The sequence below is a fragment of the Callorhinus ursinus genome, unplaced genomic scaffold (assembly GCF_003265705.2).
Source record: "Callorhinus ursinus isolate GAN/ISIS: 27379988/994484 unplaced genomic scaffold, GSC_fseal_2.0 scaffold2, whole genome shotgun sequence".
Taxonomy (NCBI): domain Eukaryota; kingdom Metazoa; phylum Chordata; class Mammalia; order Carnivora; family Otariidae; genus Callorhinus; species Callorhinus ursinus.
Genome location: NW_027397064.1, coordinates 1 through 138,797, shown reverse-complemented (window position 1 = coordinate 138,797; position 138,797 = coordinate 1). Strand labels below are relative to the sequence as shown.

The 138,797-nt window shown below is 52.8% G+C and overlaps 2 protein-coding genes across 2 annotated transcripts; both read right to left on the bottom strand.

Annotated features, from left to right (window-relative positions):
• Positions 1-52,292: 52,292 nt before the first annotated feature.
• Positions 52,293-106,174, bottom strand: NDUFA10 (NADH:ubiquinone oxidoreductase subunit A10). Its single transcript, XM_025888726.2, has 10 exons — positions 106,020-106,174; positions 102,865-103,033; positions 101,953-102,168; positions 99,197-99,283; positions 95,967-96,088; positions 94,525-94,604; positions 88,622-88,676; positions 86,976-87,061; positions 78,499-78,607; positions 52,293-52,652 (listed from the first exon to the last, which is right to left on the bottom strand). The coding sequence occupies exons 1-10, from the start codon at positions 106,098-106,100 to the stop codon at positions 52,584-52,586; spliced, it is 1,074 nt and encodes a 357-aa protein (XP_025744511.2). The 5' UTR covers positions 106,101-106,174; the 3' UTR covers positions 52,293-52,583.
• A 9,418-nt stretch (positions 106,175-115,592) lies between these two features.
• On the bottom strand, positions 115,593-116,531 carry LOC112835033 (olfactory receptor 6B2). The gene has a single exon (XM_025886518.1). The coding sequence runs from the start codon at positions 116,529-116,531 to the stop codon at positions 115,593-115,595; it is 939 nt and encodes a 312-aa protein (XP_025742303.1).
• Between the last annotated feature and the right edge of the window lie 22,266 nt (positions 116,532-138,797).

The following is a 138,797-nucleotide window of genomic DNA, read 5'->3' as shown; positions in this document are numbered from 1 at the left end:
TCTGCCCCTCGCCCCAGTGGCACCCAACACCCCATCCCTCACCCCAGTGGCACCCAACACACCATCCCTCGCCCCAGTGGCACCCAACACCTCCCTCACCCCAGTGCTACCCAACACCCCCATCCCTTGTCCCAGTGGTACCCAACTCCCACCCTCTGTTCTTCACCCCAGTGGTACCCAACCTGACAAGTTAGCTGGCTATCACTTATCATTCCAGACCTTCGTAGGTATGTTCCATCTTAAGAAGTGGGAGGTGTTATTCTGTGTGTGTCTGAATCACAGGGAGATGTCAGGTTGTACGGACTGTTAAACAATGTGCTTCTTTCTCAGCACACAGTAGTTCTGAGGTCAAGCGGTACCACTAATGATAAAAGCATTAATTTTAAGCAAGTCTCTCTTGCCATTTGGTTTGGCTGAAGAGCAGGCTGATAGTGGCCCATGGGGCTCCTTCCAGCCCCATGAGGATCAGAGTCCTGAAGCACCCCCCCGGCTCTCAGCCTGCTCGAGAGGAGCCTGGCTCCACCCACAGACCCAGGCCCCTCCTTGCCCTCTGGCCACCACACGGGGCATAGGATGGGGCCCCGGCGGCACCCGGTGGTGGGAGCGGCAGGACTGTCCCCAGGCACTCTGGTCTCCAGGCACCTCTCCCCTTACAGGTGGTCTCAGTGACAGGCACGACCTGCCAACGAGGAACATTCTGTCTGAGGTCTTTTTCTGGTCTGGTTCTCACGGTCAGCGTGGCTCCTCTCTTGTCTGCCTGGGCTCTGCGGGGCCTAACACCATGCCGGCTCTGGATTGGCCGTGGCAGGCGAGTCCAGACTCCCCGCACAGACCAGAGGCCACTTGCACACGTTTCCCTTCTGATTTGGGGCATTGTCGTCCAGGACCACCCATCCCCTGTTCCCGACAGGGCACTTGGTGGCCATGGGACGTCCGAGGTCTCCACGACTGAAGCCGGAACTGAGCCGCTGGGTTGGATGGAAGTAGACTCGGTGCCTGAGCAGCATCTCCGGCTGCTTCAGGAGCGCGGAGACCACTGCTCTCTTGCCCTAGGAAAGGAAACTCTGGCAAAGGAATGGCAGGACGGTTCCTTCCCCGCCGTCCAGGGAGCGCGCTGCTGGCCACCACCCCTTCCGTCCATAGCCTTGTCGTTATCACACAAGGCCACTTCGCCACCTGCCGTGAGCCCAGGCCTCCCTGGAGTGTGGGTTCAAACCATGGCCCTGTGCTGCCCGGGGCTTCGTCTGCCTGCTGGAGTCTCGGGGCTGCCCTAATGGCAGCCGCTACGCAACAGAAATGTGTGGCCCCACCGTCTGGGAGCTGGAAGTCCCAGATCAAAGTGTGGGCAAGGCGGGGGCCCTGGAGGCCATGAGGGGGACTCTGTCCCAGGCCCCCCAGCTTCTGGTGGTCGTGGCGACCCTTGGCGTCCCTTGGCTTGTGGGTGCGTCACGCCACCTCTGCTCCATCTTCCCATGGCGCTCTCCTTGTGTGGGTGTGTCTCTGTGTCCAAATGTCCCCTTCTTGTGAGGACATAGTCATATGGGATTAGGGCCCACTCTCATGACCTCATCTTAACTTGACCATCCGCAAAGACTTTATTTCCAAATAAGGTCACATTCACAGGTACTGGACTTAGGACTTCACCATTTTGCAGAGGACACAATTCAGCCCATGAGAGTCTACCCTGTGGGGATAATTACAGGGGCACCCAGGACTGTTGAGGGGATCTCGGAGCCACGCCCTCCTCGTACTGAGGGCAGGGGATGTGGGCACGCCTCGCAGGGCTGCCTTCTCTCGTGACTGGCCCTGGGAACTCAGGGGACTCAGCGGCCGGCGGCAGCACGAGCTGGACACTGTCCTGGGATCCCAGAGTGCTCACCTCACGGCTGCAGGACCCCAGAGCCCCAGCCCGGGCTGAGGCTGCGTTTCCTGCTTCTGCTTCTGCAAAGTTAGAGTGTGGACCTGAGGCTCTTTGACCATCCTGGTCTCCACATTCATGCCCCCGTGGTTTAAGAGAACAACAAGTCTAGGTGCCACGGTAGGTGTCAAGCGAGGTTTCCCATAGTCCAGTGTTGGCATGAGAGCTGGGAGGTGCCACCGTCAGGTCCACACGGCTCTAGACCACAGATCTCATGGCCTCCAAAGCCTTGATCACCAGGGGACAGGACCAGCCGCAGGCAGCGGGAGAGCCCAGCCGGGGGCTCCGTGACCTGATGTTGAGCTCTTGGCCTCAGGGAGGGCAAGACACGGGTGCCAACTGGAGAGGCCTGACATCACCTCCAGGAGCTCCCTAGGGTGGTGCCACCTGACAGACCACGGCTGCGTCTGTAGCATTTGGACAAAATGGTCCTTTGCCTTCAAACATCAGTAACTTTCTTATGCCCCCACACTTTTCTAAAAGTGCACCTTGACTTATGATAAAGTTGTACTATTGTCTTCGACTCTGAGTCTGACCATTCCTGTCCTCACAGGCCTTGGAAAAGTTCTCCTTCTCCGAAGGTGATTGAATGTATTCGGCACTGGGTGAGCAGGGAGGTGGTGCATGGACTCCCTGGTCTCCCCACTGTGTTGCCTCAGACTATCCCCCACCCCCCAATCCCTCTTCTGCATGTGCACCAGGCATCCCGCCACCCCCACCCCTCCTCTCAAGGTGTGCCCCGCATCCCTCGCGTCCTGTCTGTTTCCTCTGCCTCACGTGTCCCTACCTCCCCTGATCTCGCTGACAGGCCAACGAAGACAGCGCTGCTTCCAGCATCAGCAACAAGACTGATGAGGGCAACTTTGTCTGCCTCTCTCACTGCGTCCTGACTCTGGAGACATCTGGACACAGCTGGAGAAGGTAAATGACAGATGTCCTTATGAGGTTTGATAGGGAAATGAATAAGGAGGGAAGTGATGAATGCACTCCTCCATCTCATCAAACCTGGGCTCATGCGCACCTGTGTGGGGTAGTACCTTTCAGACTGGCCCAAGAGCAGAAAGTCAGTCTGAATCTTTTGGAAGGAGGGGTCTCTGCACCTGTCCCTGCACCCACATCCACACAACAGCCCACCTGAGCCCACCTGAAGTGGCTATCAGCCATGACCAGAACAAGTATGCTCTTTTGTGCATAAAACATGCTCAAGCATCATGCAAAGGGTTAGGGAGATATAGTTACCTTTTAATTTTTGAGAAGAGATAATCGACAGAGAAATTACTCCAAAAGGAGAATGGATGCGTTGCTGAAGAGGCTCTGTGCACGTGGTTTTCTGCCTCCCAGCAGGGTCCCCAACCCCATGTGTTCTTCCACAAAGAGATTCTCACTGGGTCAGGAGGCAGGTAAGATCCCATATTCTTAGGAGGAGTATACTCTTTCCCTACTTCTTAGCTGATCTCAAAAATCCTAATCCCCTTTTCCAGATACTCATTCTCCCAGTCTTCTTTGCAACAAGGGATATGACATCCCTTTGCCAAACAAGATGTAAGTAGAAGACTGAGGGAGACTTTTGGGAGAGCTTCTCCCTCCTAATAAGAAGTACAGATGCAAGAATAGAGTTCCCTGGTACTACTCTTCTCCCTCTGTTCTGCCTTGGAATGTAGATGTGATTCCTGGACCAGTGGAAGCCACCTTGCAAATATGTGGCATAGGCATGAGGTTGAGAAGCTTTCACAGCAGGAAGACAGAAAAATTCTGGATCCTTGATGACATTACTGAGTTGCCAGACTAATCTTGAGACTACCTAACCTTGGAACTCTTGTCAATATCATGATAAATACCCTGATGATTCACATCATGATGTTGGATTTTCTATTACCTACAGCTGTAAATGTCCTAGCTGATGTCTCATTTATAAGATAAATTTCCATGCAAGTACTACCTCTGACATAGGGAGGAATCGGTAGAGACCCACTGGGGGCCAGAACTCCTAACCCTGTCCTTCAGTCCTAGGACCTGCCCCTGCAGGTGTCAACAGAGGACACATAGGGAAGCTGGACTTCTACCCTCACCTAGCAGTTTGAGGCAGTGCCCCCACTTCCCCTCAGGAGTAGTGTTATAGGACGTAAACTAAAAAAAAAAAGATTTAAATAAGATCCAGCGTTTTGTAACATTGTATACAAACTGCCCAGATCTCAATAGAAAATCACTTGTCATACTAAGACCCAGGAACATCTAAAACCAAAACAAACAGGAAAATCAAAATATAGCCAACAATGAGATAACAGAGAAATCAGAATGACTTGATAAGGATTTCAAAGCAGCCATCATGAAAATACTTCAACAAGCAATTAAAAATATGCTTGAAATAATGAAAGAATAGAAAGTTTCAGCAGGCAAAATAGGAAGTACCAACAATAAAATATAAGATCTAAAGAAGAACCAAATGTAAATTTTAGAACTTAGAAATATAATAACTAAATTAAAAAAAAATCAATGATGGACTCAACAGAAGAATAAGGGAGACAGAGGAAAAGTCAGTGAACTAGAAAACAGAATAATAGGAATGACCAAATCTGAACAATAGGGAGAAAATGGAATGAAAAAAAATAAAATAACAGAGCCTAAGGGACCTGTGAGACTATAACAAAAGATCTAACACTTGTACCATCAGAGTCCCAGAAAGAGAAGAGAAAGGTGGTGGGACAAAAACAAAAAAAAAAAAAAAGCCTTGAAGAAATAATGCCAAAAACTTCCCGAATTCAGCAAAGGACACAAACCCACAGATTCAAGAGGCTGAACAAGCCCCAGAGAGAATAAACCACAAATAATCCATACAAAGACATATCATAATCAAACTTACAAAAACTAAAGATAAATTAAAAAAATGTGAAAGCTGCCAGACAGAAATGAAGTATTACCTATGGGGGAAAGCACCCAAATGATGGTGAATTTTCTCTTTAGAAACCACTGAAGCCCAGGGGGAAAAATGTGGCAAAACATTTTACATGTGCCAAAAGAAAACACCGTCAACCCAGAGTCCTATATCCAGAAAAAATAACCTTCGGGGATGAAGGGGAAATCAAGATATTCTCAGATAAAGAAAAACTATGGGAGTTTATCTGTAGCAGACGTACCCTGAAAGAATGGCTAAACAAAATCCTCTAAACAGAAAGGAAAAGATAAAAGAAGGAAATCAGGAAGGAAGAGAGAACAGATGAGCAAAAAAAAAAAAGAGTAAATATAATTCTGAGTTTTCTAAATTAAGGTTGGCAATTCAAGCAAAAGTTATAACTGTCTGATATGGCTCTAAATTTATACAGAGGAAATATTTAAGACAACTATATTATAAATGGGGAGGACAAAGGAATGTAAAGGGAGATAAGTTTTCTGCATTTAACTCAGACTGGCAAACTAATGCCACCAGACTGTGATGTGATGTGTGCATAATATAACATGTAAAACAACCACTAAAAAAGCTATACAAACATATACACTGAAAAAAACCTATAGATAAATCAAAATGGGATGCTAAAAATGTCAAGTAACCCACAGAAATACAGAAGAAACCAAAATAAAAACCAAAACAGACAGAAAATAAAAATTAAAATGGAAACAATAGCCTTCACATATCAATAATTACATTAAATGCAAATGGTCTCAATGCACCAGTTAAAAGACAGAGATTGGAAGAGTGGATAAAAAAATCATGACCCAACTACAAGCTGACTAGAAGAAATTCACTTCGATATAATGATATAGAAAGGTTGAAAGTAAAATAATGAAAAAAATGTATCATCCAAACATTAATCAAAGGTAAGCAGGAGTGGCTGCATCAATATTAGATAAAGTGTATTTCAGAGCAAAAAATAATATATACCAGAAACAAAGAGGGACATCAAATAATAAAAGTCCAATCCATCAAAAAGATATAGGAATCTTAAATGTGTATGCACCCATAACAGGGCTGTATGATATAAGAAACAAAAACTGATAGAAATGGAAGAAGACAAACCCTTAGTTAGAGGTAGAGAAGACTTCAAAGCTACCACCACAACTTGACAAAAGTCAGCCAGGATCTGGAATACTCACAGCATCATAACCAACAGATACAAGTATTTACAGAACACTACACTCAACAACAGCAGAATACATATTCACTTCAAGTGCCAAAGGATCAGACAGCCAGATAGACCATGTCTTGTGCCATAAGACAAACCTCACCAAATTTAAAAGAATTGATTATACAGAGCATGTTTTTTGACCACGATGGAATCAAAACAATGATCAATAATAGAAAGATAACAGGAAATTCTCCAAACAGTTGGAAACTGAACAACACACTCCAAGATAATCCATGGATCTAAAATGGAATCTCAAGGGGAATTTTAAAATAGTACATTGACCTGGATGAAAATTAAATACAACATATCAAAATATGTGGGACAGAGCTAAATAAAGCATTATCAAGAGAGAAATTTATAGCAATAATTGCATACATTAGAAAAGAAGAAAAGTCTCAAGTCAGTAACCTGACTTCCCACCTCAAGAACCTAGAAAATAGAGAGCAAAATGAACCCCACAGCCAGCAAAAGAAAAGAAATAATGAAGATCAGAAATCAAAATCAAAAAACATTAGAGAAAAATAAAAGAAAAATTTTTGAAAGATTAAAAAATGTGATGAATCTCTGGGAACACTTACTGTACTACACAGAATACTGATCTCCCCCAAAGATTTCCACTTCCCAATCTTCAGAGCCTGTGCATATGCTAGTTTACATAGCAAAGAGGAATTAAGTTTGCAGATGGAACTAAGGCTGCTAACAGATAACCTTAAAATGGATAGGAAATATACATCAAGTATATAACATTCCAAAGAAATCTAGATAGACTATATTAATATAACACAATAAAAATCTTTAGGGCACAGAAAATTATCAGTGGAAAAGAGAAACATTTCATAATCGTAACTTCACCAGTTAAATCATCAAGAGGAGAGAAAAATCTTAAATATATCTAATAACAGAGCTTTTAAATTAATAAAACAAAAACTGTTCAAACTGAAAGGAAAACAGACAAATCCACCATGTCAGTCTGAGACTTCAACACTCCTCTCCCAATAATTAATAGAACGATCATGACAGCACTCCAGCTGGTCTTAAGGTTTAACTTGCTTTGAATTAGTACACTCCTTGCTTGCTGACCTAAGGCCCTTAATCTGTAATAGAACTAAGTTACTTTCTTTGAGATTTGCCGACCACTGGCTTTGGGGAATAAAGGACCGAAGCATCCCCAGGCCACAGAGGCCAGCAGGTCTGTTGAAGCTCCCTTAGTTTTCTGATTAGCTCATGAATCTTTCAGCAATTTTTTTTCTATTTTAAGTTCACACAAATGACTTTACTGAACTTGTTGTGCACATCTGTAGACCTTGCCCTCCTTTGCAGAAAGAATAGAGTACTCTTACACAACCACCCCTAGGCACCAAGGAACCAGAACTTCTTGCACAACCTCCAAGCACAGAGATAACTCTGTAGTTGGCATCATCAAGTCTGCATGTAATCAAGAAATGTCACAGACCACTGCACTCCCTTAACTGATTAAGCCCCTTTAAAAATCTCTGGGCCAGGCTGAAACCTGGGAGCTGGCCTTTGGACAAGAGGCTACTTTTTCCCCAGGTGGCTGGCCTCCTGAACAAAGCTCATATTCCTTTCCAGTCAAAGCTCATCTATTGAGTATTGGCCTTTCGAGTGACAGGCAGCTGAACTTGGCTTTTGGTAACAAACGTACACTGAAAATCAGTAAGGATAAAAAGACCTGAATAAACATATAAACGAATATTACTTAACTGACACTTACAGAACACTCCACCCAATAAAGTAGCATACATATTGTTTTTATTGCACATGGAATATTTATCTAGATAGACCATTAAAATTCCCCAATATTGTAAAAAATATTCAAATCATACAAGTATGATTTCTGATCACAACAGACTTAAACCAGAACTCTACACCCTCCCCCACAAAATCTGAAAAATCCCCAAATATTTGGAATAGAGCACAAACTTTTAAATAGCCACTGGGTCAAAGAAAAAGATCATAAGGAAAATTAGAAAATATCATGAACTGGGTAAAAATGAAAACATAAGATATCAACATTTATAGAGTAAGCTGAAGCAGTGCTTAGAGGGAAATTTGTAGCATTAAATGTATATATTAGTAAAGATGAATGGCTTTCAATGATCAAAGCTTCCATTCTGAAGAGCTTCTAAAAGAGCAAAATTAATCCCAAAGGAAGCATAAGAGGGAAAATAAAGATAAAATCAGCAATCCATGCAATCAACAAAAATAAAACCAAAATGGAGACAATAAATAAATCAAAAAGTTGATGAAAATATGAATAAATATGGTAAACATCTATTCAGATTATCTGGGAAAAAAGGGAAGTTTATATAAGGAATGAATGAGGAGACATCACTACAGACTCTACAGACATTGAAATGAATACTATGAACAACTTTATGCCAATATATTTGATAACTTGGAGGAAATGGGAAAAATTCTTGAAAGACACAAACTACCAAAGCTTACTCAAGAAGAAATATATAGGGGCGCCTGGGTGGCTCAGACGGTTAAGTGTCTGCCTTCGCCTCAGGTCATGATCCCAGGGTCCGGGGATCGAGCTCCACATCGGGCTCCTGGCTCAGCAAGGAGCCTGCTTCTCCCTCTCCCTCTGCCTCTCTCCCTGCTTCTGCTTTCTCTTCTCTCTGTATCTCTGTGTCTCAAATGAATAAATAAAATCCTTTAAAAAAAAAAAAAGAAGAAATATATAATACCAGTAGTCTTATATCTCAATTTGATGAGAACTTCCTTCCCTCCTTCCATGTCTTAATCCTGTAGGCTTCAGCTAGGCCACGTGTGGTGCCCTCCCCTCTGGAGCTGTGGTGCCCTATTTTTTTGCTGGTGTTCCCCTCTGCTTAAGCCACCTGTCCAGAAGTTTTAGCGTCTTAGCACCCAGGCCCTGTCCACCTCCTCCTCCTGCCCTGCTGTTCAAGATGCAAAGTCAGGAGTCCTTCATGTTTTGAGAATATTCTCCTAACCTTGAGGGAAACAGAGGTGCGTTTAAAAAATCACACACATTTGGACAAACCCACAGGTTCTAGAAACTCCCACAGCTTTCAAGGCTAATGCTGGCTTCCTCTCTGAAATGGTACCAAAAAGTGCCCTTGTCTCATTCTTAATTTGACTGTAGTTAGTCATATGCTTCAGTACTCCCCTATACTTTTAGGAGCTCAGATCCTCTCTCTGGGTAGTCCAGCCCATCGGTGACCCGAAAGTCCTCCTGGGTGGAAGTGATAGGGTGGTGAATGTATCAGTCACTCTATGGGGCATCTAAACCTGCAAGTGATTCTGGGTGACTCTTTTCCCTTCCCCAGATCCTGCCTCTACACCCTTCAAGTTCTTGCTCAAATGTCTTCTCTCTGCTCCTCTTCTTGAACTGTACCTCCATGTGGTCACCTGTCAATGATCCCATGGCCCCTTGTTGCATGGTATTACTGCCTTGGGATGGTTGCAAGAATCTAATATTATATAAAGTACAAATGCCACAGGGCACAGCACCTGGCACATGGTATGCCCTAACTAGCTCTTATTCACTCCTTCACCAAATGTATCTCATACCCAGGGGTTATGTGGACCTCAGAGGGCAGGAAGGAGAAAGTAATCTACATGGGATTTACCATGTGTTAATTCAGAGAGGTTTAACCTGTCCCCCCTGCTAACACATGTGTTTCTGGAAGCCATGACATTGCCTTAAAAATTTCTATACACCAGCCAAAAAGAAAAGGCTCGATGAATATTTCTTGGATGTAAAACAAATAGGAGGAAGAGAAGGAGAGGAAATGGAAAAGAAATGCACTTTGGGAAATGAATTTCATCTGGAAAAAAGTTCTCAAAGATGGCAAGAAAAGAGAAAAAAAGATATCCTGTTAACTTTTATGTAAGGATGAACAAATGTTCACTCCACATCAAATGAAAAATAGCCTGGAAAGGGTTGCGGGTGCCCAGGGAGTGGGCAGAGCCTCAAGCAGTGTCCTCCCAGCAAGAGCAGTGGGCATCCACTCTGGCCCTTGCCTCCTGCCCCTCTCTGGGCACCATGGGTCCCAGCCCCTTCCCACACTGCTCCTGCTACTGCATTGCAACTTTGGGGGCCATGGGTTTCATCCCTTCCGGGTTGCTGACACCTTCTAAGTGGGCATGCCTCATCCTTTCTTTGTCACCCCAGTCACATCTGTCACTGAAGACCAGCCAGCAGCAGAGCAGGACAGTGTTTAAATAAGAGTTCGGAGAAGCACAGAGAGCCTTCTCTCGTGACAGTGACAAAATATAATTGACCTGAACAACACCCTGCACAGCTGAAAATCCACATATAACTTCTGACTCCTCCGAAACTTAACTTCTAAGAGCCTACTGTTGACCAGAAGCCTAATGATAACAAACAGATGATTAATCCATATTTTGTGTGTTGTATGTATTATATGCTGTATTCTCACAACACAGTAAGCTACAGAAAAGAAAACATTATTAAGGAAATCATAGGGGACAGAAAATACATTCATAGTCTGTACTGTAAAAACCCACGTATAAGTAGACGTGTGCAGTTCAAATCCATGTTGTTCAAGGGTCAACTGCAACAGTTGAGATGCTGGAATACACCAGGATTCGCAATAAAGTGTTTTCCATCATTGTAAGAGATCATTGAATCATTCATTCATTCAGCAAGTCTGTATCATGCCCCTACTGGGTCCCAGACACTGCTAGAGGCTCCAGGACACAGGACCACATGCAGCCCCTGGGGACTGAACATTCTGGCTGGAGGAGGCCTGTCGTCAGCTGAGTGAGTGTGGATTTCCCACCTGGTTCCTATCTAAAAGGCAGTAGCACAGAATAAGGAAGAATAAAGACCAAGTGCATGTGGAACAAGATGCCAACTACCATGTGGCTGGCTTGGTGCATCTTTTGTCCAGACGTGTAGCTGGTGAGTGAGGGAATGGGATATGTGACACAGAGGGGGCATGGTGCTATCAGTCTGGACTGGAAGGTGGACAGGGCAGGGGGTGGGGGCTGGGCCCTGGGTGTCCCAGCAAGCGAGGAGAGGCTGGAGCCAGGCCGAGCCTAAGACAGTGGCTACCCAAAGTGGGGATGGCCCACAGCAGCCAGCTTGAGGTGGCCCAACATTCAGGCCAAAGGAGGGGTGGCCCAGGACACCGATGTGGTGTTGCCACTGGTGCCTGTATGTCCTGGATTCTGGCAAACAGCTCTCCAGCGATGCAGTCAAATGAGCCACATGTGGCCTTGCTGGCTTGTTCCTTATGTAATAAATATGGTAGTTCCATGATCCTTGAGTTGCAAAAAATGTCATGGTTATTTCTTGTTTTAAATAAAATTAAATACTATTTCAAGTTCCCTGTCCCTACTCTTGTGGGTCCAGGAGCACAGGGAGCCCTTGCTCCCATCAGACACACACACACACACACACACACGTAACACATGCCCCACACCCACTGGCAAAGACTCTCCTTGACTGAACTTTACTCAGGCTGCTCTGAGATCTGGTCGTGGTAAAAGGGAGACAGAGATGGACATTCATGGATCCAGAGCCCCCACAATGTAGGCTGGATGTTGTTGGCCGCCATATTTCTTCTACTGGAGACACTTGGGAAGAATGAAGACACGTCCAGGGAACAGAGTGACAGGCAGCACAGAAGAGGCAGGGCCAGGGGTCAGCGCCGGAGGCCCTGATCACATGGTACCTGAAGCCACCAACACCACTTTCAATTTTGCGGTGATGGTGGGGCTCACATCAGTCACGTCACCAAACAGCATGAACGCGCCAAATCTGAGCCAGGGTCACCTTACACACCACGGCCCTGAAAACTGCCACCCCCTTTTCCAGGAAGGGGCAGTTGTTTAGAAGCCAAAGCAAAATTCCAACCATTGAATTCTGTCATGTTCGAGGAAGGAGTGGGGATCCTGTTACATGTCACTCTGCGTCATGTAGTCCAGCTCTGAAAGTGACATGAAGCAAACTCGAAGCACCCGTCTGCTGCAAGGAGAGAGCGCGGGGCCAGCACGCGGGAGGTCGTGTGTGTGCAGGATGGCAGAGTGGGGGAGGCAGGATGCGAGAGGGCGTTGTTCAGCTGGAGACTTGACCTGAGGCGCTCCGTCAGTATTTCTCAAACTAGGTTCCAGAGAACACCACCAAGTCCTGTGACGTGGTTCTTGGGATTAGGTTGCCAGAGGCCAGCAGCAGGTTTGTGGACGCAGGACAGCCTCCTCTGGACTCTCCCAAAACGTGACCATGGCTGCCTGTGGCCCCAGAGAGGGTCTCAGAGGCCCTGGGGGCAGGAGACAGGGTCTCCAGTGTCAGAAAGAAAATGAAGAACATACCGTCAACTTATCCAAAATTCCAGCCATGAGGGGGTCTCAGTGGGATGATGAAAAGACCCTTTGGTTCAACACTTTTACGGCCACAGTTGCACCACACAATCAAACTACTAGAAACCGTCAGATAGCTCGCTTGGAAAGGGTGAACTTTATGGTAAAGCTTTTTAAAAAGCGCATTTCCAGGGTTTACGTCTCCGACTCCACCGACCTCCACCGGGTCTCCCGGGCCGCAGGGCGCCATTTTGGTCCTGGGTGCAATGCTTCTGCTGTTCCAGCTGGTCTGTTGTGGCCAGTGGGTCCTGGAAACCTGGGCGGGGGGGACTCCACAGTGGCCTCCGAACCGTGGAGCGCCAGCGACGTCCCCGCTGCTGTGAGTCACGCTGCTCCTGGAGCTGAGGTGCCGGGCAGGACACCTGGATTGCTGCTAGAGATGGTGGCATGGGTGGTTCTCACTGACCTGTTCGTTACTGAGCTCTGACGTGGTTCACAGAGGGACAAACAGGCCCCCGGAGTGTCTGGCCGCCTGGAGGGAAGACCCTGCATTCTTGAAAAGCTCAGCCGAATTGGCAGCAAACGTGCAGCACCTTCTGGAAGCATGAGAGAGAGAGGCCAGATCAGAAAGTGGGAAACGAGGCCACCATCAAGGAACTAGAAAGACACAGCTCTCTTCTGGCTGGAAAGGAACAAAAGAAGACAAATCTCAACATTCCCAGGAGGATCCCATCTGAGAAGGCACATCAGAGTCCCCCGAATCAAGGAGCTGCCCCCTCAGCGTCCTTGATCCCTCAGGAGACGGGGGGACAGCATAGGGCGGCTCACAGAGATGCTTCGACACAACACTGCTGTCTCTGGGGAAGCCGGACAATGCTTTCTCGGGAGCCTGGTGACCTTGTTCTGCAACAGCAGGAAGCTCAGGGACCTGGAGAGAGTGGGGGCCTCCAGGGAACCTCCTGGATGGTGAACCAAAGGGGTCCCGGGGTCACGCTCAGGTGGCTGAATTAAATACGGAGAACGAATCCAAGTGTGCACTGGATTAGCTCGAGTGGCAGAACAGCCCGTGCCCTTAAAGATCACGCGGGAGGTCGCTGCCCTGGGAACAGGGTGCCGCTGACCCGCACGCCCTCCTTCCCTCACCCTTGGTCCCACGGCAGAGGGACTGTCCTTTCTTGGGTTCCAGAACAAAGGGGAGGAGGAGAGTGCCTGCGGGTCTCCCCCACCCAGGGCCCCATGGCGCCCACGTCCCCCGGAGGTGCCCAGAGAGCACTGTGCACGCAGCCTCAAAGCACAAGTGAGTTGCCTCCAAGTCGTCCCTGTCTTCCAACGAGGCCGCTTCTGAAGATCCAGAACCACGGCGAGACGCTCTCCTCTCTGCTCAAGCAATTCCAACTTGTCTCTTAGTTTTATCACTGTGACGTGATTAATCAGTGTCTCAAACCTCTTAGATTATAATTCTTAGATAATGTTCTACAACTGCAAAGTATTTAAGTAACTCTCACATTAGTTCCTTACATTTTATCCTGTTTATAAGAGTGTAATTACACTATCTTTATTATTGCTAATAAATTCACTAAAATAACCCAGAAACACAGCCAGATTTTTATCTTCTAAAATAAATCCAATTGTTTTTTCTTTTTTGGTTTTATTGCTATTATTAAGTGTCTGTACAATGTCCCAGAGACCAGATAAGATGGTAATTTCAGGGTAGTGTTTTAAAAATGTACATTCTACACACGTGGATCTTATTAGTAAATAGTTTCCATCTTACGTGATTTTCCAGACAGTGCAAGTAGAACATTCTCACTGCCGTTCAATACGTCTCTTCTATTGATCCAGAAAATGCGATATGTGGTCTCTCATCTAAAGCAAGTTTGGTTTTCTCTCATTTGGACTCACGGCTGTGGTTAAGGGACTCTGCGATCCCTCGAATTGAAGCTGGACAGAATTGGAATTCTGGGGACATCGATGTGTACGAGGGGCACCCTGTCCCTTCCCGCAGTCCTGGACCCAAGGACGGTATTTGGGGGCGCCCGGCTCTCAAGCCTGCGAACAGGAACATGGGTGTGGACCAAGAGATGCATTTGCTCTGACAGGAGACTAACAGGTTCAACTAACAAAATTTAGGTGACAGAAGTTTGGGAACGCTGTTAGGGCAGACCACCCTCGCCTTCAGCACTCACGGCTCGAGCGTGTGTGCGGCTGCGGGAGGCCTGCCCCGTGGACGGGCCACCTCCCCCCTTCGCCCCGAGATCCAGCTCCCGATGAGGATTTTCCTCCACAAGCAGCCCATCCCCACCCTTGTTTCTGGGGGCCCCCTTCCCCCCCCGGCCCCACTCTGACGCTGCTCAGCGTCTCTCAGGACCCGGTGTCCAGAGCACACTTCGGGGGCTCCTGCAGAGGAGATGGGGCCGCGGGGGTGTCCAACGGGGACCTGAGCTCAGCCGTGACCCCGAGGGCAGGGGTGGGCTCGCTCTCCTCCAGCCAACCTCCCTGAACCTCCTGCGGGGACACAGCCTGAACCTCACCAGGGGAAGTGCCCCAGGCAGCCCTGAACAGAGGTCACGGGTCAAACCCGCCCCTCTTCAGCCAGGCCAGCCTCAGGCAAATTATGAAGGCGACCAAGATTTTGCAGGACCCCCGACCCCCTTCCCTGCTCCCAGGTCTGGTGCTTGGTTTGGAAAGGACCTCAGAGGTCAACGGCATCTTTACCCCCTTCCTGGCCACCTCTGACCTCAGCCACGGCCTGGCCAGCCCCGGTGACAGTGGGAGCTGATGACTGTGGGCAGTTTAGAACTCGGCAGGGCAGCGCAGGGCCTGGGGACACAGACCACGTGGAGGCCCCGCCTGCACGCTTGACCTTGGGCACCATGGCCCCCACTCGGCTCAGCTCCCCACCAGCATGGCCATCAGCAGGCCAGGGAGGTCTGGCGGGGGCCGGCGGCCTGATGCTGGGGGTCCAGCTGTCCTTCAGTCCGGCACCTGCAGAGCCCCTGTGTTCTCCCACGCTTGATTTCCTGCGGCTTCAAAGAGTTGAGGGCACGAGGACCTTCCATGGAGGGAAATGGAGTCATTCACTCCGGAGGTCCGTGGCCTGCATGGACTGGCGTGGGTGGGGGCCGGGAGGGGGCATCGGGTCACCCCTGATGAGGCAGATGAATACCAGTGGGTGTGGGGTGAGGAGGGTCAGCAGTGTTGAGTGAGCAGCCCGGGGGGAGGGGCGGAGGTGGGGGCAGGGCGTATCTCAGGCTCACTGCACGGGCACCATCACGGTCGCTCCAGCTGGGAATGGAAGCCAGTCAGGGCTCCGCTGTGAACACGCCTGGAGCTCAGGGCGCTCCCCAACCCCAGCAGCTCTGAGTGTTCCCGGGCCCAGCGTGATATCCAGGGGGCCTGTTTCCACCTCACTCCTGGCCACTGGTGAGTGCGGAGCTCTGCGGGGACCATGGGCTCCTGAACTTGACCCTACCACCCTTTAGGACTGAACGTTCAATCCCCAGGTGTAGTGATCAGGTTTCCAAACACCAAGTCTGGCTTGATTCTGTCTTTTTCACAATGCACAACACGGCTCTTTTCTGCTTCTGCTGTGATGGGATAACAGGAACCAGTGTTACCCTCTGGTCTGAACCAACGCAGTGCTGGACAAAACAGGAAAGGGCTCTTTCGGAGACGCCGGCCATGAGGAAACGGAGGCCATCACGCCTGCACACGGAGACAAAGCCGAATCCCCCCGGGGCCCGCTCCCTGTCCGGAGACGAGGTCTAGCTTCGGACCCAGCCTGGAGTCTGGCCAGGCTGATAAGACAGACGCAGCACAGGGGAGCCCGGAGCAGGAAACCAACTGTCACACGAATGCAAAACCACGCATCCCCGACGAGGTGACGTGCACGATGATGTCTGGATCCAATGAAAACTCACCAGGCATGCCAAGAAGCAGGCAAGTGTGACCCATTAGGGCCGGAAAAGTTGACTAAAACAGGGTGACGTGACACAGATGATGGTGTTAGGAGACAAGACAGGGAGGCCATAGTCCTAACTTGACCCTGTGTGTTCAAGGAGCCCTTACATAGGGCAGTGGAGAGGCTAGAAGGACCCAAATCAGAGGCACGGACATGAAAACTGGGTGTCCACCATAGGAAGTCACTGGATGGGACTAACAGAAGGTTTGACCTTGCAGATGAACTTGAACTTGCTGAACTAGGAGGCAGCATGAGGACCAGCCCGAAAGGAGGCCCGAGAGAGTAAAACACTAAACAAAGGAGTTCAGACAGCATGATTCCCCTGACACAAAATCCTTGGACGTGAGAGTACAGAGTCCCCCCCAATCTGCAGGGGCTGCTTCTGGCCCCCAGCGAATGCCTGAAACCAGGGACAGCACCAAACCCTGCAGAGACTGTTCTCCACACACACGCCTGCAGCAAAGTGTAATTTATAAATCAGTGAGAAGTTACAATAACTCGTAATAACAGAACAATTACAAGCATACACTGTAATTAAAGATATGTGAATGTGGTCTGTCTCATCTCAAAATCTCTCTTGCCCCGTCCTCACCTCTCTTCCCGTGATGGTACAAGATGGTGCAGTGCCCACATGGTGAGGGGGAGGGGTGGGGGGTGACGTAGGAACTGCAGGAGGGTCACCTGCTTCCGGACCACAGCTCAGCGTGGGTCACCGAGACCTCAGAAAGCAGAGCCGCAGACGGGGGGACTCCTGCAGTAAATGGTGACAGGTGTCACCATGCAGCTGGGGGTGGCGTGGACGCTGAGGGGCGGGAGAGAGGGACTTCACAGGAGCTCAAGGAACTCTGGGGGAGTCAGACAGGTCCAATATCGAGACAGTGGCACAGGCTTCACAGGAGTAAATGCACGTCCAACCGACCAAACCGTGCCATTGAAAACACGCAGTGTGTCGTATGCTGACTGTAGCTCAATAAAGCTGCTAAATATACAAGAGAGAGAAACAGAAAATATTTGAAAGGCGACCCAGAGTCCCGCCTGGATGGACTCGTCATCACTGGTTTTCAGTCCCTTCCCTTTGCAGTCTGGTTTTGCTGACCATGCCACCGTGCGTTTGCACTGCTTTCCATAGCAGTCAGATGTTGCTGTGTAACAAATAATCCCAGCGTACTTGCTTCGCCAGCCCCCGGTCCTGTGGCGCAGCAGTTAGCATGGCGTGAGCAGGCTGTGTCCCCTTCTGGAGGTCCTGCTTGGGGAGGCTCCTGGCCTGGGGAGGCTGCCCGCACTGCCCGGCTTGGTGGCCCTCAGGCCGGCGGGGTCATTGGCCTTCTGCAGGCCAGCAGGAGCATCTGCGCCCTCTGAGCCTGGCTCAGGTGGCTGGGCTGGGCCTGCCCAAGGGATCTCCTTTTGGATTAAGTCCACAGTGCCCGGCCAGCAACCTGAGTTACACTCACCAAGTCCTACTTGCCGTGTGAAGCGTTCACAGATGGCGCCCGCACTCCACGGGAGAAAGTACTCCAGGCAGGTGCCCCACACGTGGAAATCTTGGGGCTCCTAGAATTCTGTCTTCTGTACTTTGGTGAAAAGGTTAAGTTTTCTGTAAGATAAGGGGAAGGTAACTGAGCTGCGGTCTGGCCCAGGGCCTGAGAACCAATGGAACCGTCAAGGTAGAGCTTGGTAGGGAGGCAGGCAGCAGAGGGTCTGCTGACCCACGGAAAGGCCCTCGTGTTCCAGGGAGACACCCTTCCTCAGCCTCCCGTGGCTTGGGGTGTTCAGCAGAGGGAGGGCGTGCGTGGCCTGACGCTGTGCCGTTAGCCGGATGGGCAGCTGTGAGTTTCCCTGGTGCCCCAGGAGTGCAGAGCCACCGCCCTCTGGGCCTGGGTCGCCCCAGCAGTGCTGCAGGGCTCAGAAGAACAGCAAGCTCTCAGGCCTTGCCCTGGACCCTCAAAACCCAATCCTTCCTAAAGCTGGCCCCTGTCAGCATCTGACGCCACCACTTCACCATATGCCCGTTTGTTAGGACAGCACACTGGGGGTGGTCTCCACACGGCAGCCAGGGGACGTCCTTGGAAGCCTCCCCCCAGCCCACCCAGAGTGCACCCCATGGCCCTGGGTAAAGCTGCACCGGTGGCGCCCCAGTGCTGGTGGGGAGGGGGTCCCAGAGGGGAAGTGACTCCCTGTGGCCACTCTGTCCCCCTGCTGCCCATGCTCAGTCCCCGGGCCCACACCAGGAAGAGCGAGCACATCTGGAACCTGGCTCAGCACTCCTTCCTCCCAGAAAAACCAGAAGGGCCAAAAGTGTGGGCCCTGGTGCTTCCCCCATGATCCCCCATTCCAGCCAGACATGGAACCCACCGGAAACAAGGCCTCCAAGGGCAGCGAGCCAGCAGTTCTGTTACTTAGTGTGGGGTTCCAGCACCTGCCCTTCATGCTCCGTGACGAGGACCTGCCCGGAGACCCTGAGAGCCGTGCCACCTCCCCCCAGGCTCCCCCACCTCCCACCTCTGCTGGGCACCTCCCAGGGCACCCTGTGTCCCAGCAGCACATCTTTGTGGAAAGATGACCTATCAGGTGACATGTGGAGAGGTGTTCACATCACACCTGGAAGCTCGTGTGTCCACAGTCCAGACAGAGAGGACGTGCTGGCTCTCCCAACAGCCGCCTGGCCTGGGCTGGGACGGGAGCCCGGGGAGAGCCCCGCCCCCTCGGCGGGGCCCTCCTCACGGGGGGTAGGGGTGCCCTGGGGGTCCCAGGGTCTGTCCGGGGCTGTGATTCTGGGATGGATGCACTCTGTCCTTGTCTCCACGGGCCACGTGTTTTCGAGGCACATTTCTCTCCTTTAGTCTCTCATTATTTTCCTCCCAGAACTAGCAGTGCAAAACTCAGGGGGTGCGGGGGAGATTGTTTCTTTTGGTCGATTGAACATTTTCTTTCCTTGTTCAACATTTTTCAGATTTCTGGGGATTGTTTTCCACCTCTTGATGGTGTCTGGACCCTGGCCAACAGAAACACCCGCTGCCTGCAGCGGCCAAGGGTGGAGTGCAGAAGCAGAGGGCTGAAGTTTCTGTTAAATTTAGCTTCTCTTGGGCAGATTTATCTCCATTAATCATGACCAGGCAGGTCTGACTTCCTTAAACCCAGGCCCTGGGGGAGTAAGTGCTTCCATCCCAGAGTGAGTTTCCCGGAATGAATGCCAACACTCTTGCCCCAAACAGGCAAGCAGACCGCCACAAACCAGCAAAAACCAAAGGTAAGGCCCTGCTCACGGGTGCAGGAGCTCACAGTTCTCTGAAGCGCCAGATGGCCCGCTTCTCCGTGATCCACGACGGTGACTCTGCCCAGCGATGGGGAGCCCGGCGTCCGACCTGACGCCTGGCCCTGGAGCCCTGCGGTCACTCTGTCACCTGTCACCCCACCACCCCGAGAGGCCATGACACCTCCTAGCACAGGGTGCTGTTCCCTCCACGGCGAGTCTGGGCACACAGCTGCGTGTGAAATACTTTGGAACTGGAAAGGAAATGAAGTCTGCGGTCTTTGGATCCATACAGTCCATGTAATGGGTCCCCATCTTCATAATCATGTCTGTACCGAAGTTACCGCTGACCAAAAGCATGGGGACGGGACAGTGGGGGATGCCCAAGGCCCCAGCAGGTGCGCACTTCTAGCCCCGGCCTCAGGGATGTCCCCGGGTCCTGGCGGCAGGCACACACCTTCATGGCCTCCTTGGGAGGGACGCAGATAAACAAGGGCCTGTCAGAGAGTCCAGGAAGGAAGACCTCCCAGCAGATGCTCAAGGGCAAGCATAATAATGGCATCAGTGAACTGCGGCTTTCTCCCTGGGTTCGTTCATTCATCCAGTGCTCCTTGAGGGCTGGCCCTGACCCAGGCACTGTTCATTTCAGCTCTGGGGGGCACGGGGACAAAGCCCCACCCTTCAGCAATGATCGCCCAGTTTCTCCATTGGGAAAGCCGAGACTGGCGTCCAGCTTTGGAGAGCAGCTCCGTGGGGAACCAGGGCCCTGGCGTTTTCCAGCAGGAGGGAGGCGACTCAAGAGCCCGAGAAGTCCCTGGCGCCTGCAGGATTTAAGCAAAGCTCAGGGTCAACCAGAGGACAGGGCAGTGGGGGCGGGGGCTCTGCTGTCCCAGGAGCCTGAGGTCCAGGCCACACACCTCTGGGCAGAGCTGAGGGACGGAGAGGGGCTGGTCATGACAACGGCCGACAGAGACATCCACCTGCAGGGACGCTGAACAGGACATGCTGCTCCAGATAGCTGGAGCCACAACGTGCCCAGTAACCAGACACCAGCTCCCCTCTCTCCAGCACCTTCTCCATGAAACTGTGCTCCAAGCCTCCGTTTCCTTCGCTGCTAAAGAGGTGGAGAGATGAGAAGGTCTCTAGGACCCTCCCCTCCCAGGCTGTGGCTTCATGTATGACACAGGACACAGATATGACCAGGCAAAGGGACAGCAGTGCCCTCCGTGTGGCGTGCAAATCCCCCCCCAGGGCTTCTGTGCAGGGACAGGGTCCCCAGAGGGTGGGCTCCACCCCCTGGATGGAAACACCGAAACAGGAGCAGAGTGGATCCCTAACAGCAGTGGTGGGCCTGCACCACGGAGAACTCGTGAATGACCCCCCCAAGGTCAGAGACTCCTGTGTTCCGGCTAGCGTGGGCCCTGCTGAGGGGGACGGGAAGGCCTGCCGGGGGCCGGTCCTGTGTTCCGAGGTGCCCGCCAGCTCTGGGCAGAGCCGGAAGGCAGCCTGGAGGCGGAGGGCAGAGGACTCCCACCCAGGACGTGTCAGGGAGGCCTGGTGTTGCTGCCTACTGACGGATCAAGACCATAAGCATGGTGTTAGGAAGGAAGCAAAGCAGGTAACTTGCCATCGCTGCCAGAGCTAATTCAGGAGATAACCACTGTCCCTGTTAGGAAAGCGATCCTGAACCCAAGATGCTACTCCATTTGTATAAGCAGAGTGAAGGCACTTCTGCGCAGGATGGGCGCATAGACCCAGACATGAGACAGGCACTGTAACATCGGTGAACCCGCAGTACAAGTCCCCCTGAGAATTACACGGGGGCTGTGCAAGAGACCGCCAGAAATAAAGCAAGCAGTGACAGGGTCCCATCTGTCAGTCGGAGGAACAAGTGGATGTGTGTTTTACTTCAGATAGTATCCGGTGTCGTCTACCATTACACACTGCTGCATTTACATGAAGGGAAACCACGGGGTCTGTCCTGCATCTGACTGCTTTCTTCAGCTTAGGAATCTGGCCCAGAACGCATCGGCATGGACAGATTTTGTGAAGTTTCCGTTTAATGTTTGAAGAAAGCAGTAGTGCTCATATGTTGATTGTTGCTTATAAATACATATGCTTAATATCTTTAGAGATCTCCTCCATCCGACACAACATGTGGTGAGGAAAGACGTTCCTCCACGGTCGGCCCTCACGTGCAGATACTCTGATCAAAAGGCGGCTCTCAGGGACAGTCCCGGATCCCTGGGATTGTGCACAAATGTCTGTGTTGACATTGCTTACGAGCATCTTCGCATGAATCGTAACTCCAGCTGCTCAACATTCCCGATAGTCTTTTTTGTGTACCTGAAAAAATAAGTTGGGTCAAGAGAAAACCAAAAACAAAATGCCTCATAATTTGTATTAAATTGCTCACTGTCCAAGTTGGATGTCACACGTTCTGACACAGACCTTTCAGATCCAAGCCGCCCGCAGGAACAGCTCCTGTATCCATGACCTCCCCCTGGCTCCAGTACTAAACTTCTCAGCCTACAAAACAAGGTGGGCCAGTTTAGACATCAGCAGGGCCCAGGGTGTGTGTAGATGGTCAAGTGGTTGGAAGGTGCGGGGGGTGGGGGGGGGGGGAGGAAACCCCAGAAATTCAGCTGAGAGGCATCATGCGTCAACGCCAGTGCATTCACCCCCCCCCCTTTTTGCCACCATTGGTGTGTCTGCATTCTGTCATAGGACATCCTTCTCCAGTGGCCTGAGTCATCCTGCTTGGTTCCACTAAAAACCACCTTCCTCTAACAGCACCTGTAATCAACATTTTATAGTGTTGGATTCGTGGAAAAGTTAATAGCTAGAAGGAAGGAAAATCCTTCTGTTTTTGTTTTAAAACTAGTCTGAAGCAATTACAAGATTTTATGTTGCACGTGATGTATCAGAGGGGACTTCTGGTTGCACACAACAGTATGACCTGGGACACTTTAAGCAGAAGAGCAGATTTATGCTGGGCTGCTGGGACATCTTTTAAGGACAGGGCTGGCAGGCGTGGAACCAGAGAAGGGAGATGCGTCCTCCCTCATCTGCTTCACACGGGCCAGTGGAGCCACATGGTGGACGTGTCCTCAGTTTCACCACCCACACAAATTTCAACTTCTTCTGTGCTCTGGTGCGCAATTCCAATGGCGGACCTGGATGGTGGCAGAAATCAGATGGCACCGTCGATTACGGTAATTCCAGGAGGGTTTAATGAAGAGACTAGTTGCTAAGAGAACCGCAGGGGACAGTGTAATGCCCCAGGCTGGTAACAGCGGGGTGGCAGGCCCCCAGCCTGAAGGGGCGAGGCAGACATGGGGAGCGATGACCTCAGGGGGGCCACAGCCAGAGACAGGAAGGCAGCAGGAACAGAGCCACGGCATAGGTAGCCCGGCTGGTGACCCCCACTCCTCCCCATCTCCTGCAGGGCTTCCCCAGAGGCCAAAGTCCATGGGGAACCAGAAGGCAGGAGGCAGCCTGACCCTGGCCACACCGGGCCGCTTCCTACCGCAGAAAGCAGGTGGACGATGCCACGCGGCACCGGTAAGAGCCCCGGAAGCACCTGCACAGGAAGACCCTGATTGGCCCAGCTTGGATCATGTGCCCAGCCCTGAGCCAATCGGCTGAGACCGGGGGAGGAGTCTAGTGTACCAATACGGCAGCCCGCAGGCGCATGTGGACGCAGGGGTGGGGCAGATGGCACGTGCGGAGACTGCCCTCCCCCCACGCCTCTCTTAAAAAAGTCACAACCGTGTCGTAGCATCAACCAGAGCATGGGGGCCAGCGATCCCCAAGCACGGTACCCTCGTCCATTCTGCACTCGGGGCGATGCCCTAATTCGGCCGGTCCCGAGCATCCTCCGTCGGCGCAGCTCTGGGCTCCGCAAGAGCGGAAGGCTGGTCCCAGCAGATCTGGGGTGGGGGGAGCCGAGCGGGGCGGGGGCAGAGCTGGGACCTGGGGCTGAGCCGGGGCGGGGGGCCGCTTGCCGGCGTGGAGCCCGGGCGCTGGGCGGCACTTGCAGCCCTGGCTTTGAAGACCCTGGGAGGGGTACGAGGGGAATCGTCTATCTTGTTTCGTTTCTGTGCTCCTGAGCCTCAGGGCCGGCGGCCGGTCAGAAGTCCCCGAGATCTGGAGCCGGGCTGGGCTCCCCGGTCCGAGGCAGCCTGGAACCCCCTGGCCGTGCAGGAAGGCAGCAGGGCTGGAGGGCCGCGTGCCGGCGCCATCCTGGGCGTCCCTCAAAAGGATGAACACGGGCTCCTGCGGCCAGAGCGTCATCACTTCATGACGTCTGGGCTCCACAGCCTTTCTTAGGCCAGAGACCTCTGCTGCCATCTGTCCTCCCAGGTGTAGGGGGAGGGGAGGGAAGGGCAACCAATCAAAGCCTAGCCTTGCCATCCTCCCCCCGATTCTTCCCCCTGCCCCTTCCAGCACCCTGAGCCCAGAAGGGTGGTCCCCTGAAGAAGCCACCTCAGGCACTCTGCATGTGCTTCTGTTCCCCTCCCCACAGCTGGATTTCCAGAACCAGGAGCTAAGGCTGCAGACTAGGAGCTTTGCTCCCAGTGAACTTGAACCCCTGGGGATTCCCAGCCCCCAAAGGGATCAGGACCCAGTAGGTCCACCCAGGGGGCAGGCGGCCAACATCAGGACCAGAGACTGCCCTTCCCCTCCTTTCTCTCTGCACATGAAGCGCGTGGGCCTTTCTGGTGATTTGTTCCTGCTGGCTAGCATTGTTTCAGCATGTGTAAGGGGAGAAGGTGTGCCCCTGCAGATCAGGGGAGGGGTCTGTAAAAAGAACAGGAGTCATCTTAAGAAAGCGCGGCTGGCATTTATTCTGTCCTTCGTGTGTGCTGGGCATCTCTGTGCCCTGTCTCCCGGGGAGGGGGGGCGGGGGATTATGACCCCCCCTTTCACAGAGGGCAGCATCAAACGGGACGTGGCACATAACCCGGTCCCGGGATGTGGCTGGTAGATGGTAACTTTCATTCTGGAGAGAAGGAGTCTCCAGACTCAGCAAGGGCAGCTCGGAGAGGCTGGTGGGCCTTAGGGCCCAGGCGTTGAACCACCAGGCCACCTTGCCTCACCCCTGCCAGGCAGAGAAGGTTCCGGGCCTCAGTTACCACATAAGGAAGAAGCCCATGTTCGTGGGGTGGGGTAAGCACTGGATCGCCCCCAAACTGACTGGAACAGACTTCCTGGGGTGGTGGGGTGTGGTCCTCACGCCTCTGGAGGAAGGGTTACTGTGTTGGAGCAGCGAGGGAGCGGGCTCTGCTCTGGGGGCGGCCTGAGCCCAAGGTGCAGACATGGCCGAGAAACTTGGATCTAATGCTGAACATTACTGTGCTTACATTTCTGAAAAATAAATACTGTGTTCACACAAAGCCCTTATTACAGCTTTCTCTGCCGGGTCCTTCAAGCCTGGGGTGGGGGGTGACTCCGGAGATACGTCAGGAGGTCAGCCTAGCGGCTCACAACTACCGTTTTCTCCTCTAATGAGTAGACTAGACTGGAAGAGAATGACACAGAAGATGCTGGATTGTGTGGTCCCCAGCGGGGACTGTTCTGTGAGGGGTCTCTTCTGTTACACACAGTGACACATACACGTGGACACGGGGTGGGGCCATCCTATAAAGTACGTCCTCACTCTGTGTGAACGCCCTGGCTCTCACAGGGTCTGGTGAGCGGCTTACGGGGCCACGGGGGATGTGACGAAGCCAGCTGCAGGTGGCGGGGGTTCCCTGGCTTGGACCAACACCTTGGGAGTCAGACCTGGAGGGCTCCTGGGGGCAAGTCCCCGGGAATGGGCAGGACTCCTGGGGAGGGCTCTGGGGTTCCCTGGTGCAGTTCTGCCTTGACTTTGAACCACAGTAAGAGCACAACAACATTTGGGTTGCAGTTGGTCATTCCATTCATCTGAACAACACCCTCTCAGGCCAGCCACCTGCCTGCTTCATAGACGGTGGACTGAAGCCCAGAGCTGAGAGGAGTGGTGAGTGACAGCAGGGGAATTCAAGAGCGTCTGCTTGGCTCGGTTCTCGGATCTCACTGAACCTGTCTGATGGATTTCTTGAGACAGTGGGCTGCTTGAGGAGGCCTTGAACCCTGCAAGGCGTTTTCCAGGAACACGACCATGTTAACTAGAGACGCCACGAGACTTCTCCTGCACTAAACGCAGGGAGACACCTGTGAAACTTGTCTGGAGATGACCTCGAAGGGCCTTGGCCACTGCAGCCCAGCACGCCCTGTGACCGCCTGTGACGTGGCCAGGCAGCTCTAGATCCCTCGGGATCGAGACTCCGAGATCGAAGGTGTGCTTCTCTGTAAGGCCGCAGGCAAGCACATCTTCCGAAGAGGGCCAGACACGGCCCTGTTTATAAAGAGAGCTGGTCTGGAAGCGCTTGATAAGGAAGAACATGGGAAGTAGACCTATTATAGGTAGGTCAGAAAATTTCTGCAGTTTGGAAGACGTGTGCAGGGTCTGCCATTTCTTGCAGTTTCCTTCCCCACCGCCTCTCCCCTGCTCACAGAGGGCTCTGTGCTAGTTGGTAGCTGTCGGTGCCTGCGAGGCCCCGAGGAAACAGGATCACCGGAGCGAGGAGCTGGGGAAGCCCAGGAGCTCTTCTAGATGCAGGGGGTGCTGGGGGGGGGCACTTCGTGGCATTGGAATCCCAGCAAATCAGCGTCGCCTTCCTGGCACATGGGAGAGGCACATGTCTGACCACAGAGAGCCTGCGGCAGGCGGGCAGCACGGCGCTGCCCGTACGTGACGGGGCGTCTGCTCGCCCCCGAGAGCCAGGCTGTCCAGAGAGGTGGGGCTGCCCCAGGAGCATGTCCCGGAGCACGACTGAACAAGTCCACCAGGGCCCAGAACTGAGCACACAAAGTAGTAATGACAGATGGGAAGATGGGCCCCCACCGGGGCAGAGGGAGCCTCCACGCACCCCGTTCTCTGTGTGCCCCACCTCCTGCCAGCTGCCCTCTCCAGGCCCCACGTGCTGACCCCGGGGCCAGGCCCCTCGGCTCTGCAGTGAGCTTTCCTTGCTGGGCCTGCTTCTCTCCATGCTTTGTGGTCAGAGGCAGGCAGGGCCAGGCGTGGGACAGGCTCACGGAATAGCTGGTCCCTCCCAAAATGCTTCTCCACGTGACTGCCGGCAAGATGGGCTTGGGGCCTGGGCCGGGCCACCCCAATGGGCCCTGAGCTCATACGTGTCACCCGTCCTGTGCAGGTCGGGGGTGGAGCGGACCTTCCGAGGGCTGATCTGGGGGAGAGGGGGTGCGTCCATCCAGGACCCAGTCCCCCTGCAGTGTCGGGAAAGGGGCCACCATCAGCAGCCCGTGGGGCCGCCTTGGTGAATGAACTACTTTGTGTGCTCTCCTCTGCGGAAGCAGCTTGGGCCAGGGTCTCCGTCAGGCCTGGGGAGCCTCCGCTGCCTTCCCGACTGGAAACGTGGTGGGATCCCAGAACCCGGCCGTGGAACCACATGTCTCCAGCCTCCCGGTGCCCTGCCACTCGCCGATCCTGTTTCTGGGGAAGTCCTCCTGTTCCTAAGACAGGTATCTAAGGCTCTCATTGGAACAAATCTGGGGTCACAGCAGGACCGCTAATTCCCAGCTGTGCTCTGCAGGGGGGCATGGAGGGGGGTCCCCACGTGTTCTCATCGCCGCTCCCTGTGCGCCCAGGCCCCTTGCCCCTTGCCCGCCTCACACGCCATCTGTCTTAGGCAGGCCCGACACGTGCTAGTGTGAGTCCTGTTATAGTCTTGACAGGAGGGGAAGCTGAGGTCTTGCCCCAGCCCCGGCCATAAGACCGGGCTTAGGCTTGAACAGGGGGCCCGCTGGCTGGCTCCTGCCGTGCCAACCACCAGCAGAGGACCCAGGCTCTCCACTAAGCACCACAGACTGTGTCAGAGAGCTGTGGATGTGAGGAGGACATGCGGCACACTGCCCGGCCCCTGGAGGGTCAGCCAGCCGCGGGCAGGGAGGGCGGCCGGGGGGGGGGGGGGGGGGGGGGGGGGGGGGGGGGGAGCGGGGCAGCGCAGAACCTCCCCAGCAGGACGGGACGGATGGGCAGCCTCAGGAGTCTGCAGCAGGCCAGGTGGGGAGATGTGGAATGTTCCAGATGGGGCTGTTCCTCAAGGCCTTAGGGGGACGGTGTCTGTGCCCGGCCAACTGGGCCTGAATCACGGGGACCCACTCCCGGGCCTGCTCTGGGCACCAGGGATTGTTGCCCCCTCAAAATGCACATTACGGGGGTGCCACTCAGACCACAAGTCTTCCCATGCACGTCAGTGCCTGCACCATCGGGGGAAATCCAACCACGAACATTCTCTGCTGGGGTCCAGACGGCCTCCTTGCGGCCACGGCCCACAGGCTTTAAAGCAGAGAAGACCACGGCGGCCTTCGTGCAAGAAGATGGAACCGGCGGGACTGCGCGCGGCTCTTGTCACCCCAGAGTGAACCTCGTGCCCCCCGAGGCTGCTCTTCCACAGCCACGTGTGTGAGGCCGCCTTCCTGAGTCCAGGGGTTTCTCCGTTGACACACGCACGCCAGGAGCCCCAGGAATGTCTGGGGATGGAACTCCCCCCGGGGACAGGTAACCAGCAGCAGGACTCAGGGTCGGGATCCTGCAGTGAGGGTTTCGGGGCCACACAGACGCTGTTGGTATGAGGCAGGATCGGACAGTACTGGAGCCCCAGGCACACCAAATGGGTGGGGGTTTTGCTTTACAGGTGGGGCTCACAAAGCTGGGACCAGCCCAACTACAGGGCGGGAGAGACCAGGCAGGTGCTCTGTTCTTTGCTCGAATCTCCCTCCCCCTCCTCCCTCCTCTCTCCCCGCTCCCTCTGCTTTCCCTCCCCCCTCCACAGACTCAGATGTAAAATGTAAATCTATAAAATTCTTAGGAAACAGCCCAGATGTCCGTCTGCAGATGAGTGGATAAAGAAGAGGTGGTATATATACACAATGGAATATTATGCAGCCATCAAAAGGAACGAGATCTTGCCATTTGCAACGACGTGGGTGGAACTGTTATGCTGAGTGAAATAAGTCAATCAGAGAAAGACATGCATCACATGACCTCACTGATATGAGGAATTTAAGAAACAAAACAGATGAACATAGGAGAAGGGAAGGAAAAATAAGACGAACACAGAGAGGGAGACAAACCGAGGGTCGCTGGAGGGGAGCGGGTGGGGGATGGGGGATGGACATTCAGGAGGGCACGTGATGGAAGGAGCACTGGGTGTTGTATGCAACTGACGAATCCCTAAATTCTGCCCGTGAAACTAAAAACACAACAAAAACAAACAAAAAAGGAATACAAAGAAACTTGAACTATCAAAAAAAACCCCAGCACAGAAGCAGCCCTGGGGATTGAGGCGAGGGAAGCGTTCCTAGACTTGACGCCAAAGCACAATCCCTAAGAGGAAAATGAGAACATCGGACTTGGTGAAACCTGCAAACTTCCGCTCCGAGAAAGCCCCTTCGGGAGCCTGCGGCATGGGCCAGGTGACAAAGGACTTGCACCTGCACGTGCAAGGAGCTGGAATCTCAACACCATGCAGTTAAAAAATGTGCAAGGGACCTGTGAGCAGTCTTTTCAGCAAGAACAGAGGACAATTAGTACATGAAAAGATGCTCAACATCATTAGTCACCAGGAAAATGCAAATTAAGACCCCAGTGGAATGGTGCTCCTCACCTTGTGGGACAGGGCCTGCAAGGAGGCTGAGAGAGTCCCTGCTGCAGGTGGCAAGGGGGGGTGGCCCTCTGGGGAACACTTGGAGTTTCTTACTAAAACCGAAACGTACAGTCAGAGGGTAGGATCCAGTAGTCTCACTACTGGGTACGCACCCCAGAGAAACGAAAATCATGCCCACCCAAAAATCTGTGCACAGCAACTAGGGGAGGGCAGGCGGGACCCATGTGTGCTGATTGTGCCATTTCCTGTGCACCTACAATCATTGTAAAAGTAAAGCAAACAAGCGGACAAAGCAGCAGTACCCAGGTAAGCAGGGCTGGAAGCCAAGAAGGCCCACCTCCGCGGCCTGGGGAAGCCGCCTCCCTGCTCCACTCCCCGCATCATTCCCCAGGACAGGCAGAAGGGCGTCTACGCCAAATAACAAGAGAAGCAAACAAGTGTAACAGGGAAAAAAAGCAGGTAAGAATGCCACATTGAAGATGTAATTATTCCAGAAACAGAAGAAAAATTATACCCAAGGTACTTTTCTGTTGCAAAGAAATCAAAGAGCGGGTGAACTCCATGCATCACGAGAGCCAAGAGAAGACAAAGGTGAGATGAGAAAACAGGGCTGGAAGACAAGAAAACAAAAACAAAAAATGAAAGCCGAATCAGCTCCGCACGGGGCCCAGTAATCCCCCTCGCGGACCCCCCCTCTACGCGCGGACCCCCCGCAGCCCTGGGACACCCCCTCCCCGAGGGCGGCAGACCCAGGCTGGCGGTGCCGGCTCCAGGGAGGCTCCCCCCGCCCGCGGGAGAAGCCGCGCAGGTGCCGCGGGGTGTGGGGCTCCTGCTAGCCGCGCCCCCAGCTGTGACGGTGGGCGGCTGGCTTCCAACCACACTGCCCGGGTGGCCGGCTCCAGGGGCCTGGCTGAGATGCTACCTGTTCTGTTGTGAGTTACACGGCAGCTCCGGGTGCGCCCGTCAGCCCCGGCGCCTCTCTCCTCATCAGTCTGCCGCTTGGAGCACTGGACCCCCTGCATTCCGCGGCTTCGAAGCCCCAGCCTGGGTCCTCACCCCGTGAGCTCTGCCAGCCACGCCTCCAGATGCTTCCGGGCAGGGGCCGCCCCTGCCTGCCCCTGGACCCCGGGACCCCCGCCGCCCCATGGGGTCAGGAGCCCTGCTGGCCAGCCCCTGCGCCCCAGGCACCTCCCCAGTACAGTGGGGTCAGGGGCCCTGCCCCCAGCCTGCACTCACTCTCAGCGGCCGGAGCCTTAGGAAGCAGCGTCCAGGCGTGCTCGGGGTCTCCTGCCTCCTCATAAACACGGAGGGAGGGAGCGTCCTGTCTGACCCTCGCGTCCCTGGGACCCGCGGCATGGCCCATGACGATGGGGCTGGTGGGCCGCATGGGGGCGCACACGGGGTCCCGCTGCCTGGTGGCCACCACCCACTCCAGAGGCAGGAGGAGGGACGGGACGACGGATGGACACCTGGGCCCAGAGGTGAGTCAGGGGAGACGGGGAGTGTGAAGGAGGGCACCTGCCGGGGCGTGCGGTCCCCTGGGCCTGCTCTCAGGGGGCCCCCTTCCCAGTGCCTGTGGAAGAAGCAAAGTGTGAGCACCCCATTTCTTGTCTGGAAACCTTACTTAATTGGCTGTGATTTTCCTTCATGTTAGAAGGCCCTCCTCACTCAGCACATCTGACCGGGGCAGTGACACAGCCCCCCAGCCCCGGCCTGCAGGGTCGCTGCCCCCAGCGGTCTCCAGAGCTCAGCGCCCCGCCCTCCACCTGCAGGGCTCGTCCCCATCTTCTGGAAGGCTCCCCACTGGTCCGGTCCATGCCTTGCGGAGGGAAGCCTCCAGGTTACACCCACCCCACGGCGGTCCGCAGCGGCCATGGCTGTCCCTGCTGGCCGCCCAGGGCCTGGCACACAGTAGGAGCTCAGCACACACAGTCACTGGCCTGGTGTCTCTTCTCTTCCCTTTGAGCCGGCCCTGCAGCGGCTCTCCACCCGGACCCATCCCGGGAGCCAGATCTCCACACCAAACCCTCCAACGCTCCTTGTGAACCCGCCGCTCCCGGGCTCTCCTACGTCCCCCTCCCGCTGACCACACGAAGAACCTGTCTGGCCTGCCCCTCGGGCCGCTGCCTGGATCCCTGGACTCGTGGTCAGGGACGGTGACCTGCTGCTCTGTCCCCAGGCCCCCTCCCCTCGAGGCGGTGGCCACTCGCTCGAAGCCCCACCCCTCCTCCACTAGTCCTGCCTCCCACCCCCACAGCCTCAGGAACACCTCTCCGGGACGTGCTGGGGGCTCTGCCTCCCGCTCTGTGTTTAGTCTCGGGGCCCCACTTTCCAAAGCACACTGGGGCTGTTTCCCCCGGTGCCAGCCACACCCACGGGGAAGAGCCCAGGCACCCTGGCCGACTCCTCCTCACTCCCGCTCCCCGAGAGCGTCCAGGGCCTGGTGGGCACTGCTCCTTCAAGGCCTATACTCTCGCCCGGCTCCTCGCTGGGGCCTCTGTCCTCTCTCACCGGCCATTTGCCACGGCCACAGGCTAGCCCACGTCTGCACTCGGTGCTGGAGGGAACTCCCTGACACACGTCTGCACTGGCCTTCCCCTGTGAGACCACCCTGGGTTCCTTCCTGCAGGAGGAACCGAGGCCCCAGTGGCCCAATCCCCATGTGGTCACCCGCAGCACGGCCTCCCTCAGCCAGGGGAAGGGGTCTGGCAGGTGTGGGCAGGGAGCTAGAGGTGTGTGTGTTGGGGGGGGGGGCTATTCGTCAAAGCCTCTGCTCTGATGTTTGCACCTCCCAGAAGCTTCCTTGCTTCCCAGGACAGGCCAGATGCTCCAACTCCCGGGCCAGGGATCTTGTGCATAACCCCAGACAGTCAGCCCACGGGCCATGTTGGCCAAGCTGCTGCACCCACAGTCCAACCAAACCCTGACACCGGTGCTGCTGTGAAGGCATCTGCAAAGTGTGGTTTGCACCCACCATCAGCAACCTTTGAGCAAAGACCATCCGCCATAACGTGGCTGGGCCTCATCCAATCAGTTGAAGGCCTTAAGACAAACGCTGAGGCCCCCCAAAGAAAAGGAAATCCTGCCTCGAGACGGCAGCAGACGGCGGCATCAAGTCCTGCCTGAATTTCCAGCCCCCCTCACGGGTTTCAGCCTTGCCAGCTCCACACTCCTGTGAGCCAATTCCGTAAAACCTACATCTCTCTGGTTCTCTCGGGGGAACCCACAGCTAGGCCCACTCCTGCCCCAGGAGGAGGTAGGAACAGACAATGAGCAGACCGCGGGGGTCAGACGCGACAGCGCCATGGACAAGGAGGAGGGGAGGAGGGGAAGCCCCTTCCCCAGGACTGAGGCCCCCTCGCAGGTGCCGTGGCCAGGGAGGTGACAGGTGGACGGGTCAGGAGGCAGGGCGGGAGCGCTTGATGAGGGGCTGCCCCTCTCCCCCGCCAGACTCGGCAGATCCTGGTATACCCAGGCCCCACCCGTTAGGGCAGCTGTACCCCCGGGGTGATCGGAAGGAACCCTGGAGAGTGTCCCGTCCAACCTCGTTAGGGCAGCTGTACCCCCGGGGTGATCGGAAGGAACCCTGGAGAGTGTCCCGTCCAACCTCGTTACAGTCTACACAAGAGCACGGGTGAGCGACTCCACAAAGCCCCGGGGCCCTGGGTGTGTGCAGAAACTAGCCTGAGACGCCCAGGCCCCTGCTGTAGCCCAGCACCGACAGGCAGGCCACCGGCTCCCTGGAGGCCTGGAGGGGACAGACGGCACCCCGTGGCTGCAGCTGTGCCGCAGGTATGTGCAGCCAGTGCTCAGACCCGGGGCCTCAGGGCCCCTACGATCTCACGGGCTCCCACGGGCTCTGCCACACTGTCCTTCAACCCGCCTCGCCCGGCTGGGCCTGGTGGCCATTCCTTCATTTCCTAACACCACTGGTTTGATGCACGTCCCCCTGAGTATCACACTCACCCACAGGACAGACCCTCTGAGACTGGGTTTGGGGGAAAACGTAGGCCCGCGGCAGCTGCTGACGGCCCACAAAGGAGAACACCACGTCTGCAGCGAAAGCCGAGATTAGGTGCCCTTACCTGCCAAAGACGGGCAATTACGCCTTCAGTTTCAAAGGGATTAGTCAGTCTGAGTGGATTGCGAAGGAGCGGGTTTAAATAGCTGCCCGCTTGTGGGTGGTCCCCTCTGTGAACCTGGCTGTTTGCTACTTCTTCAAACACAGTAATTCTGCGTTCTTTCAAGTTGGCTAAATACACATCCTTCGCTCCGTGTGTGCGCACCGGATAGCTTACTCAGGAGTCCGATGCTGTGTTGCCACAGAGCACTTGTTACCAGCTGTGCGCTGGGCCTTCCTGGTCTCCTTGCCGGAGCCAAGAGTGAACTCAGAGAAGGGCGTCGCCTCTGCGCTACCAGCTTGGAGCCGGAGTTCCGACACCCTGTCGCGCTCCGACCGCACTCTTCCTGCCCGTGGGCAGGACTCTGGCCTTGCTACGTGGTTTGGGTCTTCCCCACAGAGGGAAGCAACACGGTCACCCGTGGGAGGCTCGTGTGGCTGGGGGCCCAGCCCGCGTCCCCGCAGAATGCCTGCTCTCCACTGGGACAGCGCTCTGTGACCGCCTGACTCCACGAGCCCCCCTGCTCACCCACACTGTGCTGGTTCTGCCTCACAGGACAGCGGGGGCAGGGGTGTCCACAGACATAAACGGGAGCGACTGTGGCTCAGGCGCCTGGCGCGTGCCCACAGGTCACGGAGCTTTGGGCGGCAGCTGGGCGGGCTAGGTTGCTTGCACAGGACCCCCCGATTTTCTGGATCACACAGGCCGGGAAGCTGCACCCACACTGAACAGGGGCCAGGAGCCCCAGGACCCGCCCTCCGCGAGGGGCAGCCTGCTGTCGGTCTCCTTGCGCCCAGCAGGTGACTTCCTGTGTCACTTCTCTCATGTCCCTCACTGTGACCTGGGATGTGGCCCCTGCCCCCAAGGGCCCTACTGACTCCAGCCACACATGCTCCATCTAGCACTGTGATTTTACGTTCTCTTTGGCGTTTCAAGATGGCTCTGGACTATCTAGAACACTCCTCCCAGAGAATGCCTCCTAAGATGGGCAACGGTTGGGCTTCTGCTCTGTACCAAGCCGCAGCGTGTTACTCTGAATTCACCGTGCAGATCCCGCGAGTGAGTCAGCACGCAGCCTACGTGTGCGGGGACGAAGGAGCCACACGCTGTCCCACGGCGCGCCCGTGGCTGAGGCCAAAGGTGCACCTCGCGTGACCGGTGACCTCTGTGCTTTTTAAGCACGCACGTTCCACCCCAGGGCCTCCGAGCCTGCCGTTCCTCGCCTGGCTGGCTCGCCCAGGAGCTCCGGCCCCGTCCCCATGGCGCTGAGGGCCACCCCCACTCCCGCCCCCCTGCCCGGCGCAGCTCTGCTCCCCGAACTCAGCACCGGCCGGCGGGGGCACACACCCGTCTCCGCGCCGCAGCGGATCTCCTGGGCTCCCCGCGCAGCCCCACAAGCCGGCCCGAAACGGCACACACTTGCTCTTGCATGGGCTGGAGGACATGAGTCCAGACCCAGGCTGCTGTGAGAAGATCCATAAGAAGGTCCTTCTGTGGGGTCTGCTTCCAAAAGGGAGCCTTTGGTCAGAGCATGTAATCGATTTCATTAATCCATTGATCCAAAAGTCTACGCCGTGAATGACCCTACCCTAGCTCTAGAAGCTTCCCTCAGTGGGGAAGACAGGCCTGTGGACCACAGTGCAGTCTGTGGGGCCTGGGGATCCGACAGGTCGCTCTTGGTGGCAAGAGCGTCCGCAGCACCTGCGGTCAGGGCTGGGAGGGCGCAGAGCCAGGGCATCCCTGCCTCGTGCCCACAGCTCTCCGAGGCCAACAACATCAGGAAGTAGCATCCCACCCGGCCCACGTCCCTTCTTCCCGTCCAGGGCTGGGGCTCTGCTAGGTCTACGTACCCCACTGCCCACCACTTCCCAGGGGGCCTCGGGGCCATGCAGACGGCTGTCACTAGGGAAAGAGGCTGCAGGCGACGGGGCCTGGGGGTGCTCCAGCCCTGAGTGCTCATCTCCCCGCCCACGCGGGCGCCCCCAGTGCCGGTGGGAGTCCCACACACCCCTGTGAAGACGTTCTCCCAGGAGCAAGTGTTTCGTGCTCTATGGAGCACGACGCGGGGCGCGTCCCGACTGTCAGCGGCGCAGGGAAGACAGAACTGACAGGCCGAAGCCTAGGAGTCACCTTCAGCGCTGTCTCCCGCCTCTGGACCCTGGTCCCCATGGTGTCCCCTGGACCTTGCCTTCTCGTGACCATCCCCCAAGGGCACTGGGTTCCCACCTGTGAACCTGGGCACTGAGCATCCTGTGTGTGGCTCTTGCACACCCTCCCCTCCTCCGCCTCCTCCTCCTCCGCATGGGCCTGTCCTCCGACCCCCACCCCTGGACACTCTCCCCGGGGGCCGGGCGCCTCTCAGCCAGAGCCCAAAGCCACGCGGGATTCTGGTGATCACAGCGCAAGATGGCTGTCCTCATAGGGAGCTGCTCTGTGGCGTTGGCGGCGGGGGGGAGGTAGATCGCTAGCTGGTGGCAGAGTGACAGAGCTGCTCACGTGTCTCTGGATTCCCGGGACCCCGCCGCCCATGGGGGCACACGGGGGGCTGCTCTGCCCTCCATGTGTCCGCTGTGTCTCTCCTGACTCGCTCCCAGTTCCCCACATGTGTCTGCACCAGTTAGAATCATAGATGACGTCGTACAAATGTCCCCACTCCCCGCAGCAATCCTGACCTGGAGGGAGCCCCTGCCACTCTCAGAAATGGCCAGTATTGCAGTAACTGGAAACTGCCCCGTGATTATGGGAAATGTCAACACCTGCTCACTCCGGGCTCCGAGGAGCTGACTAGGCAGTGGGTTTGTGCGGTTATTAAAATGCTGACTGTGGATCCAGCCCTCATTCTTCTGTTTAAGAGCGTTCCTTCGCGAGGATGCGGGAGGGAGGGAAGGAGGGAGGAAATGAACACAGGCAGGACGATTTTAGCTGGAGTAGCAGAATTCTCCCACACACACCCACTGAAGGAGGACATCTCCAGAACCCAGGATCTGCCCGTGTCTCTGCCGGCTTTCCTCCTGGTCACAAAGCGGCTGCGCGTGGAGACGTGAGGGTATCCAAAGGCAGACATGAGCATCTTGTCCAGTGCCTCCTTCTGGAAAGCGATGGACTTTTTCCAGAAGCCTCAGCAGCCGTCCTGGTGTCTGCAGGGCGAGCTGGTCACGGCCCCGTGCCCCTCAGGATGACCCCAGCGCAGAGGGGCCAGGCCCCCCAGTGCTGGTCCTCCTGCAAGTGAGGAGACCACAGGGCCGAAAGCGGGACAGCCGCCTCCCACCGTCCACTCCCACACGGAACCCTTAACTTTATCTTTCTGCAACTCAGTTCTTAACTTTACACACAACTCACACACCCTAAAAGTCACCATTCTAAGGGTGCCACGTGATAATCTTTGGTGGACAGACAGGGCTGTGGCCATCACACTTCCGTCATCCCGAAGGGCCCCTCGCGCGCCCTCTGCCGCCAGTATCCTTCCCGCCGCTGGCGGTGAGATTCTGCACGCTTCCCGGACTCTAACACGGCTCCCCCCACGGGACCACGGGACGTGTGGTGTGTTTGGACTGGCTGCGTTCCGGGCGCCACCTTCCAGGACGTCCACGCTGTGGCAGCTGCCAGTGCTGCGCCACGTTTCGTCTATCCGCTCATCTGAGGACAGACATCTGGGTTGTCCCCACTTTCGCCCACCCTGAATGGCGCTGCTGGGAACGTGTGGACACGTGTTCTCCGTGCTCTTGGCAGACACATGGGCGTGGCACGCTGTCACGTGGCAGTTCCCGACTGGCCTTCTGGAGGACACACCACTCTGTTTCCAGAGCAGCCGCACCGTCCGCATTCCCACGGGCAGTGTAGGGGGATGCTGGTGCCCCCATGTGCCTCCCACGTGCCCCCGACACTGGTCACCTTCTGGCACAAGCCCCTTCACTGTGACTTAAGAACTGATTTGTGACACGGCTCGAAGCTGCTCCCAGCAGCCGACGGACCCCATGTCCCCTGGAGGGGCCCTCGGAGTCGTGGTTATAGTCCCCAGGGGGCTTCCCTGCTCTCCCCCTCCCTCATAACCCTTCCGCACCAGATCCCCAATGGTGCCTCGATGACTTGCTCGTGTCCCGTGTGCTGTCTCTGTGGGGCCACGGTTACTGCAGGGACGGGGACAGTACCCGGTGCTCGGGTATCACACAGCTCCCCACAGCCAGCAGGCCCCCACCGTTGCTCTTGGGCCTCGCTTTCCTCACCTAGAAAGGGGAGCAGGAAAGGCTCACCCCTGAAGGGCTGGGATGAAGTGCGCAGAGGGCAGGCCTGGCACCCCGAGCCGTGTGGCTGCCACGGCGGTGACACAGCTATTAGTCCGGGAGTGGCTGGACGGGGCCCATCACCTGCCACCAGACCCGCCGCGGGCCGCGAGTTCTCGAGCACACAGGGGACCGTGTGTGTCTCCGGGACTTGCTCAGAGCCCCCGCTTCCTGTTCTGTCAGAGGCTGTGCACACAGCAAGGGAGCGTCCCGCGTTTGTGTGGCTGGAGGACATGCTGGCTGGACGCCTTCTACTCGGGAGCAGCCGTGTGGATGTCGCCCCCGTGGGGCGGCTCGGCTGGGACGCCCAGGCGCAGGGGTGCTGGCCAGGCCCCGGTTCCCACGGGACGCCCTCCCTCCATCAATCCTGTCCACGGGGAAGAGAAGGCTGGCCTCACCGGGCCTGTCGGGAGAGATGAAGATTGTCTGAACAACGCCGAGGAGACAGAAGGGCTGGTGTGTTTGCGAGCACCAGTCTGAGAGTGTGCGAGCCACTCACACTCACAAACAGCGTAACGCGGGTGTCCGTGTCTCTCCTTGGCGAGGGTTCCTGTTCAACCACAAAGCCAGGAGAAATCCGCTTGGTGGAAAGGCTTTGCCAGGCAGATGGCTCGTGTTTTCAGGGCATGGGTAATTGCAAGCTGGACACCAAGTACCCAGACGGGGGCCTGGGGGTCGGTGAGCAGCGAGGACCCCGGCTGACAGCACCTCCCGGGGGAGCATCAGAGTCTCACTGGCTCCCAACGGAGCGGGAACAGGGGTGGCTGACTGGGGTGCATAGCCTTTCAGCCCCAGTGGGTCCCAGGCACCCCAGCATTCTCTGGCACCTTACCAAGGAGGCGATTTATTCAACTGCTAGCATGTGTGTGGGTTTGGCGGGGAGAAGGCCAGCAGAATTCTGTGGAACAAAAACGTGTAAATACAAACTGGTGATGCTTCTACCCGAGGCAGTGACGCTGTTATGTTCAAACGCATTCCCCGGGGGGGCTGCTCACCTACTCCAGTGTATATCTGCCGTTGCTTAAAGCACTTCTGTTCTTGCCACACTTCTGTTTTGGTATTTCTAAGAAAAACCACATTTTTTAGGGGTAAAAATTGTACAAGTCCATTATAAAGGATGAGAGCCACGCAGAAAAATTTAAGAAATGGTCAAAGACATTTGTAATGTCTACAATTTCCAGACTAGAAAAGGGATGTCTCCAGGTCAACAAGGGACAGGTCTCTGCACCAGAAAGGGGCGAAAGACGCAGCCGGCCATTCATGGCAGAAATCCCAGAGTCAAGTTCATGACACAAGGCTCAAACAGATTAGTGAACAGGAAATCATGAATCATAACCGGGGCTATCCCTTGCCCCCTCATCTGGCAGCAGTTAGGGAGGGGCCAGCGCAGGCGGGGAGGGGTGTGGGCAGCGGGAGCCCCACCGGGCTGGCGGGCATGCCGTCGCAGTCAGAACCAGCCAGGGACAGTGCCGTGCAGACCCCGGGTCACAGCGGCTTGCCCGGCTACAGGCTGTCTCTGGCGCAGGTATCCAACAGGGGCTGGGAGTGGGCTCTGCTGCCCACGGGGCCCGAGGGGGGCAGCTGATGGAGGCCCCACCATCTAGAGCAGAGGTCAGCAAGCTTCTCCTGTCAAGGGCCAAGCAGTAAGGACTGGAGCCATACGGTCCCTCTGGCCGGGCTTCAAGTCGGCCCTTACAGAGCAGAAGCAACCACAGATGATGCGCAAGTGAGAGCGAGCAGCCACGTTCCACTAAAGCCTCACTGAGAAAATGAGGTGGCCCGGGGGCTACGGTTGGCAGCCCCTGATCTAAAACACTGCCGGTGCCCACGGCCAGGGAAGCGGGACCACAAGGCGTCGGAATCTCACCCCAGGGCTCCCCTCCCATGGCCTGGACATGCTGAGTCTCCCGTACGCATGGTCCAGGGGCCTGAGCAGGTCAAGAGATTCTGCCGGGCCAGAGGGGAGGGGAGCCGGTCCTCCGAGGCCCTGGAAGGAGGAAACAGGCCCGCCAGCAAGTTCATTCCTTGACATGTTTCCCTAAGAAATGCTCACACAGCTCTGCAAGGAGACATGTGTCGCCGAGGGGGCGAGATCATTTTCAGAAAGGACGTGAAACCAGGGCTCTCAGAGACAGAACGCAAGTTAGCGACCACCCTCTGCTCAGTCCTTGGTCAGACCTGCGTTATCACCCGCTGGAAAATGAGCCCAAACAACAGACAACCCTGACCCATGAAGGACACTGAAAGGAGCATAGTGTGGATGGCGGCAAACTGGTCCTTCCGCCAAGGGACGGTGCCAGTATGTGTCCCCCCGGGTGGACGGTGCCAGTGGGTGTCCCCCCGGGGAATGGTGCCAGTGGGTGCCCCCCAGGGGACGGTGCCAGTATGTGTCCCCCGGGTGGATGGTGCCAGTGGGTGTCCCCCCGGGGAATGGTGCCAGTGGGTGCCCCCCAGGGGACGGTGCCAGTATGTGTCCCCCCCGGGTGGAAGGTGCCGGTGGGTGTCCCCCAGGGGACGGTGCCAGTGGGGTGTCCACTGGCTAGGGCAGAATCCGCATGTTGTGCTGCTGTGGGCTCCCCAAGCCTCGTGGGGCTGTGAGATAGTTCAGAGGCAGTGACAGGCTGGAATCCAGTGACTTGGAGCATGTTGTGTAGACAAAGCAGAGCTCAACATGGAAAGACAATAATGCCCACACTGTGGGGCTGGCCTTGCAGTGGAGGTGGTCTGTGCATCCACACGGCAGAAGGGTGTGAGTCATGCAAGACACCGTCACAGACCCCACAAAGCAGCTGGACACAACCTCACCAGGTGCTGCAGCCACGTGGACAGTGTTGAGCAGAAAAACACACAGAGCAGAAGGAGGCGTGGAATCCATAACCGCATCTGCACACATGAAACTCTGGGCAAGAATAGAGCCCAACTGCAGAGCGGCCGCCTGTCGAGGGGGTGAGCACGGAGGGCACGCAACACCTCAGCAAACACATGAGAAAGGGGTGTACACAGCCCAGCTCTGACAGAGCGCCAGGAACTCGGAGCCCCGCGACCTTGGGCCCCCCACATGCATACATGCACACATCACACGTACACACGTATGTACATGTACACACGTACGCACACAGACACATCACACGTGCACACGTATGCACATGCACACACGCATACACCACACGCACACACGTATGCACACACGCACACATCACACGTGCACACGTGTGCACACGCACGCACACATCACACGTACACACACGTATGCATGCACAGATACTGCACGATGCACGATTCACGCACACACATCACACATACACATGTATGCACATGTACACACACATATGCACAGATACCGCGCAATACACGATTCACGCACACGCACACACGCACACACATCAGACACATACATCACACACACGTCCACACAGGGACATCCTTCCTACTCCGCTTGGAAGCACTACCTCAAGAACACCCGTCACCCTATGTTGGCTGGCTTGGTCTATTATATACATTAGCTCACGAAGTTCTTGATAAACACTGAATTGTTGGATCTGTGTGTCCCACTTACCGTCACTTACCGTGATTCTGTGAAGCCTCTCCTTTGCGAGCTCGCACCCTCTGGCTGCACCAGTACCACCTAGAGGCTGTGGAAGCAGGCCGCGGGCCCCACCCCTGCAGCTTCGGGGCAGGAGGGCTGGAGGCACCGAGAACACGTGCCTCGAACGAGCGCCCGCGACCACACGCAGAGACCCGTGGCACCCCCGTCCGCCTTGTCTGCTTGGTTCCTCGCAGTTTGTAATTCGGTTACTGCGTCTTTGCTGATACTGCTTTGGTTTTCAATTTGTCTTCTGAGGCCTGGAATCGTATTTTCTGATCTTTTCTGTATTTCTGATGCATATTTTTGCTGAATCCGTGCTCTCCTCCTGCTCTGCTCTCAGGCAAAGCACGGGAGGAGACTTCTCTGGTCACTGGCTGTTTTTCCGCGTGGGGGTGCAGGCATCTTTCGCACGCTGTGACCCTTCCTTGGGCGTTTACCCATTTGCTTTCCCGGGCTGGTGTGCACACCGCCTGCCCTGCCCCTCGCCCTTCCCACCTTCTCTGACCCTGAGCGACTCTGTCCAAGCACCCTGAGTTCCACAGAGCACCAGGCCCCCACGGTCTGGCAGGGGCTGCTTTCCAGCCTGGGGCGCAGAGTTTGTGTCCTGGACACCTTTCCCACCCTGCAAGGGTGGCAGCAGGAGGAAGGGCTCAGCCGAGCTCGGTCGGGGCGCCGGCCTGAAATCCCATGAACTGCCCTGGGCCCGCTGGGGAGAGCAGTGTGTCCCCTCCCGACCTGGGCCCCCCACAGCCCGTATGTCCGGATCCCTCACTTCCTCCGGAGGGTGACCACCGTCCAGCTCTGTTTCTGCCAGAAGCTGCAGGACTGCTGCCCTGACCCCACACTGGAGCTCCAGCAAGGGATTCCTCGCACCGTGCAGCTCTGGGCCGGAGAGCGGCCTGGGCCCCACAGGGCTGCACCCCTGCTTTGCTGTGGCACCCCTGCTTCTGTCCTTGCCCCCGTCTCTAAACCACCTTGTTGGCGTCTTGCTGGGATTCTTTCTCTAATTTTACTTAATCTCTTCCTGTCCATTCTTTCAGGAAATGGGAGGGGGACATCCTGAAATTCAACTTCGCTCTGCCATCTTGGACATTCTTTTTGAACACCCACAAGTGGGGACAAATCTTAATCCTTGAGAATGTATGTGGTTGGGGACAGTGTGACTGTCACCGAGAAGGGAAAAGCTAGTTCTTTAGAGCCAAGAAAGGCACACAAGTTAGATCAAAAAAGGAAGATGGAACACGAAGACCAAGAAGTCAGACTTCCCTCAGGCAGGCGCCGACCTGCACACGTTCTGGACGGTGAGACATGGGCTCCTCAGGAAAGCGAGGTGCAGCCCCAAGTGACCTCCCCCAAAGGCCTTGTCCCCGGGGACCAGCCTGCCCCCTGCCTCCTCCTTGCCCCGCTGTGGGGAGCCCAGTGAGCGGGGTACCACGTCAGCCTAGATGAGGTGCAGGGGCAGCACCAAAGATTTAAGAAAAAAAAACACTACAGAAGGTAAACACAAAACTGAGGACGTTCCATCCATTAACATAACTTTTCTTTGGATGGGGCAAAGTCGTTCTCTGTCCCTGTCGGATAAAGGAACATCATAAATATCATGCAAGAACCAGGAGAGACAGCATTCGCCCCATGCGGCCCCCTCTCCGAGGCCCCGCCTCGGGCATGGGGTTTTCCCGTTCCCAGGTACGGTGACCGCCCCGAGCTGTCAGTCATACAGGACAGGAAGGGGTTTTCTGGTGGGCTCCCCAGTGTTCCCGAGTGGGCAGTGAAGGCGGCGGGAGCCCTTCGCTTTCCCAGCGGGCTGTGAACACCCCATGCCTGGGCCGGGCCAGGGCGCCCCTCGGGGCTCCCAGACACTGGGGCCTCAAGGGAGCTGCTGGGACATGTGACAGCTCCAGGAAAGGGCCTGGGAAGTCCCTGCACCCATGTCCCCTCCACTCCCCACCTGCAGGCCCCTCGCCCAGACCCCTGCACACCTTCCCCAGCCTTGCGGAGACCCCTGAGTCACTGAGGCCCCTGGGCGCAGAGCGTTAGCCCAGGGACCTGACCTTGGGCCGGGCCTCCGTGCTGCCCACCCCCCCAACCCCAGCCTGGCCCAGAGTAATTTTCTTTGTCGGGTGCTCGGGCAGCAACTGCTCAGGTTCTGGAAGCCTCCGCTGTGGAAGGAGAGGTAAGCTGCAGGAGACAAGGGGTAAGCTCGGCTGTCACCCCACTGCCCCCGACCCCTCCGAAGAGGCTGCCTCCAGAGCTGGTGACCCCCTCGGCAATGCCCCCCCCGGGGACCAGCCTGGTGCAGGGGTGGACACAGGAGCCACCCTCCTGACAGCCAGACCCTGGCTCCTGCAAAAAGGCAGGACAGCCCTGCCTGGCACCGTGGGCCCCCTACGAGGACTCCTGATGCCAGACAGAAGGACCCGTGAGTGCCCAGAATAAGGCCCCCACCTGGCAGCTCCCTGTGGCCCTGCAGCACAGTCGTTGTGGACGGAGGCTCCCCGCGGACGGAGACCTCCTGGGCCCCACAGGCCTGGCGGCCCCTGCCTGCCCCGCTCCAGGGTCCCGCCCGCCCGCGTGTGGCCGTCAGGGGCCCCAGGAAGTGGGCTTTCCCTCCTGCGTTATTTTGGCCGGGGCCTGGACCAGTTGGGGAGGTACAGTCACCACCACACCCATTTGGGGGTGTTTCTGAGTGTTTCTTCACCAGAACTGGCTACTGGGATCAAGAACGACGATTTGCAATTCAACAAAAGCCCGGGATTCCAGGAACAAGATCAAACTCTGAGGCCCGGAGGAGCTCGGGTGTACCGCCCCCTGGCTGCCCAGAGCCCCTGCAGGCTCCAGGGTCCAGTGGGTCTCGGGCTGAGCTCCGTCTGTCTGTCCATCTGTCTGTCTGGGGCTGAGCTCCTCACACCCGCTGGCCACTCTCCATGCCCGAGGCCACACTGACTGAGGGACGCGCCCCCAAGCTGGGTTTGGTCGCTGCTACGGGCTCGAAGAGCAAAGAGAGGAACGCTGAGGCTTGGCTCTCAGGACCACCCCATTCACCCCATTGGGGGGTCAACCGGCCCTGCTGTGCACCAGAGCCTTCCTGCGAGCACCTGCGTGGGCATGGTTCCCCAGGACCCAGGGCAGATCCCTGAGACCGCCAAACCCAGAGGCTCTCCCCTTCTCTATGGAGCGTTGCATCAATGACAGAATCTCATGGCTGATGACCAGCCTCCCCACAAACCTCTGCGCCCGCCCCCCCCCGCTCCGTGCCCCCAGCAAAGCCAAGCCTGGCCCCTGCCGGCCCCCAGGAAGGTTTGATGCACACGTGATGACAGCGGTACATGTCACCTGCTTCTTAGGTAAATGCCGGTCACCGACTTCACTCACAAAAACGTGAAAACGATGCTCTCCCCACCCCCATTTAGCAGCAGAAACACAGGCTCATGGATGAAGCAGCCACCACACAGCCGCTCCGTGACCTGAGCCAGAGCCACCCGACCACAGAAACCACGGCCTCCCTACCACCCGTGGGCGGGCTCTGCCAGCCAGGGAGGGAGGCAGGTAAGTGACTAGAAGGGAGCCCATCCCCTCCCCCCCCCCCCCCCCCCCCGGGCGGGCTCCGCCCGGGGGGGGGGGGGGCAGGTAAGTGCCGGGAAGGGGCCCCCCCCCCCCCCCCCCCCCCCGCCATCGGGTTAGCTCCGGTCCGGGGGAGGGTGAGGCCCTGGGCTTCGGGCTGCAGGAAGAGCACACCTCCTCCTAAAGTCAGGAATGCCACATGTCCTCCTGGGCCTTGTCAGCGAATCCCTGTGCTGTCCTTCTAAAAAGACATTCGAAGGGCCCTGCAGGCATGGGGGTCACACAGCCCCATCGAGGAGTCCCAGACCTCATGCTTCCTCACTGTGTGTCCCTGGACACCTGCATAACTTCTCTGAACCTCAGGGCTCTCTCAGGAGGAGTAGAGGAGCCTAGACAAGGGGTCAGGCTCCCACCATCCAGGGTGGAGGAGCCCAAGCAAGAGGCCGCAACTCAGACCGCCTATCCATCTCCCACAAATGCAGGCCAGAGGGTTTAGGGTGGGAATGGGCCACGGCTGTTCCGGAGCCTCACCAAAGCCTCCCACCGTCCTGGCCGTGTGGAGGGGCTGCGTGGGGCCTCCGTGCTCATTTGCAGGGACGGATCACACAACCTGACTGCACAAAGCAGGCGGGAGGCCCAACAGGAGGGATCTGCCGCATGCGCGGTGCCCCGACGTCGCTGGGCACCCTCTCCCCCTGCGGCCCCCGACCCTTCTTGCCCCAGTCCAGGCCACCACCTCTGGCCAGTGCCAGAGCTGCCGGAAGGATGGGGGGGGGAAAGCTGGGGTCAGGGGCTCTCCTCTGAGGTGTGAGGGGTGCTCTGACCACAGGCTGCGCCAGGCGCAGGAGGGCGCTGGCTTTTCCTTCACTTGCATCCCGAGACAGGGCAGACTGACATGTCCTCCCTGGTGGGGCCGCACAGTAACGGCTCTGCACCAGGGGGCCCGCCGGAGTCACACCTGTGGGGAGCTGTGGACTGCTGCCAGGGACGTGCGCTTGGGAACACAGAGCACATTCTCCGTGGAGAGCCCCTCAGGAGGCGAGGCAGGAGGGGGCAGAACCGCCAGACCTGGCAGGGCCGCCCCCATAGTTCCCCATGGTGTCTCGGGGGCCTGCAGCAGACGGACAGCCCCCAACAAGGCCTGAGTGCAGGACTGGTGACCTCGTGACCTGAGGTGGCACAAGGGACTTTGAGGGTGTGAGGAAGGATCTTGGGGTGGGCATGGTCCTGATGCTGTGCGGGGCCGATGTCATCCCAGCATCCTCGGGAGACAGTCGGAGGACACGTGAGGACAGAAGCAGCGCTCGGCTGGGGTCAGGGGGTCCGAGAGCCAAGGGGCCGAGGCCAGGGAGCCGCCTCCCTCCGAGCTTCTGGAAGGTTCCCCCAGGCAGCACCGCGATGTCAGGCTCCTGATGTCCACAGCCAGCAAAGGCTCCCGGCAGCGGGTTCCAGCCCTCGTGGAGCTCACGGGGTTGGTCACATCCTGCCAGGAGGTGTGCGCGGATCACCCCAGGGATCAGCTTGGTGAGGGCCAGAGGCCGATGCGCACGGGGAGCTCGGGCCGTCACAGACACGTTTCTGAGCCTGCAGACAGCCCGACCAGTCTCCTCAGAAGGGCGGCGGCTCCGACACCCCCTCGCAGAGCACCCATGGGCCCGCACACCCCCGCTACCCTCTCCGCTTCCAGGTCGGCCTCTAAAAAGGCAGGAGGCCTTGAGGCCGCACCCACGTGCACACAGCATGCCGGCGCCGACTTCGACAACTGCAAACTCCGAGCACGTTCTGCTGTGGCGCCACACGCCGGCATCTACGAGTAGGCCAAGGCCCAGCCCCTCGGGAACTGCGGCAGGGAAAGCCCTTCTCTCGGGGCACCATCCCCTGGGGGGCTCGTGGACAAGCAGCTTTCAGGGCAGAGGGCACTGAGGGGCCAAAGCCAATTTGAAGGAGGGCCCCACGGACCCCACGGTGCCCGCTAGACGAGCAAACACATTTGCTGGAGGAGAGAAAAGGGGCTAACTTAAAAAAAAAAAAAAGGTCAAGGGTCTCTCAAGGTAAAAACTTTCATTCGATTCCTTTTTTGTGCTCATAGCAAGTGCAACCATGCCCTCATACGGCACAGGCTGCTGGTAGGTGGTGACTACCTGACCTCCAGCACCCCACAAACTCTGCAAAGGGAGGCCCTGAGCGCCACGCATCACAGCGCCCGTCCCTCCACCTCCTCCCGCGGCGGACAGCAACCCCGCCTCAGACAAAGGGTTCGTTTTGCCAGCTCCTTGCGGTGGGATTTCTAGCCAGCGGGAGTTCTTTCTGCAGCTAAATTACATCCTCTCAGCAAGGCTGGTTCCCCCTTCGCAGGAGGGGCTCATTTTAATTTCGGCTTTGGCCGGTGCATAGCGAGCTCCTTCTGCTTTTCACTGCAACAGAAATGAGGTTATTACATGTATCTACTGCAAAAGCAAGCTTCATGTTAAGTCTACAAATATTAGAGACCATATACACACGGAAAGCCGTCCTGAGAACAGAGTATCTAAGCAAGCTCCACACTGGGCGCCTGGGCGGCAGGACTCCAGGTTCCTTCTGCACAGTGTGAAGGGCAGACAAGGGCAGCGGGGCCTCGGAGCATCCGGCAGGTGTCCAAGGCCTCGGGATGGAGGAGAGATCACGTCAACAGGACCGGAGGTTCACTGTCCCACGGCTGGCACTAGGATGGAGCGCTGTCCTGACGTGGCTCCGTGGTCCTCACCAAGGTCAACCCCAGGTCCTATTTCACAGGTGTTCCGGAGCACCGCAGCTGTGACACGGGGGTGGGGGGCAGTACGCGTCGACGTGGGACCCAGGCCTCACCAGATGCCTCCACAAGGCGTGGCCACCACGTCTGGGCACAGTTCCGTGCAGATTCGGCTGGCAGGGTCTGCCGGGGCTTCAGGGGACAACCAAGGGTGGGGGCAGCTGGGCGCGGGATCGGGACAGGGTTCTTAGGGAGGGGGCAGCCGCAGCACTGAACCAAGGGCCAGATGAACAGGTGGTGGCTTTGGACACCACTGCTGCTCAGCCCTGCAGACAGCGTGACTTCTTGACCGTGCTGAAGGGCGGGAGGTGGGCAGGAGGCAGAATCCAGGGGCAGACACTGCAGCGACTCCTCAGGCATGGATACAGGAGAGGGGCAGGCAGCAGCAGGAGAAACCAGACCTCTGGTCAGGGTCTGCAGCTACCCCATGGAGGGGCACACCCTGGTCAGTGGCCCCCCACAACCAGACTGGCCCCAGGGGACCCCTGACTGTGCTCAGAGGCTGGACCCATCACCCACAGCACCGTGTGCAAGGTGTACAACACTCAAAGACACGGGCATCTTCATCGCACACGGCGGCAGCTTCTCTAGAGTGAGAGCCCATGAGCAGCCAGCGCGAACAGGAGACCGGGCTATGCACAGCCCTGACATGAAAGTCGGTCATGGCTGCTCTGAAGGAGACTTGACACGGGTGTCCACCAAACCCTCCAGGTCTCCATCGGGAGACAAGGCTGGGCCAAGCACCGGGAAGTGACACAGAGCCTTTCTCAGCACCTACAAACCACCAAGTGTGCAGGCCGGCAGGGAGCACACACCCCAGGGGTGAGACTCGGGTTCCACCGCGGCCCCCGGTGCCCGTCCTTACACCCCTGTCCACCCGGTGCAAGGGCTGGGGCCCCTGGATTCACCTCATGTGTCTGCAATACAAAGATTACAATGATCCTTGAGCCTCCTGCTTCTTACAGAAGGGTTCAACAAGTCGTGCAAGGGTCTGAGTCGCGCACTTGACACTGCAATGTTCAGAGGAACGTGGTGCCTTTGGCCTGAGCACTTTGCAGAGTGTGGGGGAGTAGGTGTCCACAGTGGTGAGCCTCCCGTCCAGGAGGGCAGGCGGCCCAGCCAGCATCCCACCTGTGCTCCCTGACAGAACAGAGCTCAACAGGGATGGGGATGAACTTCTGGCACGGGGTGATGCTGGACTGCATCTCTAAGAGGAAGCTCCTGGCTGGAAAGGACCCCACTCTCCCTCCAATTCGTTCACTCATTCTGCTGTCCCTGGCTGAGCCCCCATGGCCCTGTCTCTACCCACCTCCTGACATGGCTTGCTCTGAGGCCATGTCACCATCGCCCCGCGCCCTCCCAATCTGGATCCACCGGAACAGCCACTCGGCTCTTCTGTGTCAGCCCCAGGCTCGGGCCTGACCTGCTCACCCCACTGCTGGGGCCTCACGGCGATCATGGCTTCAGCACGCAAGTGATCCGAGCCTTCGGGCCAGGCCGCAGCTGCAGCCCCTGCAAGTCCATCCCTGGGCTGCATGCGCTCCCACATGCAGTGCTGTGGACACAGGAGGCTCCGTGCGCACCCGTGCAGAGGGCTCACTACTGCGCTGAACATTAACAAAGGTTAATGGCATGAAACTACACAGCACTGAACAGAGTGCTTCCAGAATGCAATGAACGGCTGGATCTAACCAGGGAGCTTCCCAGCGCTGACTTAGAAGTGTCACTGATGAAAATGGGGTACGATTCTGATTAAAACAATTTCCTACTTAAGACTTTCAATTCAGTAGTATGGACAAATGACATGCATTTACACGTTTAAAGGTAAAATTTTACTGTTTCCCGTTAGAAGAACTCTTACATAAGCCTCCTTCAGAGATCACGGCCCAGTGGCAGCGAGCCACATAGATGACCACAGGTTACACGAGGAAAGTTCAGGCTCTTTTGGGCAGGAGTTTCTTTCTTTTGAAAGATTTATTTATTTCAGAAAGAGGGAGAAAGGAGCGAGCATATGCACACGAGTGGGAGGGCAGAGGGAGAGGGAGAATCCCAAGTGCACTCAATGCTGAGCGCGGAGCCCAACGTGGAGGACGCTCAGGACCCTGAGATCACACCTGAGCCAAAATCGAGAGCCGGATGCTTCACTGACTGAGCCACCCTGGTACCTCCTGGGGAGGGGTTTCTAACGGGGCTCTGCAGCCCGGGGGAACGTGGGGGGGGTCCCCGACACGGGGCATCAGAACAAACCCAGGCAGGGGTCAGGGAGGACGGAGGGGAGGCCTTTCCCTGAGGATATGTCCCTGTTCAAGTGGTGGAACACATCACGTCACAGTGCCCTTTCCTTTCTGAAACCCAAGACAGTATTAGATGATCTCTCTTGATGGGGGTGATGGCTGAGAGCCTCTGCCTCTGTTTCCTGGCTCGTGATTTTCCCAACGCAAAGCCCCCAGTTCCTAGCTTTTATTTCTGTCCAGATGTAAAACCTAGATTACTGGGGCACATACTGCCATGCACCGAATCCTGACCAGCCAGGGGCTGCTGCCTACACATCTTTCCCCTATAAGCCCAAATTGCAGCTTTCGTTCCCCACCCCTACTCTGCCAAGCCCCCAAACCCTGCAGATCTGCACCCGCTGTGAGACTGGACCGTGCCTTCGTATGAGAAAGCAGCTGCCCGCCTGCCTCTCTGTTCCGACACGTGCATGGCTGCGAACCACCGATCCAGAAATGGGTAGCTGGTAAACAGGACACAGACAGATCCCACGCCAAATGAGTGGCCAGCCGGCTGTTGAAAAACCTGGGCTTCTGACAAACAAGATGGGTTTTGGCAAGCAGGACAGGAGCTTCCTTTGTCTCTGCTGTAGTCCAGAACCCAGCGTAACCAGAGTCTGCTGCCACACCTGCTCGTTGAGGGGGAAGCCTCCTCACCTGCTGCTCTGGCCACGCACCTCGTCTGCAGGAGAGGGGCTGGCGGAGCCAGGCGGCCTCAGGAGCACCCGGCGAGGCCTGCTTGCGAGGTGGACATAAGTAACTAATTCTCTCTGAAAGCACATGGCCACACCGACATCGCTCCTGGTCCTTGAAGCACTGAACCTTCCAACACGGAGTATTTAAACACACGTGACGTTATTTCAGCTCTGCAGCTTTTAGGCGTTATAGCATTCTTGTGAAACTAAATCATGGCTGCTCTGAAGTAAGGAGACCTGACACGGGCGTCCACGAAACCCTCCGGGTCTCCATCTGGAGAGAAGGCTGGGTCACTGTTTATTTGCTTTTCCCTGCCCAGTACTCACACAGGAAGCACCGGGAAGTGACATGGAGCCTTTCTCAGCACCTGCAAACCACCAAGTGTGCAGGCCGGCAGGGAGCGCGCACCCCAGGGGTGAAACTCGGGCCCCACCGCGGCCCCCGGTGCCGTGCGCGCACAAGCTGGGAGGGACGAGTCCGCGCTCGGAGCGAGCCAGCTCCCGCCCAAGCAGTCCTGACCCCACGGCAGGCCCGCCAGCCGTTGGGGATGCTGCCGTGGAGAGCGAGCTCAGTACGGCCGAGACATCAGGGACAGCTAAGATAATTAAAGATGTTTTTCTTTTGCTTCCTCCTCTCCTTAATGGTTTGTGAGGCACTCAGTCCAAAGACACCCCACAGCTGGCTGGGTGCCGCGCACTCCCATGCAGCAATTAAAGCAGGGTGTCTCAGGGAAACGCAGAGCTTCCACACTGAAGTCTGACTCCAACTCAGACGCCGCGGGGAGACTTTCTTTTCAACTGTTAAACACCCTCTCCCCAAAAAGTAAGAAGGGAAGGGGAAAGGAAGGAAAGAGAAGAGGGGAGGAGAACAGGGGAGGGGAGGGAGGAGGAGTAGGGGGCACACAGGAGAGAGAGAAGAGGAGGGAGGAGGGGGCAACGGAGGGCAGGAAGAGAGGAAGGAGGGGAGGGGGAGGGGAGCAGAGGAGGGGAAGCCAGGGAGGGGGAGGGGCTGGAGAGCGGTCTGCGGCGCCTCTGCACTGAGCACTACTGGACGGCGGGCGGGCGCCCACTGAGCACCTGGGCGAGCACGGGGAGCGGGTGCCCAAGCGGCGGCCAGTGAAGCCCGTGTGGCCGAGAAACCGAACTCTATGCTGCATGAACATCAAGTACCTGAATTTCAACGGGGGGCGGGCGGCCGGGGGCCTGTGAGCGGCCGGCGGGGCAACTCCAAGGGAGAGGGCTCTCCGCTCACAGCCGCCAGCTGCCCTGAAACACTCACCTCTACAAGGAGCTCGCAACAAGTTTTCCTCTCCATCCAGAGCTCGTTCCTGTGCTTCCTGAACCTGCGCTCCCTTCCCAGGGAGGAATGTCAAGGCCAGCTCCGTAAACACGTGGCGACCTCTTCCCGGCTCTGGCCTCTCCCCCTCACGTCGTCCCCGCTCACGCGGCCGTGACTATGCCGCCAAATCAGGTGGGATCAGCGCTTCGGAAACCCTCGGAGTCCTGGCCTCCGTCTCAATAAAGCAAACCCATCATAGTACACAGTCAGGGACGTGTAAGCAAACACGTGTGTGCACACACTTATGTGACGCGTGCGGGCGCAGAGGGAGGGTGGAGGGAAACCCCATGGCATCAGTTCCATTTCCTGATGTCTGAAGAAACCAAGTACCGACTCTGCACGACACACAACACAACTGTAATGAAACGAAATTCTTCCAGTAATATCTGGTCTTTAATAGCAGATTTTTCTTCCCAGTGATAATTATGGATCATTGCCAAATAAAGCCAGAAGGCCGCAAAGCCTCCTAAACCAAGAGGCCCCATCCCTCGCCAGCTACTCTACAGGGCAGCCTGCTCCCGGCCAGGCCGATTCTCCCACGGTGCCGTTTTCGGGCTGTTTACCCGCCCCCTAACCTCACACTGTAAAGCACGGAGTCCACAGGAGCGGGGCAGACAGGAAGTGTCCTCGCCATCGGGATGCAGACCGTGGAGGACGGCCCATCACTTCAGCCAGATCCACTTGTCGCCCACGTCCGCGTTGTACCCGGGGCAGTACTTGCGGCCCGGCAGCTGTGGGAGGGAAGGCCATGGTCACAAGGGTTCACAAGGCACTCGAGCCCCCAGCTCGCCGCAGCGGCCTGCTCGATGGCATATCCCGCTGCGAGTGTGAGCTCCCCACGGGAACAGAGCCCAGCTGGCCCACGTGCGCCCACAACATGCAGCTGCCTTAGGTGGCCTCTGGCCTGGGAAGCAGCATGTCTGTTCTCAGGCTTTGAGGGTCATGACTGGAAAAACCTACTCACACCTGCGGAGGGCACTGCTTTCGGCAGCGTTCTGGCTGGAACAGCACACTCTCGGGAGAGCTCAGGTGAGTTCACCACGGGGCCCTCCGCCCTCCGCAATCTCTGGGGCAGGTTACGGAAGCGGACAAAGGAGAGTGGTGGACACCAGGCCCCAGCTCAGTGGGAGCTCCCAGGAGCGGGGGAGGAAGCGGACCGGACCCGGGAGGACTGTCTGTCGGGGTGGCAACGGGACTGGGAGGACAGAGGTCTCCTGCTGGCCCTCCCACGGTGCCCCAAGACACCATGCCACACGGCCTCAGGCCCACTCCCACAGGCAAAGGAGTCTGCGGCAAGAGCCAGGGGCCGTGGGCTCTGGTGGCCACAGCGCAGGGTGGGCCTGCAATGGAGCTGCACACGGCCAGGGAAACACTCGAGCACACTGTTTTGCCATGTTACATGAGTGCGAACAAAATACTGAATTTACTTTTTCATATTTTCAAATCAATGTGGATAAACAGATTTGTACATACTACATACAAAAACCTTCCACGTTTTGCCCTTAAGTACTAAAGTATTTAAAAAAATAAATCAGTCTCCCCTTCTCCTACTCAGCAAAAGGCATCCAAGCGCAGCCACAGCAAGGGCAGTCGGGGGCTCCGCACGCCACCAAGACCAGACTGAGTTCTGACGACTGGCTGGCTTGAGGCCCCGCACCCACGCCCTCTCCCGTGCGGGTCACGCAGGTTTGCAGGGGGATTCTGTAGCCCGCAGAGGAGGTCGGGCTGGCGGGGGGCTGGCGGGGGGCTGATGGAGGTGCTAAGCCTGTGCATTTCAGAGCGGAGGACCAGTGTAGGCTGGCTGCTTTTTGGCCCAGGAGACCCTGTTAATGGGGCCATCCAACGTGCCAGGAGCATTCTGGGAATGCAAAAGATAGACAAAAGACGAGACCCAGCTCCCCAGGAGCCCAGAGTCTTGGGGAGAGACTGGCAAGGGAGCAGGCCTCACAGCACCACGGCCATGGCAGCAGCACAGGGAGCCCAGCGGGGGGCGTGTGCGTGTGGCTGCCCGCAGAGAGGGGGGCACTCTGGGGGGGTGGGGGCAGGTGCCCGGGTTGCTGTACAGGCCACAAGATGCGGCAAGTGTTAGGAAGATGTCGGTTTTTCTGCTCTCTGATCCCAACATGCACTTGGGCGTAAGGTGGGTGCAGGCGCCGCAGTGCGCCCGGGTGAGGGCCACAGGGACCAACACCTGTGTCTGGCTTCCTCGGGCCCCGGGAAGCCCTGCGTACCAGAGGAGCAGGGGGAGGGCAGGTGGCGGCCCCAGGGAAGATGAGCGCCCAACCTGGCTGCGGACACTGCGTGGAGAAGGTGAGGGGCAGCGGGAAAGTTGTCTGAGGCTGCAGAGGCAGGGCTGTGCTGAGGATCCACGGGTACGCTGCCACCACCCAGCAGCCCAGAGGGGACGCCACCCAAACTGATGAGGGTGCCCGGGGAAGAGTGCAGGGAAGCTGCATGGAGACACTGACCTGTGGATGAAGAGGGTCTGGGCAGGGACGGGGCAGCTCGGGGAAGCTGGGTCTATGACGATGACTAAGAGCGCGTGTGTCCGCACCCTGAGAGTGGGGGTGACAGCCCCTGTGCCAGGGAGGGGGAACTGTGTCAGGCAGAGCAATGCCCCAACCCCCAGATCCTGTGCCTGCGAGACCTCACACGGCACAGGGGGCTTTGCGGATCACTTGGATTGTCCACGAAGGCCCAGGGTCGGCACAAGGGGCCCATGAGAAGATCAGACCAGAGGAGGAGAGGAGACCACGGACGCGGAGGCCGGGTGATGGGGCCACGAACCACAGGGTGCAGCTGCCTCCAGAAGCTGGAAGCGGGCAGGAAACAGACCCTCCCCTCAAGAGTCCACAAGGAACACAGCGCGGCCAACACCCTGACCTCCTACTCCCGACCTCCGGAGCCCTGAGACAACACAGGTGAGCGGCTTCCCAGGGCACACATAGGAATGCTCTGCTCTTCGCGATGGAGACACTGGGGCACTTCTGTTCACACCATGGGGCACGCTGATGGAGAGGCCCCGGCCGCGGGAGACAGTGGGCAGCCTGCTGAGAACAGGCTAAGGAGGGAGGGCAGGCCGGAGCGCCCTGGGCTCACGCCCCCCGCCCCCGCCCGGGGCCCCCATCCAGGAACACCCAGCCAAAGGCCGCCACGGCACAACAGCCCCAGCAGGAAGGAGCAGTGTGGCTTTGCAGCGTCCCAACAGTGGGCCTACCAGAAAGGGACTTCTCTTCCTGAAGGACCACCCCCAGGCACTGTGTGCAGGGAACAGAGAGCTGACCTGTCAGGGGAAGAGCTCGGGAAGGCTCTCAAATGTCACCCATGCCTGCGGCGAGCCGCTGAGCGGCAGCAGTCCCCAGCCTCCATCAGTGGAGTCCCCGGGGCTCTGAGATGTCCCAGAGCGCAGCCGAGAGGAAGGGCTGGCGAGCAGCAGCAGCGGGGCTCTGCTCACGTCTTGGCATGGCGGATTTTAAGCCACCGAGCAACTAAAAGCGGGCAGACCAGCAGCAGCTGCGCACGGCCTCACACACCTGCTCCTGGGACCACTCGGGCTGGCGGTTTGCTGGCCTCTGATTTCCCAGATCCTCAGGGTCCCTTTCCAGCACGTTTAAGCTAACAGAGACCCCGGGGAGAGTTTCTGTTCGGAACATTTCATACCGAGGGAACGCAGAAATAAGCTTTTTCTTTTCCGTTACTTCCTATCCGCATCTGCTCATTTGAATAAACCTGCAAACCACCAAAACCCGGTTCACACCTGTCACATGAGAGAACACGCCTGTGATATCCCGAGAAGAGAGTGTGTCGCCACCTTCCCACACGGGGAGCAGCACTCAGGAACCATCCCTCCCCGCACACCTGCCTGCAGGCGCGCTGCTGGGGGAAGGGCCGTCAGCCCACCCTGCTCCGTACCTCCTACTCTTCCTTCTGCCCCTCACCCGCTCCCCGGAAGGTGGGCACCGGCCCGCCCACACAGACAAGGGCCACCCCTGGTGAGCACTGCGGCACAGCTGGGAGAGCTCTGCGGGACGGGGCTGCCAAGTGCCTCCAGAGCACGGGCCGCCAGCCTTGTGCAGGAGAAATAACCACCTAGTTTATTCAAGCCACAAATATTCTAGCTTGTGTTTTTTGGTTCTCCCAGCTGAACTTACTTCTAATCTTAATTTCTTCCTTCTTGCACAGGAAAATATTTCAGAAGAAATTCTGACTAGTGGAAGGCCCCCTCTTCACTACCTACAGGTTTTCATTCAAAAGCTCTGTGAAAGTATTTCGTCAACGGTTACTTATGAAGTGTTTAGAGAAGCAGGGGAGTGGGGGAGGGGAGGAAGGGGAGGAAGGAGGCGGCGGGGTGGGGGAAGGGGGAAGGAGAAAGGGGGGGAGCAGGAGCAGAGAGGAGGAGGGTGGACAGGGAAGGGAAGGAGGAGGAGCAGCAGGAGGGGTGCGCACACTCAAGTGGCCTGGGCCTGGCTGCAGGGACACCGGGGAGGGAGGAAGGAAGACAACCAAGGCCATGCAGCCCTCCAGCGCCCCCTGTCCGCAGTCCCACGTGGCACACAGCACCTGAGGACAACGGCGCTAGACATCTGACTTGGAGGCACCGTGCCCAGTCTAATACTTTCACGAGGCTGTCTCCCCACCTTCCCCATTTTCCATTCAAAGTCGAAGAGTGAGTTTACTAAAGAGAAAAACTCGGCAAACCACAAAGATGCAGATTCACATCTCTCGTCCATGGGGTGGCCAAGCTGCCCTGTGCCCAAAATGGTGGTGAACTGGCCCACCTGGGGCTCTCCGTGCTGAGTGGGCCCCACGCCCCCATGAGCCCAGCAGTCTGCGCCGGGGGGCCGCCCAGAGAGGCCGCTGCTCTCCTGGAGGGGCATGAGGTTGGCCTTCCCCCCAGGCTCCCCCTGCGCGGCCCCCGTCAGGGTTGTGGGGGAGGCATGCAGCCCTGTAGCCCAGAGACCAGGAGCCTGGATGCACAGCAGCTTCCTCCCCAGGGTCAAGTCTCCTCCTGGTGGCACCATCCTGACTGGCACAGGACAGACGAAAAGAGTCAGGGCACCACAGTGTTTGCAAAATCATTCCCAATTTCCCCAGATTATTTAATTGTACAAAATCTGTGTGTCAAAGGTCATGCCTAATTTCAACTAACATTTACAACTGTGGAAACTGTGATATCCCTGACCCTCCTGGTAAGTAGCACGCGACGGCTTCCTGGAAAACCCCCAGCCACGCACGCACGCACACGCACGCACGCACACGCACGCACACGCACGCACACGCACGCACAGCTGGCACACCAGCCCTGGGAGGGCACATGCAGAAGCAAATTCTCGCAGGGCTGCCTCTCAGGGCCCTGGGGGCTGGGGGACAAGGAAGGTCAGTTAGTGCTAACTGCATACTTTTCATACGTTTTGTATTTTCTAGCACACAGATTTCTTTCTTTCTTTCTTTCTTTCTTTCTCTTTCCTTCATTCCTTCTTTCTTTCTTTCCTTCCTTCCTCCCTCCCTCCTTTCTCCTTCCTCCCTTCCTCCTTTCCTTCCTTCCTTCCTTCCTTCCTTCCTTCCTTCCTTCCTTTCTTTCTTTTCCACAAAAGAAAGGCTGAGTAGCTTGTCCAGGCCAACAGCTAGAATGTCCATGGAGCTAGAATGCAAACCCATGTCCTCCGGCTCTGAGTCCGCCCCGACCCACTAGGCCGCCAGCCCCGCTGGCCCCGCACACGCACCCATGGGCCCATCACCTCCCAAGTGGCCAACCCCTGCTCTGAGCGCTCCTGATGAGAAATAACCCTTCGATGTGCCCCTCCAGATTTATGTGCTTAAGGTGAACTTGTAGAACTGGAACTGCTTACTTAAGGAGAAAATAAACAACAGATGCTGACACAGCAATCAGAATGGGTTTTAATATGCAGAAGACTCTGGTCCAGATGATGACGCTCTGCTCACATTGTGTGGGTGAGTCAGGGCTCCCACGTTCCCTTGTTATTTACTGCCTAGTGCAGGGTCAGCAAACTACGGCCCGCAGACCAAATCCGGCTGACGACTGTTCTGTACAAACAAGGTTCGCTGGGGCTAGGTCCTGCCACTTGCTTGCACTCCACCCCACGGCAGAACTGCGTCCTTGTGACAGAGGGGGCGGGGCCTGCAAAGCTCAACTATTTATTCTCTGGCTCGTCTTAAAAAAAATGCCCGTTGCCCTAAGAGAAAGTGACCAAGGTGACAAGGAGATTAGGGGACAAGTGAGCCAGGCAGCTCCAGGGGAGGTTTCAGAGGCGGCAGAAACAGGTACCTTTTGTATGCAAAGGTGCTACAAGCCAGGTAGAGATCTGTGCCCTGAGGTGGCTAACGAGGTTGGAGGTGACACTCGGAAGCTTCTCCCAGTCGCTTCCCTCTCGCACACAGCGGGGACGCTCCACAGAGCTTCACATGCCAGTGGCTTGGAAAGACCCAGATGAGAGTACATTACACACATTCACTCATTCTCCTGGGAAAAAACTCTTGAGTTCCTTCTACATGTGAAGCACACTGTGTCCTAGTGGTCTTGAGGGGCACGAATAAATCCCATTTTCTCTAACCTCATGAAATACAGAGTACGTAAAGCTAGTCAGAAAGCGGAGGTGCCGGAGGATGGAGAAACCGGGCCTGACCCACAGGACCAGAGGCTTCAGGTACAGACAGGATGTGGTCAGCAGAGAGAAGGAAGTGGCTTAGGGGGCAAGCTGGGCAGTGAGGGCGACAAGACAGTGCAGAGCACGGCCTGTGGGAGCAGCCGCACTGACCGCAGCCCACCTGGATCCCAGCAGCCCTGGCCGCAGCTCTTCTGCTGGGGACAGGCCACGTGAGGGCCACCAGACCAACCCACGCCACGTACCGGCCACAGCTTCCCCCACCAAGGACACTGGACAAACAGGTCAGGCTGGCTAGCATCCGTGGGCGGAGAGCTAGAGGGCCATGGGCAGAAAAGGAGGCCTGTCAAACTGAAGGGGACACACCTGGTCTGTGGCTGCGCACGACCCTGCACGTGTCGGGTGATGCTCCCGGAGGCGGGCAGAGGACCCCGGAGGAAAGAGCGTTCCTGGGGGCTGCTGGGTGCTCCCCTAGGGCTGAGGGACTGAGCTCCCAGCAGCCAGGGCTCACCACACACCCAGGTACCAGGCTAACCCTTCCCTACAAGTCAGGCTGCTCAAGACTCACCAGAAAGCTAAGATACCAGACCCCAAAAGCTTAAGCTGATTTCCACGTATCTTAGCTCCCTGCCAGAGTATACACTCTAATGCCCCTCAAAGGAACGAAACAAGATCAAGTACGCAAAAACAGAGACCGCACAATGGACGGCGACCACTGTAAAGTCTCCAGCCCTGGAAAGAGGAAAATGTAACCCGTATCCAGGGGAGAAGAGATCAAGCCGACTCAGCGGTAACGAAGATGATGAATTAGAAAACAAGACCACTGAGACAGCTATTATAAAAAGATTCAGTATGCTCAGGGAATTAACTGAAAAGTGAAAGTAATAAGAAAACCAGAAAACATAAAAAGAAACAAAACTTCTAGAGTTAAAAAAAAAAAAAAAAAAAAACAGGACTTCTGAAATAAAATGCCACCGGATGGGTGTGGCGGCCGCAGCAGTATGCTGCTGACATGCCCAGAGCACCAGCTCTCCCCGTGTCCATGCCCCACGGAAGGCACCCGCACACGCAGGGCCATGCCCCACGGAAGGCACCCGCCTGCAGGACACAGGACCCCGCCGGCCCTGGGCCACCCCGCTGGCCTGGCCAGATCCACCAGCACTGCTGCCTCCCTCCCTCTCCTGTCCCAGATGTCACATGGCACCAAGGACTACGGGCTCCCCTGCACCTCACATCCCTCCCCTTGACCCTCCACAGGTGTTTCCCCAAAGTCTCCTCAACCTCTGACCCTATCTCGGCTGCCTTTCTCAGAGGACTCAAACACAATGTAACTAATAGCGCATTATATATACACAAGAAAACATCTGTGAACTTGAAGACAGGACAACAGAAACTATCCAAGAGAAAAAACAAAGAAAAAGAAAAGGCCAAAAACAAACGGATGGAGTCTCAGTGACCTGTGGGTCGCGAACTATCAAAAGTCCCCAAAAGGGAATAAGAAACAACATCTGGGGAAATCATAACTAAACATGTTACATACAATATGGAAATGATGGACTGTTCACACCAGAGACGCTCCGTGAACCCCAAGCAGGACAAACACAAAGAAAACCACCTGGAAGCACGTGGTCACCAGGTGGCAGGGAAGTAGTAATAAAAAAATGGAGAGAGAGTCTCAAAAGCAGCCAGAGAGAACAGGTCCCTCAGGCACAAGGATGGCACACAGGAGGACTTCACGCTTGTCCACAGAAGCCGCGCAGCCAGGGGTCCAGGAAGGGTCTCAGGGTGTCGGAGGAAATGAACGGCCAACTCAGAAGTCTATACTGGGTAACTCCATCTCCGAAAACCAAACGGAAGTACGGGTATCTTCTTCGAGCAAGAGCTAACAATGTGTTGCCAGCAGACCTGGGCGGTGGGAGCAGCTGCCACAGGAGGTGACTCGGGCCGCCCGAGAGCCGCCACACGGAGGCCTGGGCCTGCAGAGATGGCACACCACACAGCACAGCTATGAGCCAGGGCCAAAGGTCACAAAAACACCTTAGCTTGTTTTAAAGGTAACTGACCATGGCACAGGCCAGGGGAGCTGGACAGAAGTCAGCCCACTGCGTGTGAGCTGGCGGGATGTGACTGGCCACACGTGAGCAGACACTGGCGAGGGACAGACACGCACTGTCAGCCCAGACCAGTCGTGAACGGTGAAACCAAAAGGTGCAGTTAATGAGTTAGCAGCAGAAATAAAGTAGAAGAAGATGATCAATTAAGCCAAAAGAAACCAGGAAAAGAGAAAAGATGTAAATCTGAACCTCACTTGTTACAAGGTTGAAGTGTGAGGTGAGAAACAGCAGGTCCCCCGCTCGAGGAGCCCTCGCCCCTACCCAGGGAAGCCCCTCTCCCAGGGCCAGAGGGCGGTGGCAAAGGCCACCGAATCATCCACTCACGCACGGACCCCTCGGGGCCAGTGCTCTGGCTCTTGCCGAGACGGCCGCTGGCTCTCGCAGCCCCGCTCACTAGCCGGCGCCGTCCTCCTCAAGCATGGCCTCTGCGGAGACGTGCAGCACAAACTGCCGCTTGGTGAGAAATCACGCCGGGGAAGAGCGTTCGGAGAGTCCCAGGACAGGTGACAGGACGCCCTCAGCGGGGAGCCAGCCCCAGCGCTGGCACAGGCACCCCCCCATCGGCCGAGCAGCGGGTTCTCAAGCATCCCCAGGCAGCCCTCCCTGAGCGAGCAGGTGACCGGCTATTCCAGCCTCTGCCTCGTCTTCAGCCCCTCGCTCTTCTGGGGACACTTCCAGTGGCCAGTTCTTCCTGCCCAGCTCCTGCCGCTTCCTCCAGGAGCCCCCTGACGCCAACAGGGTGACTGTGTCCTCTCTTCCCTCGTCTCTCCTCTCAGCGCCCAGTGCAGTCACTTGCCTGCTTGTCAGTGCAAGCGGGCAGTCACCCAATCCCACCACCAGCACCACCTCACACACGCTGATGCCACGAGGGGCAGGTGGGTGCTGTCTCTCCTTGGGAAGATGTCAAGTGACCTGCCCGTGCCACCTAGCTGCAGGCAGCAGGCTGGACCCTCAAGTCTCAAGCCCAGGAATATGTTCCACGACACCGTATACAGATTAGTAAAATTAAACCGCAATACCTAGTGTGAGGTAACTTTGGGAAATGACGTAATAGCTTTGTCTGTCTCACCTGCACGCTGCCTTCATTTTTACTGAATTCCATGCCTTCCCCCCAGTGTTCCGTTTGCCCCCCCCGGTCCGTTATGTCTGGACCTCTGCTCTCCAGTTTCTAGCTGTGAGGTGCCTGGCGTGTTCAGGGCCCGGCCCCCACTCCACGCTGGCCTGGGGGGTGGGCTCTCAGGGTCTCCAACCCCCTTTCAGGTTGACTGCAAAGTCCCGTTGGAGAACTTCTGGCTCCAGGCAGGCGTGTCAGGGGTGCTCACGGGAGCTCACAGTTCCTTAGCTGAGTTCTCCTGGAGAACTAAAATAGATGTGTTAATTCCAGCATCAAGTCCTCTGTTATGGGACTGTAAAAAGGTGAGTTTTTTAAAAAGGGTCAAATGAAACCCTTCCTGTTTTGGATCTGTTTCACCCCACTGGGGGTAGGAAGTGGGTTGTATCAGGTACAACAGACTCTGCTCTTTCCAGATGCTCTGAGGAGCTCAAACGGCTAAGGAAGTTTGGAGTGACTTGGGGATTCCAACTTCCAACTTCTGTTATCCATTATTGCATATAAATGCTAATGAGCCCTAAGAATTTTTCATTAATTTTAAAGAGCATTATAGAAATTTTTTAGTAAAGTCACTTCTTTGATACACTATTTCCCCGATTTTCCATTACTGCTAAGCATAAATCAAGTCTAAAAACTCTGAAATCAACCCCCCAATCTTGTTTTATCAAGGACAATTTTCAAAAGCCATCTTTTTAAGAATAAGTATCTTCTATTTTTAGCACAAACACCACGGTTTGTTACAAATACATCCATATTTAGCTGCCAAATCCATTGCCATAAGTATTACAGTATCGTATACTTTAAATGACTCATATTAGCTGTGAGTGGAAAAGCTCATAACTCAAGCCCTTGTTTAAATACCTGAAAACAGTATTCTTTCTAGAAATTCTCAAACAGAAGAACTGAGGGCGCACACCGCAAAATCCGGGCACCCGTGGTTTGTCAGGTTGTTTGCGAGGACGTCACCCTGTGACTTGGCACCAGCAGAGCCCCAGACAGCACGTGATAATCCGCAACCACACTCAACCCAGAGCACCCGGTGAGAAGTCCATGTTTTACACTAACTTTCCTGCCCAGGGGATGCATGTTATCTTCCACACGCAGGAAGCTAAACAACGGGGAACGCGGACCGATGAGTCTCAGTCCTGCGCTCCGCAAAGAGCTGCAGAAGCAGCATACATGAGCATGTCCTCCAGGCCCGCGAGCGAAGGACAACTACAGACCCCATGCATTTCCTCTCACACTCAACTGAACAACTTCTAAACGGAGAATCCGTAATTTAACACAAAAAACAGGTACCAAATTAAGTTCTGAGGCCTGAACGTCAAGAGGAATCTAGGAAGCTTTCTCCGTCAGCAGGCTAAGGTCAACTGACCCCGAGGCTTCCTGTTTACTGCGAGTCTGTCTTTATCCAAGTGAACCCCACAGAGGCAAGAGCACACGGCGTTAACATATCCCAGCTAGGAGGCATCGCTATTCTAGACGATGCTAACTTGGTGCTGAGACAAAAACAACTTGCGATAGTAAAGAAATAAAAATAGCAGGAGAGAAAGCGAAGACTCTGTCGTCCTGGCAACTGTCTCGGACACAATCGGATTTGTGGAGGGAGCACAGTATCTTAATAGCATCTGGCCTCCCTAAATTGAAAAGACACCGAATCGCTAAAGCAGAAACCAATTCACAGGACTGCACAGAAATAAAAAGTGACCCAATAAATACAGTGTTTGAAAAATGACTGAAAAAATTAGCAGGCTGCTATGTACACATCAGCATTCACGGGAGTGTTCACAGGTCCATTCCAACAACAGAATAGGGGCCGAGTGAATGGGAAACGTATGGATAGATATTCTGAGACTCCAGACACTCGTGTCCCTCTGCAAACGTCCCTTCGGGAGAAACCTAAGACTGCCCAGGCAGTCACCTGGAGCATGATGGGCGCATGAAAGCCACCCTGACTCCGGCCAGAGCAGCGAGAGAGCGGAACAAACACCCAGGTCACAGGATCAACAACACAAAACCAAAATTTACAAATCCTATTCACATGGAATCTTAGATCCCTTCTGTCCTGAAAAGGTCTGGCTTCACTCGTCTGCACCCTTAGGTCACCAACACAGCTAAGCAGGAAATGCTCACCCCCACGCTGTCACGCACGGACCCCGCACCCAGGTGCGCACGGCGTCCGCCCCAGCAAGCCCTCTGCTGCTGTGCACAAGGGGCTGCAACGGGCTGGAGCCCGGGTATATGTGCCCTCCAGGGAACGTTCTGGCCTCCAGCTCAGACAGCCTCTCTGCGCCTGGCGGCTCACTCACACTTGGAAAGAATAACCCGGCCTTCCTGTGGCAGCAGCTTGAGGCCCATACACCAACACTCGAAATTGGCTGTCCTTGGGCACAGCTTCCCCGTCAGCCCTGCCTCTCTACTCTCATCCCTGCCCCAGGCCCCCCTTGTCCTATGCACCCCCCTCCATCCTAGCCACCCCTCCAGAGGTCCTCTCCTTCTTACTGCCAACCAGCACGAGGGCATCAAGGCCCTCCAAGAATCTAGCCCGTGCTGCGTACCTGCTACTTGCCAACGGAAAGCCCTCACCGGCCAGGACAACGTCTTCCGAACCATCACCCCGAACTTCTGTCCTCCACATCTTCCCTCATTAGGGTGCTACCCTGAGCTAACTAACCTCTGGGCCCCACTGCTTCACCTCAGAGGATTTCTTGTAATCAATGAGTAATCCCAAATAAAGCCCACAGATCATCATAGATTTAGGACTGATAAAAGTCCTTTCTACCTCTTCTCCTTTGCTTTCACATAATACATGACTCGCTACCCCCAAACCAGCCACCCTGCCTCCAGCCTTCACAAATGTTGCTCCTTCTCCCCCAAAACAGGGGGGAGGCCCCTCTTCTATTTGGAAAGGGACCCCAGGCCCCTCTTCTACTTGGCAAACCATCATCCTGTAAATCTCGAGATTCTTGACATCTGACACTTGAACCCCACCATGAATTTGGGAACTACAGCATGTGCTATGCTCACGTGTGTGTGGTTCCCACTGGTTGGCAAGCCTGCAGGGCACAGGAACTGGGTCTGTCCCTGAGTTCTCCGCATGGTATCTGCACTGGCTGTGCAGCGAAGGGGCACCAGATGGACAACTGGCCCAGGAGAGCTCCTGGCGACGGGCTGCTCTGCAGTGAGCGGCGGCCCTGCCACACACAGGCTGCACAAACTCCATCCTCGGTGCTGAGTGGGAAACTGGGTGCCTGACACCAGGCCGTCAGAGCAGGAAGGAAACACAGAGCTGAACCCTCAGTCCATCAGCTCCCGAGACACAGGCCACTTCTAGGGGTGTAAGACTGCTGTGCCCAAGGACAAATGGCACCTCAGATTCTATGAGGACAAGCAAAAGTAAAAATCACAAAACCCCAAGAAGCAAAACGAATCCCGTGACCTGGACACCGCCCAGACGCGGGCCCTGGTGCCACAGAGTCTGCCCAGCCATGGGAGGAAGTGGGAATGTTCACCCCAAGGGTCTCCCTCAGCTCAGGTGGGCAGCGAGGCTCAGGCTGGGGGACCCAAAACAGGCAGCCGGACACAGCTGGCCACCACGGGCCTGCTTTCCTTCAAGCTGACCCCTCCGAACACACTGAGGCAGGCCAGCTATGGGGCAGGGGTCCAGAGTCTATGGGGGTCACCTCCACGGCCACTGTGTGGGGGGGTGAGCACTGCCCTCCTGTCGTCCCCACTGACTGGCTTCCAAGAGAAGCCACACAGGCGACAGGATCCACAGGGACACAAACCACCGTGCAAATGTGACACCAGGAATGTTCCGTAGCTGCAGAGTGTTACCTGTAACAGCTCGTCAAGACGCCTTCTGGGAAACTATCCCCAGAGACTCCTCAGCTATCACATCACGTGTGGACACCATGCTAAACACGCACGCAAATGTAACTGCAGGAAGTCAAACAGCTACAATCTACCCTCTACCCCTGCGGCTGGAAGGAGTGCCAGTGAGGTTCCCTCAGGGACAAGAGACTGGGGGACCAGCAGCCCACGTACAGGCCGGGCGCTGGCCTGAGCCTGCTGGGCCCCTCGCTCCCCCGCCGGCAGGTTCTCTACCAGCAGGGCGTGTCTCTGACGCAACAAGAGCCTGCTCCACCCTGGTCTAATGGAGTGGGGCTCCGCTCCCCCTCTCGGTGGCTCCTCCCGCAGGAGTGGGCCGGCCCTGTGGGAACTCTGTGCCACTCCTCCGGGGGCGGCCACACCCGCCTGGCGCGCCCGGGATCCGTTCCAGGCCCCCGCAACCTCTGGCCCTCCTGCACCTTCTCCCTCACTTCCTACGGGCTCTCGTCCTTTGGCCTATAAACGGACTGAGAACGTCTCAGCCTTTCAAAATAAAACAACGGCCCAAACAAATATGGGAAAGCCTATTTCTACCACTCTATCCAAACTCTCCCTTCAAGGTCCAGCAGTCTGCACTGCCCTGACCTGCCCGTGGCATGTAAACAGGAGCCGTGCTGGCAGCCGCAGGGACTGGGGGCGGCAGGGCCTGCGGGCTCTGGGAGCTCCTCTGCTTCGCTCGCTTCACCCACCCCTCCCTCCCCCTCCTGCGGCAGCTCCGGCACAGTGTGCGGGAGGAAAGCCTGCCCACCCACCGTCCCACCGTCCCACCGGCCCACCGGCCCACCGGCCCACCGGCCCAGGCCCAGGCCCCAGGCTGGCACACGGGGGTGGGGTGGGGGGGGAAGGGGCAGCTGCTCTGGTGGCCCCGGCACTTCTGCTCCCCACCAAGCCCCCCGCGTCGAATGGGTCAGCAGTCGGTTCAAACAGCTATGCTGACGGCACCTGTCACTGTCACTGCAGAATCTAATTAAATGTCATGAAAGCGGCGGAGTCTTTCTCTGACAAGGAGGCCTGGGCTGTACCGCTCCGGGTGGGCTGCTGAAATAAAGCACGGGGGCAGATGTAAAAGGCTGGGGGTGGGGGCGGTGCCTTGTGTTCCCAGCGGTCCTCATACTCTATAAGCCTGGGATGGCCACTGCGGGGAGTGCCACTGACAACCAGGACGTGGCCGACACGCGGGTTAGAGCACAGCGCCACTCCAGCATGCAGACAGGGTGGACAGGCGTCTGGGGTGTCAGGCTGTCCGCTGGAAAGTTCTCTAGCGAGCCACCCTTTCTGGGTTCATCCAGTTCATCAGTGAATTCAGTGAACATAGGGTCAATAATGGATGTCCATGATTAAGTGTGCCTGAGGCCCCACAATGAAAGCCACCGTCCGAACAAGCAGCTTCTGCTCTTACAAACCCCCGTGATCCGTCAGCCCAGCTCGCACCTCACAACCCGTCCACTTCAGAGTACAGTTTCTAGTGTGTCTACACTTGCTCCCCGCCCTGTACCCACCACAGGTCTAGAAGGAAAGCAGTGAGACCAACAGTACGCCCAGCACCGGCCGAGGCACCCGTCCCCACCCCTGCAGCTGCGTCCCTCCCTTGAGCACCCTCCTGTTGGAACCTTCCACAATTGCTTATTTAGCTGTAAACCTGAACATAAGAACAGATCTGACTCTGGGGAAAGGGCAACACTGGCACTGTATACAGGGGCTCTTGGATAAGGGAACGTGGCTTGCCCCGGGGGTCACAGCCATGTTCCCCACCCCCCAGTCTCTCACGCAGACTCCCCAAACACCCTCCGTTTCTCTGCCCCCACCCTCAGAATCCAACCTGGCAAGCAGAGCAATCCTTCCCGCACATAATTCAGATGCTCTCTCTCTCAAAACAGCGCACTGGCTTACAGCCTCATGAAAACGTCAACCCAGGCTTCACGGCACTCCCCACAGCCCCCTCTGATCATGCCCTGCTAGGGCATGCTTTCCCTTTCCAGCAAAATAACAGCCCCAAAGCCCTGAAAAAGCCCTTGATATAAAACCTCTAGAAATGCTTTTAAATGCATTGCTGAGCTCTGCAAGAAATCACAAGGGGCTAGAAATGAAGAGCAGGTTGAAAACCAGAGTGGCGAGCTGAAGCCTCCATGGCCCTGGGGACGTGGGAAGAGCTGCCCGGAGACGGAAGGCAAAGCTGCCAGTCTGTGCGAGGTGGGGCACAGGGAGGGGCTTCCTTCCCGAAGCACAGCTCCTGGAGGGCAGCACCCTCCGTGGAAGGCAGAAGGGAAGGGAGCCCCCACCCTGCAAGGCGACCTCAGCTGCCATCTGGGGAACCCGCGGCCACGGTCTGTCCTCGCACGGGGGTGGGGGTTCCAGTCTCACCACGTCGGGGGCCCGGGGCCCCTGCTGGTCAGGAGTCTCGGGGCTGGCAGCAGCAAACTGCCCTTACAGGAGTGGGAAGGGCCAGAGCTACCAAAGAGCGTTGGATGCCCCGGTGCATGAAATGTCAGGGGCATACTCACACCAAAAGAGCATCATTGTTTCTCCCAATTCAAACTTAACTGGGCATCCTGTATTTAGGAGGGACTCTCACTAAGTGCCCACGGAGAGAGGCCCACAAAGCAAGAACTTAGTGTCCAGAGTCTCTAGAACACAGAAGGGAAGAAGCCCCCATAGGTAAGAATTAGAGGAAACAATAAATGACGCAGTCCGAAGGTCCTCCAAACCTGGTATTACCAGATGCAGGACGAAGGAACTATACTTGAGATGCTTAAAGAAAAAGAAGCCGTTGAAAAATATAAGAAATAGTATCCCATCCACAAGATTCAGAAAGTGCTGGTGTAAGTAAAAAAGAAATTTAAACCCTGACCCAAAAGAGCAAAGGCAGAAAGAGCAGAAACATCCTAAAAGAGAAAGGGAGACTATAACACTTAATTAAAAAAAGGTCAGCACACTGCTCCTGCTTCCAAGAATCAGAAGTGCTCTCCAATAATTCTGAACCACAAGTACCAGCAAGTTCATGGTCTACTATAAAATATGAATACGTCATGGATGTATTACAATCGGCAGAGCACCACCCTCCTGTTTCCTAAGTGTCTATGTAAGCACACTGCAAATACATTTTAAGTTCCTCGTGAAATTATGAGGTGTGGCTTTAGTAATTTTATTACCTTTATTACGTGAGTCAGGTTTATAGAAACTTTTCATGCTGTTGGTGGAGTCTGACTAAAACACATTTTCAACGTTAAAAATATTTTTTTTTCCTAGAAAATGAGAAAGAGCCTAGCAGGAGAGTCGTTTTCTGAGGGTCCACGCCGTAAGGGCGCCCACCATCCCACCTGTTCCAGGAAACAGCCACAGAATGGCCTCCGCTCCAACACCAAACAATTCCTCCTCTTGAAAGAAATGATTCTTTGGAACGTCCCCACACCGCTCACTTGTCTGCCAGCAGGAAACCAACCAGCGTGTCAGGTGTCTCGGAGGCAGACCAGCCGTACCTGCGGCCTCCTCGAGCATTTCTAGATGGGAGCTCCGCATCCCTTTTCTGGCCAGGAACCCCTTTTCTGGGAGCCACAGATCTCTCCAGCCCCGCAGCAGCTGCGTGTGAGATCAGCCCAAGGGCTTCGTGTCACTCACCACTATATTCCCCACCACGTGCTCTCCAGAGGGACACGTGGTAACAACGGATGTCCAAACAGAACACTCTGCGAATGAGGACAAATGGTCACTGTTATTTACATTCTAATTTCAATTTATCATTTTTTTAAATATCAAACAACTGAGTTTCCTTTAGAAACATGAGCATTCCTCTAAAGGTTCACACAATTCCCACTCAGCGGGCACCTATAAAGCCTGTGGTACGCACGGTCACTTCCTGCAAAGGGAGCAGCACCTGCCCGGCTGCGGCCGGGGGTCAAGGCCGACACCAGCAGTGACGTGGTGTGTGTGCGGTCCATGATGTGACAGGAACGGGGCTTCACCTCTCTGAAAACAAAAACAGGCTAATCCTGAGAAAAACGTCAGACGAACCCCACCTGAGGGACAGCCTATAAAATACCTGACCGTCCTCTTTAAAACTGTCATAAAGACTAAACACAAGGAAATGTGACGGCCACAGCCAAACAGAGCTTTTGGAGACATGACAACTCAGTCCTGTGGTCCCTGGATGGGGTCCTGGAACAGAAACAAGGCATTAGGGAGACACAAGACATCAAATATGGTATGGACTCTAGTGAACAGTACTGGACAGACGCAGGTCCGTCCCCTGCCACAATACACCACACTCACATAAGACGTCAGCATGGGAAACGGGGTGCGGGGTACACGAGAACTCTCCAGCAGCTTCACAACTTCTCTGCAAATCTAACACTGTGCTAAAAGTGCTTCTTTAAAATGCTTACATGTTTTTAAAATTCTTTTAATGCTTAGAAATTTTTAAAGATTAATTAAAAATTTCAGCATTTCTAAGCATTTAACTAAAATTATAAGTCCAATAGAATAGATTATCTTAATACTCACAAATTAAAAATAAGACATTAACACGTGGAACACAATAATGATGGAAAACTGCCAAATCCCCCCAGCATGCCTGTGGTTAAAATGGCTAACATACTCAGCTCCTGGGGGACCGATGCAGAAGACGCGCCCCTCCTGAGCCACGAGGAGAGATGGGCACCGTGTGGAAAGCACCTGTGCAAAGGCACTAAGGCAGGGAGGTCCCAGGTCCCAGAAGGCAGAAGAGACGGGCTGCCTGGTCCCTGCAAGGCCCCCCTCCCCAAGACCCATCCACTCCTGCAGGGATAATTGGGAGCCCAAAGACCCACAGGTGAAGGGCCGCTGGAGACAGGGGGCCAGGCCAGGACCCACCCCAGGGCAGGGCCCCACGGAGCTCGCCCTCCTCAGGAAGCGCAAAGGGCAAGCCCAGCGGACCTCACAAACCTACGCTGGGCATCAGGTGGCTTGGTCTGGGGATGGCCTCCAGCAACCTGCCCAAAGTTCAGTGCTGCCAGGAGACAGCGCCTGCGTCCTCTCAAGGTAAGAGAATGCCATCCAGAGCGTCCAGCCATCTTTACGATGACTGGCACTTAAAGGAAAGAAAACAAGGCACACGGAAAAACAGGCCAGAATGACCAACCGTGAAAGGAGCCGGGGAGAGCCAGGCAATTTAAACGGATCGAAAAGAGGTCCAGACAGTGCGGCTACCAGATAACTTTGTGACGAATGTGCTCAGGAATCAGGGGACAAAATAATTTCAGCAAATAACTCGACATAATAAAAAATGGAAATTCTAGAATCGAACAGGCTAGGATTACAATTAAACACAGAGTGCGCCTGGGTGGCTCAGTCGGTTAAGCAACTGCTTCGGCTCAGGTCATGATCCTGGAGTCCCAGGATCGAGTCCCACATCGGGCTCCCTGTTCAGCAGGGTGTCTGCTTCTCCCTCTGACCCTCTTCCCTCTCGTGCTCTCTGTCTCTCATTCTCTCTCTCTCTCGAATAAATAAAAATAAAATCTTTAAAAAAAAAAAAAAAACAATTAAACACAGAAAAAAGGAAAGGCAGGTCTAGGAGCAGATGAGAAAGAGCTGGGAAGACTAGTGCCTTGGAAGCCCCATGAAAAGAACATGCCCGGCTGAAGCTCACGGAGAGACAGGACGGAAACCACACGGAAGAGCACCTGCTCACAGAATGTGCACAAAGGCCCAGAGGACCGACTGGGGGCCCAAGAAGGGGAGCGCTCGGAGAGGAGTGCAGGCCACACTGGAGAGGTTCCAGCAAGTCTTTTTGGAAACTGAGACAAATGTCAGCCAAAGCATGTTAGGGACCCCAAGCAGAGAAGAGACAAAAGTAGAGATGCACATGCAGGGGCTGGGACGTAGGTGCTCACCGTGACACATGAGCGTGTGTGCAACAGGTCACACGCCGGTGACCTCCGGGAGCACATACCCCGAGGCCGTGGGCACCACACCTCTCGCCCTGTGAGAAGCCTACAAGTGGGGAACGAGGAGGCCGGACCCTGCTGTGCTACCCCGGGGCAGATGGTGCTGCTGCGAGCTCGGTCGCCAGCACCCAGGTGCCAGAGGCCAACAGAGGCGTATGGGCCAAAGAGGCGACCCTGGGAGTCCGCAGCGACACAACCGAGTAAGTGGATGTCCAGGGACAAGAGAGAGCACTCGCTTACAGCGAGACAAAGCGGTACCGGAGGGGCGCTGACAGAACTAGGAAGGCGACAGTTTGGCGACCGTCACAGTAATAACTGAGCCACTGGGTGAAAGTCTGATGAGGAAATGCACAAGTTTCAAAGTACTTTCCCCTGAAAATATATAAATTACAAGAAGTAAGAGAGCAACTGACAGTGAAGACAGCACCTCTGCCAAGCGATCAAAATCGGCACGACCCGTGAGGGGACCCAGGGGAGCCCTGGGCTGAGAAGACACGGTCAATTCCATGAGGCTCCTACAAAAGGCAGACAGCTGAAGCCTAGTCGTGGGCAAAGAGCAAACAACACCAAACGGAGGGACCTTCAAACACTGCCCGTCCTGCCCTCCTCAGAAGTTCTCCTGCACCAGGTCTTTCCGCTCTACAGAGCATCTCTGGGACAACGGGGGACCTTGAAGGGTCTACGGAGTAGAGTTAGGAACATATGAACGTGAACCTCCTGGCCTTGACAGCTACACTGCGGTTGTGAAGGAGAAGGTCCATCTGCAAGAAGGACACCTTAAAGCCATGGTTCTCTCCTTCAAACAGATCCTGGGCCCCACCCCCAGCAGGTCTGCGCGGGAGGCCTGGCCTGGGGCACGAGAGCCTGCGTCCCCACGAGGGCCGGGGGCGGGGGGCTGGTGCAGGCACCCCACGCTGAGAACCACCTCTGCACTGACTGCAGCTAAGAGGGCATCCTGAGCGCTCACGATGGTTCAGCCAATGTTATTTTTCTATTCTTGTTAATTTTGTAAATTTGAAACATTCCAAAGTAAAAAACAGATAAAACGAGGATCATGAAAACCATTTAAGAAGAAACTTTTCTGTCAGCCAGGATTCTTCAGGCTGTGGAGTGAGAGCACAGACAGCAGGGGGACGGGGTGGGTACAGGGGAGCCCTGGACAAAGCTGCGGGGGCACCGACCACAGACAATGATGAGCATCGTGTCTCCAGGGCCCACAGTGCTCGGGGGAGTGAGACAGACGACAAAAACAGCACACAAGACAAGAGCTGGGCAAATAGAGGAAAAAGCCCCGAGACCCCTGTTCCGGAACTAGAGACCTAGCTCACCGTGGACTTCGATACATCAAGGATGGATATTTAATTACCAGACTGGCTATTAAAAACTATTAAGAGAATGACAGCTAGGAAGCGAACAGAGGGAGGAAGCAGAATGACAACAAAAACCCCCTAATCCAAAAGAGGGCCAGAAGGGAAAAAACAGAGACAGCAGAAACACACAAAACACTGAGGAGGAGGAGCTACTCAGACACAAGCCCATCAGCAGCTGCAATGCATGTGGACAGAGAGACAGTCCCAGTATGCAGACGGGATGAAATGCGAGGCACAAGCATTTCAGGGTGCACAGCGCCTGCCGGACACACAGCCATGCGGGAAGGCCGCCCAGGGAAGACAGCAGAAGGCGCCGCACTGGCAGTGAAGAAAGCAGACTTTGGGGACAAGCGCCGCCCACAACAAGGGAGGCTTCGGGGCACATAGAGCAGCGCTCCATCTACACACATGGCCTCGGCGTGTGCGAAGCACAACCGCGCAGAACCACGGGAAGGAACCAGTCCACCAACAGCGGGGGACTTGCACAGAGGCTGCACAGCAGACCCACAGGAGACCCAGACCAGCATGGAGGAAGGCGACGTGGGCCACACCACGACATATGTCACCTCGAGACTCCAGCAGAACGCCACACAGCACAGAGGAAGGGGCGCTCTCCTCCACGACCCCAAAATGTCACCATGTTGACCAAATGCTGATCCAAAAAGTAAGTCTCAAACACATCCAAGGACTGAAACTATACAAAGTATGTTTGTGATTAGAGTAGAATTAAGCCAGAAATCAGTTAACAAAAAGGTCATTAGAAAGATCCCAACTGCTTTTAAGTTATCCAGTATAATTCAAATGAGCATATTGGTCAGAACAGAAATCAGATTAAAATTAGAAAATATTCTGAGTTGAATAAGGAAAACCCAACATCAAGACTTAGGAGATCAAGCCAAATCCAGAGGGCAACATGTCCAGCCTGAAACGCATCTGTTCAAGAGCAAGACAGGGTGAAAAATCAACGATGTCCTTATTCATCTCAAAAAGTCTGAAAAACAGCAAAGAGAAAAAATAAAGAACAGTCATCAGTGCACCAGAATGTGTAACATACGTGACACCCGTTAGGTCCCTGAACGACAAGCCCCTTCCGAGAACAGAGGAGAAGGGCAGCACCAGGACCAGCCACTCGGATGAAGACGGGGACGATGGGCACCCTCAGGCCTGACCGAGTTAAAAGCACAAAAGAGGACATTTTAAACAACTCCATGCAAGAAACTAGAAAATTTAAATGCAATGGGGGCAGAAAATGCCTTGATAAATACGACTTTCCCAAAGAGGAACAGAATACTGAATAGTTCACGTCTATTAAAGAAACTGAATCCAGAGTGGAGAATATTCCAGTGGAGCCCCACCAGTCAATCCTAGTCACACTGAAGGATGACGTGATGCTCGTCTTGCACAAACTCTCCAGAGAGTAGAAATGACGGTACCCTCTCAACGGAGTGCCGATGTCAGCACGATGCAGACAATACGATCACTCTCAGGAGCGTGTCAGAAGAAAGGGAAATTATCATCCAGTCTCTCAACAATATAGGTATAAAAGTCCTAAATTAAAAATGTGAATTAGGGGCGCCTGGGTGGCTCAGTTGGTTAAGCGACTGCCTTCGGCTCAGGTCGTGATCCTGGGGTCCTGGGACCGAGCCCCACATCGGGCTCCCTGCTCGGCAGGGGGTCTGCTTCTCCCTCTCCCTCTGCCGCTCCCACTGCTCATGCTCTCCTGCTTTCTCTCTGTCAAATAAAATCTTTAAAAAAATAAAATAAAATAAATATAAAAAAATTTTTAAAAATGTGAATTAGGTTCAGCTGCACACAAAGAGGATAATACACACAAAAGTGGGACTTACTTCACAAAACCAAGGTTGGTCTCACATTAGAAAATCAATCAATATAACTGACGTGAACAGAAAAAGGAGAAAAAATAATCATCCAGGGCAGACACGTGATAAAACTCAATACCCACACGTGACCGAAATTCAACTAATAATAAAATGCAACTTCCTTAAGTTCTTAAGAAAGAGCATCTACGTTAATCCACAGCAAACATAACCCCTGCTGGTGAATTACTGAGCACGTCCTCCATGAGAGCAGGAAGCAGACAGGGACAGCCACCGCCGCACCTTCTACTCGCCCATGAACTGGAGACCCATCAAGGCAAGGGGAAGAAAAGGCAGTATAAAGATTAGGGGAAAACAGAGCTGTCATGACTTGCCAGCATGCCCCTGTTTTCCTTCTCACATACTGGGACTTTTAAATGTCCACTTTCCATACAGAGGTAATTCTAACAGTCCCTGTGTGTCCATTACGATGGCTGGGCCTGGGGCTCAGCTGGGAGTTTACCTGCTCTGAGCAGGGCCGCCTGGAGGTCCCACCCACTGCAAGAACACCCTCCATGGCGTGGCAGGCTGTTCCACCACGGAGGAGCCATACCTGGTCTTGCCTGGGCTGCTGCACAAGCCCCACCTGTTCTCGACGGCAGGGCACGGCCCCCACCCAATCCCTTGCAGGATGATGAGAGTCTCACGTGCTCTGGGGGCCAGTCCTACTCTCTTGGGACAATCCGGCTCACTCTTTCCTGCTTATACACAAAGAAATATATACAAAACTACACTTCACTAACAGCCATCCACCAAGAGAAGAAATTCCTGTAGGTACCACCAATCCCCCACTTGTAAATGCAATGACTGAAATAAGCAGACACGCGAGGGCACGCTCCCGGAAGACAGCACCGTGGTCTGCTTCTCCGCTGTCCCTCAACCTCTTGCCCTCACGCTCTTCCTTTCCCTACCTGTCCTCGCCACCGGTGACCTCAACCCGCACCGTGACGCCAAACATTGGTCACACGCTGACAACTCCCTCCTGTCTGCAAACCCCAGCTCACCACGTGTAACCACCTGCTCAACACCTCTTTGTGGGTATCATAAGCATCTCAAACAGGTCCGTCGAATTCTTCACCCTTCCCCGAAACCTGTATTTCTACGTCTTGCAACACCCGCCAGTTCCAACTCGAGTTCTGGTTCCCGAAGCCAAAACCCCGCAAAGAGCTTACTTTCTCCTCTCTTCCAAGAAGTTTCAACAGACTCCGTCGGTTGTACCCATAATCTGACCACTTCTTGAACCTTCTGTGATGACCATCATGGTCCAAGCTCATACTACCCCTTGGCCTACATTCCTATTAAGCCTCTTAACTGGCCTCCCAGCCTCTATGCATGCCCCTATTCAATCCAATGTCGGGTTAGAAACCAGAATGTTCCCGTTACGAAGTATGTCACACACACCCTCCCCTCCATTGCTGCAGAGACCTCACACCGGCCCAGGAGGCCTCCTCCCTGTGTCTGCAATGTGCTGGAAATGCCACGCCTCACCTCCACCCCTGCCCGTCTCCCCACCCGGGCCCTTCCCCACCGTACCCCACTGGCTCCCCTCACCTCCCACAGCTCTCCAGGGCTCCGGGAGCATGACTCAGGCTTTCCAAATCCAGCCCCCACCTCATCAGGCTCTGCCCTACCTTCTTCTGGGGACTGAATTGTCTCCATAGCACCTGTCACCATCATCTAACACATTCTCTGTTTTACTGTTTCCTTCTACTCTGATGTACACCCCATGAGGGCAGCCATGTCCCCAGTGTCCAGGACAAGTGTGGCCCCTGGCGCGCTCTCACAAAGTGTTCAGTGGAAAGAGTAACTGCACTGATGAACAAAGGCCGTGAAGGTGTGGGAGGACCAGATGAAAGGGCCTGGAGCCCACAGAACCTGCAGCGAGCAGAGCTCAGCCACTCAACTCATCTGAGGCCCCTCCCCACTCAGGTCACAGCGGCACGCCAAATCCCTTGCTTACATTTAGAAAAACTGAATACATTTAGAGAGGAAACCTTATCAGTAACACAAGTGGAAAGCCAGCACCACTCATAAACGAGAGAGCATTAGAAAAAATTACTCATCATCACCACATATCAGTGACTCCAAAATCTCTAAGCTTGCTCGTTTAAAAGTGAGGTCACCAAAAGTAAGAGACGTTAAAGACCTATTATCAGTAAATCGACACACTGACAGAATCAGATGAATTTTTTAAAAATTTAAAAGGGCAAAAAATTCTCACTAGGTAATTGAGTATTTATCTGATTTTAAATCCTCCATGCCTGCGCCACCTTACAGCCCGCAGCATCGGTGCTCTGGACCAACAAACAACTTCGGGGGGATGGCGGCGGACGCCCTCGGGGCTGCGGTGGGGAAGGAGGCTCCTTGGAAGCCAGATTGCCAGTGTCCCACGGCCTGGCGGGGGCCCCAGCGGTGGGAGCGGTGGCAGGGCCGGAAGGGTGGGCCACGGGTTTTGCACGCAAGCTCACTAGACATGGGGAAGGCAGAGGAAGCCAGAGCGCCAATCCAAGCACCATGGTGGCTGCCTAGACGGAGGTGGGAGTCGTGATGACACAGAACAAAATGAGGCCACTTGTACACGGGGCTCAGCAGGAAGTCGGTGCAAACGAGGCACCAGCGGCAGGGGGGAGCCAGCCCAGCCCCCGGACAGCACAGCCGCCACCACCGTCCTGCAGAGTGCCACGCACCTGTACGCCGACAGTTGTCAGGAGAGACCCCCAAACATACCAACTGTGGGGACTGCTGAGTGACAGCCTCTGGTTTTGTGTACTTCCCCAAATCCCTACAGTGAATACAATCACTTCCAAAACAACCAGAAGAGCTTCTATTAAAAAAAATGCCAAGTATCTCAAGTAAGATAGCAAGCAATGGGATCTACTCGGACATCCAATCAGTGCTTCAAGCAACCTGCATGCATCAGAGAATTATAGCAATGCAAAAAAATTTAAGATTTAAACTTATCTAAATGTTGGCAGCTCAGCCTGGTGATCTAATTTAAATATAATCCTTTCACACATCTGCCAATAACAAACCCAACCACAGCTGATGTAGAAATGGATCGTGCCCTTAGTCTTGCACTGATGTCAGGATTCCCAGAGAAATCTCTCCCTCATCTGCTGGCTTCTACAACACAACTTATAAGTGTCCTCTAAGTTCATGAATTTTGCCTGAAATGACTCTCCAAAAACAACTCTGAAAACAAATAATTCACTAAAAAGGTATGAAAATCAGAGAAGACCAGTAACACAGGCAGAACCTCCTGAGCCCTGCGTCATCCTGACCCAGCTCCGCGCCCCACCCCTGCGCTCTCCCACCGGCTCTGCAGACCTCCTGCAGACATGCACGTCTCCATTCTTTATGCATGGACATACCATAAGGAGTACAATCTGACATTGAAGAAATGTAGACGAGAGCTAGAGATCAGGCAGCATGTCCCTATCAAGATAACACACTGACAAAGAAGGCCGCCTGCCACACGTCTCCCCTGCTGAGGGAGGAGCTACGCCAGCATTAGATCCAACGGTGAGGAGAAGAAGGGAGAATTACTTCAATGAAAAGGAAGCTCTTTCACTAAAACAAACAGGCAAAAAACAAAAGCCACTTTTTGGGGACATGACCTTGGTGCCAGTCACGGGGCCCACAGCAGACAGCTCACCTGGCTTCAAAACCTCACCTCTATGAATTTCTGGAAGACACGGTCACTCTGGTGAGCTCCAATCGTGACTTCCGGGAGATAGATAGGAACGGTTGTGTAATTCAGCACCTCCAGCTTATTCTGAACCCTACAAAATAAGACAAATAGAGATCACACTAAACCATCAAAACAAACATAACAAAATAAGCTATAAAGCTGATTTTTTTTAAAAAAGTGCCTCCAAATAAATGCCCTTCATCCCCAGGCAGCCTCTGGACGCAAACCTTCATCCTAAAGACCATGAGGTCTGTGTGCAGCTGCTTTTCTGACGTGACCTTCAGAACCTGAGGGAGAGTCTTCCAAAAGCCTGAGCCATCACAGAGGACCACCTTTCCGGAATGGATGAGGTCTGGGAGACACTGTGCTTTACACACAAGAATAGCATCAATAAAACACCACACCCCACACCATCCACAGTGGTGCCAGGCACTTAGGTAGCCCTCAGTAAACGTGCAAATTCAATGACTATTGAGGGAAAGGCAGCCAGTAACTCCAGTCCCTCCAGATTTACCACACAGCATCCTGCTGCCCTACCGGGCAGATTCCAGGAGCAGAAGGGCCACAGGGAAGTCAGGAGCACAGGGTGGAGCAGGCCCACACAGGACGGCCGGGCGCACCCTCGCCTGGAAAGGTCTCACGCTCTGCCTCGCTCAGCACCGACAAATACAAATTATCAGATCTGCTCCTTGTTTCACCATTTTACTTTGCTGAACACTAAAATATTTATACTGTGCTATAACTGCTTATTTCAAATTAAATTTAGTCTGAATATGACCACTATACTTGAAGATGAAAAGCATTTTTGGGGCTTTTTGAAAGAAACATTTAAATAAAGTCTCCTCTCTTAAGGGCTCAAAACAAAGCAAATAATTACTTTAAATGACCACTTTCCCATTAATGAGTTATAATGGCAGAAGAAGTTTTCTGTTTATAATGGTCCAAATAGAAGTTCTTTAAATGCATCTGGCTTTCAGCTACTTTGTGATAAAATGAGTCCAGACCCACGTTCCCAAGGCCAGTGCCCCCTGGCAGCCGGGGCAGACGACCACAGTCAGAACGCCCCGATCCGATCCGGGGCCGGTGCTCCTCAGGCCCCTCCCACCGAGGACCGTGGTGCATGGAGAACCTGCGGCAGGTTGAACAAGGGCAGAGAGCAGGAATGGGCACGTCCTGCTTGTCACCAGTACAAACTGTGTCACTCCTACATGGACTGATAATCTGGCAACAAATAGCACCTGAGGAAATGCACCCGGGGAACCGTCTCTTCCCGTATCTCCACGATCACACAACTGGCTACAACGGACGTACTCCACGAGCAGGGCTCGTTCTCAGCCCTCCCAGGAAGTTGTTCAGAAGACAGAGCTTTGTAAGCAGCGTAGATAATGCACAAGTACACACCTCTTTACTTTTAACGAATAGAATTATTCTTATTTTATAAAGATAATTTTTTAAAGTGATCTCAGCATAAACAATTTCCACTAAAAAGGAAAATCAGTGTTTTTAAATGTTAACAGATATCAAGGTGGAGTATGACTGGTTTCCTCAATAGTTTGAAAAGCCTACGACATTCTGGGCAATTGGAAAGAACCTGTCGGCCGGGAGCTGGTGCGCGACGCACAGAGCGCAGCGCCATCTATACCCCGTCCGGCGGAAGTACCATTTCCATGAAACCCCCCAACACACTGTCTCTTTCAACAAACAGGCTTCCAACTGTTTCTGAATATTAAAAAAATAATCTGCTGCAACTGTCTACAACTTGTTTAAACTTGGCTAAACCGCTCTGTCAACGACACCCCATGAGCTTCCGCGGCAACTGCCGGATGAACCTATGGTGTCTTGTCTCCTGTAAACGCCAAGAGTCGTAACCTTCCATCAACTCAATTTACTTTAGATTGAAGATAAGTACGGAACAGAGATGACGGGAAGCATTTTATGACCCAGGGAGCAAAAAGCAGAGAAAGAAAACATTCTGTTCACAAAGCACTTAGTCTAATTGAGGAGAATTCAAATACTGGGTAACATATCCTCTTCACATCATGAGCCAAAGTACCCGAAGAAGAAGATAAAGTGCAGTGGAGCCGAGTTTACAACACAAGGCGGTGTGCCGCATATTCTAAAAGAGTGAGGCAAGAAAAGACAGAAAACACACATAGTAAATTATGTTTTATGGCTCACACTGGATCCCAATTCACAGAATGTCTATCCTCGCTCCTAAAACGTGTCCACAGTCTGTTAGGTTGTCCTGAACTACAAAGTTCTGTTTGAACACTACACTCTGATACCAAATTCATACCCCACAGACTCTGCAGCCCTGGGATTTCCTACAAGGACTTGTCCCAGAGTCACAAGAAACAGAAGCCTCTGTGATGAAGCAAACAGGGTGAAGTGGGAGGGTGGTCCAGGCTCTGGGGGAAGCAAGAGGAAGGGGCTCAGAGCCCTGCACACGCGGAGCCCGGCCTGGTGACCAGAGTCATCAACCCAGGAATGAGATGGGTCAAGGCGGACGCCAGCCAGGAAGTTATGGAGTATGCAGAGGAACACACAACGTTATCCAGGTTGACAAATACAGCCACCAGCTCTCAGCATACGCACACACACACATAATTACACACCGGCACATGTAGCTGAGATGGAACAAAAGTGCTCTAAACCAATAATTTGGTCAGGTTCTAGACAAAATGAGTATAACTGGTAAATGGCATGTTTACAGTAATTATCTTAGAAAATTGGTCATAATTTTCATTTGAGTCCCCCAAATTAAGAAATGACACTCACATGAAAATAAACAAGATTACCATTGCACACTGTTATGAAATACCCGGGGCGCGGGGGCAGGGGCGTGATGGACCGGGAGAAGGAGCGGGCAGCTCATTTACAGCAAAATAAAACAGTGAATTGAATGCTATAATCTGTAAACTTCAAGGGAATTACTGAATCCTTTTCTATGCTCCAACAAAAACACAACTAAGTAACTACTAAAATCAAGATCTTGGTGAGGTGAAGAGAGGGTATTCGGTGGGGGAAAGGGTGAATACAGCCAGGCTTAGACATAAGCTAGGATTCTTAGATAATTACTGGGCAAGTGGGGGAGGGAACAGAGACAGGAAAAGGGAGAACCAGATGGTCAGGGCTCCAAATTACTTCTCGGAAACGAAATGTGGATTTGTGAATAAACAGAAGTGGGGCCACTGAAGGCTCCGGGGTGAAGGGAAAACGGCCACTGTGACATTTTTATGAAAATTAGCCTGGTGGGTGTGTTGCACACAGGACAAGCAGTAGGAAGAAATAATTAATGGCAGGATAAAGATCAAGAATGAGGGGATCAGACCCCAAAGGCAGCAGAAGTCATGAAAGAAGAGGAGAGGGAGAGAAACCGCTGGGGACAAACACACAGTCCTCGGTGTGTTACTTGGGCTGTGCGGGTAAGGGGGCCGCCCGGGAAGGGAGGGTCCTGTAGCGTGACAGCTGGAGGAGGAGGTGACGAGCCCGCCAGGACGGAAGCCCGAGCCGCCGAGAGGAGGGCAGGCAGCATGGTTTGCGCGCTGGACCGCAGGGAGGGTCAGGTCGGCCCCTCCGCACCGTGCAGGTCAGCGCCCCTGAGCTGTGGCTTCCCCGTAAAGTGAGGGGAGCGCCCACCGGGCAGGAGTGCCGTGGCATCGGGAAATGTTTCTGGAACACTCTCTGGACACAGCGCTGACCTGTAACTGTGATTCAGGCTAACACCTCGAGGCTTCAGACCTAGAGGCAAACACTACACAGCTGCTTAAAGAAAGGGTACAGGATCTCCAGCAAGGGTCAGAACGATACCACATATAATCTCATTAGGTGAGTTTACGAAAACATTTACATCCATCAGCATCTAGACGAAGTGAACCAGAACTTTCAAAAACAGAGACTTCCAGTTTCAGCTCCAATAAGGAAAGAGCTTGAAAGTCATCACTCCCGTCCTTACAACAAGAAAACATGCCTGCAAATCAACTACTTGTCCCGGAAGAAGAGCTCTGACAGACGTCAGCACGTGGATGAAGGGAGGAAGTGCAACGCTCTGCTCCGAGGTCCCCGCACCACCCTGGAGGCGGCAGGGCCATGGGAAAGTGCACCGAGATGACTGCACATGGAGCCCGGAAGCCCCACGGCCACAACAACAGCGCTGCGAGAAATGCACCTGCTCTGCTAGGGGAGAGGAACATGGAATCATCCAGAAGGCTCAGGCACAACCAGAGAAGGCAGGAAAACGAAGGAAACAAAGAACAAATGCAACAAACGTAAAACCTTCCATGACAGACACAGTAAATGTTATTAATCCACATACATCAATACTCCTTTTAATCGTAAACTGTCCAAACACAGCCATTAAGACACAGAGACCGTCGGAACAGAGAAAAACACAGGACCAGACCTATGTTGGCTACAAGACGCCCGCGGTAAGCAAACACTCAGGTTTAAAGGAAAGGGATGGAGGAAGACACCTACGCGAACCACAGCTGGAACAGCATGACCCATTCAGACACGACAGACTGCAGAACAAGAACAATCATGAGGGATGAAGCGGGGAGTTCTGTGAGGAAGGGGTCAGTTCTCCACCAAGACCTTACAACCCCGAACACCTAACAGCAGAGCATCAAAGTATGTGAGGCGAGGGGCGCCTGGGTGGCTCAGTCGGTTAAGCGGCTACCTTCAGCCTGGGTCATGATCCCAGGGTCCTGGGATAAGTCCCACATCGGGCTCCTTGCTCAGCAGGGAGCCTGCTTCTCCCTCTCTCTCCTTCTGCTTGTGCTCTCTCTGTCAAATAAATAAAATCTTTGGGCACCTGGGTGGCTCAGTCGTTAAGCGTCTGCCTTCGGCTCAGGTCAGGGTCCCAGGGTCCTGGGACCGAGCCCCACATCAGGCTCCCTGCTCGGCAAGAAGCCTGCTTCTCCCTCTCCCACTCCCCCTGCTTGTGTTCCTGCTCTTGCTCTCTCTCTGTCAAATAAATAAATAAAATCTTTTTAAATAAATAAATAAACAAACAAATAAATAAATAAATAAAATCTTAAAAAGTCACACACGTCAACAGAGAAAGGGCCACATGCTCCCATGGCCAGAGACCTCACCACCCCCTCCCTCACTGGCAGAGAAGCCTGGGGCACGTAGATGAGCTGAACACCCCCACCCACAATGCAGCCTGGTCTCCCCGACACTGAAGGAACGTCCCACTCAAGGCAGGATGCACATTCTTCTCACGCTCGACCAGAACGTGAATCTAGAAGGAAAGCATGCCTGACCACGTAAAGCTCCCGCGCCCATGCAAACAAGCAGACATCACACACAGTGTCTTCTCAGATCACAAGGGCAATTAAACAGGAGGCACGTATGATGAGGATCTGAAACCGAGGATCTGAAACCGAGCATCTGAAACCGAGCATCCAGGCCACTGAAAAATAGTAATAATAAAAACTAGAGCAGAAATCAGACAAGAGAAATTCAAAAAAACAAAAGGCTGTTTTGTTAAAAAGATCAATAAATGTGAAGAGAAAATTCAGAAAGGACAAATAAATGGGCAGTAAAAACAAACTGAAGTTCAGTGTTTATAAAATGCAAAGTAAAGCCAGCACTTTTCTCTTTGGCATCAAAATCACAAGTTTCTGTCTGCTTTTTGTTCGAACTACATGGTCTGTGTAGGACTTTGGGAAGATGGTCAAGCTCGCAGCATGTGTTTTCCGGAGAACAGTTCTCATACACGGAGAGTTGCAAGGTATGTGCACACGCCCTCACCCGGTGTACTCAGCTTTACTCCCAACGTGGAGCAAAATCAGGTGCAACGTGCTGGAACCACACGGGAACCCGGTCTGAGCCTGTGAGGTGAGCGGGCGTGACTCCGACCTCTAACCCACCGGCTTCCACCCACCTTTTCTGTGTTCTCCACCCCGCCTCACCCACGTCAAATCTCTCACTGTCACATTCTTTCGGTTTTGTACATTCTCCTACTCGCCGACCCTGTTGGAACCCAGAGCCCTGCCTCCCCCCCGCCGGCCCCTGGGGAGCCGCGGCTGCGGGAAAGCAGTGCCCTCCGCCGGACGTCAGGGCCGCCGCGCCGCCTCGGTCCGTCCTCCCCGCACCGACGCCTAGACAATGCTTCCTACCTAGCCTCCCTCCTCATACCTCCAACACATCCTTCCCCCCACAACCGCCACCTGTGCTTGATGACCCACTGCCCATCACCAGGAAGACAGATCGACCGTCAGAGAACGTCCACGCGCCCAAGGCACATCCCCACTCGCCCAGCCCCTGCGCACACCCCTCCGCCCCGTGAGAAGCATGGATTGCCATGGAGCACCAGGCCACACCTTTGGAGGCCACCCCAAAACCACAGGATCTTTCCGATGAGCTGCTATTTCTTCCATCTTAAGCATACAACAAAAAAACTGCTAAAAATGTCTAAAATGTTAGGTCCTACTTTTAATAACTAAATCAATAGGTCCAACTTGAGAAATTATTGAAATATATGGACTCTATATATGCGGACATTAGGGTGCATCCAAGCATATCACTCATACCAAGAGAAACACTGCGAGCTAGCAAACTCCCCAGCACACAGAGGAAGCTCTGACCCTTGGGGCCCAGCTCTGCCAGAGCTTATCCAACGGGGCTGACAGGCAGAGTGGTCACCAGGCAGGATGGACACCATCCGTGGACTCAACACTCAGAGTGGTGCTCCTCAAACTGATGCTGCCCGGCCACTGTGTGTGTCCTGCGTGGTGGAGCAGAGGCCGATGCTGAGCCTCCAGCACGGCCCGTCCCTGAGGACAAATGGGGAAGTCAGTAACACGGGGTCCCACCCTTCATGAAGGGGCAGCCACTGACCCTCCCAGGAAACTTTCATTTCCTGGGTTCAGATGTGCCTTCCTGCCCAAGACCTGCCTGCCAGAAGCCCAGCTCATGTGCACGTGGAATGCCCTTCCACGGTCCTAAACAGAGCAGGCCTGAAACTGCGGTCTCCCTCGGCTGGGAGCGCTCAGTGTCTCATAAACGCTGCCCTAAGGCTGGGGCACCACCCACTGGGCACCAGGTTACAATGTGATTTATGGGGAACGCCAGCCTTCTTTCTGGAGGTCAGAACTTGAGCAGCTGCTAAGGCCAACATGACCAGCACCCAGTAAAAACTCTGGGCACTGAGTGTCTGATGGGCTCTGTGGGCAGAAATACTGCCCAAGCCCATGTTACTGCTTTTCTCATGCCCAACGAGGCAGCTCATTTGGCACGTCCCCCGTGCGAGGGAGGGAGCCTCAAACACCTGCAAGTGGACTGCTCCAGATTTGCCATGTCTTTCTCCTCACCGACCAGCTAGGTATCCTGCTGAGTCCCCGTGAGAACCTCAGCCATGAGCGTAACCATCTACTGTGATTCCTGAGTCCTTCCAGTGAGTTCCCGAGCGTGGGGTTGCGCTCAGGACCCCTCAAAACACATGGTGTACTGAGTTGAATAGTGTCCCCCCCAAAATTCATGTCCACTTGGAACCTGTGAATGGGATCTTATTTGGAAACAGGGTCTTTGCAGAGAGAAGTTAAAATGTGATCACAGGGGACTGGCATGAGTCCTAATCCCATGACTGGTGAATTTATAGCCAGAGAAAAATGTAGAGAGAGAGAGACATGCAGGGAAGAACGCCCTGTGAGGACAGAGGCAGAGTGGGAGTGACGGAGCCACACGCCAAGGAACGCCAAGGATCACCAGCAGCCACCAGGAGCTGGAAGAGGCAGGAAGGATTCTTCCTAGAACCTGAAGAGCAGGGCGGCCCTGCCAACACCCTGACTTCGGACTTCCGGACTCCCGAACTAGGAGACTAAACTTCCACTGTTTTCACCACCCCCAGCGTGTGGCTGCTTGTCACTCACACACACACGGTCACTGGCCTAATGTGGCCTGACCAAGGAACTCATTTCATGGCCCAGGAGGTGTGGCAATGGCCCCACATGTGAGACACTCACTGTCCTGACGCAGCCGGCCTGAAAGAACAGCGAATGGTCCCTTGAAGGACGTCAAGGCACTAGCCGGAGAAAGCACTTTGTGGAGTGTTTGCGAGAGTCAGGGAGCTGCTCAACAAGCAAACCAGCAACAGGATTGACAGCCATCTCCCCACCATCCTGGGCCCGGGGACTGGAGGACAAAGTGCCCAGAGGAGATACAAGCAGGAGTTTTGATTCTAAATCCTCTAAATCTGGAACAGTGCTTGGCACAGGGTGGAAGCAAGAATCTGTTGAATTAATATTGGATATCAATTAATTGTCAGACTGGAGAATGCAAGAGACTGTTTGAAGGGCACAGGAAATACACCTCATCATTGGTGGTACCGTTAACACTTAACTTAAAATAGAATTCCTTCAAAATTCTCTAAGTTTCTACAGCAGGTGAGGGACTACACTCAAAACTCCAGCCCCTCATCCTATCTGGCCGGTTCCCAAAAGCCCGGAACTTACAGCATCCGCAGATGGTGAAGAGTACGGTCATCCTGCTTGAGCCACGGCCCTTTGTCGTACTTGAGGTATTCAATATCCTCTACCACCTGAGACGAAAATAACTCCAATTTAATACAGAGTCCCATTTTGAAAATTTAAAGGAGATAAATTCTAATACAGTATAAGCCACAAATATCTAGCAGGAACAATCACCACAGAAGTCGAAAAGAAAGGAAGTCGGACAGATGGCCTTCAGTGAAGAAAGGAGACTGAGTACTGACCCTCCGTGTGGGCACCAAGCCCAGCGGGTGCCGGGGTCAGGGGGTGGCGCTGACCCTCAGTGTGGGCGCCTGGCCCAGCTAACACATGGGTGGTGTAGAAATTACATGGGAGGCGAGGAGAAGCAGCCCAGGACAAAGAAATAATCAAGACCAGGGGAGCCAGTATTAGTGACAGACTACGCATGTCCTCCCCAGGGACTTCGTTCTAGAACACAAGAGCTGGCCACTGAAAGCAACAAGAGAACAAAAAAATTGATGCATTTCCTAGAGAGCTCCAAAAACCTGCTTCCAGCCCCGCACCCACAGCCTGCAGGCGGAGCTCCCAGAGCGGCAGTCTTTTCCGATGCATTCTGTCCCCAAACACACCAAACTCAGGGTCCTCTCCTAACTTTCAGGAATTCTGAGTATGAACTCAAAACACAACATGGTCTTAAAAGGCAAATGCATTCTTCACTCAGACCCATGGCATCTGAACAGACTATCAGGGTGTAAAGACAGCCTACACACAAACACACCCACACCACAAAAACAGAAGCACACAGAATGTAATCCATCCGAGCGGAATGGGCCGAGGGCCGTCCTCAGAGCCGTCGGGGAGCCGGACTGCAGCGTGGCCTCCGGTCCTCCGGGAGTGCGCTCCTCTCTGTGGAAAAGACCTCGCTCCGTGGTCTTCTCCTCCTCCCACACCCAGAGCCGGCCGGGCAGTCAGCTCCGCAAGCCGTTTCCTATCACCTCCTAGGCCTCAACCCCACATCATAAAACCGGCATTTTCTTCTAGAATTTTTATACCTTTTGTTTTGCTTTTTAGTAATTTATGATTAATATATAACATAGGAGACTTTTTTTGCGTAATGGATGATCCATTTCCTCAACGCCATTCAAGAAATAATCCACTTTCTTCTACTTCATTTTTCTTATTCTTTAAGCGCTGCCTTTACCAAAGTCAAGTCACACACACACTTGTTTCTCCACTCGCTGTTCTGTTCCATTACGCCACATATTAATTCCTGCATTAATACCACAGTGCTTTCATCACCATAATTTTGCAGTATGTTTTAGTATTTGCGAAGGCAAATATTCCTGCATTATCCTTTTTCAATTTTTTTGGCTCTTACTCGTTAAGTTCTCTTGAAAACTGCACGGAGATTGACTTGAATTTTACAAAATGCACTTACTAATGTACCTTGTACAATTTTAAGATCCTAGAAACTGAATTATTTAAATGAAAATCAAAATCTCAGTGGGGTGCCTTAGTACCTCTTTTAGCTTATGAAATACAGACATTTCTAAGACCAGTAGGAGCTGAACTGATTACCTGATTTACAAGAACCTTATATATGAATCAAATTTTTAAAAAAATTATAAACTTTTCAGCCCATTTCTTACCTTTTCTGCATCTTGAGCTTCCCTTGCACTATACTGTAAAACCTCACATTTCTCACTGTAAGAAAAGGCAAGAAAAAATTCAATGTAAATTTTCCAAGCTTACACTAATGCACAAATGAATACATGACAGTAAAGTCTACCGCTACAAACATTAAAGCTGGCCATTCTTTGAAGGGGACAGTGTGCTGCTCCCGTGGCCTCAATGGCTGAGGAGGACCTGCTAGCGACCAACTGGACAGTGATGACAGCAGGTGTGTCTCCCGACTTCCCTTCTGGCTACCCCGCCCCCCCCTCCACGGGCATGAGAGACCAGGGGCTGAGGGGGGCAGGGCGCACGGGTCACTGCCGCCGTAGGTCCATTATCAGACTGGACGAAGGCACCCAGTGCCTCACCAAGACGTGGGCACAGAAAGCAGCCAAGTGGTGGAGGAGGAAGGATGGGCACTCGAGCTGCTAGAATCTAGGGGACAAACCGACTCCGCAGCAGGAAGGCAGCAGCCCAGTTCCCTTAGTCCTTGGCCCTTCGTCTGGACACTGAAAAATCATCGCTAGGTCCCGAAAAGAAGGGGACAGCAGGATGCTCTTTCCAGCACTTCTGCCCGTGCCCCCACCACGTTTGACGCAGACGGCTGGCTGCCCGGCCTGGAGATGACCAGAAGCCGACAGATGGGTAAGTCTGTACCCGACAAATGAAGAGGCTGCCTCTGCTACCACCCCGAGACCAACCCGTGGGAGACCTGAGGCCTTGACGCCGGCCAGAGAGGCCAGCGAGGCCACCCAGGAGGCCCATCACCGCAGAAACATCTGACCCCCTTCCAGCAAAGGGGCCAGCAGAATGTCAAGGGCAGACTACTACTCCCCCCGGGTTACCTGCACGGCACACACGAGGAGATTACACAAGGGACACTGTCTAGTTTAGGAGTCTACAGCACAGCACCCCCTACTGATGGGGTGTAAATCCATAGAGAGTCCAAGACTTCACAAGCTATGCTCAACCTGAAATCCGCATCTGACCCTCCACAATGGTATCCAACTTCTCCAACCACGAGCCACCGTCGGCAGGCCACGGCTTAATGAGCTCAGTGCCAGCTAAAGCGCCCAGATCAGTATCACTACTACAGACTCCAACGAATCCCCAACTTCTTGGGTGCTGCGATTACAGATAACGCCTGTATTAGACATTCAAAGGAAGTCGTCCGACTAGATGACAGTTTCTCGCTGCAGCCAGATCACTGCATTTCCTGTCTCACTAAAGACATATGAAAACGTCAGAAACCGCAGGCACAATGACGTTGGATCCATAAAGCCAGAAATCCGCCCTCATGGCTGGAGCACCAGCTGCCCCTCACGCGAGAGCTCAGCAGAGTTCCTCCCCAAGGGCCCGCGCCTCCCACCGTTGCTGAAGAGAAAGGCATAAAGGGCAGTGATCTCCCCCTACAAGCCACACGGAGTCCGACGTAAACCACGTGTGTAGGAGACAGAGTCGTGGACACGCCCCGATGATCGAGGGAGGCCGACTGGTACGGAAGCATTACTGTCTACCACACAGCCATGTAAGCGCTCACCATTTGGCATCCCTGGAGTAGCTATCCCAAGCATGAGCACGACAGGTCAGGAGAGCAGTGACAGGTGCCTCCGGCGCACAGAACAGCACATTTCCAAAGCCCCCGCCAGGCGGCAGGCGCTGTGTGGGTGTGCAAGGGGACAAAGACAGGACTCCAGACCATCTACTGAAAACAACTTACAGAGCCAATTTCATAGCCTAACTTTTCCATCTTCCGTGTGACTCGATTCAACGAACATTTATTTTCTGGGTGCCTATAACAAGCAGCGTCCCACGGCAAATGCCTCAGTAACAGACAAACTGACAGAGGACACTGGACACAACAACCCCTCATTCCCACCGGCTTGTCTGTGAAGGGAGGCCGAAACAAAGAGGGTGGCCAACAAGGGTGTCAGAGATTAGGGACACCGTCAAGACCTGAGGAGTGAATTCAAAGCCACCTGATCCCCCAGGCCCACCTCTCCCAGGAACCGCCGGGTCTCCTGGGAACAGCAGTGCTGATGGTGACATTTACAAACAGAGCAGAGTAAATGTCTCTTCACGAGTGAATACACGGATGTTTGCCAAACCCAGCTATACTCAAACTTAAATACATTCAAAATCAAGGTAATGAAGATAAAAAACATATTCTCCACCAATTTTAAGCATAAATGTTGACAGAGTCAGAAAATACATATTCCTACGGTAGTTCACTGTGCCTCCTAAAATCTCTCTATATGACTCTGGCCAAAGCCGCACCGCTCTTCACGCATTCACAAAGGACGCATAACAAGACAGCGTCCCGGTCGTGAAAAAAGAGCTAACACGGGAGAGACCAGCTCAGGTGCAGACAGGCATTCAGAGCCCCTCGGATGGTGGCCACCAATCATACCCAGTAAATCCGCTTTGCTTCAAATACTGACATTCAAGCTAAAACACCCTTCTCTTATTTAATTTTGATTTTATTGCTAAATTACTAATATTCTAACAATTTTATCTTCTAAGGTTAGCCACTATAAATATATAATATGTAACTAAATGACTTTAAATAAACAGACCTAGAAAATCTAAAATGGTTTCTGTGGGGAAATACCTCCTGAATTCGAAAACACAGAGACTTATAAACTTTAGATAACCTATTCATGATAGGTTTCTTAAAATTTCACGTAAAAATTGTTAGTTCTAGTCAAATTTCCCAGTGAACTTCCAAGAGAAAACCTCAAGATGCAAGTACATCACCGAGCTGAAGCAGGATCCTGGTCTACAATCGAACACTTACGTAAGACAGGCTGCACAGAAACTTTCACGTAGGTGTCCTTTTAAATGCGACAAATGACCTCTAATGTAAGGGTTTCCGTAACTCCACACAGCTTGAGCTACGACAGCAGACAGACCATATATATGTTCAGGAGACAGAGCAGACAACAGCAGGACCGCGAGGGGAGAAACCAATGCCCGTGGCATAATGAGTCTCTGTGGCAGGAGAGCGCGTGACCTACAACTTTTAAAAATCTATACTATGCTATTCATTTGGAAAAATCAAATTAATCCCACACAGACATTCACAGATCCATCCACTGTTCTCATACAAACTGCTCAAAGCAGAGCTCCATTAGACTCTCCTGAAGCAGGCAAGGGGATGGTCCCCAGCCGGGAGGCCAGCCCACACACGGGGTCTTCGAGTGAGCATGCTACAGCCTGCAGCGTGACCATCGGCCGTGGAAAGGTGCCTGCTTTTCATGGAGCCAAGTGCATAACCTCAAGCCTGTCCTGTTTGCTACCGTGTGCTACACGCATTACTTGAGAAACACACACCTATCCAAAGTGCCTCTTCTCCCCTTCACCTTGGTTTGCCTGATGCACAGCGAGACAGGATTACCAAAGCAAGCGCGCCACCGTCGGGCGTGCGGGGACATAACCAGGGCAGGTATCCGTGCCGGAACAGAGACAGATGAAACCACACCGTGGCTGCTTATGAGCGCAGCAGCACAACTCGGTGCCCACCACTGAGCGTGCCAGCCCCACAAACACGGCCAGACACTCCACTCAGACGTGTACTTTTCCCTTTCAGGTGGTCGATGCTGGTGACAAAGCAAGCAAGCAACCTGGAAACTTGGTAAGGATTACAATGCAAAACAGAGGTCCGTTTTCTCCGTATGTAAGTCTAAACCTCCTGACCCATGGTGGCGTGAGCCCCTTGGACCTGAGAAACATCCAACCCCCCTGGGAAGAAAGGAGGGGAGCTCTTTCCCCCAAAGTGCAAGTCTCTGCTGCTCATCAGAGGGGAACACACTGTACTACTGGGACTTAGCAAAGGCTGTGAAGGCCCCATATTAAGTCACAAGAACACAACACTCCACACCAGAACACCTCACATCCTCCGCACTGCCTGCCAACAAGGACTCTGAATGCCAAACTGGGGCTTCTCAGTGATGCACGGAACACCCTGACCTGTCTGATTTCTCAAAGCGGCCTGTGGGCAATGGCACCGTGGGGAAGGACTGCACATCACCTCCCAGGCCGACAGCATTTGTGACACTGTGCTGAAACTCATGGAGCTCAGCACACTGAGAGGGGGTGGGGGCACCAAGCAATGACTTCTGAACTCCATGAGCAGCCACAAGGCCTGCAACCGACTACGGTGGTAGTTAACACAAAACACAGAACAAACACAGAATCGCCTGCCCTGACTTGTAAGGATCTGAGCACTGTTCTGCTCCACACAGGGATTTGGCCAGAGAGAAACGTGCTCAGCTGGGCTACCCAGCCGAGGAGGAAGCAGCTGGATGCCCAACACGGAAAGCGGCGCCCCCCTGGGCCATGGAGGGGCACACGTGAGCCATGGAACACAGCACGTGAGGCTTCAGGAGCAAACTCCCACTGCAAATCAAGTCCGAGCAACCAAATGATGCAAGGCACGCCTACGATGGCCGCTAAACATACTTCGTGATCAGGAAGCCCTCGAGAAGTTCTTGAAAATAATCGCAAAGTAAAAGAAAACCTCACCCTGATGACAAGTTGAATCCAGGCATTATTCGCTAAAAATTCTATTTGAAAATTTGTCAGGACACCCTTTCTCAATTGATGTTTTGTTGTCCAAAGATCTCAAAGAGTTGGAACTGACATGCAAGGGTCAACCATCTCTGTTTCTTCTGCTTGTTCACGTTTGTCTATACCTTCTCCTGAGCACAGACTTACAAACCTGATTTTTTTCTACACCTCTGATCCTACAAACAGAGCAGCACAACAGGAAGACAGAGACCCAGAGCTCACCCTGCTCTGTACTGCTGCTAGGAAACAGCACAAGAGTGAGGCAGGAATGTAAGCATCAATGCTTACGGTTAAAAAAAACTAGTTTCCAATTTACAACTTTTCTTCCAAAGTTACTATAACTTACTTTGTTTTTAATCACAATTTTATACATTAAAGTCTTAAACAAAGGCATGAGATTTTTAGGCATCAAGAGGCTTAAGTTTAAAACCATTTAAGACAAGCCGCTAGAGATCAACAGGACGATATCAAACACCTCCTTCCGGTGGGACTCGAGGGACAGTGGCCCCCGGCTTCCCTCTCACACGCCGGCAGCCAAAGACCACAGGATGACAGGCAGACAGAGTGGGGGTACACTTCCCTTTGTGCTTTCAGAAAAGAAACAATGAGAGCGGGAGGAAGGAAAGAAACCGGAGGGTCTGGTGGGATTTCATTTAATCCAAACCACCATTAAGAACAACTTTTGAAAGGATCTCAGGGATTTCTTGTCCCCCGTGAATTCTCTGTATGGAGTCAAGGAGCACTTTTCAAGCAAGCCTTCCAGGAAAGCAGCAATGTCCGGCTGCCCCCTCAGGTCAAAACACAGGAGTTCTCTGATGCTAACACCCCGTCGTGGAATACAGCATGGCTTTACTTCCAGCCTCAAATGATTTTAGAAATAAAACAAAGAAGTATGGACAAAATAAGCAAACCGAAAAACCAAAAAACCCCACCAATCAGGCTGAAATGTGTGCTGGCATTCTTGCTTATAAACATGAGATTAGAACACCCCAGACATGGGGCGCCTGGGGGGCTCAGTCATTAAGCGTCTGCCTCCGGCTCAGGTCATGATCCCAAGGGTCCTGGGATGGAGCCCCACATCGGGCTCCCTGCTCCGTGGGAAGCCTGCTTCTCTCTCTCTCCCACTCCCCCTGCTTGTGTCTCTCTCTGTCAAATAAATAAATAAAATCTTTTAAAAAAGTAAATAAAATAAAATAAAACACCCCAGACAACATCCACTGTAGTAAGAGTGAACTCCTGGGCTGCTGGGAACAGGGACCCATGTGTGGAGACGTTGCAGTCATAGAAATCAATCGTGCATTTAGCTCACCTCATCTTCGGCAGGAAGGTTTTCTTATAGGAGTTCTCGATGTCCTGCAGATAGGCGGAGCTGATCTTCATTTCATGTGGCTAAAAAAAGCAGGAAAAAACAAGTGGAACGTTCGCTTTTTCTTTTACTTGTGCACCTGTAAAAGGTGAAAACAAGCAACAGACACGGTTTTCTTGGAACAGCTCATGGGTGTTGCAGAGATTATAGGAAAGAGGCCTTGATATTGATCAGGGTCAACCTCATTGTACCACAGCGAAGCACCCACGTTTGCCCAGGGGATCCCACGGCATAACCTTTCACAGACGTTAAGATGCATGCTTAGAACGGGATCAGGAAGAATCCCCTTTTAAAGTACGCACGTACAGCACAGCATGGGGTGTAGCGCACACACACACAGAGCCTGGCAGCTAAGACCACAAGGGGACCGGCCCACTTCTCCCCCAGCCCTCACACCGTCCTCTCCTTCACCGACTCCCTCCTGCCTTCTCCCTTCACTACTCACACACCCCAACCACCTCTCGCACTTCCTCCACTGCTCGCCTCCCTAGTCGCCTGAAGCGTGCTAAGCCAAATTCAGAAACCGAGACCTCCACGTCTGAGCAGCCAGTCTCAATATCTAAAACCTCTTACAATGTAGCAATGCTATGGGCAAGTCGTGTTATGTGTTATCTTCTATCTCGCGTTTCTTCCTGGCATTGACCTCCACCTGGTACATTCCTTTGCTTCCCTGTTTGCTGCTGACCTCCCCCACACGCAACTCTACACTTGCATCACAGCATCAGAAAGATCTATTCTGTCCCAGGAAGAAACACTCCAAGTGGGAGTGGTGTCTGCAGACAAGAACCAGACCAAGTGGCAGTGACGTCTTCATGCTCCGTGTCCTGCATCGGGCCCACCAAGCCAGTGAGCAACAGCAATCCCCGGCTTCAGGCCACCTAATGCAGGCTCAGCCAGCACCACATGGTGCAGAGATCGAGGCCCCACTGTTCGAGAGTCACTATGCAGGGAAAGGAGGGAGAGGGGCTCAACCCGAGTTAGGAGGGAGGAGCTGAAAGGATACTAGAAATCACATTCGATCCGCAGACAGAAACTAGGGTGCAGAAACCCCACTAGAGGACTGGAAGGTGCAGGGCAGAGGGGCCTGCCACGAGGACACTAACCCCTCTTCACGGGGTGGCTTAGGGGACGGGGCGACGGCGGGATGGTGCTCGGGGCTGCAGAGCACTGCTGCAGAGCAGTGACTGACCGGGGCCCCTTCCATCCTCCGCACAAGGGCCCACGCTCAGGGGCCCCATTGTGGGGGCCACCCATCTCTGTGAAGGCCAGCAGCGCCTGACAGCAAACTGCCGTGACCACCACCAGGAAGGGCTGATCTACAAGGACACGTCGAGCTAACGAGGACACGTAAAAGAGCGTGGTCTGCAACTGAAGAGCTGAATTACGTTGCCTTCCTTCTGAATCCGACTCTGGATCTCTGGAACGGGCATGTCGATGTAGATCACCACGTGAGGAGGCAGATATTCCCTGATGGTGACCTTCTTCACCTCATTGTAGTGGTCCACACCTGCACACGAGAGAGAGGCACGTCTGTCATGTACAGGCCACCACAGGCGCTCCCAACACGCGCCCTCGCGAGTAAAAGGGCAGAGAGAGACGCAGTGCCCAGAGCCACGTGTCGATCGGTGAATCACAGAAAGCACAGCTGTCAGTATGGGCGGCACGCACGCGACACAGGACCCCCTGCAGGTGCCCAGGGTGGCGCACGGCGCCCGTGGCCCTCCCGGCAGCCCCCACCCCACAGCGCTTCTCATCCCTGCAGAACGCAAGCACCGGGCCCAGAGACCGCACGTCACAGCCACAGAGCGGGATGATGCGACTTACACGCTGGTCTTCGGAACATTCTAGAGGCCAGATTCTAAGAGCATCTTGGCCACAGAGAAGGCCAGGGGAGGGCACACGAGTGTCCACTTTGGTAGCCTTTGGCCGGAAGGCATCATATACACCTGCTGTATCTTCTCTAGCGAGCACAGACCCTTCTTCCTTTCTTTTTCAAATAACTCAACTGAAAAATGGGAAGCTACATTTACCTGGTTTCAATGTACTTCAGTAAACTTAGCCAGCTACACAGAACTACCTACTGAGGCAGATTTAGTAACACAAAATAAAACAGAAAACAAGTAAGGCTGAGAGATCACTCTCCCCGGGTTATTGCTGTGCAGAACAGCCACGTACAACCTGTGGTGCTAAAGAACACATGTGCTGTTTTGAGGACACTGCACCTCGACGTCCTCTGGCGTACGAGGACCTTACTAGAAAGGCAGCACACACTCTGGGTCTCACTGGAATGAAACCACCACCCTCGCCTGCCACAAGAGCAACATCAAGAAGCTGCCATCTCTGCAGAAGCTCACATGGTGGAAACTTCCAGAAGCGACCAACTTCGGGGCTCACACTAGGAGCCACAGAAAGACAACCATTTTGCTCTAGAGGAAATGTTCAGGTGACCACTGCAGTGAGTCCGGCTTCAGCGGCCACAGGAGACAGACCTTTGACCCAGGTCAGCAAGGGTCTGAGCTGGAGGAATACAAAGACACACGGGTGGTGCCATCACGGTGAGTGACCGCGGCTCCCGTGGGGGTTCTCCTGTCTGCGCAGGAGACACCCGGCCTCATCTCGGCTTCCTGCCTGGGTAGCCCGAAGCCAGGCCAGCCACACCCGCCCTCAGGTAAGCATCCCGCTCCGTGCTCCTGGGAGCGCTCCCACTTCGGAGACGACCTTCCACCTCGCGGTACTATCTACTCCGAAGTCCTCTGTTCCCCCCGACCCAACACAGAAACGACTCCCACTGGTCACTGGCCTCCCCCAGGGCCCTCTTCAGTTCCTGTCCCACGAGACCCTGCACACTCCATGTGACTGTCCCCCTGCCACCCTCACTGACCCCACTCAGCTTAATCCTGCAGCAGGCTTCCCTCCCCAGAAACCCAGAAGCCCAAGAATCCTGGCCTCAGTGCTTGCCTCTCACTCTGGGGTTTCCAGGGACGAGTGCATCTCTGGTCCAGGGCAATCCCTCCAAACCACATCTGTGACACGCAGCCACCTGCCAGCATCTCACCCCTGGCCATCTCGTGGGGACCTCAAACTCAGCACAGCCGCGCAGGACCTCCCTCCCAGCCCGCCGCCACTTCCCACCCTATTCACGGGGCAAGAAGCCTGGTGAATCGACTTTTACTCCCCGCCTTCCTCCCGCAAAGCTGCCCGCCCAGTGCGGCCATCAGCCTAACGGGCGCCGTCCTGCTCTGACCTCCTGCACCTCAAGTCTCCTTCCCTTTGACTTCCCCTCCCCAAACGCATCCCTCAGATGAACGAACTCGACACAACCACATCCTTCCCACACCTAACACCTCCGGTGGCTTCTCAGTACTTTCAGGGAAAATCCAAGCATCCTCCGTGGGAGCACAAGCCTCTCCTTGTTCCCCGCATCTGCCTCTCCCGGGCCACCCCCCGGTGGCACTGGCCCTTCCCACCATCAACACCGCAGGCGCCTCCAGCCACGCTTCCCCTAGCTAAGCCGCCTCCCTGCTGCCCTGCTGCCCCGGGCTCCCTCCTCCAGGACGCCGCTGCTGACAGCACCCCGTCTCCCGGCCAGTGAAGAGTCCTCCTGTGAGCTCCCACAGCCCTGGAGGAACAGGCATCGATGCTGCTTTTCATGCCCACCCCGGCCAGGACGTCAAGAGCCTTCCTTATCTTCTATCGTCTTCCCCCTGGCAGCAAGGTCAGAGCCTGGCAACCCAGAAACACTGGCCAACGGACCTCAACTGCTGCTCGGAGAGCCCGGTGAGGACCAGGGCCCTGGTCAGAAGCAAGGGCACTGGCTGCTGCTTCTGCAAGCACAGGCGAGCCGCCCTCACAGCAGAACATGGAAGCAGACAGAGCGGAGCGCCTCAATCCCAAATGGTCTTCTGGCTTGCCTGGCTCTCCCCACTCACTAACCAGCCCCCCAGACTCGGCCGCCCAGGGCTAAGCTGGCCGCCAGCTGCAGGCAACCGAGCACTCAGGCAATAATGTCCACGGGCGGACCGAGCACAGGGCCCCCCAGCTCTGCCCTGGCACACGCCTCCTTAGACACCCCGACCCCACCCTGACATGCTTCCCTAACTCCTCGGTCAGGCCACCTTTGACCAGCCCCCATCCTGTCTATGGCCACTGCCAGACCTCCAACGACCCCACACGGTGCCGCTGTGTCTGGAAGCACCCGAGCAGGGCCACACCAGACAGAAGGAGAAGACAACGAGATGCGGCCTGTCACGCAGGTGCAGGCACAAGAAAAACAGACGTCCTAATGACATACAAAATCATACACTAGAAACTGGTTAGTTCAGTGAAATTCAACTAGATCAGAGACAGTGGCAAGGCTGAAGAGAGACAGGGCCGGGGAGACACGATTTGGGGCAAGGGTGGGTGGAGCCCCTATGCTTTGACCGGGAGATACGAATTTAGGAGGAAAAGAGGGTGGAAGGAACCCTCCTTCTTCCTGTTAATGTAACAAGTAATGGCACCTATACATGTATTTTACAGACGTGCAAAGTGCACACTAACTGCACAGGAAGTCTGCGAGAGCCTTTACAAAGCAACACAACCCATCCAGGAAGGCCCGCCTGCAGCCCCGACTCACACTGCTTCCGGATGAATCCCTGGTTATACATCGCCTCCAAGAAAACAAAGTCACTGAAGATGGAGCGCTCCAATACAACACCTTGGCCTGTTAGAAACAGAGAAACAAAATCAAAAGTCAGATAAAAACCAAGGCACTGGAAACGAGTAACTTCATTTCAGAAAGGCAAAAGTTATTTACAACACCCTTTGCATGCTAAATATTTTCAAAAGCACAGACGTGCTCTTCTAAGTGAGAAATCATTTTCAAAAGCGAGAACACTACTGGTTTGGGCGATGTAACATTCTGTCTCACCCTGTCAGCTATAACCTAGCCAGTTAGGAGGAAGGTATTTCTGTCTGAAACCACAGCTTTCCCATCCCGTCTACCCACCCCAATCCCGCCCTGGCCCGACCACTTGGCCAGACCCCAGCGGCATCCACAACTCTCCCTCTGTGCCCCATGCCCAATTCACCAGTGAACCACCAGCTTCCTCCCAACCACATCTTTTTTTTTTTTTTTTTTAAGATTTCATTTATTCATTTGACAGAGAGAAACACAGCGAGAGAGGGAACACAAGCAGGGGGAGAGGGAGAGGCAGAAGCAAGCCTCCCGCCAAGCGGGGAACCCGATGCGGGGCTCGATCCCAGGACCCCGGGATCACGAACCGAGCCGAAGGCAGACGCCCAACCGCTGAGCCACCCAGGTGCCCCCCAACCACATCTTGAACCCGACCATTGTGCACGGCTTCCACAGCTCCCCCACCAGAGCAAGGCCTCCTTGCTGCTGGCAAGCTCCCAGCCCCAGCCGCCAGCTAGGCCCTGCCTCCACCCTTGCCCCCGGCCACTCTCCCAGCAACAGACGGGCACTGTCAGAGCTTGAGCCAGCTTACACCTCCAGAGGAAAAGCCACCTTGCCCAGGCAACTTCTCTGACCCCATCCCATCCACTCCCAGCCCACTCACGGCACTCACGTCACAGTGGCCTCCTGTGACCACAGCCGCTCTGAGCACTGTCCCCACTGGGCTCCAGTCAGTGTCCTTGCACTCAGCCCTGCTGTGTCAGCAGAGAGGCCTCACCCACCTCCCCACCTGGAAGCACGGCCCCGGCCCCACCGCAAAGCCCTTCGAGCTTCTCATTCCCAGACGCGACACTGAACGTACGCACATTTACACTTTCTCTCCCGACCACAGTGTCAGCTCCAGCCGGCGGCAGCCTGCGCTTCCTCCGCCCGGGCTCCTAGAACGCACCTGGCCCATGGCAGGCACTCACACAATGTGCAATGATTAGTGGAACACAAGAAGAAACGAGTTTCATTTAAAGTGCTCCTTTTTCACTCTAAGAAATAGGGAGTCCTAAGATAGGGTTGAAGTATGCTTCGAGAGGAATCTGGGGTAAGCCAAGTCTCAGTATTAAGTCTAAAGACCAAGCAGTTCCTGCGAGCCAGGTCCTGGTACAGACCGTCGGAAGGGAGACCGCATTCTTTTTTTTTAATATTTTATTTATTCATTCAAGAGAGACAGAGGCAGACAGAGAGAGAGAAGCAGAGGGAGAAGCAGGCTCCCAAGGAGCAGGGAGCCCGATGCGGGACTCGATCCCAGGACCCTGGGATCATGACCTGAGCCGAAGGCAGACGCTTAACCATCTGAGCCACCCAGGCGCCCGGGAGACCGCATTCTTTCTCAGGAGCAGCACTAACCAAAATCAGGGCTTATGTTCATCTGAGGAAAAGTATCACTAAGAAAATTTTGGAAAAGCGAGACAGTCACTAGACTCCTCTGTAAGTGTTCAGATAGAGCGACTCCTGCACCTCGGGGCACGTACTGCATACAGGGACCCCACTGGCTCAGCGCAGGTCTGTGAACAGTGCCGTCCGCTGCCGGGGGCCCTCGTTACAAGACCTTCCCGCTCATACCCACGAAGCATACCCTCGAGGCGGCAGCAGGGCTGTCCGTAAATGAGCTCACCGAGTAACTGACGGCCGCCCTGGTGTGGCCACCACAGCCGTAAGAGGCGGGCACAAGGCTCCTGCGTACAAACACACCGTTTGCCACCCACAGCTTCAGCGCCTCCAAGGCCTGGGGGCTCTGGCCAAGCACGGCAGTGTCTGCGCGCCCCCGCACGCTCCGCGGGAGGGGCCGAGTTTAACGCACACTGCCGGTACCCAGGATGCTGCCATCCCTCCCGGACTGGACCCTGTTCTGCGCTGACTTTACGCCCTGACCACTGCCGCCTGTCTCCCCGACCCCGAACAGTGCCTGCCCCCATATATCCCCCTTGCCCAGTTCTTGCCGGCTTCCAGAAACACACCCCCCTTTCACTGGACGGGCCCGTGGGGCCCCGTGTGCTCTCCCTCCCCACCTCTGCACTTTCTCCAGGGTTAGCTGCAACCAGGGGATGGTGAATCCCGGCCCAGCTCTGGTCCTCAGAAACAGGCCCGTTTGGGGTCCCATCTCTGCGTGACCACAGCTCTACCGCACGGGTGGGATTCCTCTTCGTCACAGAACTTTACAGGCTCTCTTTCCTGCATCTGTGGATACCTCTCCCCCGGAAGCCTAGGGCAGCGGCTCAGAAATTCCCGACACTCCATAAACCTCACCCCAGGGCACAGGAATGAAGTAATAGTAAGCGCACTTTATTCTGAAGCAGGAATGATGTGAACCTCGGGGAATTTATGATCTTATTAAGAAGACAGAACTTGCCTCATCGAATACCCTCAAAGAAAAGCCCTACTTAGTGGCAACCTAAAATGGCGGGACTGCAAAACAGGGGCCGCACCCGTGCTCAGCAAGTGCTCCAAGGCATCCGCGTACTGCAGGAGGCGGCTGGCATACAGCCAGGACTGTAGGCGGTAACTGTTGCCGTCATTACTCCTCGGGTCGTCGTAGAACTTCTCCACGCTGCAGCTGCCGCTGAGCTCTATGTCCAGGGCCCTTCCATCTCCCGTAGTGCTGTCTGCGTAATGCACCCCTGCCTCCGGGAAGTGCTTTAAGCCTGAGAAGAAGAAATGCGACATGAGCGCCTCACCTGCCCTCAGCGGGCAGCCGGTACTCACAGAAACAAAGCCCCATCCGGACACACCGCAGAGGTTGGTCGGTTAGGACCCGGGCAAAGTTACCCTCACGCCTGCGTTTACACAGGACGCTGGAGACAATGTGTCCAGAACAGCTGCGTTACAGGGTCCCCCCGGTGCCCCCATGGGAGATCCTCCCGAAAAGGAGAGCAGGCCCAGTGCTGCAGGAGCCCCTCATGTATGAGTGGGCACCAGCCAGTCAACTACTACAGAAAAGTACAACGGACAAACATCTCCACCAGGAGTCAGGGAACGGGGTTCAAAGCCTGGCTTTGCGCTAACCAGCCGTGTGACAACAGCTTCTTATCCATCTGCGAATGACAGCAGTAATCACGGCCCTACTCAGAGGAATGCTACAAAGCTCAAACAAGACCGCTCATGTGAAAATGCTCTGCGGACACTGTGAAGAAAAAATTCCAATTCAAACTGACAACCAGTAGGGGTTTTTTAAATGTTCATTAAACTTAACACATTAAAAACAGCTTTTAATGTATTTTAAAAATGTAAAATACGTACCCAGGGCCCAATTCTACCTAGTCAATGTGAAAGTAAAATCGAACTCAGACAAGCAACCGTGCACCTGGGAGGAAGGTACTCCACAAGACAGAAGTCCGTACCTAATTTCTCTGCTATTTCTTTCGCGAGCTTGCCTTTTCCAGAACATATATTGCCATCTACAGTTATCACTTTGCTGTGTTCTGTGAATCTTTTGGTTGTTCTTTCGCCGAGTATGTAGGCCAAAGGGCCATACCGTAGCTTGCATTGTACACTTGTATGAATTCTTCCCTGAAAAACACAACAGCATCTGGTTACTGCAGACACCTGCAGCTATTAGGTAAAAATGTCAAGAAGACCCTTGGTGACAAAAATGCCAACACCTACATTTTTATTACCTATTTACTAGTTTAATTACCGGTCTCCCTACCCCACCCCCAGTGTAAGTTCACAAGGATAGGGGAACTGTCTGTTCTATTCACAGCTAAATCCTCAGGGCCTGGAACAGGGCCTGGAACAGAATATGCAGACCATGTTCAATAAAAGTTGGATGGATGGATGGATGGATGGATGGATGAAAGGAAGGCAGGGAGTTAGGAAGGGAAATAGAGAGGAAAGGAACAGAGCATTTTTCTAGGCCAGACTTCTATCCTGAGCTCTGGACCCGGTTACCTGCCTTTAAACAGCTCCATCTAGAGGTCCTGAAAATATCTGAAAGCTAGCAGGCTTAAAACTGAAATTTAACATCCATACCCTAACCCCCGGAATATGCTTTCCCTCCCACGCTCCCTATCCACTCTCCAGCAAGCAAATCGGAGCACACATGGGAATCACCTTAGATATCCTCCACCTTCCTCCAACCCTATAATCACTCACAAAATCCTGCTGACCTTAACTCTTAAACCTCTCTGGAGCCAACCGTCCCCTCCCTATCCCCACCACAAGGATTTTGCAGACATCTCACACCTCTCGTCTACGGTGCAATGCCTGCCTCATGTCCTATCTCCAACGAATCCAGTCTACTCTCTGCTCAAAAGGCAAATGACCTACCCCCACCACCACACACACCACCACACACACGCACAAAACACACACACACATCAAGAAAGAAACACAATCAAAAGGCAAAAAATTAAGAAAATCCTTAGCATCTATAGACTGTATGGATCAATGGGAAATACTGATAGAAGAAGGAAAAACAGGAATGCACAGCTTAATTTGAAAGATTAAAAACAGTCAAAAACCATACAAAAAAAATGTTCACTTATTTATTCATTCAACAAGTATTTATTAGGAGCCTACACAATGCAAAGCATGTTTTCTAGACAACGGGGATATGGAAATGAGCCAAAGGAGTCAATGGGACAACAAAACAAAGAAGTAATTACAGTTGAGCCTTGAACAATGCAGAAGCTGGGGTGCTGACCTCCTCTCGTCTGTGCACTTGAAAATCCATGTACAACTTTTGACTCCCCAAAAACTTAACTACTAATACCCTACTGTTGACTGGAAGCCTTACTGATAACATAAACAACTGAATACACATATTTTGTTATATGTATTATTCACTGTTTTCTTACAATAAAGTAAGCTAGAGAAAACATGTAGGTCATAAGGAAGAGAAAATACATTTACAATACTGTACTTGTTAAAAAAAAATCATCAAGTAAGTGGACCCATGCAGTTCAAACTTGTGTTGTTCAGGAGTCCACCGTACACAGCATATTAAATAATCGCCGTGGAGGGCAGCATGCCATATGGGATGGGCCATAGGCTATACTGGGAGGCCAGGGAGCCTTTGAAGAGTGACATTCGAACAAAGACTGGAAGGTGCCAAGGGAACTGGCCAAGTGGACATCTGCAAGAGGGTCTTTCAGGCAGAGGAAACAGTAAGCAGAAAAGTCCTGGGGCAAGAGCACTGCAAGATCAGCAGGGCCGGTGCAGCTTATGCCAAGTGGACTGGCGAACAGATGAGGTGAGTAAGGGGGTGTTAACCATAACGTACCTTGCACCCTTCAAATTAATCACTCTTTCCTCCAGGCTACCTATGAGCCAGGTACAAACTGCTTCCATGTGTGTCCACGACTTGATCATAGCAAAGATTTGGCACAAAGCAGGTGCACAGTGACGTTTGATCAAGCAATCAGCCATTTACTGAAATCTTTAGAAATCTTTAGAAAGTGCTTTTTTATAGAGTTATGGTACAATTCTCTATAACTTCCCATCCTCCGTCCTGTTTACCGCTCTCTAGAATCATGCAGAATAGATCTTTCATGACACATGTCCAATTCCTTCCACTATTTAAGTAACAAGGCATGTACCCTTTTTCCATCTTACTCACTTTCCTCTGGACTTACTGAAGTTCATCTACATCCCCTGTAGAAAGTACCAGGAAGTGAACACACTGTTACAAGGGGGTCTGTCTAGTGCGTGCATTGCAGCAGAGTATCATCCCCTTTATTCTGGGCCCCTCACTTCCACTAACACAATTCCCAGGACACTGGATATTCAAAAGGTAACCACTTTTCTACGCTTCTCCTCTTTGGTGGCCTGAATCAGCTCCTGAAAACACGTATATGACTTTTTAACAAGGCTATTATTCAAATCCTTTGAACAGATTCTTTAGCACGGAGATCAAGCAAGTCGCTTTACAATCGATCTGACACGGACGCAGTGCCAGGCCTTAGCAAGCGAAGAAGCGATTCTACAGGCACGGCTATAAAATAAAGTTTCGTAAGGTTTCTGGCCTCAGTTCCTGTGCTGCTTGTGTTCCCTCTGCGTTGATGTCATCCCGCTGTTGTCTGCCGTGGGAAGTTCTCCTAAGCCGTTCTGACCTAACCGAAAAGCCTCTCCGGGTTTTGCCCCCGTCACATCCCCGCGGCGCCCAGCAAGAGCTGAGCCCTACCCGGGTTTGACAGCGCCGCGACGCTCAGCAGTGGATCACCACCGCCCCAGGCTCGCCCCGGCTCACCCACACCTGTCCGCGCGTGCAGCGCGCAACTGCACCGAGGCACCTGCAAGCCGACCTCCCACACCAAGGCAGCCAGGCGGCCGATTCACCTCCGTCCCCAGCGTTCCGCTTGGAGAGCACGACCTGGGGAAGCTCCCGGCCCCTTTGAGCTCTGCCGCAACTCAGGGCCAAGAATGCCGAGGGCAGCGGGGGTCGCCCAGAGAGCGACCCTAGGAGCCGCTGCCCAGAGGCCCGGGCCGATGCGGGAGGGTCGGCGCCGCGAGGACAGGCCAGCACCACCCCCCGCCCGCCTGCGCCCCGCCTCACCACGCGCTGGGCGACCACCGCCAGGCCCTGCGCCGACGCCGACGCCGGCGCGGGGACCACTCTCAGCAGCCTCAAGGCCATTGCTCCGCGGTCGGCACCGGCTCAAGGACCCGAGGGGACGCGGTCGCGACGGGGTCCTCTTCCGCGGCCGGCGCGCCGCAGTGACGTCACGGCCGAGGTGCCCGGGCGGCGCCTGCCGGGAGCTTCCGAGCGACGGGCGCAGGCGCCAAGAGCGGGGTTTGGGCTCCCGGCCTCTGGCCGCTTGGGGCTCGCTACCCCTCCGCCTGCGTCCCGCCTGGGCCTTGCAGGGTCCGGCCGCCCGAGCTGGGCCTGGGGCCGCGACAGAGGCTCTGGAGACCCTCTGCGGGGGTTCCGAGGTCGTGCGGGGCGCGGAGCCGAGGCCTCCCCTGGGCTGGCAGCTGCTGCGCCCGGGACGCCCCCCGCCCTCCCACATACCCCGGGCTGGCGAGTGCAGACCTGAAAATCACCTGGACCTCTCTCGGTGGCCCGAAGCCCGTCCGAGCCCGGGAGGTAGCTCGGGACCGGGCGGGGCGGGGCCCGGAGGCAGCCATGATGATGGACGTGGCCTCTCCGCCGCAGGGTGCTGGGCAGGGGTCTCCGTCCTCGTCCTCCCGGCTGCGTTTCGAGGGACCCCAGGCCTGCTAGGGCCTGTAACACCTCGGATGGCGCCCGAACACCCAAGCGCCGTGGGTTCTCGGTTAACTGCAGTCCTCCCAGGGGTCAGGTTAGCACGAGTTGACTTTAACGCGAGCTTGCTTTCCTACCAGCCTCACGTTCCGAAGGGTTTTAGCGTCGCACATTGCCGGGCTCGTGGTTCTTAACCCCCGAAGTTTTCTACCGTTTAACTTCCATTTGGTTCTCAGCTTTTAGGAATGATAGTGGAATTGTATGCTAGGGTGGGAATGCGGTTCTGGAAACGAAGGTCTTTCAGCAGATTTTTCCCTAAATCGAAAATTCCTGCTCGGCCGAAATGCAGAGTCCTAGTCCGCGGAGCCAGAGTGACTTAGAAGATCTGGGATGGGCCCTGAACTGCGATGGAAATGGCCTGCATTGAGAGCAACACTGTTCTAAACCCTTCGTTCCCGGAGAGCAGCGGCCACGTTCACGTCCTGCCCCGTGTCCCCAGCCCCAAGCAAAGCTCCTGACACGTTGCGGGTGCACCTCCAGTAGAAGCAGGTGCGACCAGGGAGCCCTAAGCCCTGCAGCCCCGTGGGGTCACCACCTACCCAAGGCCTCCCTCCACATCCTGTGTCTCGGGTCGGAGTTCAGGGAAGGGCTCTCTGTCCTCGTGGTGCTTTATTATCTGTCCCATTCACCTATTGCCTCTAACGCTCCAGTTTTCTTTTCCAGCTTTACCCCAGATGAAGACGCATCCTTTAAGTTCTTTCCCAAGACAAAGCCCTTGTGTGAGCAACTGGTCCTGAGGGCAGAGTGAGACAGGGAGAGAGACCGTGGTCACACATCCCTGCCAGGTGATGTGCAGTCAGGCCTCGCAGGCCCTCTCCACCACTCTTCTGGGAGCTGCCTCCCTGTCAAGGCCTGTTCCAGACCTGGCCTCCTCTCCCCCCGGTACCTCCTCCAGGGACAGATCCTGAGACAGAACGACAGCGGACAGAGTCCATGGGGCACAGCTCTGAACACTGACGTTCATGATGAGTATTGAAGTAAGGATGTTATATATAATGCTTCCCGACTACTCTTTGTAAATCAAAATTTATTTAAACAGGTTAATCTTGTAACTACAGTAAGTCAAGCTCTTAGTACACAGAAATAGATACTACGTTTCAAGTGTTCCTCGTTGTGAGACCATTCATAAACACTGTTATGGGACTTTGGTAGCCAGCTCCAACCAGTACTGTCCTTCCCTGTCCAGAAACACTGGGAAAGGAAACCATGCACTCAGGAAATTCACTTCCAAGTGAGCTTCATTTATAAATATGCTGCAAGTTACACTTCTGTCCAGCTGCAGTTTGAGTGATTGTATAATCACTGCCACGGTAAAACCAAATGAGAGAAAATTCAATATTGATTCATAAGAAAAAGTTGACGTTTCTGGATCAAGAGGAGACACTTGCTCTATCCTGAGATCACGTGACCTTTGAGACTTTACTAATGAGATTCACATTTATGTAGTATACACTTATAGAATACTATCCCCCAAATCCTAACCTGTCCAGTCTCCATCCGAGATACTATCTGATACCTGACGGTCAGCACCGACTAGCCGTGTAAAGCACATGGTGGAAACCTCGCCAGACCCAGGCAGTTCCGTGCACGCATCCGGCTGCAGGTACAGCCTGATCTAGGTCTCAAGCAGTATTTTCCCTGTGTCACCTCTGACTTCTGCTTCCCTGAGAACGTGGGTCCCCACAAGACCCCCAGCATGGATGTTTGTGGCCGCTGTATTACAATAGGCAGATGCTGGAGTCAGATGGGGTGTCCTTCAGAGGGGGAGTGGTGAGCAGACTGACAGGCGCACACCGTGGAGCGTGGTCAGCCCTGAAGTGGAAAAGAACAAATGAAGACTTGCACCACGTGGAGAATGACTCCCGGGAAGGTGTAGCTCCATTTACACAACGTCTCGAAATGACATTTTGGAGACAGTACACATTAGTAGCTGCAGGGGTTAGCAGTGGGGGTAGGTTTGCAGGGAGAGGGAGGGAAGTGATGCACTTATAAAAGACCAGCTCGAGGAATCCGTGTGGTGTTGGGCAGTGCAGTGTCTTGATTGTGGTGGTGGACCCCAAACCTACACAGATGAAAACATTCTATAAAACAGCACACACACTGACGCAGACACAAGTATGGGAAATGTGGGAAGCCTGAAGAAGGTGAGTGGCCCAAATCAGCATCCACATCCTGGTGGCACTACTGTACGATAGTTACGCAAATGTGATTACTGGGAGAAATTGGGCAAAGTTTACAAAGGATCTCTGTGTTATTTCTTAACAATTGCGTGTGAATCTCCAATTACCTCAGTATAGTCTTTAATTAAAGATGTCGGTAGTATTTATACGGGACTTCTCTGTTCTGTCCCATCATCTATGTGCCTCTCTCAACAAGACTGCAGACTGAGGACTAGCTATAGAGTCATCTCAAAAATGATAGGCTAATTCCTCCAACTTTTTACTCCTTCGAAATTGGTTTAGCTGTTCTACTTCTTTTGCCTCTTCATATAAATTTTAGGATCATCTTCTCTGCATTTACAGAAACTCTTGCTGCAACTTGGGTAGTAATTGTGTTAAAACTGCGTAGCAGTGTGGGGAGGATTAGCCTCGTTCTGTGCTGACTCCTCCCATCCATGCGCAGCAGACACCCCACATTTATTTGCGCCCTCTCTGACTCCTGCCACCGGCACCGCACACTTTCCAGCATGGGAGTTCTGCAGTGTTGTTAGATCTACACCTAAGTACTTAAAAACCGTTTAGTGCTTTCAAATGATATTTTAAATTTTGTGTTCCTTGTGTTCATTGCTAGTACATAACACAACTGGCTTTTGTATGCTTAGTTTGTATCCCGTGCCCTTTCTGAATACACTATTAGTTCTAGAAGATGGTGTGTAGATTCCTTGGGACTTCCTATGCAGACAATTACGTTGTCTGTAAGGAGCAGTTTTATTTCGTTCCTTCCAGCCTGGATGCCCTTCACTTCTTTTCCCGTCTTTACTGCACCAGGGCTGGAACTTCCGGTTCTGTGGGGGACAGCAGTGGCAAGAGCCAACCTCCTTGTATTCTTAGGGGGAAACACTCAGGTTTTGGTTATGTGTGATGCTGACTCCAGGAGACTTGTAAATGCTCTTTAGGAAGTTGGAGCAGCTCCCTTGGTTCTTTGTTTCCTGAGAATTGTTCATTGTTACCATGAATGACGTTAGATTCTGTTAAGCAGTTTCTCTGCATCTGTTGATAGCAGCATGTGACTTTTCTGCTCTAGCCTGTTAATACAGTGGATCTCAGTGATTGGTTTTTGAATCCTGAACCAACCTTGTATCCCTGGACTAAACCCCACATGGTCATATTCTGTCATACTTTTTGTATATTGCTCAATCCCATTTGCAAATATTTTAAAACAATTTTACGTGTATATTCATGAGAGAGATGGGCTGTAGTTTTCACTTTGGACCATCTTTGTAAGGTTATACTATCGGGATAATACTGGATAACATTAACATTATAACATAACATAATAATAACATTACCTGGGAAGTGTTCCTGTCTTACTTTCCTCAACCACTTCTTTTTGGTGGACTCCTGACTGCCCCTTTTGCCAGTGATGCTGGGCTCAGCTGGTGGCATTGGGGGGACTGTCCATCCACACAGAGGAAGAAGGAGCCCCCTGGGCTGGGACTCCTGCACCCAGCACAGCTGTCCTTCAGGTGTAAAGGGGGAAACAAAGACATTCTGAGGGGAAGGAACACTGAGAGACATTGTTTCCGGCAGACCCCCCCCCAAAGTGTGGCTGCAGGAGAACCGTGGCGCGGGCGTAAATAGAATAGACCTCCTTTGTGAGCTTCTCAGATCCCGTTGGATGGTTGAAGCTGTCTGTGTGGAGGAAACGGAACAATCACATTGAGAAGGTCGGGAGGGTACAAGGACGTCAACAGAAGTTGACTATTCGCCCGAAGTGGTCAGGCAGGGATATGACAGATTGTGAGCAACCACGAGGGAAACCGCACGGCACAGGACGGCACTGCCCAAGCACCGCCTCCTAACAAGTGGAACTATTATTATGACACTATAACTAAATCAAGATGGAGCTCTCAAAAATGTAAAGGTTTCCAACCAAAAGGTAAGAGGAAAGAAGCAGAGGAAAGAAAGAAAACGGAAAACAGACATAAGCCCTAACAATTATTTGATAACCTAAATTATCCAAATTGAATTTGTAATTTCAAAACTGCCCCTCCCCCAAAAAATTCCCACACCCAGATGATTTCACTGGAGAATTTTGCCAAACACTTAAAGACTTAACTCCATACAGTCTCCTCTGGAAAATAGAAGAAGAGGGAATGCTCCACATCCCACTTTATGGTACCCAGACAGAAAAAGCACCAAAAGAAAGAAAAAAAAAAACATTATAGGCCAATATTTATCACGAACTTAGACACCAAAATTCACAAAATGTTAACAGATTGAATCCAGCAATGAATAAAAAATGAAGACCACACCACCACCAAATGGGATTTGTTTAAAAGTTGCAAAGCTGATTTCATACTCAAAGTCAGTCACTGCAATCCACCTTAACAGGTAAAGAAGAAAAATCAGTGGTCAGAACACCTGCAGTAGAAGAAGCATTTGACAAAATACAACACTTGTTCGCATTTAAAAAAAAAACCATGAAACAGACCCTCCTGGCAAGCAGGGAAGAAAGGAGGAGCTGCTTCAACTTGGTAAAGAATGTCTACAAACCCGACAGCTGACATCACACTTGATGGTGAAGAGCTGATGCTTTCCTTCTTATCCTTATACAGGAGGAAGCAGCAAAGATAGCCGCTTTCCCTGCTCTCGTTCACCAGAGCCTTGGAATCCTAAACAGTACAGAAGGGCAGGAATAAAAAGGATATGAAAGGAAGAAATTACACTGCCTTTATTCATAGATTACATGATTGGCTAGGTAGAAAATCCAAAGCAATACCCCCCAAAAAGCCCCTATGACTAATAAATGAGGTCTGTGAGCTTGCAGGTTACAAGGTCAACACACAAAAATCTGCATTTCTATATATTATGAACAAAGTGGAGGCTGAAATTTAAAAATCCAATACCATTTATGATTGCTCCAGAAAAAAAAAAATGTAATACATATCATCTAGCGAAGCATATATAGGATCTGTATGCTGCAAACCACAAACCACCAGAGAAAGAAGTCAGAGAAAACCAGGCTCTGGAGAGACTTGCTATGTCACTGTGTTGGAAGACTCAGCAGAGCAACAATGCCAGTTCTCCTCAAAATGATTGTAGGCTTCATGCAATTCCTATCAAAACCCCATCAAGATCCTTTGTACACATAAACAAGCTTATTACGAAATTTATAAGGAAACGTACAGGCCCTAGAATAGCTGTAATCATTTTGAAAAAGAATAAAGTGGGGGGAACTAATCATTCTTGCAATGTTAAGAATTTACTAAATAGCTACATTTCTCAAGCCTGTGCAGTACTGGTGGAGGGACAAACACATAGATCAACAGAACAGAGGACTAGAAGGAAACCAACACAGATATCCTCACCCGATGTTTTATAAAGGTACAAATGCGATTCAGTAAAGGAAGGATAGCTTCTTGCGCAATGGTGTCGCAGAAACTGGACATCCTTGATACGACCTTCACACCATATGCAAAAATTAACTCAAAACAGATCACAGACCTAAATGTTAATATAACCATACAGCTTTCAGAAAACAGTCCTAGAATAAAACCTTCAGGACCTGGGATGAGGGGAAGAATTCTTGAACTTGACATCAAGAGCATGATACACAGAAGGAAAACATGCTACATTGGAACTCAGCAAAATTTAAATGTTTGTTCTACAGGGACTTTACGCAAACAGGCAGACATCAGATGGGGAGAAAAAGTGTGCAATTTGACAAAGGATTTGCATCCAGAATATGTAAAGAGCTCTCAAAACTGAACATTAGCAATCCACTTAGAAAATGGGAGGCATGCCTGGTGGCTCAGTCAGTTAAGCGCCCAACTCTTGATTTTGGCTCAGGTCATGATCTCAGGGTCCTGGGATCAAGTGCTATATTGGGCTTCCCACTCAGCTTGGAGTCTGCTTGAGATTCTCTCTCTCCCTCTGCCCCTCCTCCTGCTAGTGCTCTCTCTCTCAAATAAATCTTAAAAAAAAAAAAAAGAAAGAAAATAGGAAAGAGATGCTAACAGACTTCACTGATGAGGTCATGCGGATGGCCAGTAAGCACAGGAAAGGATGCTGAACATCATTAGCAGCTAGAGAAATGTAAATTAAACCACAATGAGACACCACTGTGTACTTTCCAGAAAGGCTAAGTAAGACACAGTGATGACACCGATGCTGGAGAAGATGCAGAAACTGCTCACTTGCTCACTGCTGGCGGGAACAGAAAATGGCACAGCCTTTCTGCCGAAGAGTTGGCAGTTCCCTTTAGCACTAAAAATGAGCTATAATACAACAATGATGCAAATGAGCACTTGTTCTCCTGGGCATTTACCCCAGAGAAGTGAAAATTTAGCTTCACAGAGAGACTTGTACTTGAGTGTTGCTTGCACGTTCGTGCCTCACGGCTGGCAACCGGGAACACCCCCGCTTGTCCTTCAACAGGTGAACAGTTCAGCCGTGGTGCAGAACACTTGTTGGCAACAAAAACAGACTGTTGACACACAGCCTGGATAGACCTCCAGAGAATTTTGTTGAATGGAAAGAACCAGTCTCAAAAGATTGCACACACTATGATTCTGTTTATGTAACATCCTTGAAATAACATTATAGAGACAGAGAACAGATTCGTGGTTGCCAGAGGCTAGGACATCAAGTGTGTGTCCTGTGGTGATGGAAACATTCCACATGCTATGAAGGTGGTAGTCCACAAAGCTACACAGGTGATAAAACTACAGAGCTACATGTGTGCACACACACACGCACATGCACCCACACAGATGAGTGCTTGTATAACTGGTGGGATGTGAATCCGTTCTGTGGGTTGCATTGAAGTCAGTGTCCTGATACTGAGCTGAGCTAGTCATGCAGGATGGTGTCATCCAGGAAGGCTGGGCAAAGCACACAGAGAACCTCCCTCCATATTTCTCTGCAACTTCCTGTAAATCTATAATTATTTCAAAAAAGAAAGTTTAAAAATTGTGTTCTATGGACCAGCAACAAAGGAACAGAGGTAATTTAATTTAAAAAATAAAAATGTTTAAAAAGTTGCCATTTGTGTTAGTTTAAAAAACCCCAAAACTCATATATCCAGAAAGATGTGAAAGATCAATCACTGAAAATCACAAAACAGTATTGAGAAGTTGAGGAAGTTGTAAATGAATATAGGCGTGTGCCTTGCTCTTGGATTAAGAGTCTCAAAATTGTAAAGATGACAGTTCTCTCCAGATTGATCTATAGATTCATTACAATCCCAATAAAAAAATCCAAGAAAATTTTCTTTTGTTGAAATTGACAAGCCAATTCTCAAATCTATTTCCCCCACCACCCATTTGGGAAGGGCTAAGAATAACCAAGGCAATCTTGAAAAACAAGACCAAGGATGGAGGATTTAGTACTAGATATCAGGATATAAAAAAGCTATAGTAACTACAACAGCCCAGCATTGGTGCAGGAAGAGACACAAAGACAAATGGAACAGAATAAAGAGTCCGAAAAGAGGAGGATGGATGGATAGATAGATGGGTGCATGGGCGGATAGGTAGAGATGTGGTTTATGGAAAGGGTGACAGTGCAGAGGGGAAGACATGGTCTTCTCAATACATGGTGGGTGTGGGGTCAATTTGATATCCATATAGAAAAGGATGAACTTTAACCCATATCACATGCCGTAAAAAAAAAAAAAATCAGTTTCAGATGGGTTGTAAATCTAAACATGAAAGGTAAAACAATAAAGCTTCTAGAATTAAATAGGAGAATATCTTTATGGCTTGGAATAGGCAAGCACTTCTTAAATGGAAAATAAACCAAGTGTAATGGGAGAAAATGGACAAACTAGATGTCATAATAAAGCAGTGCTCCTCATTGGGACACATGTTTATGGGAATGTAAAGGCAAGCCTTTCTAGGACATTTTTGCAGTAAATGCAACAACAGAGGCATGTAAGAATGCCCATGTGTTAAAAAGAAACAGCAACTATATCTGAGACTAGGGGACGCCACGGTGATGGGCATTCAAGAATGTACACACCCAGGACAACAGACCCTAACATCACCGGGGCACTCAGCATTTGTCCCCCGGAGAACTACAATGACACCAAGTGTTGGGGAGGCTCCAGACTGCTGGGACCCTCACACACTGCTCATGGGAGCGAAAAGTCGGTGCACCCACCCTGGAAAACAGTTTGGCAGTTCCTACTAAACCTACACAAACACATACCTCATGTTGGAGCAATTATCAGTGTCATCTACATGTACCTCGGTCCAGCCTAGGCACACAGCTAGCAAAACTCAGTGTACATTAGTGAAAAGAAATGTTTACCACGGTATTAGCCATAATAATAATAAAAGCACCATCCCTAACACTGTCCACAGAGTCAATGCCTAGTGCACTGTGATACATTTACACAGTGCAATATTACACATGATATGCATGAATCATTGCTACGTGTGAAAACATCAAGGATTCACTCAAATATCATAATGAAAGAAACATAAAAGCATCTTCACAACTGCATTCATAAAAACCTCAAAAAATACCCAAAGTGACTGCTGCCCTTTGTGAAAACAAAAACAGATAAAGGTTTATTATTTCTGTGTGGTTCTATAGTTTGCTATATTTCATTTGCAGATTTACTTTTAAAAGCATAAAGTGCAATATAAGATAGGATTTTATTATCACTACAAATTAGATTTCAGGATGTTTGATTGTCCTATTGTGAAGAGTGACCTAGCCTAAGAGCCTTTTTCAAGGCAGCCTTAAATTCTTTGTTCCTCAGACAGTAGATCAACGGGTTGATTATTGGGGTGAGGACAGTGTAAACAGCAGAGATGAGCTTGTTGGAGCTCCGGGAATCGATGGCCTGGAGCCGGACGTACATGAAGATCATGGCCGTATAGAAGATGGTGACCACGGCGAGGTGGGAGGCACAGGTGGAGAAGGCCCTCCAGCGGCCAGTGGCCGAGGGGATGCGCAGGGCAGCCAGGGTGATGTGTCCATAGGAGAGCACGGTGGCCATGAGGGGAAACACCAGGATGATGAAGGCCAGGATGAAGTCCACCAGCTCTGCAGTTGAGAAGTCTGTGCAGGCTAGTTTGAGGATAGGGGAAATGTCACAGAAGAAGTGGTTCAGGATATTGGAGCCACAGAACGTGGCGCTGGAGATAAAGTACACCTTGATGGCGGAGATGGAGAAGCCGCTCACAAAGGAGAAGACCACCAGCTGGACGCAGAGCCCCATGGTCATGATGACTTGGTAGCGCAGGGGGTGGCAGATAGCCACGTAGCGATCATAGGCCATGGAGGCCAAGAGCACGCATTCAGTGCACACCAAGGAGCTGAAGAAGTAGAGCTGAGTCATGCACCCAACAAAGGAGATGTGTTTCTGCTGCAGGAGGAAACCACCCAGCATCTTGGGGATGATGTCAGATACGTACCAGATCTCCAGGAATGACATAATGCCCAGAAAGTAGTACATGGGCCTGTGGAGGGAGGAGCTGGTCCGGATGGTGAGGATGATGGTCAGGTTCTCCACCAGCACAAAGAGGTAGGTGAGCAGGAAGAGGAGGAAGAGCACATACTGCAGCCGAGGGGCCGTGGGGAAGCCCACCAGGATGAACATGCTGACCTGGGTGACATTCTCTCCCCTCATCCTTGTGAGCTGGGAGTCTGCAAAACACCGCCATTCCAGAGTGAGGAGTTGTGGGGCCTTGGGGGGAGAAGGCAGAGCTCACCCTGCAGGAGAGTTTCAGCCCAAAGATCAGACACCTGGCTCCATGAGCAGCAGAGGGAGCAGAAACTGTCTCCAAGTGAAGCCTTTCCCATCAGGAAGTTCCTGGTGTCCTTGGGGCTGGTCACACTAAGAGTGGGGCTCTGGAATGCCCACCCACGTCCTCCCCCAAATATCCTATGGTGGTCCTGTTTCCCTACAACCTGGAGTTCTCCAAAGATTCTAAAGATGATAAGCTCTCTGCAGCCAGTGTTACCTGGGCCTGTCGTTGGTCATCGGGCACGCTCTTTCTAAATCTGTGGATACTGAACCTTCCACCTGGTTTCAGAGTTGATTTTATAAGATGAAGGGACAGCAGCAGGGCTCATGGGATGGTAAGATATGGTGTCCCAGTTTAGACAGACCCTGGACCCAGACATACCCACAGGACTGGGGGTCTTTGGGAGTAGCAGAAGTCTCCCACACCAAGAGGGGAGAGTGGTTACATATCTATTTTGTGCCACCTCAAAACCCCTGAAAATATGACAAAGGAGTAAAAAGATAAAAACGCAGGGACGCCTGGGTTGCTCAGTCGGTTAAGCATCTGCCTTTCGCTCAAGTCATGATCCTGGGGTCCTGGGATCGAGCCTGGCGTGTGTGGGGCTCCCCGATCAGCAGGAAGCCTCCTTCTCCCTCTGCCCCTCACACTGTTTATGCTCGCTTGTGTGCTCTCTCTCTCTCAAATAAATAAATAAAATCTTAAAAAGAAGATAAAAACCCATAACATCAGAATATCAAAAGAGACCAGAAGGGGGATAACAGCAAGGGAAGGATTTTGAACCAATTCTGGGGGAAAGAAAGCAGATGGCAGAAAGGTGGCTGGGGCAGCAAGAGTAGAGAAGTCTACCATCAAAAAGGAGAATTACAGACCAATATCCCTGGTGAACATGGATACCAAAATACTCGACAAGATGCTAGTCAACAGTATCCAACAGTACATTAAAAGGATTATTCACCACAACCAGGTGAGATTTATTCTTGGGATGCAAGGGTGGTTCAACATTCGTAAATCAATCAATACAATAGGTCATATTAATAAAAGAAAAGGCAAGAACCATATGATCCTCTCGATCAATATGGAGAAAGCATTTGACAAAATACAGCATCCTTTCCTGATTAAAACTCTTCAAAATACAGGGATCGAGGGAACATATCTCAATATCATAAAAGCCATCTATGAAAAGCCCACAGCAATATCATTCTCAATGGGGAAAAACTGAGAGCTTTTCCCTTAAGGTCAGGAACACGACAAGGATGCCCACTCTTGCCATTATTGTTCAACATAATCCTAGAAGTCCTAGGCTCAGCAATCAGACAACAAAAAGAAATAAAAGGCATTCAAATTGGCAAAGAAGAAGTCAAACTCTCACTCTTCACAGATGACATGATACTTTATGTGGAAAACCCAAAAGACCCCATCCCCAAAATACTAGAACTCATACAGTAATTCAGCAATGTGGCAGGATACAAAATCAATGCACAGAAATCAGTTGCATTTCTATACACTAACAATGCAACAAGAAAGAGAAATTAATGAATCGATTCCATTTACAACAGTTCCAAAAACCATAAGATAGGTCATAAGATAGGAATAAACCTAACCAAAGAGGTAAAGGATCTGTACTCTAGAAACTACAGAATACTTATGAAAGAAATTGAGGAAGACACAAAGAAATGGAAAAACATTCCATGCTCATGGATTGGAAGAATAAACATCGTGAAAATGTCTCTGCTACCCAGAGCAATTTACACTTTCAAAGCAATCCCTATCAAAATACTGTCGACATTTTTCACAGAGCTGGAACAAACAATCCTAAAATTTGTATGGAACCAGAGAAGACCCCCAATAGCCAGAGGAATGTTAAAAAAGAAAAGCGAAACTGGCGGCATCACAATTCCGAACTTCAATCTCTATTACAAAGCCATAGTCATCAAGACAGCATGGTATTGGCACAAAAACAGACACATAGATCAATGGAACAGAATAGAGAGCCCAGAAATGGACCCTCAACTCTATGGTCAACTCATCTTCCCCAAAGCAGGAAAGAATATCCAATGCAAAAAAGATGGTCTCTTCAACAAACGGTGCTGGGAAAATTGGACAACAACATGCAGAAGAATAAAACTGGACCATTCTCTTACACCACACACAAAGATAAACTCAAAATGGTTGAAAGACCTCAATGTGACACAGGAATCCACCAAAATCCTCTGACTTCAGCCACAGCAACTTCTTTCAAGACACGTCAGATGTCTGACAGGTGTGATAGGGAAAGGTGGAGTGGGTGAAAACCGGGCTCCTACATGAGGTCTGCTTCCAGAACAGTCTAGTGGCCGCCCCCGCATGGCCCTCCCCATCCCGTGTGTGGGTCCCCAGAGCCGGCCTTGATGGGACAAAGGGCCATGTCACCCTCATCATCCTCATCACTGACCAAGTATTTTAACATGAAACACGTCCTGTCATGGTCACCAGGACCCTGGAAAACAAGGCCGACATCTTCACGTTCAGATGAGTCAGACTCAAAGCGAGATGTTTGGGGGCTCACCCGGGATCGTGGCAGCACCAGGACACAAACCCGGCTCCTCCGACCCCATGGTTGCCACTTCTCCCACAGATATCGACAAGAGAGAAAACAAACCTATCTGGCTGTGGCCAGAAATCTGGAATTGTTAAGATGGATAGATGGTGTTGTAGGCTGCCTTCTGACACGACTCTAATAGGCTATGCAAACCAAAGGTCACAAAATAAAAAGTATTTTTCAGCAGGACAGGCAAACAATGCCCTTTAAGAAAGAAATGCTGGCTATGTACGTTTGTCACGTCTGTATTTGGAATACCATGCAGTCACTGAGAAGGAACCCATCTCTCTACAGACATGGAATGATTTCCAAGACACACAGATTTTCTAGATATTCTTAGCAGCACATACAGTGGGCCTCCACTGGTGTACATAAGGGCACATATGTGGGACGACTGTGTGTGGCCGTCACACAGGGAACTCGGCAGGCCCGTTGCCCTGGCTGGGAAGCAGGTGCCTGGAACACAGTGGAGGACGGAAAGGTTTCTATGGTATATTTTTGCTACTTTTTCCATTTTGTTTCATGTGTGTTACCTATTCAAAACAGTGATCCGTTACTTATTTTTAAATTCTCAAATTCTTCTTTAAAAAGAAGATGTTATGTGCTGGATTAAACATTCAGCAGGTAAACATTGCCCTAAGCCATGGTTCCACATCCATACGGAAAACACACAAACAGACTGGGTCACTGGGAGTGTGCCTCTCACGTGGCAAAAGCCTCAAATGTGGTATTGTGCGGAATAATGACACAAGGAGTTGCCATGAGAAAGTACAGAATCACAACAAAAGCATCTGTCTTCCCAAAAGAGTAGAGAAATGAAAACACAGAAAGGAAAACCTGAAGAGAAGTATAAGAAACATAGCCGACCCTTGAGTAAGTCGGGGTGAAGGGCACTGACCCCCATGCCATCAAAGATCCATGTTATAGCTTCTGACTCCCCAGAAATCTAACTACGGATAGCCCGCTGGTGGCCAGGAGCCTTGCCGACACCATTAACAGTCAATGAACACGTATTTTGTATGTTGTATGTATTATACATGGTATTCTTACAATAAACTCAGCTAGAGGAAAGAAAATGTGATTAAGAAAATCATACATTGGGGCACCTGGGTGGCTCAGTTGTTATGTGTCTGTCTTCGGCTTGGGTCATGATCCCAGGGTCCTGGGATCGAGCCCCACATCAGACTCCCTGCTCGGTGGGAAGCCTGCTTCTCCCTCTCCCACTCCCCCTGCTTGTGTTCCCTCTCTCACTGTCTCTCTCTGTTTCAAATAAATAAATAAATAAGAATCTTAAAAAAAAAAAAAGGAAAATCATACATTTACAGAACTATAGTGTATTTATCGAAAAAATCCGCATGTAAGTGGACTGCTCAGTTCAAACCTCTGTTCTGCAAAGGTCAACTGTGTATTAATGGCATTATCAGGGCATGAATAAGTAGGCAAATTATTAAGAATCTAGATAACTTAATATGAGTCTAACAGATCCTTAGAGAAAAATGTGTAGGAAATACCTGGTCAATGCCTGGCCTACAGAGAGCATTTTGTAATGGTGGTAGTAACATGCACAGGAGTGGAATTAATGAAATGCAGTAAGACAGTTTTCTTGTCCATATACTGGTTAAACCATAATGTACACCATAACAGGGTGCGGGACGGAACTGGGCAAAGCGGAGGCCCCCAGCCCCATGCTCACCTTGCTTATGCTTGGGGTGCTCCCGGCCCTCCCCCACCCTGGCTGGTCCTGCTCTTGGGCCTGTCACCATGCACTCAGCATCATGGTAGCTCTACTCCCCTGTTTGCACCTGCCTGTGTTCTTGGTCTCTGCCCGCTACACTTCCCAAGGCAGGAGCTATGCCTCCTCGCTCCCCACTGGACCGGGCACCAAGCATGATTGCTGACACACAAGATGAGCTCCACGAACCCTAAAGAGGGGGGAAGCACGAGACAGAAGAGTTGCAGATGATAATGCGACTCAGCCAAAGAGGCTGAAGGAGAGATGGTACCAGCACACAGCTGCTCCTCTTCCCTCTCCTCCTATAGTCCTCAAATCCCAGAGAGCTCTCTTAGAAAATACAAGAATAGAGGGAAACCCTCATGATGCAGGAAGCTAGGGAGGAGAGCGGGCCATGCCCCAAGTACCTAGAGGATGTCACCAGACTCCTGAACACAGAAGAGAAGAAATGCTAATGAAGCCAACGTACCTGCAGAGCTCGCAGGAGCCCCATGGCTCAGGGGACACGAGGCGGGAATGTGACCTGAGTTCTCTGACTAGGAGGGCTGGGAGGAGCGGGCTGTTCGACTCATGGAGGACCATATGTCACTGCAAATAAGCAGGACTTACAGGGCGGCTGGTGGCTGGCCCCGGGCTCTGGAGGTTGTAAGGAGGTTGAGGCGCCAGCAACCCTAGGTCCCAGGGGAGACCAGTTTTGGAACCTTAAGGAAAAAATCATAAAGGCATCTAGACAGAATAAAATACATTTTGTAAAATGGAAGATCACCAGAGTTAGCTTTACTCTTCACCCAATCTTTAGAGCCCAGGAAACAATACAGAAACCTCCACACACTTCTGGGACGGACAGCCGGCTGGTCCAGCAGAGGGATGGCGGCTGTGGGTGAGAACAGGGTGTCCAGACCCATTGCATGAGATGCTCTCCACACGACCCGTTCTGAGCACGGCGCTGACCAGTGCTTCCTCATATGCCAAGTCATATGCCAAGCGTCATAGCCGTCAACCTCAGAAGGGGCAGTCCCAGCCCAGGTTATCAGCACACAGAGAGAGACGGGGAGGGAAAGCCAACACAGCCACTCTCCGACTGTTGTCACTAGGGTTACAGAACAAAACGGGAATGTCAGTCCTTAGGGATCGAGAAGACAGACAATGCAAAATAATAATGAGAATTCATTGGGAAAAAAAGAGAGAGAGAGAGAGACAGAAACTGGGTTTACAGACATCAGGGAAAACCCGGGACAGGCAATGATTATAATGAGGAAAATCTGTGTTCGTTGCCTCATTTTTTTCAGAGGCGGACATCAAATGGGCATGTCTTATTCTTGGAGTTTACACTGAGAGTAACATCAGTTCTTAACATTTTTTGAAGTAAGCAATAGTCTCCAAAAGGATGTGGACCTTCTAAATCCTGAAAGGACAATACTAGAATTGAGACGTAAAGGAAACACCAAGAAAGTACATAAATAAGGTGGGACAGTCACAGGGAAAGAAATGCATTGGCCGCAACAATAAATGTAAACAGAATAAAATTTGGCAAAAGGAGAAGACTCTGAGCATGTGAGACAGGATCTATGACAGAATATGTGTTATTACAGAATATGTGTATTCTGCAGAACGAAACACTCGGGAAGGCTGAAATTACAGGCTTAGCTCAGGCATGTCAGACAAACAACAAGAAAGCCTGATTTCAAAATTAATATTGGATTAGGTAACACTCAAGACCTCAAATGGTCCGTCTTCTTTATGAACCTTCTAGTCCCTGATATGACCTCCACATAGTCTGCAGTGGCTCTGGTGTAGAGAGAAGTAGCCGGAAGGAAGGAGGCCACAGATGAGCACGCATCACTCATGCCACGACAGACCCACAGCAAGAGCAGGTGAGGATGTACAGTGTCAGAATAACATGATTTACAGGCTGATTGGAGGGCTGTTAATTCAGTACCTTGAAAAACGGGACGTGCCCACAGAAAATTTGGAAAAAATTATCTGGAACAGCATAAAAAGTTCACCATATTTCCAAAGTAGACATCATAGATTTCCCCAATTTCTTAGAAGCGATGGAACAAAAAAATCAAAGTCAGTTAGCATCAGACTAAACACAACTGCAAACTGTGTGGAAATGAAGACAGCGCTCTGCTAACGAGCTCCCACATCAGCTAGACAATCGGAGCCACGGTCACAGACCGGGTTGGAAGTGACACGGCAACACTCACATGTGTGACCCGGCCAGACTGGAATCCGTGCGCGAGTCTGTGCTTCTATATGCTTTTACTGTTTAGCCAGAAAGGAGGAGAAACTTAAATAAGTATTCAACTCAAAAAGTCAGAAAATGTATTAAGCCAATCTGAGGACAAATAGAGGAAAGAACAGGGGAAAGTCTGTTTTAATTAGGAAAAAGAACAGGACTGATCAATAGAGGCAAGACCAGGCTTGGAGGTAGCCTCGGAGTGGGGAGCAGTAACACAAAGCCCAGCTCATCAATAAACGTGAAAATAGGGAACATGCAGACACCATTTTAATGATGAAAGAAGGTACCAACTACAGACAGAGATTCATCAGGTGCTAGGAGAAGGATCGGCAGCATCTATAAAGCACCTACTATGTGTCCTTGAGTGGTTGTATGCACGAGCTTCCCTGGCTCCTGAAAGCAGCTGTGGAATGCAAAGGTCAGGGTCTGGGGCAGAGGGAGGACTTTCTGAGAGACTGACAAATGGAAACAGAAAGCCCGACGTCATCACGATAGAAATTTGGGGACTGTTGGAGTCATTGCCAAGGAAAGCAACGGACCCAGATGCTCCTTCCCTCACCTGCACTTCCAATTCCCCAGCGCTGGGCTTTCCCATGTTCTGTAAACTGTTATAGGGCAGGGGAAGAGCTTCCTAATGCGGACTCCTAATAGCACAGAAACCTGGCAAGCATTGCGCAAAAGGAACACTACGCGTCGACCACCTCGCTTGTTTCTACTACAGTTACAAAATTCCAATAACATTCTAGCAAATAGGGCAATATATTAAAAAGGCACATGCCACCCACAACCATGATCTATTTCAGGGCTGCACAGAGAGCTCACAGTTAGCAAATCTATCAGAATGATCACCGTGACACTCCCGCTGATGCTGAAAAGCTTTGATTGAAAACTATTCCAGTGTTTTATACATTTGTCACCCGGGAGAAATGGTTTGGATTAATATGACAAACAATCTCTGCCTCAGCCAACAGCCTACAGCATCCATGCAGCTGAATACAAGAGTTACTCCAATCCCGCTGAGACGGGAATGGAGATGGGTCCTCATGCAAACATGCTGGAACCCACCTCATAAGGGGGTAAAGAAATAGACAAAACTATCTTTGTTTCCACATAACCTGGCTTTTAACCTAGAAAGTCCAAAACATTATTACAATTGATTAAGGGATTTCAAAATGAGTATTAAAAATATAGTCATCCCATATGCCGGCAATCACTAATAAGAACGCTCCATGATGAAAAAAACATACTATTGCAAGGATACCAGTATCTCCAAATTGATTTCAAAAATGCACTCAATTATTGTTGAAATCTCACCAAATCTTATTTTTCTTAAAACAGGAAGAAATAATTTTTAAAATCATCTGAAAATATGAACACCTGGAAAAAGCCATGAGAATTCAAAAAAAGGAAGGAGACTAATGAAGGGGACTTGCTATTTTGGATCGACCATAAAAATGAAGATACTGCTTTAATGAAAGAAATATTAAGAATGGTGGCCACCACCTTGTAAACCAATACAGAAATAATACAGAAAGCGCTAAAACCACAACTGAGGGTATCCGGGGATGCAGTCAGCAAAGTAAGGGTGGATCGCTTAGTAAATGAGGCCAAGGTAGTGGGTTACATATCTGTTTAAAAAAAAACGGTGGGGCTTCTTCTCCCTGTTACATCAGGAACTGAACTTCCGACGACCGCAGCATCGGGAGCATGCTGGCCGGTCCTGCAGCCCCTGGGCTCCTTTCCTATGGGCACGGGGGATGCAAGCACAGACTGGACACCTGCAGGCAGCATCTGCTCACAGGTGGCTCGCTAGGAAGAAGTCAACCCAGGATGACTGCTGACATTTCAGATGTACATCGGTGGGAGGCCTTCCTGTGGTGCAGCGAGAATCTGAATGACACCTGTACCATCGGCCGTCCCGGACACCCCTGTGCTGCTCTGTTCCCACTCCATCCTTCATTTTCCTTCAGGAGAAGTCTTGACAACTTTCACTGTAACCATCGTTCTGGAAAACCAGAACATTCTTGTCGAAACACACATTTCTGGCTTCTCTTGACCAACTGGAAGATCGGGGGTGACGTGGCCTCACACTGCTGCGCGCCCAACCACAGGCAGGACCCTCTCTGCACTGCGCAAGATCTGCCCGCCTCCCACCCGCCGTGGGTGGCAGCTACCAGCTCCTCTGCTACCCACCGAGCAGCGGGCTGTGGAGCTGCTGCCGCTCACCCCACTCCCCAGGGGCTCCTCTCTCCTTTGTGTTGGCTCTGCTAGGGCTTTGCCCCTCTTAGAGGAAGAAAGAAGTCTCCTGTCTCACATAAATGCTCACCTACAGCCATGGTCTGGTTCCTGCCTTCCCCCACCACCAGCTGGCCTCTGTCCCCGCACATCCCAGGCTGGCTGTCCAGCAGATGCCTGGGACCAACCTGTTGCTGGTTTCTGGGCACACATTTCACTCCCCACCTCTTCTGCACTTGGCAGTGTGGCCCCAGCCTTCTGTTCAAGCCATCCACACTGAGTGCAAACACCTGCCTCATGTCCTCCATGGTCACGCCCAGCTGACCACCCCCGGTCCTCCCTGGTCTCTCTGCAGACTCCACTCGGGCATCCAGCCAACGGCAGGAGACCCTTGCCTGGCCAAGGAGTTCACACCCTTCTTGGGTTCTTCATCTGAGGAGATGGCACCACGATCTACCCCACTGTCCCGGCCAGAAATCTAGCTTCCGCTCCACTCTGCACTCTTCCCTGCCCCCACAGCTACACAGGCACAGAGTCCTACACATGGCACTTCCTAAATGTCTCCAGAACCGGCTCTCTTCCCTCCACACTCTCCCGCCATCCAGCATCCATCGCCCCCACCCTGGATAACTGCCACTGCCTCAGCTGGCCTTCCTCCAGGCTTTCCTGCCTCCCCCTGGTCTGGTATCCATGTGGCAGAGAATGGCATGTGAGGCACTGTCCCAGCCACGTCCATCAAGCGTCCTTGGCATAAACGCCATGCCCCGTGCTCCTGCCCCTCGTGCGCCACAGCACCCTGCCTGGGGCATCGCCGCCAGTCCTGAGAGCAGCTCACTAAGTGCCCTGCTGTCCCGTCCCTGGGCAGGACTCAGTGCAGACACAGCCTCCCCCTGAAGGGCTCCCGTGAGCCCCCAGCACTGCAGCCAGATGTCCCCCAGAAATGGGGAATCCTAGGGTGTCTTCCAGGCATCGGCCTTCATTAGTGTTTGGGTGTAGAGGGAAAAGCACACTTTTGGAAAGAAAGGAAGATGAGGAGCGTGGCTTCAGATGCACTGCAGTGGAGGTGTCCCCCAGCCGTGCGGGCCTCCCGCGCAAGCCCAGGGTGTCCGAGCCCACGGAGGGCCAGGGCAGGGTGTCACCTGGGGCTTACCACTTATTCATCCGCCCAGTATTTCCCGAGTGCCTACTATGTGGCAGTCACGGTGTCAAGGCAATTGGGATAAATCGGGAGAGAAAGCAGTCTTAGCCTTCCGCCTTTGTGAAGACTAAGTTCCAGTGGAGGCAGAGAAGACAGACCATAAATAACACTGACCACAGAGAAGTAACTGCTTAGCATGCAGGAAAGCACGGGGCGGAGAGCGGTCAGGGCGGCACGGCTGGGGTGCTGGGGGCCAGAGCCAGGGTCATGAGAAGGCAACTCTGGGACAGATGAGTGTTAGCCACAGGGCTGTTGTGGGGACATGGGAGCCGTGTGTGGAGCGCGTGGGAAGTGCACAGAGCAAGAATCTAAGCAACAGCATTTAAACAAGAGTCTTCCAGAAGGCGACTTGGGGTAGGTCAGGGACAGTGTTGGGGAAAGCTGCTCAGGTCCTGGGCTATGAGCAGTAGAGGGAAGAGCCCATGGGGCAGAGGGAGCAGACAGAAGGTCTGGGGGCTTCAACACTGAGAATATGCCCCCATTCCTTTCCACACCCCTCCCCGAACCCTCAGACCCGCAGAGTCCCACCCTGACGCAATGTGTAAGGGTGAGGGCTCTGTCCAACTGCTAGCTTAGGGGGGAGCTTGGGTTTTGTCCAGGATTCGAGCTGGAGTTCGGGCCTCAGTATAGGTTAGGGCTGGAGCTACCCGATGCGTCCACTCAGGTTCACGGGTCCCGCCGTGACTGGGTCAGGGCCAGGGAAACATTCCCACCAAAGGGTAGACGCCTCCCCCGAGCCCTAGACCACCTGGTGGCACAGAGCATTTAAGGGACACCATCTCCGTGTTTCTTTGAATCCTTTTGCACTTCCTGCATATCCCAAACTTCCCAATTTTAAGGCAAAGGTCATTTCTGGTCTCTTCAAAGATGGGGTAACTGGAGGTTTGAAGAAGTGAGAGCTGGAAGTGGGGGCAGTGAAGGGGAGAATGAGCAGGGGGAGGCGAGGGGCAGGGGGGAGGTGGGCAGGGCAGTCCTCCCCTGAAGCTGGGACCCAGCGGCACCCCGACGGGGGCAAAGGCAGGGTTGAGGCAGTGCTCTGGAGGCAGCACCCACTGCCGCCCTGCTTCTCCCACCAGCCAGGTCCCTCCTGCTCTGGCTTTGCGGGAGCTGGTTTCGTTGACACCAGGCAGGACAAGTGGCCCCTTCTGAAACGTTCCTCCATGCCCACTTTCAGCGGACTGCAAGTTCCTTGCAAGGACAAAGGCAAGAAGAGGGGACAGGCAGGGCGGGCTGAGGGGCGGAGGGCAGGGAGCACCTGTGTACTGCATGCGCTTGGGGCTGAGAGTGCGGGCCAGGCAGACCTGGGTGGTCTCTCCAGATCCTGGAGCGGGGAGGAGGGCACCACTGCAGGAGGGGCAGGCAAAGCAGACGATGGAAAAAGCGGGCAGTGGGAGCAGGGGCTGTGCCCCTCAGTGGAGGGTTTCAGAGCTCAGAGGGAGAGGAGGGCGCTGGAGATACTGGTGAGGTCGGGGGTGGAGTGTGGGCGCGCAGGAGCGCGGGGGGAGGCGTCCCCACACTGCCCACGCAGGGCCGGGAGCCAGTGCCGGTGAGGGGCGGCTCAGTCCTGGCCTCACGCCTGCCATTTCCCTGAAGGACCAGGTCCAGAAGCCGCCCCGACCACCACCTCACTGAGAGGAAGGAGGCCGTGGGGACCTACCTGGGACAGCCGCAGGTGGCACCGGCCTCCCTTCTCTCTGACACCCTGAGTGGGCAGCCCCTGGCGAGGCCTGGCCAGCCCCCAGAGCAACTGCTGGTTTAAAGGAGGCGCCAGGGAGAAGAGACTGTTGGCTCCCTTCCCCATCGTGCACAGATGTGGGGACCCCAGGGTCTAATTACCCCACTATTGAGAGGTAACTGCCCCACGCTGCCAATTAGCACAGAACCTCATGGCGGCGGGCCTCTGGGCCCTGGTGATGGCAGCTGGCTGGGGGCCGAGCCCTGTCTGGCTTCTCTGCTGACCAGCCCCCGTGTCCTGTCCAGGGTCCAGGCCCCCCGACCAAACGGCCTCCCCTGTCCGCTCAGTCCCTGGTCCAGGGAGATGGACTCCGTGGGACACTGCTTTACCCCAGAGTTCGTGAATATTGCTCGTCACAAGGGGACAAGGAAATGCGAGTTTCTGGCATAAGATAAGAAGTTTTCCCACAAATATAATCAACCTAAACACCACTGATCAGTCTAAGCCAAAAGAGGTCCATCTGGTAAACGCTTCCCAAGCTGGCGGAAGACACGGAGCAACCTAGAGCCTCGCTGGCCGAGGGGTTTGGGGGCCACACTTGGAGAGCCACTGAGCTCAGGCACGGGGGAGAAGGATGCGGTGGGGGCGATTCGCCAGCCTCTTTCCTCCTCTCAGGAAAGCAGCCGATAGAAAGTGCCAAGGATGGCCGGGTTACAAAACAGGCAGACGACCAGGCACTTCATCAAAGAGGATGAGAGGGTGCAAAGAAGCACTTGGAAAATGTACAGCACCCTTAGTCGTCAGCAGAATGCAAATCAAAGCCAAGCAGACACCGGGTGCACACCTGTCAGTGTGGTGAAAATACAGCAGTGGCAGCACCCAGCGCGGGGGGTGCGCAGGCAGCGGACGGTGTCCTCCTGGGTGCGCGAGGTCCTGCGGGTGCGGGGGGACGCGCAGGCAGCGGGCGGTGCCGGCACGGGTGCCAGAGGTCCTGCCAGTCTGGAAAGCAGCTCAACAGTTTCTTATAACATTATAAAGTGAAATGTTTGCTCACACAGAAACCTGGACACAAAAGTTCCCAGCAGCTCTGTTCGTAATTGCCAAAAGCTGGAAAGGACCCAGACGCCCTTCAGCAAGTGAACGGACAAGCAAGTGGCGGTGCGTCCATGCACGAGGGCAGCGCAGGGGGACAACAGACACAAACAGCTCTCCAACGGTGTGGACAAAACCCACGTTTGTGTTTGCCGCCCATCTGCGCATTGGAGGTTTGCAACGTGCATTTCCCTAATTGCTGATAAAATTGGGCCCCATTCGTATGTTCATAGCTTACTGGCCAGCTGGCTACCCTCTTTCGGAAGCAAATGCTTCCCTCATTTACTTGTTTCAGTTGGGTGCCCTGTATTTCTCTCATTAGTCTGTAGGAATTCTTTGCCTCATTCATATCTTTAGATATATTTTTGGAATTTGCATGTATTACAAGTATGTTCTCCCACTCTGTGTCTTGGCTCTTTATCCACTTTCTAATTTTTAGTGATGCACAGAGAACAGCACACTGGGCCTCAGCTGGTCTGGGTGACCGTCCCTCCCTGACCCAGCCGGTGGGAGGCAGGCTGAGGGGACCCACTCCCCCCTCTTGGGAGAAGTAGGAACTAATCCAAGCCTCTAAACCATGTGTGGTTATCACATCCATTTGCCCTGACAGATCCATAGGAACCCAGATTTAGACAATCAGCTCATGCTATTGCCTTGGAAACAGTCGGCGGTTTTGGGAAGACGTGGGACCTAAGCTGGTCCGTGGCACTGATGGGAAGATGCTATTTCTTGCTCTCTGTTAACAGTCTCATTGATTCCTTTGTTCCTTCAGCTTGGCACTAATTTTTAGCATTCTGTTGAGAAATGTCTCCTTTCTCTGAAGTCATAAAGACACCTGCCACGTCTGTTTTGAAGGCTGTTTGGATCCCCTTGTTGCAAAACACGCATTCCTTTACCTTCAGGCTTATTGGTGTTTCTCCCCATCTGTCACTGATTTTAGCATAAACTTTTCCACCTTGGGAAGGGACATCAGGTTGGGCCTCTGAGCCCCTCCGATTGCTGGTAGCAAGACCAGTCTGGCAAGTGCCTCCACCTCATGCAGAGTGGGGCCGCACGGGTGCGGGGCCAGGGGACCCTCTCAGCCACCAGGCAGCACAGCTGCATTCCCTGTCAGCTCCGTTTTCCAGATAGGAAGTAGGCACACGCCAGCCCATCAACCCTCAGAAAGGGTTGGCGTAAAGACTTGAAGTGCAGGTAGTTTCTTGCTGAGGGATTGTCCGCACCTCCGGCCACAGCCCTGCTCCCAGGACCACCAGTCATGGGGAAAAGGGGAGTTAAGAACCTGCCAATTGTCTGTTAGAGGGCAGACACCCTATCGCAGCATCTGGAAGCCTTCTGGTCCAAAAATCCCAGTCTTTGCCACTAGGCGGCACTCATGGCCTTCAGCCACGAGCTCCAGTTTGCCAAGTGTGAGCTGTAGATCCTTCCAGAATCATGTCTGAGTGAATCATCAGGGCCAAGAGCAGCCATAGAGCTACTGTTTTTTGCAGTTCAGACACAGCCCGCTGTTTTCCAGACCCCCCCCATTCAAATATGTTCTCCTTTTGGGTACAGATAGAAGTTAGCAATACTCCCAGATGTGGGATGTGTAGCCCCCCAAATCCAAACAATTCAGTCATGCACTGAGCTTCTTCCTTAGTTCCAGGGACAGGCAATGGCTGCAGCTTATTTTCAGTCACCCATGGGACGTCACGGGTGGCTTCTGTGTTATTCCTAAGAATCTCGCCATTTGGATTTGCTGACCAGCCTCTGTGAATCGCATGTATCAGACTGTACTTAGGCAGTCCCAGATGGCTTTTCAGTTTCTGATATCATCATGGTATCAACTTAGTGTTTTATTACATTCAGACATGCACCAAGTCCACATCCTTTCTAACCAAATTTTGAGAGTAAGCTGGTGAATTCAGAGAACCCCATGGCTGTTCATATTGGGATCCTTTCACATGAAGGCAGACTGCAGCTGGCTCCTTTCTGGGATTGAGATTGAGATTGAGAAAAAAGCATTTGCAAGACACGTCAGTCAAGAAATGGGCAGAAGACATGAACAGACATTTCTCCAAAGAAGACATACACATGGCCAACAGACACATGAAAAATGCTCATCATGTGGCATCAGGGAAATACAAATCAAAAGCACAATGAGTTACCACCTCACACCAGTCAGAACAGCAAATGTTGGTGAGGATGTGGAGAAGGGGAACCCTCCTACACTGTTGGTGGGAATGCAAGCTGGTGCAGCCACTCTGGAAAACAGTATGGAGCTTCCTCAAAAAGTTGAAAATAGAACTACCCTATGGCCCAGCAATTGCACTACCGGGTATTTACCCCAAAGATACAAATGTAGTGATCCGAAGGGGCACCTGCACCCCAATGTTTATAGCAGCAATGTCCACAATAGCCAAACTATGGAAAGAGCCCAGATGTCCATCGACAAATGAATGAATAAAGTAGATGTGGTTTATATATACAATGGAATATTACTCAGCCATCAGAAAGGAAAAATACACATAATTTACATCAATGAGGATAGAATGGGAGGGTATTTATGCTGGGTGAAATAAGTCAAACAGAGAAAGACAACATATGGTTTCACTCATATGTGGAATAGAGGAAACAGCTCAGAGGACCATAGGGGAAGGGAGGGAAAACTGAATGAGAAGTAATCAGAAAGGGAGAGGAACCATGAGAGAGGTGGCTCAGTCGTTAAGCGTCTGCCTTCGGCTCAGGTCATGATCCCAGGGTCCTGGGATCGAGCCCCGCATCGGGCTCCCTGCTCGGCAAGAAGCCTGCTTCTCCCTCTCTCCCTCCCCCTGCTTGTGTTCCCTCTCTTGCTGTGTCTCTCTCTGTCAAGTAAATAAAATCTTAAAAAGAAAGAAACCACAAGAGACTCTTAAACATAGGAAACAAACTGAGGGTTGTTGGAGGGGAGGTGGCTGGGGGGATGGGGTAACTGGATGATGGGCATTAAGGAGGGCATGCGATATGATGAGCACTGGGTGTTATACGCAACTGATGAATTATTGTACTCTACATCTGAAACTAATGATATACTATATGTTGGCTAATTGAATTTAAATTAAAAAAGAACTATACATTTAAAAAGACACATCCCAGAGTATATGTCTCTTTCAGCTTGCAGTATTTTTCACACATTGAAACCACAGGAAGAACTGCTGGTGCAATTGGTGGTACTCCTTTATCAAGCCTGGATGGTCTACTGTCAGCCTCCATGAGCCATCTGCATTTCTCACAGGCCATATAGGACTAGTACACAAGAATTCCATCTTCTAACATGTTGTTAATGAAAGTGGCAATCTCTTTTTGTGCACTAGGTATTCTACACTGCTTCAAATTAGCAACCTGAATGGGCTCAGACAATTCTATGGATTCTCATGTAGTATGTCCAATTAGTACTGTCTGAAGGGTGAATTTATATGCCTTCTATTTTATTTTATTTTTAAAGATTTATTTATTTGAGAGAGAGAGAGAAGAGAGCAGGGGGAGGGACAGAAGAAGAGGGAGAAGGAGAGAGAGGGAGAGAGAAGCAGATTCCCCACTGAGCATGGAGCCTGATACAGGGCTCAGTCTCATGACCCTGAGATCATGACCTGAGCCGAAATCAAGAGTCATACTCTTAACCCCCTGAGCCACACAGGCACCCCTGCCTTCTGTTTTATAAAACTAGGTAGGGGAAATGCTCCCTAGTTGGACATAATATCTATGCCAATAATAGTTTCATATAAGGGAGACACAGCTATTTACCAACAGGTTTTGGAACCATAGTATATTAAGCTCCCATGTCCCAGAGTCCCCCCGAATTTTTTTCCCCACCCTCTGGCCATTTTGCCCACACATGCATATGGCTTTGGGTCCCCAACCAATGGTTGAGCCAGAAGACCCTGACACTTTGTCAGCCCTGATACTGAAGACTGAAAAATATTGACGAGACCAAATACCACAACACATTTCTGAAAGGAAATAACAAAGACCGAAAATTAAATGGAGAGATATACCATGTTCATGGATTTAAATTTTCAATATTGCTAAGATGTTAATTCTCCCCAAATTGATTTATATAGTCAATAACACATTCAAAATCAAAATCCCATCAGGCTTTAGAAACTGAAAATCTTGCTCTATAATTTTTACAGAAAAGGAAAAGTTCTACAAGAGTCAAAATAAGTCAAGCAGAGAAAGACAATTATCGTATGGTTTCACTCATGTGTGGAACATAAGGAATAGTGCAGAGGACAATAGGGGAAGGGAGGGAAAACTGAATGGGACGAAATTGAGGGGGAGACAAACCATGAGAGACTCTGGACTCTGGGAAACAAACTGAGGGTTACAGAAAGGAGGGGGGTGGGGGATGAGGTAACCGGGTGATGGGTATTAAGGAGGGCATGTGTTGGGATGAGCACTTGGTGTTATATGCAACTAGTGAATCATTGAACACTACATCAAAAACTAATGATGTACTATACGTTGGCTAACTGAACATAATAAAAAAAAAGAGTCAAAACCAATTTTGAAAAAGAAAACATTGGAAGATGTCTACTACCTGATTTTAAGACCTACTATAAAGTTACAGCAATTAAATCAATGTGAGATTGGCATAAAGATAGATGTGTAGTCCAATGGAACAGAATATACTATAACCCATAAACTAACCACATATAAAATGATAAACTGATCTTTGAGAAAAGTGCCAAGGTAGGTAAAGTACAGACTTTTCAAAAATGATCTTGAAACAATGGAAATAAAAAGATATTCTCTTAAGGTGAATATATGTGTACTTGGGGGGAAGCTTTTAATATTTTATGAAATATAATGTCTGCTATAGATTTTTTTATTAAGAATATTCTTTTTAATACACCTTTATTGAGCTTTAATATATTTATTAAAATACACACATTTTAAATGTAAATCTCTATGAACTTTGTCAAATGTATATAGTGTGTAACAGTACCAATCCCATCATTCCACAGAATTCCTTTAAGTTCGTTTGCAGCAAATGGCCCCATACATTGTCTCTGGAAACTATTGATCTGCTTTTGGTCACTATAGGTTAGATTTGTTTTTTCTAGAATGTGATGTAAATGGAATCATGCAGTATGGTTTCTATTGATTAACATAGCGTTTTTGAGATCCATCCATATTGTTGTGTACATAAGTAATTTATTCTTTTTTATTGCTGAAGAGTATCTCATCTTATGGATATACCATACTTTTTTTTCTATTTACCTGTTAATTGGCATTTGAGTTGTTTCTGTTTTGACTACAATGAACAATGAAGTTATAAGTTTGTGTATGCATCTTTGTGTGTACTGAGGTTTTTATTTCTTTTGGATAAATACTTAAAGAGTGCAATTGCTCGGTTATATAGAAAATGTATTTTGAGCTGTATAAGAAACGGACAAATAATTTTCATAGTGGCTGTACTATTTTACATCCTCAATGTAATAACATAATGGATTGTAAAAACATATGGATTGCCAATAAGCACATCAAAAGGTGCTCAACATATTCAGTAATTAGAGAAATGTAAATTAAAACCACAATAAAATACCCCACACAGTCACTAGAATGGTAATATTTAAAAGAATGGTATTACTCTATCTAGGTGAGGACACAGAACAATGTTTGAGGTTTTGTTGATCTGCATACTAATTTATCTAAGATAGGGGTCTTAGTAGTTTCTTGGTTGTGGTGCAAACTCACCGTGTATGCAATGTCTATCTTGGTCACTCAGTATCATCCCTGTGATACTGGAGAGTGGGCAAGGGGAAATTGATGCAAGTAGGAAAATCATTCTGCCTACTGTGTCAAGAGTAATGAAATTCTTTCTCTCTGATCTAGAAGTCTTGTGTCTTCTGCCAGCCTCCATGAAGACATGACAGACCTAACTGTTAGCTTGCCCAGGGGTAAACTTGCCCAGGCTGAACAATATACAAACCTACCTTTGCCATTATAAAATTTCTCTCTTTATTTATTGAATTGCTTCTTGATTTAAAATACATTCACCTGATACTAATATAACTACACAAGATTTCTTCTGTTTAACTTTTATACGATGTACATTTTCCCCTCACTCCTGCATTCATCTCTTCTGGGTCTATATATTTATGATAGGTCTCTTGTAAGACACATATAGGTCTTTTATTTAGCCAATCTAATAATCTTGGTCCTTTCAATAGAATATTTAGTCCTAACATTTATTTTTTTAATTTTTTAAAATTTTTAAAATTATGTTATGTTAGTCATCATACAGTACTTTTAATGTAAACAATCCTAAAATTTGTATGGAATCAGAAAAGACCTCGAATTGGCAAGGAAATGTTGAAAAAGAAAAACAAAGCTGCGGGCATTATGGTACCTGATTTCAAGCTATATTACAAACCAGTGATCACCAAGACAGCATGGTACGTGCACAAAAACAGACATATAGACCGATGGAACAGAATAGAGAGCCCAGAGATGGACCCTGAACCCTGTGGTCAAATAATCTTTGACAAAGCAGGGAAAAAATATGCAATGGAAAAAAGACTGTCTCTTCAATAAATGGTGCTGGGAAAATTGGACAGTCACATGCAGAAGAATGAAACTCGACCGTTCTCTAACACCATACACAAAGATAAACAAAATGGATGAAAGACCTCAATGTGAGACAGGAATCCATCAAAATCCTAGGGGAGAACATAGGCAGTAACCTCTTTGACATCGGCCACAGCAACTTCTTTCAAGGTACATCTCCAAAGGCTAGTGAAACAAAAGCAAAACTGAACTTTTGGGACTTCATTAAGATAAAAAGCTTCTGCACAGCAAAGGAAACAGTTAACAAAACAAAGAGGCAACTCACAGAATGGGAGAAGATATTTGCAAATGACACTACAGACAAAGCACTGAGCAAGATGACGGAGGAGTGGAGACCTGGATTTCGTCTGGTCTCAGGAATTCAGCTGAATAGGGATCAAACCATCTGAACACCTACGAACTCAACAGGAGATCGAAGAAAAGAATAGCAACAACTCTGAACAGAGAAGCCACCACTTACTGGAAGGTAGGACTTGCAGAGAAGTGAATCCGAGGCGATATTTGGGAGGATAGACAGCGGGGGAGGGGGCCTCCGTCGGCCGCTTCTGGCAAGTGATAGAGCCGCAGAGCACAAAATCGGAACTTTTAGAAGTCGGCTCCGCGGAGGGACGTCGTTCCAGTGGCTAAGCGGGGGGTGGAACCCTCGTGGGACAGTGTGGTCTCAGGACCCTCGGGGTCACAGAAAGACCGGGGGTGCCTGAGTGCGGCGGACTCCCAGGTATCAGAGCGGGGAAGCCGGGTGCAGAGAAGGAGCCAAGGCGCGGGCTCTCAGCTCGGGTTTGCCATAAACTGTGATTGGTGACACAGTCGGGCCACTGCTCCTCCAGCAGGGACCCAACAAGCGGCAGATCTGAGGAGACTCCCCTTCCTCCCCCGGCAGGAGCGGCGTGGGAGCACACCGCAGGGATCTGCTGGGTTTGGAGACTCCACACGGGGTCGGGTGTCAGAGATAGAAACGCTCGGTCACAGGCTGGGTGAGCACGGAGTGCGGCCGGAGACCGGGGAGACGGCAGTGGCTGACTGCCTTTCTCTGGGGGCGCACTGAGGAGCGGGGCCCCGAGTTCTCGGCTCCTACAGGTAGAGATTGGGAGACCGCCATTTTCACTCTCGTCCTCCAAAGCTGTACGGAAAGCTTGCAGGGAACAAAGATCCCAAGACCAAACCCCAGCCGATTACTTAGCCCGGACCAACAAGGGCGGGGCAACTCTGCCTCCGGCAAAGACATTTAGGAACCACGGCAACAGGCCCCTCCCCCAGAAGATCAGCAAGAACAGCCAGCAAGCCAAGACCAAGTTTACCGATCAAGGAGAACGGCAGAACTCCAGCGCTAGGGGAATACTGCACATAGAATTCATGGCTTTTTTACCATGATGCTTTAGTTTTTCAAATTTAATTTTTTTAACTGTCTTTTTTTTCTTTGGATTTTTCTGTTTCCATTTTTCAACCAACATCTTATTATTCCCTTTTTAAACATTTTATTTATTTATTTATTTGAGAGGGCGAGAATGAGAGAGAGAGACCACATGAGAGGGGTAAGAGTCAGAGGGAGAAGCAGACTCCTTGCTGAGCAGGGAGCCCTATGCAGGACTTGATCCCGGGACTTCAGGATCATGACCAAAGCCGAAGGCAGTTGCTTAACCGACTAAGCCACCCAGGCACCCTCTCTTTCTTTTGTCTTTATTTCCCTTTCTTTTCCACTGGTTTCAGGAATTTTCTGATTTGTTTAGAGTATATTTTCTGGGGATGTTGTTACCCTGTTAGCATTTTGTACTCTCATTCATCTATTCTCCTCTGGACAAACTGACAAGATGGAAAAAATCACCTCAACAAAAAGAACAAGAGGTAGTACCGTCTGCCAGGGACCTAATCAATATGGATATTAGTATGATGTCAGACCTAGAGTTCAGAATCATGATTTGAAAGATATAGCTGGGCTTGAAAAAAGCATGGAAGTTATTAGAGAAACCCTTTCTGGAGAAATAAAAGAACTAAAATCTAACCAAATCGAAGTCAAAAAGGCGATTAATGAGGTGCAATCAAAAATGGGGGCACTGGAAAAAGAGAAGATGGCGGAGGAGTAGGAGACCTAGATTTCGTCTGGTCTCAGGAATTCAGCTGAATAGGGATCAAACCATTCTGAACACCTACGAACTCAACAGGAGACCGAAGAAGAGAGTAGCAACAACTCTCTGAACAGAAAAGTGACCACTTTCTGGAAGGTAGGACGTGCGGAGAAGTGAATCCGAGGCGATATTCGGGAGGATAGACGGCGGGGGAGGGGCCTCCGCCGGCCGCTTCTGGCAAGTGCTAGAGCCGCGGAGCACAAAATCGGACCTTTTAGAAGTTGGCTCCGTGGAGGGACGTCGCTTCAGTGGCTAAGCGGGGGGGTGGAATCCTCCCGGGACAGTGTGGTCTCAGGACCCTCGGGGTCACAGAGAGACCGGGGGTGCCTGAGTGCGCCAGAGCTCCCAGGTATCGGAGCGGGGAAGCCGGCTGCAGAGACGGAGCAGAGTCGCGGGCTCTCAGCTCGGGGTTGCCATAGACTGTGACCCGCGGCCCAGTCGGGGCACGGCTCCTCCAGCAGGGACCCAACAAGCGGCAGATCCGGGGAGACTCCCCTTCCTTCCCGGGGAGGAGCGGTGCGGGAACGCACTGCAGGGATCTGCTGGGTTTGGAGACTCTGCGCGGGGTCGGGTACCAGAGATAGCAACGCTCGGTCACAGGCCGGGTGAGCACGGGGCGCAGCCGGAGACCGGGGACACGGAAGTGACTGCTTTTCTCTGGGGGCACACTGAGGAGCGG

Excerpts from the sequence above, each read along its gene's own strand:
- NDUFA10 (XM_025888726.2), bottom strand. The coding sequence starts at position 106,100 with ATGGCCTTGAGGCTGCTGAGAGTGGTCCCCGCGCCGGCGTCGGCGTCG. Across the intron at positions 99,284-101,952 it reads GGAGCACTTGCTGAGCACGG|GCCAAGGTGTTGTATTGGAG; the intron begins GTGCGGCCCCTG and ends TGTTTCTAACAG. Across the intron at positions 78,608-86,975 it reads CTTCACCATCTGCGGATGCT|GGTTCAGAATAAGCTGGAGG; the intron begins GTAAGTTCCGGG and ends CTTATTTTGTAG.
- LOC112835033 (XM_025886518.1), bottom strand. The coding sequence starts at position 116,531 with ATGAGGGGAGAGAATGTCACCCAGGTCAGCATGTTCATCCTGGTGGGC.